The sequence below is a fragment of the Xiphophorus hellerii genome, chromosome 18 (assembly GCF_003331165.1).
Source record: "Xiphophorus hellerii strain 12219 chromosome 18, Xiphophorus_hellerii-4.1, whole genome shotgun sequence".
In the NCBI taxonomy this organism is placed as follows: domain Eukaryota; kingdom Metazoa; phylum Chordata; class Actinopteri; order Cyprinodontiformes; family Poeciliidae; genus Xiphophorus; species Xiphophorus hellerii.
Genome location: NC_045689.1, coordinates 17317089 through 17461267, shown reverse-complemented (window position 1 = coordinate 17461267; position 144179 = coordinate 17317089). Strand labels below are relative to the sequence as shown.

Genomic DNA, 144179 nt, shown 5'->3' with positions numbered 1-144179 from the left:
TCACCAAAAACTAAAATAGTCACACCACAAAAATCCAAAAATGATCAGAAATTCACAAAATCATAGGACTAAACTCCAAAAGAACCATGACATTCACAGCTTTACACAATGCTCTAGAATCACCTTCTCACAAATTTCTTATAGTAAGTAAGGTGTATATATACAAAGACCTTAATGATTCTGATGATGATTAATGTGAGAGTTTTCTTGAACAGGAAATTGGAGGAGTAATGTACTTCTGATTTCAGCGTCTCTTGAGAGTAAAGCTTTACAGTAATTTACTACAGTTTGAACAATAATCTGATATCAGTATTCATTACTAATAGAAGTACTTTGAGGCCAGATATTGTTATTGTAAGTTTTTCTACAATGATTTGTTGGAATAATTTGAAAAATTAAAAAAACACGTGATTTTTTTCTTTGCAAAATCCATCCATTCATCCATTGTCTTGCTGGTTCACGAGAGAGGATAAAGGCTATCTCCAGTGATCAATGGGCGAGAGGCGGGGTACACCCTGGACAGGTAACCCGTCCATCGCAAGGCAACACAGAGATAAGCAGGACAAACAACCACGCAAATACACACTCACACCTAATGAGAACCTAAAGAGGCCAATTGACCTGACAGTCATGTTTTTGGACTACCCAGTTTGTTCTCAAATATTTCTCAGCAAATTTGTGATTGCTTTTAAGCTTGGCCAATTAAACTTGGCCCTCTCTTCCAGGTTCCACCAAATCTGAATCAAAATGCTGTGAGTGATGGTGATGTTCCTAAAAGCAAGAGCGGCCCTTAAATCGTGTTGCGCTTAAGGCCCCATACCTATTTATTTTTGAGGGCCAGATATCATAAAACTAGATTTTCTGATCTATGCTCTTCATTGTCAGCTGGCTGGCCGTTTAGCACTCCTTCATGTGCTGAGATCTGCCTAACTGGAGCGGAGGAGAGACAGAGACGCATTGGTTGAGGCATAGTTTGAGGCAGAGTGTCATCCCAAAGCAACAATGTCGGTCTAAACTAGCAGCCCACCCTCTCATGGGTCCACCGGGGAAATCTCTAGTAGTCCTATATGCTAGTTTGCCTCTGATCATAACATAAGGGCATCCTACTGTTTATTTAATTTAAAACAGATGTTAAATCCACAAACAGTGCGATAGAATTTAAGGACAACTCCTCATTTAATAAGTTTAGAAGACTTTCTTTGTAATTATGTGTCATTTTATCAGAACATTGAATCATAAAATTTTAGTAGTATTTTACAGAAGTTTATTTTTGAACAGATCACATTAGTTCTCTTTGTATTGTTTCATGCAATTCAGCAGCTTTTTGTTTATTGTTTTATTACATCTTCTGTTTACATGTGCCTTTTTCTTGGTGATGGTTATTTTGTTCTTCTTGTTTTTACTAAGTTTAGTTTTTTTTATGCAAGCGAGTCAAAGTTATTTTTAGTATACAGTGGATGATGTTTTCCTGTATATGTATTTGATTGGGCATAATGTACAGCTTGAGTGTGACTCAAGCATCTAATTTTTTGGCTTTTTGCTTTATTCACATAGGACTCTTCAAGCTAAATCCGTACTTAGTATTTTTAAAAACAAGTTGTTTTTTTCTGACAACCCTTCAAACTAGACTGAATAACTTGTAAGCAATCCACAGTCTGACTTCATGATCATTCTCTCAGTTGCCAACTTCTTGAAAGATTAGAAATGTCATTATACCTCTCCAGTGATTGATAGACAGCAACAATTGCCCCTCTAAGGGCTCTGTACACTAAATCAACACTAAGAAACAGCAGAGATGGAAGTCACCCCTGCTGTTTCTCTTCACCCCCACTGCGCTTCATCATGTCGCTAAGGGCTAGAAAAAGATTCTACTGGAACTCAATTTAAGGACAACTACAGTCAATTTTTAATGTAAAATAAATGCCTCCAAGATATGTCTCAATTGTTGCTGTTCAAAACAATCCCATGGAATGTGTAATGCTTCACATGGTAGGAAGCATACTCAGGGACATGCATGTACTGTATATGTTTTTTGCATTAACAGAAAAGAGCAAAGAAAAATGAATAGCTCAAAGTGCCAGATTCTTTTTAACTGACTGACCAGATGTTAATTTCCCATCTAAAATCAGACCTGGTGTCTTTCCCTCTTGGCTTTGTGGTAACTCACAATTAAATGTTCCTGACAAAAAAGAGCACAAACATTTATACTTCAATATTAACACTTGCTATTAATTTAAGGGTGACCCATTGAACTTTTTTTGATATGTACAAAATACCAGAGCACTATAATGTTTTCATTTTTAACAAGTTGGAAGAAGTTGTTGAGATCTTAATGAGAAGCATGAGTTACACAGCTTGTTCAGAATACCACGGGCAGTAATTTTGACCTCATTAGCCTTATTTAAAGCAGCCAGTTGTAAAAGCTCAATGCGCATCCCTCCTCATGTAATGGTGGTAAGACCAATACATTGGCCATCTATCCATTCTTGCACTATTGATAACCTCTTATTTCTACTCAGGTTCACCGAAGGCAAGAGACTATGCAGCTAATTTAAACCAACGATGCCACTGCTAACCCTATTGTCAGAAAATCTTAATTACAAAAATCTTTTCAACAAATTAAAACTCAACCAATCATTTAAATGAGTGTGAGAGACAGAAAAACAAAAGGTAAAGTCCATATAGAATCCCTTAAATTTAATTATGTTTTTGCTTTCATCAGCCAAAAACCAGGTTTTGTCCTTTTTTCCCCTTTTTGGGAGGGTTTCTCTTGATTTTCAACTCAGCTTTTGTTACCAAAGCTGTGTTGGAAATCTGCATCAGTGAGGCAGTTAGTATTTATGCTTATAAGGGTAAAATGTAAATCATCTCCTGCTCTCACTATCTGCTTGTGTGTAAAATTATTTTTATCATTCTCTTACTAGACCCCACTTCACCTTCACTTTTTTATTTTGTCATCGAAATTTAGCCCCTAAAAATATTGTCGAAGCAGCATCTAATGTTCCTCTGTGTCTCTCGCTGTCTTGTTCTCCAGGGAGAGCTGGGTGTGAGAATTAGGTCTCTCAGTAGATATGTTGTGGGTATTTTTGCTTCGACAGTTTGAGGCTACAGCAGGCAGAGAGAGATTGTAGGACAAGATGGAAGGCTTCTAGATTTTTTAGCTCTCCTGCTTGTGTGTCGAGGTTGGTCGCACTACAGGGATTTTAGAAGACACCATCTGGCCATGGGTTTAGGATGACTGCAAGATGAAGAACAAAATATGCATATTTTGTCCACATCTTGTGAATTCCCTCGATTCTTCTGAATGAAACTTGCTCTACAAACCTCTCAAGGATGTGGTTATCCCTGTTGTTTGTAGTTTTTCATGAAATAGTCACGATGAAGAAAAGAAAAACACTTAAAGTATGTGTGCAATGCATCTTTATTGTGGTGTTTTAATTTAAATACTGAACTAAATAAACTTTTAAATTGTATTCTAATTAATCGAGGTACACCCACGTGAATATTAAGTAATGTTTTTTGACTCTCATGAAACACCTAATACATGCTTCTGTCTTGCTTCAATCAATTTAAGGCAACATTTTTGTAATCTTGCCAAAGTACATAGTTTGTCCTTGATGAAAAGAACACAGATACATTGACAAAACAAATAGCTGAAAGGCCAGTCTTACTCTACTGTTGCCATATTTTCCAATTTCCTCAGGGCTCCCTGCATTAAAAGATCAAGATAGTGGTTACATTTTATGATTTTTTAAATTTGTGTTTCAAAGTTTGTGTTATCAGTATCTTTTGCTTACTTTTTTTAAATAATGTTTTTCTTTCATACCCACAATTTAATTTTTATCACGTTTAGTTTAGCTTAAGGAACAACAATTACAGTATTCAATATGGCAAACGTTTTCAAAAAGTATCTGGAATATTGGCTGGAACATCAAATTTGTTTCTGGGCTAGGTATATAATTTGGGGTTTGTGTCAGAAAAAAGTCAGAATAGTGAGATGAAGTTAGAAAAAATGGGATTGCTTTCAAAATATTAAGAAGTTCACATCTTTACATCTTGCTACAGCTTTAAACAATGTGGGAAAGCCAATGTTATGATCCCATGGCTTTGCAAGCTTCTGATGTGTTAATTTGAAATATTTGAGTTAAATGGAGGCCTGCCACCAGTTGGTGGCGGTAATGCTCATCCAACGTTTTTTGCCAACCGCCAGTAAATTTCAACAAGAAGAAGAAGAACTCGGATTTCCTCCATCGCTGTTGATACTGTGGCTAGCTGTTTGTGCTTGGCGTTTTCCAAAATCATTGAACAATACTGCTGGATAGAGCCAAATTAACACAGCCGAACGTTTATACTGTGTGTTTTCGGGCAACCACTCGACGGTGAGTCGTTTATTTTACGTACTTTTTTTTTTTAGGAGTAGAAATGCTGTGGTGACACGCCCACTCAAAATCCATGTATTGGTAACAAAAAATGGTCTTGTCGATTAAAAGATCATTCTCTTTTAGTTCATTTTGTGGCCGAATAGAAGATGGTTCCTCAAAGTATTAAATAAACCCTGTGATTTTTGTAAGTTTGTCATTTTAGGATAGTTTTAGTTACTTTTCATTGATTTTGTTTACAGCCTATAGAATTCTGGTATTGGTGGATTTATTTGAAGTTGCGCAATAAAACAATTCATTGCTGTTTATTGATACAATACCTAAGTCAATTAAATTTAATTGAATCTAATGTCAATTAAACTTAGATATAACTTGAAAGTGCACTTTAATTTGATATTTAACTTGAAAAATGCTTTATGGAATATAGCAATTGATGAATGTTTAGTTTTTGGATTACAGTTTAACCCTGTTTAAATGTGAATGCTAATTTTATTATATTTATTTATGACCTTGTGTAGGTCAGGTTTATTTTTCCACCCCCTGTTTCAACCCAGGATGGAGAGCTACTGGATCACCACAGCTTTGCTGTAGGACTTTATTGAACCAAACTACTGTCCTTTTCCAGACCTATTGCCTTGGAATGTTGGACTAAAAACATTCGGATTATTGATTGATGGATCATTAATCATCCTGCATATGAAACCACGGACTTAGAATACGAAAATAACTCTTGGGTGTCATCGGGATTTAATTTTTGTTGTTGTTTTCCTGTTGTGTTTATTGCTTATACTCATAGGAAAATATTATTTGTTATTATTATTATTGAATACATTTCTAAATATATGCAAATATATCAATTTGAATACAACTTAAACTTGCTACCTGTCTGATGGTGTTTTGTTCACACACACACGGGGTCCTCAGCTGAAACTTTCTGACTGCCTATTGCCATATTTGGCCGTAGTCAGACGCCTACGCTTACTTAGCGTTACACAAACATTATGGGAATGTCCAGTTACCATAGCTAGAAAGTAATAACTTCAAAGTTTCCTGATCCAATAAAATGAGTCCTTTACTAAAATGGCCAGATAAGTCACTCTGCAAGACAAGCCAGGGCTCCAAGAGCGACATAAAGAAAGATTACACTGTACAAATGCACTGGGACACAGACATTAATTTTGGAGACATGCCCTGTGTCTGAAATAAGTCAACATAATTAGCACTGTTACATATTGAGGAAATTGGGGGAAGCGTTGATAACACAAATCCAACTTTGAAGAACTTTGGCATCATCAGACTGTTAGGATCTTGGGTTGTTTGAGTTTGCTTTGGGTTTTGTGATTTGTGCTCCTTAGTTTTTATCTCTATTAATTCTGTCTTGGTTCAATTGTTACTTCAATTCCCTTTTAGTGATTCTAGTTATGTTTATTTGTTGTCTCTAATTCTATTTTGCAAGATTCATTTCCTAGACCCCTATGTACTCTCCCTCTCCCACTGTGTCACTTTTCTCTCTCCGTCTCTCTCGTCACACCTGCAATCAGTTAGCCAATCAGCCCAGGTCTATTGTTTCACAATTCACTTTCCCAGTATTTAATCACACCTCTTTGATTCACTCCTCTCTGGAGTGAATCAAGATATTCCTTGTGTTTCCCTTGGATTTATGGTTTGTGTTTTGCCCTGGCTCCCTGTGATTTTGTAAGTTTTTTCAGTTTTCATCAGATCTTCATTCAAATTCACTTGCTGTCTCTCTCTCTGCATTTGGGTCCAACATCAACCATTATCATTACATGACACAGACATGCCTGCTATTGCTGAATTACATACAGAGTGGTTTGAGTGGTATAAATACAAGAAAGAGTGACCACCAAAAAGGCCCAATATCACTTTTGTGGGAAATGTGTGGATGGAGATGAAGAGGTTTTACTAAGCAAGGCAGCTTATAAACATGACTCAGTAACACCAGTGTGCAGGAATGGGCAATGGAGTATTCCTACTGAATGTAGGGTGAAGAGCTTTGGGATCCTCTAGACTTGATAAAGAGCTATATAAGTACAAGCTATTTATCAGGCCAAAAAAGTTTTATTGTAGACTGCATGTAAATGCCAGGTGTAAACTAGGAGTGCAAAAGTTGCAAACTTTTATTTTCCCTATTTAAATGTATCTACACAAACACCTACAGGAAATGTTATTTTAAGTCAACAATGTGAATTATTTGGAAGGAAATGTCTGCATAGTTGATGCACCATAGAAACAGAAAAGATACTCATTAAAAGACTGACTAAATTTTATGACACAGGCAAACATCACAGATTGTTTCCCCATTGATTCTCTATATTTACATTTTTACATTTTCAAAATGTTAAAACACCTGAATGTTGTTTACCCTAGTTTTCCTGAATACAGTTTAGTAGTATGCATATTTTTAATCTTCCTCAAATTATACTGGTTTGTACAGCACTGTAATCAGTCTCAACAGACTCCTGGTATTGTATAAGTAGTTGTATTTTTAAGATGCAACAAGCAATTGCTATTTTTTTGATTACGTGTGCATTATGAAATGAAGTGACAATAAAAAAAATATAATAATTTCACTGTATTCAATTATTTGATGTGCCAAGCAATTTGAAATAAAATTTGGCATAGCATCATAGAAATTAATTCCTACATGGCTTCTGCAGTTTTGTAACAAAGACTAAGGTTAGGAAGGTAATATGTCTCCTAGTTTGATGAGTAGCTCTATGAGGGCTTTCAGGTCATAATTGCAGACAGGGACAATGTCAGACTGTGCGTGTGAAAGAGAACAAAGGATAAAGAACACTTGTCTACGTTTTATATTTGGAAGCTCTTTTGTCCTGAACTTCATTTACACTGTCTGCCCAATCACTGAGACGTGACCAGATTAGTGAGTGACACTAAGACATGTCTGCCAACAAATGGACAAGATACACAAATACACACACACACAAATATGCACCCTGGAAAAAAAAGGAATTTATTCAATAAGAATTCACCAAAAGCAAATCTTTGTCCAAGATTTAGTTTTATTTTTTACTTTATTGAGAAGCAATAACTTCTCCAGTAAAATGATTATTTAGACATATCTAAAATCACACAGGTTAATTAAAATTCTCACTTCAAACTTCTTGTAAGATACCATGAAATAAGAGGAAAAGAAAACTATTCTATACTACTGAAAAAAACATCTGTGTTTAGAATGAATGAGCATTTGCTGATTGAATTACTGTCTGTGCTGCTTTTTAACACCATAGTTGCGAACAGCCACTGCTTCTAAACACATAGGCTAAGGTAGATTCTTACCCTGAAAACAGATTGAAATTTCAAACCAGGCCAGGCCCTGAACTACAGAGAGCAACTTTTAAAGTGAAAGCAGCTGTGTATTCCATATTCTCACTATGTCTTCTGCATAACCTTATCGAGAGCTTTTTCATATAGCCTGTCAGTCAGCAACTTTATACAGTCCCTGTAATATATTCAGTGAACCGATGAATACATTATCAAAAGAGAACCTCAAATAAAACAGTTGGTCAGTTTTTCTTGCAAGGTTGCTGCTTTCATTAAAATCATATGAATAATTAAATACGTTTTTACGTTCATACAGTTTGGCCCTCAAGCATGGAGAGCAAATAAATTTTTGCCTTTCATTTTTCTTCTGTTTGATGTACCAAAAATCAAACAACCATGCTCAATTTTCCAACTATGAAACAGCCTGAAGTTGTGCGATTATGTAACTGTATTTTACATGTTAAAAGACTTTTTTTTTTTTTTTTTTTTTACCCTTCATTTTATAATTGATTTTGTCTATGTTGGTCAGTGAAACAAGCTAATCAAGATTATGACTCAACCATGTGCTAACCATAGTGGAATGTTATGAGACAGATTGGTGTACTGAAAGCTTCATGGACTGATACACTGGCATAGAGACAGGGAGACATGAAAGCAAGCAGGCAGTGAGCCATACGGGCAGGCCATCAGGCAGAAAAGACTGGCAGGAGGTAGGTGGTCTGGCTGGTGGGCAGCCAGGTGGGGATGTAAGTAAGTGGAAAGCAAGAACGGCAGTCGAGGTGACACGTTGGTTACACTGACTCAAGTAGTCAGGCAGAGTGACAGGAGGTAAGACATGGAGACAGACAGACAGACCAACAGGCTGGGAATTGCTTGACTGTGCCCCTCGTCGTCCCTTGGGGTCCACTAAGGGCTGGAGCGGGTGGCATGTGGTATGTCACTGAAAGCCCCTGATGACAAGCAGAGAGGCAGTAATGGAATACTTTAAAAGAGACAGCTGAAGAGTGGAAAGTTTTTAATGGGATACAAAACTTTTTTTTTTTTCCTGTTTCTGATTTTTTTTATTTTATTTTAATTAATAATGTATTAATTTATTCCATTATTTCAAATTGCGTTGTTTAAAATGTAACTTGAAGCAAAATTATTAAAGAAAACATATTTACCTCAGTATTAGCTGGTGATAAAGAGGATTTATCTCATATTTAATACTGCAACATTTAAGATTTATTCAGTAATTGACTCTTATTTCCATACTGATTGTTTCCATTTTAGACATTCTTGCACTCATATAATCCAGAATTTTGATATGAATGCATTCTCTTCTCTTTTAAAAAGTACATAAGTTAAAATATTTTTTTAAGTAAATAATTTTTTTGATTCCTCTTGTAACATGTTACTCAACATAATGGACATTTATTATCTTCCTGGTTGCAACATCAACAGCAGTGACAACACTGTTATTTTTGTTTGTTTTCTAATTCAAGTCTTGGTTGGGTATTATTGTCAGCCATTTCTTCTTGGTTTGGGAGCTGTTTGATGTCTGTGAGGACAGTGTTGTCACTCATGTCATTTTATTTTGTAGCAATGACTTTAAAAGGCCACAGATGTTCAGGTTGATTTTGATGTTTCTTGCCGCATTCACACAGCATAGTCACTTGTTTTCTTCCAAAGCTCTGCACACTTGACACATTCACCAGTCTACACAAACCCTCTCTCCATCTGCTAGTGACCGCCACTTCTTCTGTGTTCATCGGAGCTGCAGAACTCAAATGTCCCCTTATTCATCAGAACAGTTCACAGTGGGAAGTTGTGTCAAAGAATTTTTTTATGATACAATAATTCAAATATTGTTTATTTCATTGTATATTGCTTTCCTTGTTCTGAGTGATTTAGGTCGCTGAATTTGATGCTACCAAAATTTGTTGTGGGTTGTGATTAAAAGTTGCAGCAAACTTTGTTTCAATGAGAGGATTAAACACTGAGCTTGTTCCATTTTATTGGTATTTTTAGCTTCCTCTTCACATAAAATAGGTCTGCACAGCCCTTATAAATATGCTAACTTGTGACTCCCTTATCCCAACTGCTTCATCCATTGTGCTATAAAATCCCACTTCATCAGGCAGGTATTCATAAAACAGTAAATGACAGAGACTAAAATCTATCTTCCTATTAATTCTTGATAATCAAATGGTGCCCCAACTTTGATTCAGTATAACTAACTTTACTAATAATTGCCTTGGCATTTGTTAATCGTTAATCATACCTAAACCGAACCTTCTCAGTTTGCTTTCTTTCAACAATGACTTTGTACTTTTGACCTTCACTTCATAATGTTCTTATATGTACAGTGCATTAGAAGTTAATTATTTCTCAGTCAACAGATACCACACCTCAGCCATGGGAATTTTGCAAATCCTACAGAGTTCCCTGGGTTTCTTTGCAACTTATTTGATTAATGTTTCGACTGTTTAATTGTAGATCGATAGAGATCTCTTGGCAGATTTGCAGTTGTGCCATACTTTTTACATGCCTCGCTGATGGATTGACCATTTCTTGGTGAGATGCCTAAAGCTTGGAATATTAGTTTCTAAACCAAACATCTTTTAAACTTTTCTGTAGTTTCATCATTGCCTGTTTCTGATTCTTCCTGTCCGTGATGATGATGTTTATTTGGTAATATTCTCCTACAAGCCTCTGAGAGCTTCACAGAACAACCGTATCTAAAATTAGATTAAATTAAACTCAAGATGGCTCTAATGTTTTAAGTAGTTGACATCTGAGAGCAACTGGTTGTACAGGATTTTGCTTAGGGGTGTCAAAGGAAAAGGCGCTGAATACATATTAACGCCATATTTGTAAACAAAAATAAAAGCTGTGCATTTTTTTCAGTCAATATGACACTAACGGTCTGTGATTCATCATGCAAAACCCCAATACTGTTGTAACATTTAATGTGAATAGGTTAAAAGGATATTCATATCTTTGCACAATATTCTAGTTCAGATTACCTGCTCGAAGGCTGGTCAAATTATTCTTTCCTTTAATGACAGCTTATGGTGAATACATTTTATTTTCCTCCACTTACGTTAAACACCATTTCTCATGACTCAACCTTTTTGGTCAAAACTTTTCAGTTTCCTCCTTCACTTTTTTTTTTTTTTTTTACATAGGGGAAATGACAGTTTGTGTGATATTTGTCAAGCACAGTGACATCAATGTCCACTGTACATTCTGGCTGACAAACTCATTAGTCCTGATTTGTACTTTGTCAATTTCAAACAGCACTAAAGCACAAAGTCTTTGCAGCCTATGTCCTGTGACTGAATGAAGGGTTTGGCGTGGCCTTATGTCACCCAGTGAGACAGTAGCTGACAGACTGACGGAGTGAATGATGGCTTTTCATGAGGAGGAATGGCAGTTTTACAGACCACAAGCTGCTCCCAAACACTCCTCTGACCTTTCTGCACTGGATTGCCTGTGAGTGTGTATGCAGGCAGTGGATGTGTCTTCAAGTATTTATTGACTAAGGCCTATACATTTTTTCCTGAAGTAGCATATTGTAGGAAAGGAGCTGATTCCACTTAAACCAAAATGAAATTTTTTTTCAATCCTTTTACAAATCATTCATGGTCCCATACTATTTATTCACTGATATTTGTTTTATTTTAATTTGAGGGTCATGTTGGTCATTGCATGTACTTAGTGAGATTCTCTGAGTTATGAAAAGTCAAGGGTAGAAGCTGTGTATTATAAGGAAAAGCCTTTTAAACATATTAGACCCTCAGAGGTCTATGAAATGGTGTTTAAGGTTGCAACCACAGAGAACATTAATTTATGTCCTATATACCCTGCACATGATAATGTCTCCAGAGCTCAATCATTTAATCCACCATGATGCGTAAAGTGACAAATCTCAGCAGGGATTACAAAATGGGATATTTGCTCGCTTGCCTTATATCTCAGCAGATTAATTTCAGAAGTATTTAATACATTTAACAGGAAAACTCTAGTAGAAAAGTGTAGAGTTGACTGTTTCTGTCTAACTATCAAACAAATCTTTGTACAAGCCTTCAGACAACAGGTTCTATTCAAATGAAACAAGCTGTTAGAATTTAACCATTATTGTAAGAAGTTGCATTTTTTGGAGTAGAATTTAAATCAATATTTACAAAAAGACATTTGTCTGGGTTTTCTGAAAGAATTGCGATAGCATGGGGGATTTAATACAATGTATTAAGTCCTTCTAAGAATTTTATTTCTTAGAAGGCAAGAGGAGTATTTACAGCCCTGTTATTAGCCAATGTAAGTAAGGTTTTGTAGTGTCTGTGCTACCACCATTCCACTTTACTCTAGAGATAATATTGGCCTGTTGATGAGCCATGCCTGGTTTCCTCCAAACATGACACCTGGCATTTACTAAAGAGTTCAATCTTTGTGTCATCAGACTGGAGAATGTTGCTTCCAGTGGTCTGTGAGTCCTCCAGGTGCCTTTTGACAAACGTCCAGGAGGCTGCCATGCCAGGCTTTCATCTGGACACCATACAGGCCTTACTGGTGGTTTGCTGAAGGGATTGTTGTCCTTTTGGAAGATTCTCATCTCTCAGAGGAACACTGGATTTCTGACGGAGTGACCATCATGGTTTTGGTCACCCGCTCAGTTTTGACGCCCAGCCAGGTCTAGGTAGAGTCCTGGTGATTCCAAACTTATTCGATTTATGAATCATAGAAGCCACTGAGCTCACTAAGATCTTCAAAGCAGCAGAATTTATTTATTTATTTTTTGTACTATTAACTACAGGACCTTTTATAGACGTGTGTTTGACTTTCCAAGTCCATTTAAATCAGTGGTTCACAATCACTGTGAATGTAACAGGTGAAGTGCGGGGAATTCTTTCAGGATGTGCTCCAGTGTGAACTGGTTTAGTAAAAGGGCTAATACTAAAGTCAAACCAGAAAATGTTAGATGTGATTGTCACAAAAAAGTTCATGTTCAATACATACAATTGAACATTGTATTTAATATTAACAAGCCTTTTTTTTTGTCTGTTTCCTTTTAACAAAAAGGACACACTAGATGAGTCATTCTAAAATTAATCTTTGAAGTTATTAACATTTTATGTTCAATGTAGCCTATAGGCCAAATTACAGCAATCTTAGTTTTAAAGATGCAAGTCTAAACTCCGGTTGTGTATGTGGTACAGAGGCCATGCTAAAGGTATTGACCAGAGATCCTGTAAGAAGATTACAATTCTCCGCTGCAATCACCCTCCTCTGTGTTAAGCTGCAAAAAAAAAAAAAAAAAAAAAGTAGAAGGATCTTCCTGCTCACAAAGTGGGCTTGTGTTGCCCGCTACTGGCGAGACTGGGGAAGACACGCAGACAGAATAGAAGGAAGAAATGCTCCGTAATTTTGCAGTCCCTGCCCTGCTGGCTGTAGACATTCGCGGCCACCTTCTTTGTCTTCTCAGCAAGGGTGACAGGTTGCGACTACCTCTCCACAAATGTGGCTGTGTCCTGAGGAGAAAAAAAAGTAAAGGAGAAGAGAGAGAGAGAAATAAGAAAAAAAATCGGGACTAAATAATTTTCATTCCAATGAAACAAGTATTTAAAAATGTTTATGCAGAGAGACACAAAGAAAGAAGGATGCGTCCTGCGTCCAGTCTGGGATCCACAGGTCTCATTTATTTCTCACTGACGCACGCTCCCGCCGCCGCAGCTTACAGCGCTTCTCTCACTCGCTGCTCTCCTCCCTTCACTTCACTTCCTTCCCTCCTCTCGACAGCATCCAGAACTATAGAGCAGCAGTCCCCCTTCACTCGTGTTGCTCCCCCCCTCCCTCACTCCGTCTTTCTCTCACTGCCAGAGATCTCTCTCCTCTCTGCTTCTCCCATCTCTTCGCAGCCCTCTCCCCAGTTCGGTCCGACACTTTTCTCTGACGCACAACGAGGGGGGGGGGGGAGAAAACCAAGTCGAGGCCGATATGATCCACATGCCCGTGCCGCTGTGCTGACGGAGACGAGCTCCTGAAGCCGCCAGGAGAACACTCTCACGCGGTTGTTGAAGGCTCGCCCGAGAGGCGGCTCAGGAGGAGGAGGTGGAGGAGGAGGAGGAGAAGGTGGTGGTGGAAAAGGAAGAGGATGGGCAGAAGTGGAGGACTTGCATTTTAAACAAACTGCTTAGAAAAAAAAGAGAGAGGAGAGAGAGAGTCGGTATCACTGGAGAGCGAGAGAGATAGGGAGAGAGATCGCATTCTCATCACGTCTTCATTTCTTTTCTCTCCTCTCTTTCGGTTCAGCCACTAAGAGAGGGTGAGGAAAAGGGGGAGAGGAAAAGAGAGAGAGGGGGGAGAGAGTGAGAACGAGAGAGAAAAGGAGAGAGAGAAGAAGAGGAAGAGAAGGGGAGAACGAGAGATTTACCAGATTCAAACTAGTGATCTTTTTTTTCCCCGATGCTTTCCAATTGCTCAACAAAACTAAGGTGAGCAGTTATAGACGATTTCGTATGGATCATGGAAAGTATTTACCCGATATTTGTGAGTGTGTGTGTGTGTTTCTGTGCTTCCATTGATGTCTGCATAGCCACGGACTTCAAACAGGGCGACAGCGAGCGAGGATAACTGAGAGCAGGAATCCATCCTACTAATCAATACCCGTTTTGTTCTTGCTTTAGTCCCCAATTTTACGGCCAATGTCACGACGAAAGCCTGCATTATGCTTGGCATGTATTCCAACACGCGCTCTGCTGTCTTCCCTTCTTTTTTTTTTCTTTTTTTTTTGAGTGAGGGTGGGTGTGGGGGGGGTGCCTTGGGTTGGCACCAAATCAGAGACCGTTCCTTGTAGACCGGAACTTGTTCAGCATCATTTTCTTTTCCCACACTAACTCAGCGCGATGATGTCCGTTGAAAGGTTTATATCTTTCAAAAGAAGCTGGTTGAAATTTGCCAATTCATGACAAGCGCCACTACTACTACTTCTTCTTTCTTTTTTTAAAAATTCATCCGGGGCTCATTCTTATGCGCATCTCCTCCTCCTCTCTCCCTCCTCAATGCCCCGCTGTCTCTGTCCATGTCCTCCTTTGTGTTTTCCCCGTTCAGGCGGCTCAGTCACCCCCTTCATTTTCTCGTTCTCTTCCCCCTCCCTCGCAGCCCGGCAACGGACCGTGAGACGCGGGACGCACCGGGCAACGACAGGACCCATCACCACAGGAGGAGGATATGTGAAGTTGGAATCCCGCTAAACTAAGTACGTATATACCACTAGAACTGATGCACCGCGAGTGGAATTTTTATGGTGCCAAATTTGCTCCGTGTCCTGAAATGTTTTGTTACTTTTTTCTTTTTTTTTTTTTTCACATCGCATCTGGCTTTTTGATCTCTATAAAAAACGGAGGCGGAATCAAATCCTGCTGGATTACTCATGGCACGGGGAAGACGACATGAAATAAACATCGTGTAAAGATCATTTTTTGCTTTTTAATTTTTAAAATTTTTTTTATCTGTCATTTTTTGAGGGATTCCTGCGTTTTTCATGTCAATTGCCGGGATTTTGCATTCAGCACCACGGGCAGCGCTTTTGCCTGAGCCATATGCGCTTCTCTATTATTGAGCTGAACAGCGCAGTGGATACATGAGTTTGCAATAATGGCAAAGATTTTCAGAAGCTTTGCGTGTGTGCAGGAGTGTGTGCGGTGAGAGAAAAATAAAGGCAGATAGAGGGACAATAACACAAGTGTCTGGCAGACACATCTTTTTTTGTCCCCGTGAGAGGAATACAATTTTTTAGATGAAATTGACACATTTCACCATTCTCACAATCACAACTGCTATCAGTTTTCTTTTTGCCTCACAGCTGCCCCACAGCTGCGCTTTTCTAAGCGTCAGAATAGCCCATTGCTCTATTTACGTCTCAAATTGTTCCTATTATCTTAAAAAGAGTTGGTTCGACTAATAAAACATAATTTATCAGGGACAAAAAAAAAAAAAAAGTAAAACATTTTGCAGTAAAATGTGTCCTCTTGCATATCATATATTTAACTGGAGGTAAAACACAAGAGGAAACTACTGGGTCCCCTAATCTTTGGAAAATACATTACAATACAAAATGCAATACTTGCTCATTCAATAGTAATGAATTAAACATTTTGTTGAATAAACCAGTGATTTTTACATGTAAGGCTAAACATGTCTTTTACCAGCTTTGAATTAGTAACAGAGATATGTTCAGACTGGGCTTAGCACAAAAGACAATTCTGTTGTACTATTTTGTTCCATGGTTTAAACTTTGATTGCTCATGTATTGGAGATTCTTGTTATGCATTAAATAAAGCAAGGGACAGTGTCTCCTCGACGGTACTCTTCCTTAGCCGCTGTTGCCTTCGTTTATTCATAGCGATAAGCATCTCTGCTGTGATTTATTGCGACCTTACCAGCACATCTGCTGTATAATAAATGGCATTTCAGGCTACATAGTGAAGTGTAGTGTCTGACTGCAGAGAGCCGTTTGTGCTCTCTGGTATCATATTATCTATTTAAGAGTATAGGGCTTTATATTTTGTTTTAAAAAGACAGCAATATTGCCGGGTCTAAAGTGGTGTCCAGTGTCTTTCTATTATTCATAGGTATTCATTTCAAAGCTGCCGTCCATTCTACTGAAACTAATGCACTCTTTCCTGTATCTTCCTTTTCTGTCTCTGTCATCTCAAACTTCTCTTGGTTTCTGTGTGTATATGTACATGTGTGTTTGTATGCATGTAAGGCGTGTGTGTGTGTGAGCATTAACCATAAGCCTTCCCTTTTCTTGCGATCTCATCTACCCTGGCATTCTCTGTTGCAGTGCTGTGAAGTGGCTCTGTCCCTGGAGCTGAAACTTCATCGCCGTGGTGTCAGCGAGGATGCTGTGGGTTACCTTGCTGAGCACCATAGCCTTAGGATGGACCACACCAATCCCACTGCTGGAGGACTCGGAGGAGATCGACGAGCCCTGCTTTGAACCGTGCGACTGCGAGGTCAAGGAAGGCATCTTCCATGTCCATTGTGACAGTAAAGGATTTACAAATGTCAGCCAGATCTCTCAAATTTGGAGCCGACCCTTCAAGCTCAACCTGCAGAGGAACTTAATGAGGAAGCTCTACTTCAACACCTTCCTCCATCTTAACAATGCCATATCCATCAATCTGGGTAATAACGCCTTGCAAGATATACATGCTGGGGCATTCAATGGCTTGGGAATACTTAAACGACTGTTTCTCCATGAAAACAAACTAGAAGTTTTCCGAAACGACACATTTCTGGGGTTGGAGAGTCTAGAATATCTCCAAGCAGATTACAATGTTATTAAAAGGATTGAAAGTGGTGCATTCAGGCACCTTCACAAATTAAGAGTACTTATATTAAATGACAATCTCATACCCATGCTGCCGAATTACCTTTTTCGGTCTGTGTCTCTAACACATTTGGACTTGAGAGGTAACAGACTAAAGACATTGCAGTATAAAGGCACACTGGAGTATGTTGGCCGGAGCTTGATGGAAATCCAGCTGGAGGAAAACCCTTGGAACTGTGTGTGTGAGATTGTCCAGTTAAAAACATGGCTAGAGAGAATCCCTTACACAGCTTTGGTGGGAGAGATCACATGTGAGACCCCATTCCACCTACACGGAAAAGACCTGCGGGAAATTAAACGCAGCGAACTCTGTCCTCTTCTCGCCGATGCAGAGATTGAGGCCAAGCTGGGAATTCCTCGGGTGCCATTCAGCAATGAGAATACTTGGCCTACTAAACCTTCCTCCATGCTCTCCCCCTTTCACAACACAGCCTCCTCTGTGGAGTACAAGGACAGGCCTGCGAAGCCTACCAAAAAGCCTACCAGACGGCCCACAAAGAATCCACCAACTCCTCGTAGCATTTACCCAGGCCTCAACCAGCCCCCCATTGCTGGCTACCAAACAAGACCACCCATTCCAATAATCTGTCCAGCTAATTGTATTTGCAACCTTCACATCAATGACCTTGGGTTAACAGTAAACTGCAAAGACAAAGGCTTTCACAACATTTCAGAGCTTCTGCCTCGACCCCTTAATGCCAAGAAATTGTATCTTAGTGGGAACCTGATACAGAAAATCTATCGTTCAGATTTCTGGAACTTCTCAAGTTTGGATTTACTACATTTAGGGAACAACCAGATATCCTATGTCCAGGAGGGTGCGTTTATCAACTTGCCAAACTTAAAAAGTTTATATTTGAATGGTAATGACATTGAGCGGCTCTCTCCTGGTATGTTTCGTGGACTTCAGATGTTGAGCTATCTTTACTTTGAATACAATGTCATCCGTGAGATTCAGTCTCATTCTTTCTCCCTAATGCCCAATCTGCAATTGGTTTTCCTCAATAATAATCTGTTGAGGTCATTACCCAATGATGCCTTTGCTGGCACCAACCTTGCACGTCTTAATCTTCGCAGAAATCACTTTGTTTCCCTGCCAGTTCATGGTGTCCTGGAGCATCTGACTTCCATCGTCCAGATCGATCTCCATCAGAATCCCTGGGATTGCTCATGTGATATCATCCCTCTCAAACAATGGCTGGAAAAGCTATCCTCTGTCATTGTGGTGGGGGAAGTCACCTGCAACACACCAGAGTATGCTTTTGGAAAGGACCTGCGTTCGCTTGAGGTTGAGGTCATCTGTCCTGAGCTGAAGTATTCTTCACGTCCCTCTCCAGCTCTGCCTGGTGGGGATGACCTCACCACAGGGAGCTCTGAAATGGGGGAATCAAGTAGGAGAGGGGCTGTTCCACTGTCAGTTCTCATCCTCAGTTTGCTCATCCTCTTCATTTCAGCGGTGTTTGTTACTGCTGGGCTCTTTGCCTTTGTCCTCCGTCGCAGAAAGAAGCTACCTTTCCGCAAACGTTCTGAGGTGGACCTGACTGGGATCCAGATGCAATGCAGGATTTTTGAGGATCCGCCAAGGCAAAGCTGTGCCGGAAACCCTGGCACGCCGGAGAAACCAACACCCAGTTTGCACACACATTCGCACACTACTCACACACATGGACATGGCCACGTTTATGATTACATCCCGCACCCTGTGACTCAAATGTGTAACAACCCTATCTATAAGCCAAGAGAAGGAGAGATTGCTGAGGAGGAGATGGCACAGTTTGCAGAAAAGAAAGACAATGGCAGCAGTAGCAACAGTAACTATAGAACCTTGTTGGAGAAAGAGAGAGAGTGGACCTTGGCGGTCTCCAACTCTCAGCTCAACACTATTGTTACGGTCAACCACACCACGGCGGACATTTCAGGATTTCATGAGAATGGAGGGCTCTGCCCCACAGTGATTGACAGTCAGAGGCCCACGCCAACAGTGGGCTTTGTAGACTGTTTGTATGGGACAGTGCCCAAATTAAAGGACATGCATGTTGCACATGCACATCCACCAGGCATGCAGTACCCAGATTTACAGCAGGACGCACGGCTGAAGGAGACATTGCTTTTCACAGCCGGGAAAGGCTGCTACCCTGATCCCTCCCAAAGTGATTACCTCGAGTTAAGGGCCAAACTTCAAACCAAGCCAGATTACCTCGAAGTCTTGGAAAAATCCTACCGTTTTTAATAACTTTGTAGCCCGGTAGAAAAGAACAACAAAAAACCAACATGATTTTGTCATTTTCACTATGCCACCTTACAGACAAAATTACTTAGACCAATCTTAAAGCAAAATTTGAAAAAACAGCATGAATTGAAATAAATATGTATAATTATACAGTCACAATGCCCCCACTCCCACTTAAAATCACCTTCGAGGAGAGGTCATTCTCAGATGTTTCAATTAAGTGCCTTTTTTTCAGAGTAGCCAGCAACGTCAACCGTTATTTTTATAATATATAAATATCTCTATATGCCCTGAAGAAAGCAAAGGAGAAAAAAATGGGGCTCTGGGAAATAAAACACAGGAATCATGTTACATCTGTCACTAAAATCCATTTGTATGGAGCTAACATGATGTGCTACTAGTTACCATGAGGACAAACGGGAGCTGGACGTCTCCCTTACTTTTTTGTTTTTCTTTTTTTCCTCTCTCTTATTACTCAACTAGGATGTACAAACACCTGGAATCTGTGCACATGTTTTTCTTTGTAGGACATTATCAAAAGAGTTTAAAAAAAATACTTACATTCAAACTGAACTGCAGTTTGCTGCATGCACTCGCTTCAGTGCAGGAAGTGAGAGGATTTACTCAGAACTATCATGTCACTCTATGAACAGAAATACCGCAACACATTTATGGTTCAGTGTTCTATTTAATTTTTTATATCTTATTAATATGGTTATTACTATAAATGAAGACATATGTCTATATCAGGGTGCTTCTTGTAAAGAAAAGGAAGCGCCAATACAGGGATGGTAAAACATTTGTGAATATTATTACGAGACCATACTGAAGGGTTTTCTGAATATTTCCACACTCTTTGTTATGGCCCCACCCCTCTTCCCTTCTCATTGCTTCTGGAGTTCCCATTGCAATCCACTAACAGCTTTGTAGTAAGCACTTTTAATGTTTTCTCTTTCACAAAGATTTGAAGAAAAAAATGTGCATATATTTATTCTGTAATTTCAGTGAAGAATTTTATTGTAAAGATAATGTTAAATCAATGTATAGTGATTATGCGTCTGGTATAGCCTTCTTAATAAAAACAAACTCTTTAATCTAATTGATGAAGGTGTCAATACCAATTCCAGTGGAACATGTGTGGAGTGGAACAAGAGGGTGTGTATCTGGTGTAGGATGTGGTCAGCCATTAGCTGTTACTAGACTCAAAAAGCATGCTAGACCAAGAAGCAGTGCAAGGTATGATAATACAAACTTGCTAGTATTCATATAATGGGATTTGCATCCACTGTATCTAAACTACATGGAAACCATAAATACAGGGTGCTGATTTTTTTCCTTCTTTTTAAACAGAGGGACTCATTTTCATATTTTAATGTGCATTTTGACTTTATTTTGTCCAGTACAATGCAGGATTTAGCCACATTTAATCTAAAACCAAAGTAAAACACAACCCAGAAAAAGTAGAGTAAATGCTGCTGCCTCTTGAAGAAGATATCTTAAAAAGTAAAAGGCAAATCAGTGAGGAACGCCACACCTGTCACTCTCTGAACATGTATCACTGATATATGCAAGTAAAAGGGTGAGTGATATCATGATTGGAAAATACTTTTGTAATTTATACATTTCATAATTTGGCTCTCTCATCAAGTTGGCTATGTGCTTTCACTCCACTGGAGGGCGATAAAAGTGTTCTGCCATTGCAGAACTGTCATTATATAAGCTTGATTGGGTTTAGCTGACAGGTACACACACACCCACGCATGCACACCCCTACACGTGACTACATCATGAAGATATTATCTTATTAGCTTATTAAATCTACACTATGAATTGAATATGTAATTTACTTTCAGCAATCATAATTTTATGTGATTTTTAATTGTATACCACAGGCTCCTTTCTTAGCCTCCTCCATTCTACAAACAATGAAAAGGGAATTTTAAACAAAGCCTTAGAGTTGTGTCAACTATGGATTAATTTGCTATAGAAGTCAATATTTTCAACCAATAGACTCTTTTTTGTTTCTTAGTAACATTTTTTGGGGAGACATGTGAAGTAGTCCTGTCAAACTTGTAAGTACACCGAATCTAAGAAGTTTACACATCCAAGTTAAAATGCTGGTGTTTGGTGATGAAACCACTGAGACCAATACAAATTCTTTAAGAATTTCTTTCCACCCTTAATGTGACTTTTAACCTATACAACCTGACATTATTACAGAACTCTGTTTATTTTAATGGGAATGAATATCCATAGCAAATGTTTATTTGGACATATTTGGTCGCTCATTGCAATGCTCTAGACTTGTTCGACTGTGAAGGCATCTCTTCTGTTCAGCCTACTGTAACCACCCCATAGATTTCCAGTCAAAATGAGGTCTAAGCTGTTGGTAGACTATTTTGTGAAAAAAAAGTTATTTGTTTCTGGAGAAGTCATTATTTTGTGGATTTTGAGTTGGTGTGCTAAAAGCTGAATTCAGTTTTCTAGCAGAAAACTGAATTCAGATGTGAAAACTTTGGTAGTTGGGAATGTTCATGGTATCCTCCATATTGATTAAGTCCCCATATCCGGCTTCAGAAAATCAGTCCTACAGTATGATGTTGACACCACCGTCCCTCAATTTATGTATCATGTTCTTTTGGTGATGTGTAATGTTGTTTTGGCCCCAAGCAGACATTTTGGGATTATGGTTCTAAAGCTCAACACTGGTTTGATAAGACCATAACACATTTTCCCATGTATTTTTAACAGATTAGGCTAGAAGGCTTTTATTTACATGAAAATGCTTAAATCTTTGTCTATCTTACCATTGTACCCCAGGCCCAGATATATGAAGGTTACTATCAGTACTTGTCAGAAGTTTATGCAACTCCTCTTGGCAGCCTCCCTGGCCAGTTTTCATTGTAATAGCATCACCTTTGAAGGAAAATCTAGTTCTTGTTAATGACAATGTTGGTAGATATTTTCTACACATGATGTGTAGTATACATAATGCCTTATAAAGTATTTTGTGCACTTTCCCTAATTGGCACCTTTTGACAAAAAGATCCCTCTGATGCCTTTGAAACTCTGCAGATCATTGTGTTTGCTCTGAGATGCAGCACAGAAAATGTTGGGAAAAGCATACTAGGATGACTGAAGTTATGTCATGGTTAATAAGAGGCACTCTAAACAGTGACAGGTGTGTACTGATACCTATTTAAGATGAGGTTGTACAGGGTGACCAGCCAGATCCCCACATATGAGAGGTTGCCCACACTTTCAATTGAGTTGCATGTGAAATAGGTTACATGCAAGCTTTAAAATGTTCTCAAATGATTGATCTGGGTCTCAGTTGTTTTGGATCAGAAAAACAGAACAGGTATTTTACACTAAGGTATACAGACACCTTCACTGTGTGTAAATTGGGAGATTGATTCAGATTTTGTTTAATCCCTTTGCTTTGATTTCAATGAATTAAGTAAGTGATGCTTAGTTGGAATACAGTGTTATATTCCCTAATATACGTATGTCAACATAACACAAACTAAAATGTAGCAAACCAAATTTTATTTTCTAAAACATGTTGAGGTATTGTTGATGGGTCATCTCCGGTATCGGTTGTCAGTGATTCAGTCTACAAGCTTGCATTAAATTGAGCATTTTATCTCATGTTGCCTTCATTGTTCATTTATTTTTGGCAAGTGTTGCTGATCAGATAAACAAATGACACATTCATATAAATTCTTCAGAAGCGTGGCTGTATAATGTCAAGCCTCTTTTGTCTTTATTGCTTTTAGAGGATGTTACAGTGCTGAAATGTGATAATCTGCTCCACCTAATTTATCTTCTTATTTTTCTGCACTTACACACATTCACACACAGAAAACACACAAAACCTTAGTTTCCATGAATACAAGGTCAGATTATACCACAAACAGTTTTTGTGTGCACTCAGTTTGATTAAAAGCATGATATACAGTATTACTCTGTTAACATAAACCCTTACCACATCCAACCCACTCCAAAATTAACAAAATAAATTAAACCTTGCAATCGTTAATGATTTTATTACCTTTTTACCTTCCCCATTGTTCAATCAATGTATGATTACACAGATGAGCATTGAGCTTTCCTCCAGGACTTTTTCATGTGTTCTTGTTATTCTACTTGAACATCTGTTGGCCACTTGGCTGTGAAGGTTGCTAATATTTCTTCGAGAATAAGATGATGCTATGATCCATGAGTGAAAACCCTTACCGTCATGTTCTGAGGTTTCAAAAATAAGCTCATTGTGAAACTGGTAATTTTACACTGGACCATGAGTCCAAAGTGTACAGATGTGATGGAATTCAAGCTATTTTTCACTTAATAAATTTGTGGTTAATTTCTTGAGATTCTATTTGACCCCACATTTTTCTATAGCAGTTTCTTAAGCAAAAGCATACATACAATTTCCTATGTGGCTGTTATTCAAGTGAAAGCATTTATGGAGTACATATTACATTATTGATATCCTATGAGGATATTTTAGCTTTATAACTACAATGCTTATACAAGCTGAAATAGCATTCAGTTTTGCAAGTTTTTTACCTGTGCCTGCTCTCTTTACTTGCCGTCATTTTTTTATTTAATTATTTTCTAGTGGATTTTTATGTCAGCAATGCACGCTTATTAACACAGCTGTCTTGATGTTTATTTCTATATTTCCCGTCTGACATGCCATTGCCATGATACTGCTGCTGTTAATTCTTCAGGAGATATGAGATACCATAATCCTATTAGAAGAGCGTCAGCGGGCTCCTGTGACAACTCTGAATTCAGGACAGCCGTTAATTGTCTGTAACTGCGCTGGGTAATATTTGGAGTAAAATTGATAATGGGGCAATCTAAAAGCGGGATCTTTCTTCAAACTTGGTGTGGTGTGATGTTTTCTCCTTCTCTCTACTTACCTTTTTTTTTACTTACCTTATGATGTGTTTTGGCCTCTGGTTGTTTGGGTGATATTTGTCTGCACTGCACCTTGGAGGAAACATGCTGTCAGTGTGGATCTGTATGCATTTGTGTGTACTTGCGTGTGCATGTCACTGAATGTGTGACGTTATCATCTGCTGCATGGATTGTTTGCTGATTTGTTGTGGTTATTTGAGTGAAAATTGGCTTAGTCTTTGATTTGGACTTGCAGCCCATTATGAATGGAGAGGAATAACAAGAGGAATTCTGTTTTCTAAGAGCAGCATTGATCATTCGAACGAGCAAAGACCAACAGCTTAGGAAGGTGTGACAGAACATTGAATCAACAGAAGGAGGTTCTGAAAACAGTGCCTTATATAAAAAATGAACATATGTTTAGTCATCTAAAAATGCAAGTGTAATGAAAAGACAAAAGAGTAGGAGGAGACAAAGAGCCACTTAGTAGCATTTTGTGTGTGTGGTATACATTTCCTTTATTGTAGTAAAATGCAACATTATCTTTAGTTTGCTTAAAAAAAGCCAATCTGCCTCTGACCACTGTGCTGAGTTGCAGTGTGATGCAAGTGCTACTTACAAAAAGGTAGAGTAATGTGCCATAGTAGGTATTGGGTGATCCAGAGAATCTTTCTTTGCTTGTATTTTTATCTAGCAGCTAATATGCTTATGCTGATGGGTTATGTAGTTCTGTTGCATGTTATGTAGCTCCATCCGTTCCATCAGCTTTGATCAGTTATCCCATCCCCGGCAGAGAAAACAAAGTCATCATCAGTATGATGCTGCCACTGCCACCTTTTACAGGAAATAGTGTGTCCAGAATGATGTGCAATGTTAGTTATCTGTCACATTGTGTGTTACATAGGTCTTAAAGTTCCATTTTGGTATAACCTGATGAGAGCACCTGCTTCCACAATTTTTTGTGCCCTCTACAAATGGAGCTTTTATGGCTTTCATTCAACAATGGTTTTCCTCTTGCGTAAAGATCAGATTATTATTTTTTTTTGCATGGTAGTTTTCCAAAATTATGGGTCCCTGCAACTCTTTCTGAGTTACTTTAGGGATCTGTGTTGCCTAGAGCTGTCCTTTACTTTTACTTGATTCATGACTGAACCGTCCTCTTGGAGATGTGCAACGCATGGGAAAACATAACCTGAAACTCCTTTAAACTTCTTACTAGCTTCTTTCTTGACCTGCCTGCTGTCTACTTTTGTCTTCAAGATGTTGTTTCTTTTACTAATGCTCTCTAATAAACCTCTGAGCCTTCACAGTAAAACTTTATCTTAAAGTAAATCAAACACAAATGAATTGGATTTACTAATTAGGTGACTTCTAAAGACAAGTGGTTACAATGGAATGTATTTCAGGGCATCGTAGCAAAGAGGCCTGAAGACTAATATATGCAGAACTTTTCAAATTTTTATTTGTAAAAACCATAAATAACAATAAAAATATGTTATATTTTTCCATTTCACAGTTATGTAATATTTGTGCTGAATTCTTTTATTTATGATTACATAAATTCCCTCAATATACCCAAAAGTTTTCTAGAAGTAATGTGACAAAGTGTCAAATGTTTCAGTTCAAGTTCAAAGTTCATGAAGGGTTATTTCAGTTTATTTAATGAAGGACAGGGCATTTTAAAACAATGCAACCATTGTTTTGTACAACAGAGGCTGTGAATATGTTTGCAAGGCACTGTTTTAAAATAGAAGATTTTGGTAAACTAGACTTTCTTTTTATTTTTGTTACCATGTGAAAGCTTTATTGTATGTTATACAGAAGGAGAAGTTAAAGGCATAGGACCACCCCTATAGATGCAGTTTCCTATGTCCTGAAATTCTGAAAAAAAATCTTTCACACTGCAGTGCAGGAGCTCAACTGACCCAGTATGCCGAAAGAGAGAGCGACAGAGAGAGAGAGATGGAGGAGAGAAAAGAAATGGGCGCAGAAAGCAGTAGAGTGAAAAAGGGAAACGGGGTGATTCTCTCAGCCCCGTGCTACCTCTGCTACCATGTGTGCAATAAAGCTCTGCAGCCGTATTGTTTGCCTTGTGAGTTTTGGCTCCCTTGAGATTCTGGTTCTCTCCCCTGTCTGGAAAAAAATACTGCAAGTTTGGGGAAAGTAGGAGTCGTTTGTGCTGCTCAGCAGTGTACTACAGCCGCAGCTCTTGTGCATAAAACAGATTAAGAAATCTATGTCCTTATCACTCTTTCCAGGGAGAGACGGAGAAGAGAACAGGAAGCATAAATTTATAAAAAAAGAATATGGAGCATGGTGTCCCTAGCTAGTGTTAGGAACAGTCCATTTCTCTCTTTGTTCCGCAGTGTGGGGCCTACTTTGTGCTTTTAAATGGCTTGTAATGAAATTCTATGAACTACTGCAGGAGACCTCTTCTCCTATCCTTCCTCTTTCTAATGAAGTGACATTTGCACACTCACTCATCTTAATGGCCTAAGATGTCATGTGATGCAAGAGTTAAACCCCATTGAAACATTTTGCAGTTTTCTACGGCCATTTACAGTGTTGTGAAACTGTTCACACCTTTATCAAGTTCCTCAATTTTTGCATTTTGTTACGCCTAATTGTTTCAAACCATCAAACAAATTTTTATGTCAAACATCAAATGACTTGATTAAATACAAAATGCAGTTTTCAAATTACAATTGAGTTTATTAAGCTCTGTAAATTTACCTGAAGCCTGTGTAGAAATTTAATTTTCTCTAAACCTAACAGCAGGTCAAACGTGGCCGCAAAAAATCTTTTGTCTTCTGTTTTAATTTAGTCATATTGCATGTTTGTGTGGATGAAGAGCCTGTTTAAGGTCATTTTACTGCATCTCAATCAGAATGGACTTTGGAAAATCTACTCAAAAACCTTTATTTCTTCATGAACAATCTTATTCAGGATTTTCTGCTAGAGAACAGTTTCATCGTAACTCAATCAATTACGGCAAGTTGTCCAGATCCTAAAGCAGCAAAGCAGACTGAGATCACCACTTTATCACCTCTATGTTTGGCTGTTAGTATGCTATTAATTTTCTGGAATGCTGTATCATTTTAATCCAGAAAATGTAAAATTTTATCATGCTAGTCTACAGAATATTTTCACAAACATCTTATGGATCTTTAAGAATGTTTGTGGGAAATGTGAGAAAGGCCTTTTTGCTATTTTTGGTCAGCGTTAGACTTTGGCTTTAGCTTTGTGGATGTCATTTTAACTGGGTCTCTTTCTTAACAAACTGAATCATGAATCTTAAACCCTGACCTTAACTGAGGCACGTGAAATATTTTGTGTCTTCTTGATTGAGATGGTGCTTTGCACCTGGATCATGTTTGTGGGCTTGCAAAGTGGAAACAGCTTCATAATCCTTCCAGACTGATAGATGTCTAAATTTGGGCGTGGTCTGTTTCGGTATTTGAGACGTGTTAGCCGTTTTCATGTTGTCAGAGAAGTTCTAATTACATGGCAATATTATGTTTTCTAGTATTGTCATTCTGGCTGTTATCAAGCTCAGGTGTGGCTACTAAAATGAATTCAGCTTTCCAATCTCACTTAATTCATAGTTTGATAAGAAGACACAATTACTTTTTCATACAACGCCTTTTAGATTTATAGAACAATTTTACCTTATTGAATGAAATTGTAATTTTATATGAAACCAAGCATAGCCATCCGTTTGTTTCCTGTATATATTGGCAAACAAGATGTGCAATTATCTGTCACATTGTGTGTTACATAGGTCTTAAAGTTCCATTTTGGTATAACCTGATGAGAGCACCTGCTTCCACAATTTTTTGTGCCCTCTACAAATGGGGCTTTTATGGCTTTCATTCAACAATGGTTTTCCTCTTGCGTGAAGATCAGATTTTTTTTTTTTGCATGGTAGTTTTCCAAAATTATGGGTCCCTGCAACTCTTTCTGAGTTACTTTAGGGATCTGTGTTGCCTCTATTCACAATGTTCTTGTTGCCAGGACTGTTAGAATGAGGGGATGAGAGCTGTCCTTTACTTTTACTTCATCAGACCATCAGAGCTCCCTACTTCTGTGTAGGAATTGGATAGGTCATTTTTCTGTGGCACCTTTCAGTCATGTAGTCTCTGCTCTGCTTTAGCTGACATTGTGCTGCTTTAGACATACACATATAAAAGCGACTATAATGTGTGTTTTTTCCACACACATATCCACTCAGATCCAAGTACATCATCGATTTACTTTGTATATTTAGGGTTCACTTTCTGCTCATTTTTTTCCTGTCAAGAAAAATAGAAAAAAGTATTGCTTCATATTTTTTACCATCATTTTTGTTTCTTTTTGTTATGTTGGATTTCTAATTAAAACAAACTAAAAATTCGTGAATGTGTGAAAATCAATTTTTCAAACACTGCGTGGACTTGAAATTAAATGACAGATGAGGGAGATTGCTGTCTTTTTTTGCCTGTGTTTAAAAATACAGCTGCTCCTCTTAAATACAAATTGCTTAGTTGGCCAAGCCCTCACGCTGATCGCTTTTATGACTGATGTGCTTGTTTGTTCAGACACCATAATCTTTCTCGTTTTAAAGTACCATTCATTCAGGGGGTTTCACAGCTGTTACAAATTTTGAAAATGTCAGCAATTTGGTGAAAGCAAAATCTTGCTTCCTGTTCAAATACAAAAACAACAAAACATGCGTGAAATTTATTTCGATCAGACAAGACGGGAATAATGTAATGTAGATGACACTGCCAGCACTCTCTGTTCTAAGTATCACTAGAATTGATGATCGATATGACAAGTGGTAAGAGAGAAGAAGAGATGAAAACTGAAGTCTAGAATAAGGCCTTAAAATTTGTCAAGTTTTCTTGTTTGTACAATGTGATTGTTGAAGTTTCCATGGATGTGGAAGCAATATGCAAAGCTAATGCTCCAAGAATGCACCACTGAGGGAGTTTTAGCGAATTTGCATAAATTATTCATGTTTTCATGTGGGTCACCATTATGCAAAATTGACTGTTTGAGGTCAAGTGAAAGATAATGTCATATTGTATCACGCAGTAGGGTTTTATTAATAGGGGTTTGACATACTGCAAGGCCCGTGACTGAACCATCAGTTTTTTTACTCTAAAAACATTTTGTTATATCCATTTATCTTAATTGTAGTTGGTCGATCAAGGGCTTCTGTTCCTTTTATTTAACATTTTACATGTTTGTAAAGCAGTTTTTCAAAGACTGTATGCTTTGGAATTGAACACGGTTATTTTTTTTTCCTTATGTATAAAATCTTTTATTAATTGCAGAGACACAGAAGTTTTAAATGTGTAAAAAAAAAAAAAAAATTGTGCCCTTGTTCGATTTCAAAATTGGGCCGATGGAAAGAAACATTTCTAACTATTAGAAACATATAAGAAACACTGCAAACTATTATGCACTCACAAGCAACATGCAGCCATTTTTGCTCCATTAATTGTAAAAATGAGAGTTTCTGGTTATAGCTTATGTCAGTTTAGGCTTTAAAGATGCAGGTCTTTGAGTTTGTTGAAGTTTCAGCTTGTGGACAGAAACCAATACCATCTTCACACCGACTGATCCTATACTAACCAAACATATTTTTCTGGTTAGACAACATAATGATGCTCATATTTTGCAAGAGTGTGGCCTTGACTGTGATTCTGCACGTGTGTAATGATGTGCATCGGATGTTGTGCTCTGTGAAAAGTACTTCAGTGGAGAAGAAGCGATTTGTGGAGCATTTTGCCTAATTGAGGAAGGATTACTTGCATTGCTCGCATTAGCTCAGCATTACAGGAGTTAGCTTAATTAAGGCAAGTGAGATTTTAGAGGGATCAGCAATTCCCCACAGTTCCATGCACCCACACATGCCTGAAGATTTCTGTGGGCCATAAATGTCCCAATACAGAGATTCATTGTTCCTGCAGCAACACAATTTTTGAGCTTAAATGATAATGTAATTTTGGAAGACAAGAACTCCAAACATGTAAAGATATGCACGCACTTACTTACTTGACTTATTTTAATAAGTCAAGTAATTGACTTATTAAAATAAGTTATAACGATTTATTATGTCTATAATATATTGTTTGACATAATCAGCTCATTTTTGAGGAGGAGGCTCCTTGTGTTCTTTGAATTCATATTGTAAATATCTAAAGCAAAAACAAATGTAAAATGTGCTTAGGAATACATCAAATCCCTAAGCACATACTCTAGCACATACTTTATGCTCCCATGTATGGAATATCCAAATGAAAGCTTGTGTTTGTAATGCCTCTGTTAACAGGGAAGACCCTGCTTGTGGGCGGATAATCTATGATACTACTTCTTTTACATACAGTACAAGAGGAAGCTAAAATTATATATCTGATAATTAGGCTGAAGTTGTTATGTTTAGGATTGTTTTGTTGTGAAGTGTAAACGTAGGAGGAGCATGTGTTGCTTTTTGTGGCACCAAAGCCATTGCATAATCTTCCTGGAAATCAATCAAATCAAAAGGGAGAAAATTAAAGTCAGCAGAAAGGTTTTGCTGATGTCTGTTCACTGCTTATGTTTCTACATATGTCAGTGTATGTTTGGTATTTGCCTGGACAACAGGCATGTTTAGGAGAACATTCATAATACAACCCTGTTTGTCAAACAGCAGGCTAAATCGTGGACATGAAATGGCTGTGTTGGATGTCTGGTTTATGAGGGGCCGTTTAGGACAAAATTTACGTTTTGTCTCTCACACACTACCAAAAAGTCTCGCATACTCCAAAAAAGTAGCCACGCACACTCCAAAAAATTACGTTTTGTCTCTCACACACTACCAAAAACTCTCGCATACTCCAAAAAAATAGCCTCGCACACTCCAAAAAATTACGTTTTGTCTCTCACACACTACCAAAAACTCTCGCATACTCCAAAAAAATAGCCTCGCACACTCCAAAAAATTACGTTTTGTCCCTCACACACTACCAAAAACTCACGCATACTCCAAAAAAATAGCCTCGCATACTCAAAAAAATTACGTTTTGTCTCTCACACACTACCAAAAACTCTCGCATACTCCAAAAAATTACATTTTGTCTCTCACACACTACCAAAAACTCACGCATACTCAAAAAAATAGCCACGCACACTCAAAAATTACTCACGCACATTCAAAAAATACTCAAATTGCGTATACACACACTACTAAAATGTCACACACACACACACAAACGTTAACTTTCTCGCTCACATACACTGTACTAACAGCTCGCACATTCACAAACGTTAACTTTCTCGCTCACATACACTGCTAACAGCTCGCACACACACAGACGTTTATCTCTCACATACACAAGACTAAAGTTGAACACACACACAGTACTAAGACTCGTTTTATGTATGTGTGAGAGCGACACTCTTTATGAATGTGTGAGAGCGAGACTCTTTTTGAATGTGTGAGAGCGACACTCTTTTTGAATGTGTGAGAGCTAGACTCTTTTTGAATGTGTGAGAGTTGTCACGGAAGAGGCGGGGCATAATTTTTGGATCAAACTGCGCATGCGTAGATCCTAAACTATAAGTTTCGATTGTTGACTCACTGTATGTTCTATTACTTAGTATATTTGTGCTTTTAAATATATATAGAACGTTTAACTTTCTTGTAGATTAAATGTGCTATAGAAATAAATGAATCTGATTGATTGATTGATTAAAAATAGCAAAATTGCTGTAGTACAATCTGTCCACTGGGTGCCAGATTGTAGCACTGCGGGCAGTCGTTGAATCGTTTAATGCGCCTGTCAAAGTGCTGGTTGCCTCCGGAGAAGATAGAATGGTGTTTAAAATGGCAGCTGCCTGACCAATTCTCTCTCGTTTCGAATTAGAGTTAGCCATGTTCGGTATAGCAAACTCTTTCTTCTTCGGCACTAGTTGGCGCCGGTTAATAATTCCTGTAATACTGGCACCCAGTGGACAGATTGTACTACAGCAATTTTGCTATTTTTAATCAATCAATCAGATTCATTTATTTCTATAGCACATTTAATCTACAAGAAAGTTAAACGTTCTATATATATTTAAAAGCACAAATATACTAAGTAATAGAACATACAGTGAGTCAACAATCGAAACTTATAGTTTAGGATCTACGCATGCGCAGTTTGATCCAAAAATTATGCCCCGCCTCTTCCGTGACAACTCTCACACATTCAAAAAGAGTCTCGCTCTCACACATTCAAAAAGAGTCTCGCTCTCACACATTCAAAAAGAGTCTCGCTCTCACACATTCATAAAAAGTCTCGCTCTCACACATACATAAAACGAGTCTTAGTACTGTGTGTGTGTTCAACTTTAGTCTTGTGTATGTGAGAGATAAACGTCTGTGTGTGTGCGAGCTGTTAGCAGTGTATGTGAGCGAGAAAGTTAACGTTTGTGTGTATGTGCGCGAGCTGGTAGTAGTGTATGTGCGCGAGCTGGTAGGGGTGTATGTGAGCGAGCTGGTAGTAGTGTATGTGAGCGAGAAAGTTAACGTTTGTGAATGTGCGAGCTGTTAGTACAGTGTATGTGAGCGAGAAAGTTAACGTTTGTGTGTGTGTGTGTGACATTTTAGTAGTGTGTGTATACGCAATTTGAGTATTTTTTGAATGTGCGTGAGTAATTTTTGAGTGTGCGTGGCTATTTTTTTGAGTATACGTGAGTTTTTGGTAGTGTGTGAGAGACAAAATGTAATTTTTTGGAGTATGCGAGAGTTTTTGGTAGTGTGTGAGAGACAAAACGTAATTTTTTTGAGTATGCGAGGCTATTTTTTTGGAGTATGCGTGAGTTTTTGGTAGTGTGTGAGGGACAAAACGTAATTTTTTGGAGTGTGCGAGGCTATTTTTTTGGAGTATGCGAGAGTTTTTGGTAGTGTGTGAGAGACAAAACGTAATTTTTTGGAGTGTGCGTGGCTACTTTTTTGGAGTATGCGAGACTTTTTGGTAGTGTGTGAGAGACAAAACGTAAATTTTGTCCTAAACGGCCCCTCATACTGGTTTGTTGGGTTCATATTAGCAAACAATGGAGACATTCATCAATGCATACAGCAGATAAAATACTGCACCGAATATGGCAACATTTGTTTTTTATTAAGTAGAAATCTAAAGGTTCAATATATAATTAATAAAATTAAATACCCTCCAGATATCAATAACAATCCACATAATCTATGAATAAATACAAATCAACAAAAGTTAATCCATAAAATAATTTATGAGTAATTAAAAGAAATAAGTGTGGATGTAATAAAAATAATTATGTGCGATAAGGTGTAGCATGCGCAAAATGGATATATTGGCATAATCACATATTTTATTAACTGGCCTGGCCTGTAAAAAAAATATAAAAGTAATGTAAAAGCAAAATTAATATTTATATAAAATGTTCTACTGTACCAACACATATTAATTGCAATGGTCACAGCTGGTTTCCTAAATTTCTAAATGTTCTAGCCAGAGGAGAAAAAACCTAGTTTCACTATAAACCAGTCATGACCAACCTCTTGTACGAGTAAAAGGAATAATCAAAATATTGTCCAAAAGCCATTCAGCACTTTCAAAGAGCTTAAGATAGACAGAATTGGCAGGTGCAGTTTTTCCCAAAGGAGAAAATTGTCTGGTCAGAATAAGACCATGTGGGAACATCATTGTGTTTACAATCTCACAGCATGTGATAACGACAAACTTCATCTAATGAAACAAAAGAGGAATAGAAGGATGTACTGGGAAATTGTTTAGAAGAATTTGAAGATTAAACAAGTCAGGATTTCCAAGAAAGTCAGATAGAAACTTTTAAATGCTTTAGAAGAAATTAAGGTTGCTAGACTGGCCCAATCAATCAGCTGACTTGTAATAAATTAAAAAATTCCCTGGAAGAACTGAAGAACGGAGTACATAGAAAGGGCGCATAGAACCTTCAGGTTTTGAAGACAGTTATGTTTAAGCAAATCTTATGAAGTTTCTCAGTGGAGGAGATGCCTTGAAATCTTCACTCCCAAAATAAACGTTTTCCAGAAGTATTTTGTACGTATCTGTCAGTATGTTCAACACTTATTCCCTCTGTCATCCCATTTTTGTTTTTACCTATTTGTGGACCAATTAGTTGTTTGATGTCATCTGTGTGGATTACTTTTTACTGACATTTGGTTTGAATTATGGATAGACGGATAGATACATAGATATACAGTATGTACCCAGCATCCAAGCCATTGACTGCTCAGTAAGCAATTAAGTAAGAGAGGAAGGAAGGATGGAAGGGAGACTTCCTGTTTGTGTAAATGTGAAACTTAATGGCTTCATAGAATGGCTACAATCTCCCAAACAGAAAATTATTTACAGATTTTAAAACAAATGGAAAAGTGACCAGGAAGGCTATAAAAGTAGCACATTTCCTTCTTTCTTTTTTCTTTTTGCTTCTAGCAAAGGTGATGAAGATGCTACTGTAAATAAAAAAGACTCCCTGAAAGACAGAAAACCTTAGCAAAGGAGTGTCAGGATCAATAAGTTAACTTAACTCCCTGTACTTATGGTGCAGGAACTTTGCTAATGTAACACAAGGACAAATACACACGATAATTTGAATATAACACACATAATTGCTCAGTGATTCAACACAACATGCATAATACTGCAACAGATATCTTAGAGCTGCCTTACAAAAGTCTCACAACATCTTAGATTTATCCATCAAACAAACACATTGAGTTCTCAGTTTAACTCAAAGTCCAAAGACGGCTGTTTGGGAAACAATGATTACCATTACAAATAAATATACAATTAAAATATTTAACTGTACCTCAATTTTGGAATACAGTAGGAAATGTCCTAAGCCCAAGATCAATGTGCATCAAGTCGTGACGATGCAACACAACTGTGCTGTTGTTTCGGCATACGAGTGAGCGCAGACACTATTGGTGTGATGGGTGCGAATATGTAAATGAGTACATAGAGACAGCAAGTTGTTAGAAAAAACAGTGAAAGAAAAGCCCCCAATAAATTCCCCGTAAGCTGCTGTCACTCTTCCTCCCACTATCTCCTCTTCCACCATGGTCAGTTTTATTTTTTAAATTCCCTCCATCTTGTCTGAAAAGGAGAGGGGCAGAGTGTGATAAGAAGCCAGAGGGAAAAGTGGGGTGGGTGATAAGATGAAAAGGCATGGAGAAGAGAAGAGAGGATGGGAGATAAACAGTGTAGGCGCTGCAGACAAGTGAAATTATGGACACTCAACCAAAGAGTGAAGGGGCAGATGGAAAGGAGAGAAGACAGAGAGGTACTCTAAAGGGCAAAGACTATTTTTAAATGACTGATGTTTGAATGTGCTTAACTACTTTGGATGAAAAATCTTAGGGGCTTCATGAGTAATTTGATTTGAAGAATGACTGAGCAGTGACAAGAAAATAGGAGGAGGAGATGGACAGGCTTGTAAGGAAGGGGGAAGTGTAAAATGTATTGCTATAGTTCCCTCTAATGCAGCTTGAGATGATGCTTTTAACAGTGCTAGGGGAATCCATCATAGTTTTTTCACATTATTTACAAATGTATTTTGGCTCTTTCATTTTCATTTTTTTATCACATTTTCAAAATTAAATAAAAAATGTAATATTTAAAAGAAGGTTTTATTTACTGGCAGAAAAAACTATACGTTAACTAACCCAATCTCCTGTGTTTAACTATAGATTTGGAAAGTTGAGTTCAGTTCACTAACCCCATCCAAGCCTGATTAGTACCAAATCTATAGAATGAATAGAACAAAAAACAGCCTTTCTGGCAACACGTTGTAGGTCAACATGGAATAGGATCTCAAACAGAGACACAGTTTTCAAAATAAGAAAAGAAAACTGATGTCACTTCCAAGGTGAAAATCAGAGCTCCTGAGAAAAAGAACATAGTGGCCCTGCTCACCTTTCTCCAAAAAATAATTGCTGATCCACAAAACCTTTAGGAAAATATTTGGAGGACAAACAAAAGTGGAACTTTTTAGAAGGTGTGCCTTTAGAAGTGTAGTTTTTCAGAAAATGATCTTACTGACAGTCAAGCCTGGTGGTGGTACACCATACACGGGAACTTCATGGTTAGAAACTTGTGTGGATCAAATAAAACAATTCTCAATTTTTCTCCCACTCCTGGACTGTAGCTATCTCAACTTCTGATGGACATTTGACCAGATGACAAACAGATTTAAGTGATGAACAAACAGCAGAAAAGAAATTGTTCAAGACAATTTTTTTATGAGGAATATAGATGGAACAAACCACCTGCTGATCCATTTCAGTTTCATTAGTTACAGGTTTTCACTGGGATGTTTGAAAGTAGTAGCCATGAGACTAATACAATAGTGGTGCAAAATATGATCATATACAAAGGTACGCTGCATTAAGTAAAGAATACTCCAGCACAGTATGTTTTACATAACTCCAGTTTAATCACACTACATGTTCAACAAGTTTGGGTGTGATTTCACTAACAGTGCAACAGTGATGAAAAAAATCTATGTGTTATAATATCACTGAGTGTCAAGCTCCATGATGCTGGCATTTTGTCTGCACCGATGAATGTTTAATCACCTGAAATTTTCAAGTGGCTCCAACAGCAGCTCAGAAAAAGACTTGTCAGGACCTGAGATTTCACTAAATGCTTTTAATTTATTTTCCGTCAGACTCTTGCAAAAAGTGGTTTTAGATATGCCAGCACAAATAGCAAGATAAGAAAAAGTATGACAGCAGTTTAAGGAGAAGAATGGTGACACAATCAGCCCTGATAAAATGAAAAGGCTTGGTGACTAAAAAAAAAAAAGGTTTAGAATTTAAATTAGAGATACACCAGTGGCTTGGCAATTAAAAAAGGAGTGCTGTAATCTTCAATAAAATACTATATCTACAACAAGTGCCCACCAGCTGGGGCAGAGCAAATCCTATTCCTCTTTATTGTGTAGTTAGCTGGAAGCTATTGTATCATCACTGTAAATCCCGAAATGACATAATGATCATGGCTTTCTCCCAAGACTTGCCAGTTGATACTTATCAACTTTCATTTAAGTGTAGTGTAGCTAATCACTTTATATTGCTTTACCTTAAAATATGTTTAATTTGGATTTAATCCTACAGCTGGAGTACTTGCTTGACACTATTAACTCTTTGACTATTTTAATCCTATGTATGAGATGGAAGCCTGGCTGCAATGCCAGGCATAATTTTGCTGCACATTCAGCAGTGCCCTTTACTGAGCCAAAACTGAGAAGAGGGAGTACTGATCACCTCTATTGTTGTACATCCAAAAATCTAAGCCTACATCTAAATGAACAATTACCTCAAAAAATGCCTTTAGCTTTTGATTTATAAACTACTTCCACTAGAATGAGAAAGTCTAAGGTCCATTTTGCTGACACATTTTTTGCAAAGTAGTCAGTTGTTTGTGATTGAACGTCTCATTCAACTGCAGTTTTTGATGAAAAAATTTAGATTTTTAAAAACCTGTATACATAGTAGTCAGGTTGTTATACTTTCATTTAATTTTAAGTTAGAACTTATAAAAGTCCAAAGAGAGGATGAGAGGAGTTTCTGACCATGCTTTGTGCCTTGTGCCTGTGGTGTCATATATTAAGCAAAAGGCAGGGGCAACTTAATGATCTTCTCAGCTCCCCTCACCGTTCTCTGAAGGGCCTTTTGTCTGCCATAATACCTCAGATAGAGCATGGCCTTGAGGTTCAGTATGTCAACACACTCCCAACCACAACTCCAGATAACGTTGTGAGCATGCTGGTTGGTCGCGAATCTTTTTTCATCTTCCACTCATTGGGCTGTCTCTACTGGGCCTACTTCAAAATACCAGCGGTGTTCTTCCACCAGGTGAGGTCATCAGAGATCTGTAGGCCACTTAATGTTATTTATTCTCTCTACTGCAACAATGCTGAGGGTGTGTGCGCCCAGGTTATCTATCAACTTGCGTCTTCATTTTAGTCACATTAGCGCTACACTGATGACTCTCCACAAGGTCTCAAGCTTTTTGACTTCATTCGTGTGCACTGATGCATTTTCAAAGAAGGCTGCTTTTGTTTTCCGTAACATTTTTTGACACAGGTTCATACAGTTTGAAACACAAACATTTGGTTTTCACTGTTTGTGTCATATTGAACATTATGTTAAAACCAGAAGCATCTGAGGCCATGAAAGGCTAAACCAGCTAGTGAGTCATCAGAATCATCTCTAATTTGATCTCTAATCATTTGAACTTGAGGGTTGGCTTCAAGTTAAAGAAAAGTCCTCAAAAAAATTAAAAATATCATCACAGCTGCTTAAAAAAGGCTTTTACTGCTGTTGATATAAATGTGCATACCTGTATAATCAGAAAGAGACTACGGTACATAACTTTGTAGTTCTTTCATTGGCGAGTTTGTAAGGAGGAAAACTTTGCTTTCTGAGAAAAAAAAAAGGAAAAACTAAAGTTTACTAAAATAAATGTAAACCAGGACTTCTCGAATAATAATCTTTGGACAGACGAGTGGAACTATTTGGTCATCAGAACAGAGGAAAGAGAGAATCAGAAAAAAAAAAACAAAAAAAACTTATGCTCAAGTGAAAATTGACCCCATAGTACGACAGTGAATTAAAAAATAATAGTAAAGGCACCATTGACTGGCTGAGAATTTAAAAAGGAAAGTCATGGGGCATGTCTGGCCCAGGCTTCAGTGGTTAGCTGCTACAACAGGATCAAGTTTGGTAATATGGCTATTTGTTAATTTAAGCAAGGAAGTGTTCTGGGACGGGTATGTTTAGTTGGACATAAAAGACTGCAGGAAGGAATGTTCTGATAGGAGATTTAAAATTTAAGTGGATGTCCATTTTGACTACTTATTTACTATTCAATAACCCACTCATTTGGAAGTCCAAACGTTATTGTCATCTGTTATTAGGATTTAAATATATTAATCTCAATCACTGGTTCATTGCTGTTAGTAAAAAAATAGAAAGGATCATACATTTAAATGTTCTCTCTTTCTCTCTGTGTGTGTTTTTGTTGACATTGAGTGTCTGAGATTAGATTGCTCTTGTGGGACCTGATTGAAACACTCCAGTGGATTGAAGTGGACATCAGTAAAGCTTGACATGGCACATAGCTAATGCTGAGCTCACACTGCTTTATTTATCACCCTAAAGTAGGAGTGGCTGGATTGATCCAAATATTTATCATGTCAATACTGTCATTGGTACTGGTATTGGATCAATATTTCCTCGGGATTGATACATCAATTCCAGTTTCTCTCCAGTTTGTTTGAAATGTTGCATTTTTTGTGTATGTAGTAGAAACATATTCACTATCTCCTCCTCCTGTATGTCATCTTGTTGTGGTGCCTTTCACTCAGCACAGTACTGAGTCATTTAAGTTTCACTGTGTCGCTCCTCCATCTCTGATTGCCACCAGACTTTTGGCTGCGCCATGTCGGATGTTCTTTGTTTGGAATTCCCCTTATGCCACCACTTATGTCTGATTGGTTACCTCACATTCCTTTTTTTTTCGTCCTCAAGAAAACACAACATACATTGAGATGACAATCTAAATGAGACAAGACAATCCAAAGTGTTTAGTATCCCTGATTTTAGATCAAAGTAGTCATTCTGAGAGGACTCTGAGCACACCACAGGATTATCACTTAAAGTTATCTTAAGAGTCATCCTGATAATCAGGGCGTCCATAAAGGTATTCAGAATTAGTTGAACATCTTGACCGAAATAGCTGGTTTTAGCTTTGTGATACGTAAAAATCCATAATTACTTCATAAATTTTATGTCTTTCATAACATTTTTAACCCGTGGAGGTCGTCACTTTTTCACCTGCGCAATGCATGCTGGGTTGATGATGCAGTGTGGTTCATTCTGTACTGGAATTCACAGTGAACACAAGAAGGCTAACTTGACCTGACTTGGTTTTTATCATATTGCACTTTATTTGTGTAAATTTAGACAGTGCCACACTGCATTGCTGTTGGCTACAATTAAAAAAAGATAAAATAGTGAGGTGAGTCTGCATTTTCCTGCATCTTACTCTTCCCAAAAAAAGAAGAGCACAATGGTAAAAAAAACGAACACAATTTCTGAGGGACCTACATTTGTGCTCTCAATACTTCTCTCCAGAAGATAGAGTCAAATTGATAATCTAACTGGTTTCCTTCACAAGCTAAAACCAAACGCCATGCCGAGAGTTTTTCTGGACAAAGCACCTAAACTCGCCACCGGCTAGCGAGCGACCCTGGAAGAAACAAAAGAGACAGACAAAACAAGAAGCTCTTTTAAGCAATAAAGGAACTACTGTCAATGCTTTACCTTACAGTGGACCAAAGACCAGACCTTAAATAGCTGTTAGAGGACTGAAGACTGGACCAGACACAGAGGACATCAACCGTTTACCGGATCACGCAGTCCGAGCAGAGGTACATGTCGTTCATTGTTTCATTTATGATATTGAAGGTGGAAGCACAAATCTAGCTTCTTCGGCCAACTATTTCCTCTTCCTCCATTTGGTCCTCCTCATTTTCATTAGCTCTTGTGATTTGTACCTTCCCTTCAATTTCAACATGCTCCGTTTCGCATTGAAAACGATGTTACTTATTGCTGTTTTGGCTGGACAGAGCTAGAGTAATTGGACCTACCATACATCATATCCCCAAAATGCATTGCAGTGTAAACAACATGGTGACACTATGTTATTTAGATTTTTAAAAACCAGACAGCCTACAGTATTTTTACGTTACTGTGTTTACATCTAAAATAAATATTTCTCAAAGTCTATTGTTACAACTAATTGTGGATCCGTTTAAGATTGTTGGAAGGGGAAAATCGGGACGAAAATCAGCATAAAAATCTTGCAATGCAAACTGGGCATTATGTTATTTGCATTGTTTTGAAAAGAGAAAGATGTGACTTTTGTTCACTGCTTCCTAAAAGGAGCATGTTTGGGATTGACAGCATTTATATAAACCTTTCACAGAAGAATATGCATGTAATTTCTGTCTTCTGTGTATAAGAAGGCAGGAGACTGTGAGCCTATCAATACAAGCACACAAATATGTGTGTGTCAGTGTGTGTGAGAGAGACTCTGGACTTAGTCCAAGTTCTGCCTTTTTTCCTAATTTTATATATGATATTTACATCACAAGGACAGTCATGGAGTCAAAAAGAGACTGGTAATGAAGTGTATCCCTATTTGCCTTTCATGTGTATGGGTGTGTGTGTGTGTATTTTTATAGCACAAGGACAGTGATGAGGAGAGCACTGGCATACTGACTAAGTGAAGTCGAAGAGAGGGTCTCTGTGTTGGCAGAGCCTCTTAGTAACAAAAAGTCATTCACCTAATTTAGAACACACACACAAGCACACGCACACACATGTTTTAACCCAGAATCCTTCAGATAATGATGCATGCAGAAGCTACAACCTAAGATGTTGATGAAAAATAGCATTTTTCAACCGAGCTGCACTTTAAATTCAAACTTTCAGTTTTTGCTGCATTGTTGCTACCGTCGAAATACACTGTACTGGCCTATGATTAAGTAAAGCAGTCATCAGAAAAAGAGCTTGGAAAGAAGATGGGACCAGAAAGAAGAGACTATAATGGATAGAGTGGGCAGAAACGGAGACAGAGGATGGGAAAGATCAATACAGTCTGTACTTTGAGAGAAGCAAATCTGCATATCATGAAAAAAACGATGCAGGGCGAGGGTAGAACGTGGGAGGAGGAAAACAGAAAAGCACAAAGCAAGTTTTCACGTTTTGTTTACACATGTCCAGGGCAGATATAAAGGAAAGGAAAACATCAGGGCAGATAACAGATAAAGAGAATTTGACAAAGGTGAGCCTTCTTGAGTTATCCAAAAAGAAAGAGACATAATCATGAAAAGGAATTACTCGATTAAAGATTATGGAAGATATCAAAAGAGAAGCTGAGACAGAAGCAAAGTCACGGTGCTTGATAAATCAGAGTGGCAGACTGAAGGAGGAACTTGGTCTTCCTCCAAGATAAGCACTTTTTCTTTTATTCAATACACAGTACATTTTGGAAATCACGCAAGATGCTGTAATGTTGGTGAATATTGCAAAAACAATGACTTAAAAAGTGCTGCTGCCTTTCTGCTTTGAGTTCATAGCAAACATAGACCCTAGATAATAAAAGGTCAATCAGTGCACTGAAAAAAAAATCAATTGTTTGGATCTCAGCAACAAGGTTTTACTGAAAACATCTGTTGACATCTTGTTTTGCCATTGAAACTGATATGTTGTATTTTCAAACAACTTTAGCACCTTGGCTTCTCTTTATGTAGCAAAAGCTTTATAATGTATTCAATACTTAGAATTACCAACTATATTCTGGCATATAGAGACTAAATGCATAATATCTACATAATCAGGTAGCATTCATTGCAGTTCAAGAAATTGTGCAGCTTTATGGTTAATAATACAAAAGTTAACATTCACAAAACATGCACACTGCACCTCCCAACAAAATAAAAAATAAAATCGAATAAAATACACACAGAATATAACTTATTCTTGCCTGATTTTCTTGTAAACATAGCATGTAGTAAGTTAATCAAATTTATGTTGTGCTTTTCACGCCACTCATTTTATGTTTTTAAGCAGTTAAAATAGACTGGCAGCTTAGAGAGAACTATTGTAAGCAAATTATGAATGTTTAAGTCCAAATAAGAAGACACAGGCACAGATTCCAACCTGGATATTTCTTACTATAAGCCCAAAGTGGAAACAAACCCACTGTTATGACGGGTATACCTTGTACTTTGTAGTTTGATTTATTTTTGTCATGTCCCACAGGCTTGGATTATAAAATTATACACGGTACTTTAGTGTATAATTAAGCAAAAAATTTGAGAGATTTCCAAAAGGAGCTATTCGTGCCATGCACATTCCAGAGAATCTACCTTTAGGTTCAGAAATGACACCCTCATTTCTTTGTGTGCTTTACTCTGCCGCAGCTCTTGGCACCTGACAAAAGTTCATCTGCTCAAGTTGTCATGGCAACAGAGACGTTTCTTGTTGCTACCCGTTTGCCCTGGATCCCAACCTGATGAGTTAAAGAGCGTATGATGGAATAAGAAAAAGGATGCCATTTTATTGAATTTTTAAATAACAATGTTGATTTAATGACAGGAGTGTTTATTCAGCAAAAAAAAATAATTCAACATTAAGTATGCACTCCAGTTATTTTTTTTTTTTATTTTTTTTTTCAATTTTGGCAGAAGTTCAGAATATAATATTAATAATTTCTGATCAGGAGATATCAATATTATAATTTTCGATGTCTAATAACGTCACAGTTTGAATGTTATTGTTCTAAAATTTTATGGAAGTGACTTATTATTTGTTGCTTCTTTCTGACTTATTACTTTACTTAGGGACCCATGAAGACGTTTGAAAACAGAGTATTTTTTTAAATAATAATGTTTAAAGAGCATACCTCCATTTTAGATTTTTTTGGAGGAGCTGGTTTTCTGAAGTTCCTCTTCTATTGTTTTTCTCTTCTCTGAATATATTTTTAATTTCCCTGAATTTCAGTTGTTTTCATCAAATACAACTTCCAAATAGTGAAAAAACTTCTTTCAAAATGAATATTTATAGATTTTTGGCACATTCTAAAGTGGTGAGGTTGAAAGGAATTGTGGTAATATTTCTTTTGTTATAAATATCTTACAACATAATGTCAACATGAGATGACTTTGGAAAAAAAAACCCTACATGGTCTCACTTTGAACATATAAACTATTTATTTCTTGTCTCTGAAACAAATATGGTGTTTAATCCAAAATATGTACATTAGCAAATTCCAGCTTTTCTCTTTGTAAAGTGTTAATTTTTTTTGTTCTTTGAATTTCTTCTTCATCTTACCAATTCTCAAGTACCAAATCGATCCAATGCCATCGATTCTGTCAATAACACTGCATTGCTATGACTGTGAATTCAAATAATGTACCGTTTTGAACATTAAGGTTTTTATTTTGAAGAGCGAAGCAGGTCTTTGTAGTGATAATAAATGACAGAGGCAAGTAGAAGCTTTTCATTCTGAAATGACCTCAGGTCATTTAATGCATAATTCAATATGAGAGGCATCTGTGAGGTCATTATTGTGAAGCTACAGCTAAAGTGAGCAGATTGGGTTTAACTATTAACAGCACAAAGTCTTCAGATGCCTCTCTTCTTGCTATTACCTGGTTGGACCCCCTGTTATCTTAAGAACCTCCTAGTGCTTTTTTGTTATAGGATTGTCATTTTATTTGACCCATCCTTTGCTATGTATTTGTGTCAATCCAAAAAATATAATTTAATAATGCAACAAAAAAAAAACCATTTGCAAAACAAAAATGGTGATGGAAATGCATGTTATCTTTTACATGAATAATTTCCCCTAAGTAAAGGATTTATTTCTTTAGAAATACTCTTCTGGAGCTAAATATCCCAAGTTAACATTTCTTGCCTTTCAATTGTTGGAAATACCATGTGTAACAAAATTTGACAAGAAATGGTGAGATGCCAAGCAGTGGTAGAAATTACATTCTGATGGATATCTTTGTGTCTTTACAACTATTCGTTGAATGTTATGGCTTCTCTAAAATCCAGCCCCCACAGATTTTATAAAGTTATTGCCAGGTTTTACAACAACCATGGCAATGGAAAGTAGATAAAGTCATACTTTGACCCCTTTAATAAATGCCCAACTCTTTAAAACGTGCTTTGCACAGCAGCATGAATTGCATTCTATGCACAACTGAGCAACAGTTAATCATTATACTGCGATAACACGCACTCTGGTTAATGAAGCAAACAAGGCTCAACAGAAACAGCTTTTATCATACCTATTTTATGAGCGACAATGAGCAAACACACTCATTTGAGTGTTTGTAAGTGGAGATGGAAGTCTGTTTCTGTCAAAACATGCAGACAGTAACAGCAACAATGAAGAACATAACTCTTAAGAATGACAGCAAAAGCCATGTGCGCATACTTGTGTGGAGCTCTGTGCATTATTATTTTTGTGTACATTAATTTCCCTGTTTTTTCCTCAAAGGGCTGTAACATCTCCACTGATCTTCTCCTGGAATGAAAGCCAAGTGACAACATTGAGACAGACCAACTGCATATCATCACCTTCCTAAAAGAACAGCAAGTCATCTTTTGTCAAAAGTGATTTTTGGCAACAACAACAACAAAAAAAACACCCCCTGTTTTTTTTTTGCTAAAAGATGATTTAAGCAAGAAAATCCCATTTAGCAAAAAATGACACAGGCCATTATTTTATTGAGGTGATGATATTATAGTTTGAGATGTCTTTGAGAGATCTAGTCACTTCATAAAGTTGCAGAGTCATGGTGTAAAAAAAGTGATGACGTTTCTAAGGACAATGAATAACTAGATAAAATGAGGCAGCTGATTGTAAAGCAAACATTTCCATCATCCGATTCTGATGTGACTCAAAGTCATCCTTTCACTGCTGCTTGATGAGGGAAATAAAATGTTCTTATCACATACCTTGATAAAAGAAAATGCTGATAACAGGGGAAAACATTGCATTTTTATTTTCATATAATAATTATTATTTTTATTTATTTGATTTTTTTTTTTTTTACAAGGAATCAAGTTTTAAGGAGGAGGTTTCTATGAAGAAAAAAAATCTTAGTCGATAAATTAAAGGTTTGAAAGGTTAATTTATTTCAATAATTCCATTTGCAACTTAAATATTTTATAAATGACATGCAGACTGATGTTTACATGCCTTTATTTTTGACAGTTCGTGATTTTCTGCTTACAGCTAATTAATATTAGAAAACATCAGACCAAAAAATTGAAATAAAAAATTTGTAAAAAATATGTAAAAAAATAGTAAACATATTTTTACATATTTCTGTAAAAATATGTTTACTACCTGCTTAATGGTTGGTTTTTTTAAAAAAAAGCTATTATCAGACTGACTTTCCAACACGCCCTTTCAGGAAGCTTATATTGATTTATTGACACTAAATGATTAGCTATTTGGAGACACATTGGATCCTTGTGCCTTCCTCAACATTTCCACAGCTTACCTCAACTACAGATAAAATAGCAATTAAACGAAAGATCACCTACTGACACAGCACATTATTAGCGTCATTATCTGGTGGGTCGGTTTAAACCTGCTGTTTCTGCTTTTATCTGTGCTTTTAATTGAACATAGCATGTTAATGTACTGTTTGTATATGGATTCTCCAAATAGGATGACGACAGATCACAGATGTGTTTTAAGAAGCTGGTCAGAAGTTTACACTCATAAGCATAAATGTCATCATAATTTTACGCTGAATTTTCAGTTATAATTTCTGTAGCTGAAAAACAAACAAATCGAAAATTGTTTATTTTTCTATTTGTTTACAAAAACACTTCTCTCTAAGGAAATGTGTATGATTGCACAAAGTCACTGTCTTCTCCTGCTCCAATCACTCCTGATCCAGCATGTAGTTGTGATGGTGGACAGTCAATTACATTGAGTCTTTACATTTGTACCAATCTCTCATACTGAGAAAGCACAAAGCAAAGGTGGAGATAACTTCCCTATAACTTGATAAACTTGCCTTAATGTGTGTGGCTTCCTGCTATGACTGACTTGGAGTTCTGAGAAGAACCTAAAGGCACTAAAAAAAACAGAAACACTGGTCTGGTGTCAGTATTTTTTATGTTAAATAAAAATGGTAAACAATTAATAGCTGCAGTAGCTCATTTAGCAGCTTCAAATTAGACAGAAACACAGCCACAAACATATGCTCTGAGCCAGTTGTAAAATATACAGGCTGAAGCACAGCTCACAGAATCCTTCAGCTGCTTTGTCTAAGGAAGAGACAAAAGAGGGCTGAAAAGAGAAAGAGGCAGATGTATTATCTGTAGGAGGAGAACGTGGGGTTTTTGGCAGCAGTAGCTAAGCCTTCATTCCAAGAAGCTGGGGCAGCTAAACAAAATGCCAGACCACATGTATCACACTGTACCTTCAATTTTGCTAGAAATGCAAAATTGGAGAGCGGTAGGAAAATGTAAAGTGGTTTTAAATTGTCATTGCATTCTTTAATAACCTAAGCATATTGAACATAGTTCAAGATAACCTAAGTTGCTCACTTATTAACTTAATAAAAAAAAGTGTTTTTGTCATGATGTTGTGTTTTTTTTTTTGTTTGTTTGTTTGTTTCGTGTGTGCTTCCTGTCAGATGTCAGGGTTTATTTTGACCCAAGTAGTCTCCAGTGCTCCCTGTTAATTTAGCCCTTCTGTGTCACCCGGGTCAAAAAGTAGTTATTCCCCTCACCTGTTCTCCATAGCATTTAAGTTTGAGTTGCGTCCTTGTGTGAGGCGGGATTCTTGTCTGTGTTTAAATCGTGCCAGTGTCTCTCCGAGTGTGGACCTGCTCTTGTTGCTGACTAAAGAAAAATAAAAGCAAGATGCCACGTCGCCGTGTATCTTCTGGTTCATCCTTTACCTTAAAAACATAATTCCTGACAGCTATGGAATGGTGGTGAGCAGGATCCAAATGCAGAGAGGATGAAGGAGGTTGAATAATGAAACTATTTACTAGATGAAATAAGAAAATTCAAAAACATATAAAAGTCAAAGTTCAGGGGAAAATACAAGAGGATCATGAGGACCCAGAGACATGCTGGAGGTAACAGTGGGATCTGACACAGAACTGACTGAAAGATATTTAAACTAGAGAGTTAATTGCTAAACAAGGAGCATGTGTTGAATTATAGTCTATGGTTTCAATGTAGTCTTCTGTACTATTTTTAGAATTCAGACGTTGTTGTGCAATAGTTCCAATAATTCACTTTTAATTCCATGTGAAAAAAATTAATGTAATAAAAAAAATATTAAACATTTTTTCCTATTTATTGCAATCTTGTTTTCATTATCCTGTTATTGTGTAATGTAAATCTAAATTTTCTAAGTGAGTAGGACTGAGAAAAGCAGCTACACATTGCAGCCTGTTTGCTTCATTCCTCATATTAACAACGGTAAATACAACAACAAGGTCTCAATGGAAAACCTTGAAGAACTGCAAATTTAAAAATCTTATTAATGAAAAATTAAAATTAAATCTAGCAATTCTAGCATTCATATCACTGTGAAAAAGCTCATTAAAACTTATGCATTGCTGCTAGGATACAGGGACTAATGTTGATAGGTCTGTGCATAAAATGTTAAAAGTTAAAATTCACAGGCTACATAAAATAGTTGATGCTCATAACTGATCAGATTTTCTCCAACTTCTGGCTGAGTTTGCTCTGCGCTTCGCACCAAGCTATGCCTAACAAGCACAGAAGGCAAAGAATACTTTCTCTGCCTTCTCTGAGCTAGAAAAAAGATTCAATTAAACATTTATGAGTAGGAGAGTTCACAAGGGACAAGGACAAATGAACACAATATAAGAGCAACATTGGACCTGGAAGTTGAAATCACTGTATTGAATTGACTTAGACACAAAGCTGCTACAGCTACAACAACTTGACATTACTGCTTAATGGAAAATATACTGATTTGTAAAATGCAGACATGTCTATGTAATACAGCAAATTGTGAAACAGTTACAGATTTGTGAATACTTTTACAAGGCACCGTTTGGGCATATTGTATAGCCATGTTCACACGAGCAGTAGAACACATGCATTTACACACATATAAGCCTGCTTGGCAGCTCTCAGTGTTGAGTGGCGACTTTTGAAGTGACTGGATCGATACGGGGGAGTGAATTGCCAATTTCAGTTTGTTCTATTGAAATCGGCTGTCGCTGCATTCTGGAGGGAAAGCACCTGAACTTGGCAGAGGCAAAGTAGAATTGAATTTGCTCAGGGAGACAGAGATTGAGTAGTAAACAGAATGGCTATACCTATTCTCACAAACAAACAGCATTTACTAGTAGTGTATTCAAAGTTGCATAAATTTTTGGATGAATTATGAAGCCATCATAAACTTGCACAACACAAACTTCGTAAGCATATTTTGTCGTCTTTGATTGCTTGATCTTTGGAAATCCTCTTTTCTTTGAAGTCAATTTGGAGTACAGTTTTAGTTTTGTTTTCTTAACTCATGACAGAGGTCTGGTTGGACTGGATAAAATCTAATTCATGGAAGAATAAATTACATCTGCAGGAAGTGTGGAGTTTTGTTTTGTATTTCAAGATCTCTCAGCCAAGCTCACTAAACATTGTTTCAGAGTACTGCTTCTATTCTGAACATGTGGCCCAGGAAACTTCACTTCCCCAGTCGCACGTTTAGCAGCGAACAACAGTCATACTCAACTCTCTATATCTCTTTTTATCTTTACAAGGCGGACAGTGAAGCTTGTATTTTATGTGTTTCTGGTTAATGTTTAATGGTTTTGTTAGTGTAGTCTTTGTTTTACGATGTCCCTTGAATTTGATTGCACTGGTTATGTGTTCAGTTCCTTAACAGGATTTCATTTGATATTCTGGTTAAATTTACTTAATATAAAGCTCTGGAAAAAATGAAGAGACCACTGCATTGAGCCCCATTGAAAACCTCACGATTTTTCCACCAAATATTCTCTTCCTGCTTTAAAACATTAGTTTCTAAATGAATATGATCTTGTTTTTCATTTTTCAGTTTTTGCAAATAAATAAAAAAACTTTGCTTGGAATTTCAAAGACATGTTGTCAGTAGTTCACAGAATAAAAGAACAATGTTCATTTTACTCAAACATATACCTATAAAAAGTAAAATCAGAGTGGCTATTGTCACCCACTAATAGCATTCCCAACAACTTCCTTTATTTGCTCCCGGTTCATTGCCTACTCTTTGTGAACATCATTGTCTACTTCAGTTTATCCACATTTGTATTTTTCTCTTTGTCGGTCACTGGGATTTTTAGCTTAGATTTGGGATTGTATTGTAGGTTTTATTGTTGGCAAGTCCTAGAAAACAGCTTACTATTATGCCATCTGACAATTTATTCTTTTTGTATCTCTCAACTTTGTGATGTCCTGCAAATCTGCAAGGATAAGTAAATGTGTGGATGAATGAACTTTGTGATATACTGTGACAAGTTCTCAGTGAGCAGAATATGGTGTTGCTCTCAGCCCAAGCTACATTTATGTGACAAAAATTGACTAAACATCTGTTTAGACATGGTCTTCCAAAGGTGTAGATTTTGGCATAGGTCCCCAAATTTTTTTGTATTAGGGACCGAGATTGCAGAACTCCTACCACCATCACTACCACCACAAAACCACCACATGGGATAAGGAACACCCTACTTTCGGTGTATTTAGGTAAAAGGGGGAAAAAAACATGCATCCTGTATCAGGTTTTATTTGAAAATTTTGTCTTTAAATGTTTTCTTAAGGTGTTTGTTAATTCCTATAATTTGACTGATTTTTAACTGCTCACTCTTAAATGTATCTTCTCTTTTAATGTAATTGGACAAGCAGGAGTCTGTCTACTAATGTTGACCAATTGAGAATCATTAAGGTCCAGTAATGCAACCTATCAGGTTTAGGGAGAGTGAAGAATGGCAGCTCTTGATGGAAGATTCTTGTTGTAAGTTTGAGCTGTTGGCAACTGACTTTCATGCAGTGTTTCTCAATTCCGGTCCTCAGACCTCGCTGCCCTGCATGCTTTAGGTATTCCCCTCATGCCACACACCTGGATTGAATCTGTGGGTGATTAACAGGCTTCAGTCTGTGATTAACAGGCTTCTGCCTATTAATCACCCACAGATGGCTGCAGAAGAGGACATGCAATAATTTGGATCAGCTGTTTTGGAAGTGAGGCACATCTAAAACATGCAGAACAGGGGGTCTGAGAACAGGAATTGAGAAGCACTGCTTTAATGCATCTGCTTTTATGTTATCATTTTGTTTGGCAGCATTCGATGCAAATTAGAAAAAGGAAATTGTTCGTTGATATCGCTTGATATCACTGGTGTCTGTGAATTCTGTTTGAGATATCAGTGCTGTTCTGTTAGCTTTTCTGTGCACCAAGAGTTTCTGCATCAAGTTTTAGAATTTGTTATGTGGCTATTTGTGATTTGTGTTATGACCTAATTTTGGATTTGTGTAATATCTAAACAATGGGCTTTGACGAGTTGCCACTCAATCTACAGCATAAGAAGTAAGGACTTGTCTCTGACACCCTGAGGTCCAGCTCCTTTCCATGAATGGCAAACTAGAGGGATCCTTAAAATTCATCTCACTGAACAAAATACATTTTAATTGCATCATCTATAAGGATTGCACTAGGTACTAAAGAACAAAAGATTGGAAGTATTTCAGTTGAACAGTGCGTTCCAGTTGGCTGCGTGGTGACGATAGAACTTCCTACAAATTTACAAAGTATAGGCCAAAACCCAACAGATTTGTTTTATTTATTAAAATCAATTCTGGGACATTTTAAGTTGATTCTGAATCATATTAAATGAGAATCTCAATTCTTATGTGTTTTCTTTTTTTGTTTGTTTGTTTTGGCACACCTGTAGAGAGTATTCATATAGACTGGACAGATAGTGATTATCTGCTTCAATTTTAACCTGAGTTGTTGCTCTGATGTGCAAAGATATAGAACAACATGTTCCTCCCAGCTAATATCGCTCCAACATTAACAAATTTATATTGGTGAGTTATGCAGGTCTGCATGATGCGTTTTCACAGATTATCTGTAATATCGCTTATACATGTTTATTTAACAAATATGTAAAAAAAAAAGGAAAAAAAACACATACTGCAGCTTTAACTGTATTAAAGTTCAGTTTATTAGTCATTATCTCTAATTACCTGAAATGTTTGGTTACCACAAGAGGTTGTGCTAAATATGTAAGAGGACTTTAATAAATAGCTCATAATGATACTATATTTGAAGATTACCAGTAATAAATACAATTATGTAAAAGTTTGTTCTAAAATCCTGAGACCAGCTTGCTGTATGTCCTATTATGAATTATCAGCTTAAATAAAAAAAATCTGTTTTGGTAACAATGTTCATAAAGTTTATGAGCTGGTAAATGAGTATACACATAAGGAAAAAAACTTTTTAACTTTTGGTTTCTGTTTTTTTAAATTTTGTGGTTTGTCTAAACTAAAGTAACTTGTCTGTTGCTTTATTTTCATTCTGCACAGAAGCAGGAATCTCTACATCAGCCAAAAACACTGCATTGATTTAAAATTCTGCATCCCTTTTAAGTGGGTTGTCCTAGGATCGCGGTCCAGTATAAAATAAGATCTAAGGTTAACATACATTCTAACTGCTGCAACAGAAAACAATTTATTGCACATATATTTACCGTTCATATGTGCACTTGGCACCAGGACACCCTAGGCCGCAGTTCGATGATCGACTTTGTCGTCATTTCATCGGATCTGCGGCCGTATGTCTTGGACACTCGGGTGAAGAGAGGTGCGGAGCTGTCCACTGACCACTACCTGGTGGTGAGTTGGCTCCGGTGGTGGGGGAGGAAGCCGGTCAGACCTGGCAGGCCCAAACGTGTTGTGAGGGTCTGCTGGGAACGTCTGGCGGAATCCCCTGTGAGACGGAGCTTTAACTCCCATCTCCGGCAAAACTTTGAACACGTCCCGGGGGAGGTAGGGGACATGGAGTCTGAGTGGACTGTGTTCCGTGCCTCCATTGTCGAGGCGGCCGGTCGGAGCTGTGGCCGCAAGGTTGTCGGTGCCTGTCGCGGCGGCAACCCTCGTACCCGTTGGTGGACACCTTCGGTGAGGGATGCCGTCAGGCTGAAGAAAGAGTCCTACCGGGCCTTTTTGGCCTGTGGGACTCCGGAAGCAGCTGATGGGTACCGGCAGGCGAAGCGGCATGCGGCTCGGGTGGTTGCTGAGGCAAAAACTCGGGCGTGGGAGGAGTTTGGAGAGGCCATGGAGAAAGACTTCCGTACGGCTTCGAAGCGATTCTGGTCCACCATCCGGCGTCTCAGGGGGGGGAAGCAGTACGGCACCAACACTGTTTATAGTGGGGATGGTGTGCTGCTGACCTCTACTCGGGACGTTGTGGGTCGGTGGGCAGAGTACTTCGAAGACCTCCTCAATCCCACCAACATGCCTTCTATTGAAGAAGCTGAGCCTGGGGACTCTGGGTTGGGCTCTCCAATCTCTGGGGACGAGGTCGCCGAGGTGGTTGAGAAGCTCCTCGGTGGCAAGGCTCCGGGGGTGGATGAGATCCGCCCGGAGTTCCTTAAGGCTCTGGATGTTGTAGGGCTGTGTTGGCTGACGCGACTCTGCAATATCGCATTGACATCGGGGGCAGTTCCCCTGGACTGGCAGACCAGGGTGGTGGTCCCCCTGTTCAAAAAGGGAGACCGGAGGGTGTGCTCCAATTATAGAGGGGTCACACTCTTAAGCCTCCCTGGCAAGGTCTATTCAGGGGTCCTGGAGAGGAGGGTCCGTCGGATAGTCGAACCTCGGATCCAGGAAGAGCAGTGTGGTTTTCGTCCTGGTCGTGGAACACTGGACCAGCTCTACACCCTCGGCAGGGTCCTGGAGGGTGCATGGGAGTTCGCCCAACCAGTCTACATGTGTTTTGTGGACTTGGAGAAGGCGTTCGACCGTGTCCCTCGGGGAGCCCTGTGGGGGGTTCTCCGGGAGTATGGGGTACCGGGCCCTTTGATACGGGCTGTCAGGTCCCTGTATGACCGGTGTCAGAGTCTGGTCCGCATTGCCGGCAGTAAGTCGGGCTCGTTTCCGGTGAGAGTTGGACTCCGCCAGGGCTGCCCTTTGTCACCGATTCTGTTCATTACTTTCATGGACAGAATTTCTAGGCGCAGCCAAGGTGTTGAGGGGATCCGATTTGGTGGCCTTAGGATCTCGTCTCTGCTTTTTGCAGACGATGTGGTCCTACTGGCCTCATCAGGTCATGATCTGCAGCTCTCGCTGGAGCGGTTCGCAGCCGAGTGTGAAGCGGCCGGGATGGGGATCATTGCCTCCAAATCCGAGGCCATGGTCTTGAGCCGGAAAAGGGTAGAGTGCCTTCTCCGGGTCAAGGGGGGTGTCCTGCCCCAGGTGGAGGAGTTCAAGTATCTTGGGATCTTGTTCACGAATGAGGGAAGAAGGGAGCGGGAGATCGACAGGCGGATTGGCGCAGCGTCTGCTGTCAAGCGGGCGCTGTACCGGTCCGTCGTGGTGAAGAGAGAGCTGAGCCAAAAAGCGAAGCTCTCGATTTACCGGTCGATCTACGTTCCCACCCTCATCTATGGTCATGAGCTTTGGGTCATGACCGAAAGAACGAGATCGCGGATACAAGCGGCCGAAATGGGTTTTCTCCGTAGGGTGGCTGGGCTCTCCCTTAGAGATAGGGTGAGAAGCTCAGTCATCCGGGAGGGACTCAGAGTAGAGCCGCTGCTCCTTCACATCGAGAGGAGCCAGTTGAGGTGGCTCGGGCATCTGGTCAGGATGCCTCCTGGACGCCTCCCTGGTGAGGTGTTCCGGGCACGTCCCACCGGGAGGAGGCCCCGGGGAAGACCCAGGACACGCTGGAGGGACTATGTCTCTCAGCTGGCCTGGGAACGCCTCGGGATTCCCCCGGAGGAGCTAGAAGAAGTGGCTGGGGAGAGGGAAGTCTGGGCCTCCCTTCTGAAGCTGCTACCCCCGCGACCCGACCTCGGATAAGCGGAAGAAGATGGATGGATGGATGGATGGATGGATGGATGGATGGATGGATGGATGGATGGATGGATGGATATATTTACTGCAGTATAGCAATATATTTTGTATTCTACTATGTTCCTATTTATGCTCTGTTTAATCCTCTAACTTCTGGAATGTGAGCATATGAGAACGTATACCCAAGAGTGTTAATTACTAACAAGTGGTGATGTGACTATGAAGAGCTAAAGATTGCACTGAATCATATCTTCATAATTCCATAAAAAACACACTGTTACTTAGGTAATTACAGGCTAGTAATACATACTTGCTAAAAATGACGTAGAGGTCAGACTGAGTTCACACTCACACAGGTTGAATTAAATGACTGCATGATAGATAACAACATGCTGATATGAGTATTCTGTTTTTTGATTCACCTGTTTTGTACGCTGCAGATTGTTATCTGACATTCTGTGACCTTGGGGTCTGCACATTCGGACTGTAAATCACACACCCACAATGACTTGCACATTGAGGAGAAGGAGTGGCAGTACCTTTCGACAACAATACGTCCTTTGGTTTATAAAGGATCTATTTCTCTTGAGCTAATCACCATTTTTCCTTGGATGCAAAGGAGAGGCAAGGTAAGTGCTGCATGGTTCATCTGTTACATTCACTGTAATCTACAGCAAGTAAATATTCCCCACAGTCCGCTTCACAGCTTTTGGTATGCAAATAATTGAGTATGTAAAAAAATAAAAATGCAATGCTTTACAGATTTGAATCAGTAACAAATAAATAAATTAATTAATTTAAAAAATAATTTTATATATATATATATATATATATATATATATATATATTCATCATTGTTCATTTGCAGTTTTCAATTTGCAAATTACATATTCTGTAAGAAACTGTGTGGACAAGGCCTGTATTAATAAAGATTGACAACCATTTCATGCCCAAATGATAAGACACTCTAAATTTTCTGCAGAAATAAACTTAAATAGTTTAAGTGTGTTGAGTTTGCGTGTCATCATAAACCCTGTGTTGAAAGTAGTAAGATGATCCACAGTGGGGAAGTTATTTTTAGGAGAGTAGCGCAAGCTACAAGAAGACTAGTAAGTTTGCACACTTGCTCTCTGTTAATCTGATTTCTATGTTGTTTTCTATGTGTAACCATGCATGTTAGTCAGAAATGTTTTGTGTTTTACACACAGCTGATTGGAAACAAACAGGGGCATGCACAATGTTTGGTTCTGTCACACGTTTTAATTTCTTCACAGCAGATTTAACTTAATGGTTATGAGCCTTGACAACATCTAAAGAAAAAATAATAGATGCATGCATGGGCAGAAAATTTTGAGAACTTGCTTTTATGAAATGAGATATCTGTAAAGGACTCAGAGGCAATGACATGGTTGCACTATGTAACATCTGTATATTTCTGTGTTTTTTTTGTGTTTGTTTTTTTGTGGGTGATTAGATGGGGAAAAAGCGATGGACCACTGCAGAAATCATCCTTACGATTCTGTTTATTCTGATGACCATATTGGCCATGACTATGATCGCTCTTTTTGTCACCAAAGAACCTGATGTCATTTCAGACGGTAAGTGAATTATACTAATAAAATAATAACAAGAATTATTAGAGATTTAAAGAAAAATAATTTAAAAAGTAAGGCTCTGGGGTCCAATCCCAGTCCGGGATGTTTCTGCATGGAGTTTGAGTGTTGCAAGCATAGCTTTTCCCCAGGTATTTCAGCTTCCTCACTATTCAAAGACCTGACTGTTAGGTTAATTGGTCTCTCTAAATTGTTCTTAGACATGAGTGTGTGCATGTATTCACTGCAAAAAGGGAATGGAGAGACAACTTAAAAATTATATTAATTTGCTACATGTAACTGAATTAAGTTTGTCAAACTTGTGTGTGCGTGTGTGGGTGGGTGGGTGTGTGTGTGGGTGTGGGGGGGTGTGTGTGTGCGTGTAGGGGTGGGCGTGTGGGGGTGTGTGTGTGTGAGTTTTTAAGTTTGCACACACAACACAGTGTCAACTTCTGAAGTAAATTCAGAGAGGAAAATAAAAAAAAAACACTCCAAGACATTCTTTTACAAAGTTGTCAGAAAGTAAATTTTTCAATAAATGTTTTGCCATCTGGGAAAATACCACTACATTTTAACATGGATCCCATTTCCTTCCACAATTTCTATTATGAAGGATGATGGTAGCGGTATGACACTTTGAGATGTTTTAAATCACCACAGCCTGGAAAACTACAAGAATTATTGATGGAACCAAAACATATTTACATTTACCTGCTTTTTTGTGTACTTGTTATTGACTTCACAGACACGCCAAATAGATTTATGCCTGAGTGTCCCAACATTCCTATGGCTGAAAGAGTCGACTGTTATCCTGATGCTGGAGCCTCAAAGGTACGAGTCAACGTCATCTCCAGTAATTCAATCTAACTGTGTTTTGCTTTTTTTCATTGCTTAGCATATAAAAATAACAGTTATTTTGATTACTACTACTACATTATGTTGCCAATTACCAAAATCTCAACACTAATCACATCACTGTAAATAGTAGCTCTAAAGACAATATTGGTTAAAGGTAATAACAGTCACATCATCTTGTTTGAACAGGCGGGATGTGAGCAGCGTGGTTGTTGCTGGAATCCTCTGGATGAGCGAAACGTTCCCTGGTGTTTCTTCCCAACCAACCATGGATACATAATGCACTCATTCCAAACCCCACAGCCTACTGGTAAAGCTATATTTTTCAGTTGTCACCTATGCTTTAAAGTGTAAAGCTCTGGTATTTACTTACCAATACAGGAGTTGTTTTTTTTCTAATCGCTCCTCATGCTCTCAGAATGTCTGCATTTCCTGCTATTTTCACTCACTCTGACCAAGGTGTGAGTTTTCAGTGAAAGTAAGACATAGATGGCATATCAGAAAACCTGATTGATTTCACTGCACGCAGGTTTTTACAATTTCTGCTGGATCTCTCTCCCGAAAGTAAGCTGAGTTATTGTGTAAAAGCAAAACAAAAGGAAACATTGGACCTTTTTATATTAAATCTAAACTATATTTTCAGTTGTTTTGTTTGTGATGTAAAATAACACTTCTTTGAAGGAAGAAATAAATTGTGTGACAAGGATAGAAAAACTGAAGAAAATAATGATGTCTTTGTGGTTAGACTAAAAAAGGAACAACATCCAACATATCTCTTTTTTACTTGGCAAGACTGAGAAATCCAAGGGAAGTAAAAATAGATAACAAATAAAATGAATATGGACAAATGTAAACCTTCATATCTAATCTTGAGCAAACTAAGCTAACATCAAAATACAATTCTTACACTTTCTTTTGTATGATAATAAAACAATAATTTTTCAAAAAAAATTTCAGCTTGGAGTACAAAATTTGTTAATTAGCAGTTATAAATTTCATTAACCAGATAATGTCAGAACAATTAGGTTTACTTTTGACATTTTTGTAAACTAAAAGTTACTTTTGTGATATTTTTTTTCATGGTCAGAGTTCCTTGGTTCCTAAACAGTGAAATTATTTGTGCCTGTGTCCGGTCACCTGTCAACTTTTGACTCACCGGAATATAAATCACTGTTGTTGTGCTTCCCAACAATCTACCTGGCCTTCAACCAAGAGACATGATACAGCACGGAAGATTAGCTGGTGATATCATGGGCTGTTTAGATTGCTCCTTCTCTGCTACCCAGTCCAACAATTTCCTTAGAAGCAAAATGATTTATTTGAGTGAACATGTACGTGTAGGCATGTTTAAGCTGAATTGCTTCAGCCTACACCTTTTATATCTACACAACCCTTAAGGAATTATTTTTACTTGACTTTGTTTTGCATTTCTTTAATTTGTAGTTTGAGAGTTGATTGACTGTAGCAACTACCAGTTGTGTGTCTGAATGTTTTGGATTGAATAAACTAAACTACAACCAAAATTTCAAAATTATTTTAACTAGACCGCATTTAACTTTGTGGTAGTAGTGGACAAAAAATGTTTCTTAATATGAAGCAATTTCAGTAAACTAAGTGTATTTGCTAGTAAAATAAAAAGTAAAGGAAAGTAAAATTGCTTTATTGGGTTTTCTTCTGCAGTGTTTTTTGGGGAAATGAAGAGAATGGATTCTCCATCCTTGTTTGGTGGAGACATACAGGACCTGATACTGCATGCAGAGATGCAGACAAACAATCGACTTCATTTTAAGGTGATTGCTAGCAGACTCTCTCTCTCTCTCTGTCTCTCGCCACTGGAATGCTAAACAAACAGAGGTATATATCGCAATGTGCGAAAATGACCAGGAAATAGGACACCGCTTGATTGCCTGTTCCTTTTGCCTTAGATCTATGATGCCAAAAGCCAGAGATTCGAGGTCCCTCATGAGCACATCCCTACAGTCACAAACAGCGCCTCCAGCCCTATCAGCGACACACTCGAGATCAGAAACAACCCCTTCGGCCTGATTGTGCGCAGAAAGGAGAACAAGAAAGTCCTGTGAGTGTTGCCACGAGGGTCTTCTACAACTTGTCTTGGGTGGTAAAATTAAATCTTACACACTAAATAGATAAAAGCATGTATACACATTAGATATGAAGAATACAAAGGGGAAGTTTTAAATCTATGTTCAGGATAGACAATGTAGTTTTAACTGTGAAGATACATAATGTGTCATAGCACTTGTAATCTATGAGACAAGATGAGTTGCTGAATATTTGATTAAGTGACTCACTTAATAAGTATCCCTCAACCTGAAAGTTGCCAAACAAAATTGTCATTGATTTTGGGATTCTCATTTGCTTTAATTATGTCTGAAATCTTTTAAAGTGAGCTGTTTTGCTCATCATCTTGTTTGCGTTTGTCATGCGTTGTTACCTTACCATAATTTGGTTCAGGCTCAGGTAAAACTTGATTGGTCAACGTTGACATCTCAATAGTCAACTGGATCTTGGAAATGTGTGCACTAGAACACAATGCCATTGGAAATCAAAAACAGCTTGATAGTATAGGTGTGTTTTTGAGAATTACAATAAACATAAGCCAATAAATAATAATAAGAACAATAAGAAGAATAAATGATCAACAATAACTTCTTGAAATGAGTTCCAATTGGCCTTCATGTGCAGATCTTTTGTCTCTCATGAACAGCATTTGCTTAATTTAGATTATTTGAATGGTTTTCCTGTCTCAGAGGGATAATGAAAGCTTAATCTTACATTATTCTTAAAACAAAGGACCATGGAATTTTAATCCATTTAATAACACATTCATTCAATTTTTAATATGATATATTATTATGGGTTGATACTGATAAAGAGAAAGCATTAAAGTTGGCGCTCTGGGGATTGCTGGTGTGTTAATATAGGAATTACGGATGACTAAGCGTCTTTCTCATATGCATTTGTTATAGAATAAAGAAAAGCAATGAACGGGCAAAGGCTGTCAAATATATTTACCCATAGAATGCCCTGAAGTCTGAAAGACTTCAAAACTGGTAACATGTCAAATGTTGGGAACAAGCTTTCTAAGAACCCTCCTCCCCACCCCTACACACACACACACACACTCATTTTCCAATATAATCCCTGCATCTCATCATGCAAATGTGGCCATGTGTGTATTGATATGCCAGAGAACATGTGAAATAAACAGTGAGCTCCACAATTGAGCATGACTTCTATAGAATACTTTATGGCCTTGAAAGAATGCAGTTCACTTTGGCTTTTTTATGTTTATGTGTTGCACTGTGTGCCAAAGGATACCAGCAACAATTAATGCAGCTGCTTTGCAATTAAATTTATGTTTCCAGCAGCATGGTAACCCATAATTATAACATAAGTGTGAGACCTCACCATCTAACCCTGTGTTTCCATTTTAAATATCTATGCAGAGGTAGACATGGGTGATAAACCTCAACTCCAAGGGTATCAATCCATTCAGAATGACACAAGCTCTCAAAGCAAAGTTATCTATCAATTTCACCTCTTTTGACTTTTCCTTTGCATATTTACATGTCCTGCTATTGAGAGTTTGCCCCAAGTACTTTGGACTGTAAGAAAATATGTCTGCACATCAGAAATGAATATCAACGTTTAAGTGGCTAATTACTTCACAGATTCTAGTTTGTCCAAAAGTTAAAATGCTGTTATGTTTTTTGTGACTAGATTTCTTCATCTTTTGTTAAAATCTAAAATAGCCTATATATACATTTGACAGCAAATAGAAAAATGTAGATATAGACTATTTGTGTTTATTCACTTTTGCATGGCTATCTCAGGGAGGCCTGTCCTTATCCTTACCATATCTTTACTTGCAGAATTAACCTAGATGTAGAAGCTGAAAGTCAACTTTAGTTGGGGTGTTTGTTGTTACCACATTTTTTTGCTATTGTATTCAGCAATGTTGCCTGAATATAAATTTCTCTCAGGATTTTTTTTTTTAATTTGTTAATGTTTTTGTGCTTCCTAAAAACAAAACAAACAAACAAACAAGAAGACACTGTCTTGGAAAAATACTGGAAATAAAAATATGTAATACACTATGTATTTTAAAACATATCCATACTATTGCTACATATTTTTCAGCCTAACAAGTGAGTAAAGAGTCATCCTGAGGTCACGTCGCAACCTTTGCTTTAGCACTAAGCAGTATAGTTCCCTATCAGTGCATTTCACAACCCTTCCTCCACCTTGAGCCAGGAGACATGATATCACTCTTGTGATTTGCTACTGAATTTTAATTTTGTTGTAACTTTAGCTGTTTTTTTCTATTAGTGGTTCTACATTATGACTAATCCACATTGTATCCAAGCAAATAGGCATTTTTCAAGTGATCGGTTTCTCAAAAAACAAACTGTTTTTTTTTTTTTCAAATTGACTTTTTCATCTCAATGTACAGCAGATAAGGAGATCTTTAGTTAGCATTTCTGGATTCTCTTTGCACAAATCTGAGGTGATATCCTGACAATGTTGACATATAAACACATTATCAGACATATATCTAAGAAATTAGGGTTAAATATTTACTTTACTATTTACATGCGGCCAATAAAAGCTGATTGTGTTTTCTAATTGCACCAGCAACAGGTAAATAACTTCTAAGTATTGATTGTGCATGCAGGGTAGTCGTGATTCTGCTCTTCTGCCTGTGTGGCTGCCACGTAGGTGTTCTATTGTCATAATGAAAGCTTCTTGTAAAAATATATTTCTATTTACAGGGACATTAATGCACTGACTGTGCTTTATATAACCAATCTTGATAACAAACACTCTTAATTTCTACCATATGTTTATGATGATTATTCATTGACAAAGTATATTCATTGCATCCACAACTTGGGTTTTGACAGCTGTTTGCAATTGCAGTATTTCAATTATCCGTGCACGTCTGGTGTTGAAGAAATGCTGCCCAGAGGGCTTATTAGAGCTTCATGAGATGACCTGCTTTTTTTCTCTTTGCAATAACCTCTTCACAATTCCTTGTCTTATTTCTCCTCTCTCCACTGCATCTTACTCTTGTTTTCTTTCTCACATTTTCTCTCTTCTCACCAATCTGTTTTTTTCACATCAAAATCTTGTCTCTCACATCTGTGTCTTTTTTTATCTGAACACATTCAGGTTTGACACCACAATGGCTCCACTTGTTTTTGCGGACCAGTACCTACAGCTGTCTGCTAAGCTCCCATCTCACAACATCTATGGCCTGGGTGAGCATGTGCATCAAAGATATCGCCATGACACAAACTGGAGAACTTGGCCCATTTTCACCAGAGATGGATTCCCTAATGGGGTAAGAACTTGCACACACAAGTCACACCACTGTTGATGTACTGTAGATGCAGCATGTAAAACAAGACTCTTCAATACCAGTTAACTCTGATGTAGACATGCATTTGTGCACACATGCAACCTTCTATGTGTTTGCATTCTGCCCCCTCAAAGAGCTTTTAATTGAATGTTTTATGATCTAATTGGACAGCATAGTCACCCCTCTTCAGTTGCAGTGAGCCCCCCACATCCCTCCTGCAATTCACAGCTCTTTCCCACATTGCTTCATCCTTCATTCTTTTCTCCCTGCAGGGAACACACAACCTCTATGGACACTATCCCTTCTTCCTCTGTCTGGAAGATGAGAGTGGAAAGTCATTTGGGGTCTTTCTGCTCAACAGCAATGCCATGGGTAAAGATAAACACTGACACGTGCACACGCAATACACACGTTTCTATGTTTCACTCTCCTCAGGAATGTTCACGGCAACCAAAGACTACAGTGTGAAAAGGCAGCAGCATGTTTAAGAGCAAAGTCTATGCCCTCCCTCAGTTGTAATGTGCACAATAAAACATAGGCATGAAGAGCTATGCATGATTTTAAAATTTCACCAAAAATCTTTTTTTAGAAAGATTACACCTTTAATTTGAGTACATTTATAATGCCAGGAAAATTCTTGTTTTTAATACTGGTGCCACACCTACTTGCATAAAATGAAATGGAGGATTATTTCTCCTACCAAATATATTTAAAATTAATATTTAAAATGGGAAAAAAAGGAGCATATTCCATTTAGCTGTAGGGAAGATGTGCATAAATCTTCAAAAGCCAGGCTGTTTGAAAAGAGTTTTTGGCCTAAGCTTGCCCACTTATACAGTGAGCAATAATTAAAAGATTTACAGCGTCTGGAACTGTGAGAAACAAGGACGAAGGAGGCGACACGGTTATCTTGAGGAAGAGATTATAAAAAATAACCTACAATACTCACGGTTAAAAAACTGTTGTGTGACATTAAGCTACTGCAAAAAGAAAAACTTAATGGGAAGGTTTTTTTTAAATTTCTTTTCACATAGTTAGTAATGGTCCCAAGAAATATTGAGGGTGCTATAGAAAATTACAAAGCAAACAGTAAAGAGAAAGGGATTGGATACACTCCTATAGCATAAAACAGGAAAAGCAAATTTCAGAAATGACTCCACACATGGCAGTAATTTATACCTCACCCAAGTCACCCGAAAAGAGCTTCTGCTGACTCATTCAAGCAGCTGTGCAAAGAGAATAACTCATTGCTGAAGTAGATTGAAAACACCAACAAAAAAGTCCACTGTCATGTTTAACCATCTTTTGTTTATTCTATAATACAATAAAAAGGTTAATTTTTTTTCACAATAAATGATGCATTGTTAAGACAGGAGTGCGATTAACAAAAACAATGACAAGGGCAGCCTGGAGAGCAATTGACATTAATAATTTTTTTCTTTTTTAAGAGGTGACTTTGCAGCCTGCCCCAGCAGTGACCTACAGGACCATCGGAGGAGTCCTTGACTTCTACATTTTGTTTGGCGACACACCAGAAGATGTGGTGCATGAATTCCTAGAGGTAATATATTTGTTTCATGAATACATGGACACCTAATTTATTTTAAGTACTGTAAAAGCTTTCCAGCTGTATGATAATGTATGATCCTCCTCTCCAGCTCACTGGGATGCCTGTCATTCCTGCCTATTGGTCCCTGGGCTTCCAGCTTTCACGGTGGAACTACGGGAGCCTCGATGAAGTCAAGACCACAGTGGAGAGGAATCGTGCCATTGACCTTCCATATGTAAGATCTAGTTTTCTTTCAACTTATGCTTGTTTTTTTCTTTTCACTTTTTAAGTTTACTTCATTATCTCCTTACAAAATGTTCTTCTCGTCTATTTAAAACTGATAAAAGCTTACAGAGCTAGGATTGCTTCCTATTACTCTCATATCTTGATATGGAAAGTAATAGAAAGCATTTACTACCAAAGTTTTTATCTACAACAATGTGTTTTATACCTAATGCTTGCACAAGTTTGGCATGTTGTCAACGCTGTTTAAATTTCAACCTGTTTGTAGCACTTTTATGGTCCCATTGTGAGTAAATGATAAACCGTCTGTCAAGTAAGCAGAGGTGTAAAATTTTGATAACAATACCACTTAAGATGAAAACATGACAACTGTTTTATTGCTAAAAGAATAACTTTTTATTTCAATTGAAAACTGTGTCAAAATCTGCATATTGATTTTGACACACAAAATCAATATACAGAGAAAAACAGTTGTTTAAAACATTATGTGAACCAGGAAGAAGCAGTGGCAAAGTCTGGTACACAAAAGAGGAGCTTCTTTAACTATTACCACTGCTTTATAGCTTCCAGGAAGGGAAATGGAAGCAGCTGATAACTCACCTTGTAAACCTGTTTTTGAATTTGAACCCCTGTGTGCTTCCAGAGGCAAGAGACTCAAACCTCTACACTGTCTGTAAGAACGCGATATGAAGGTTGGAGCAAGAGTTCGATAGACACCCTGAGTGATAGGGGTGGCCTTTAGCTTAGATTGGGTAATCCAGCTCTCTGTCAAATAATGGAGAGTCTGCTGGCCTGTACAGGTTCAGTCCAGGAAGCACGATTCTTTTTAAGCATCAACGAATGTTAGCACTGATCAAAGATCAATCGACCAGATTCCTTTTATTATCTCATTCATCTTCAACAGAATGTTAAAAATACTCCAGTACTGCATTACATAAATACCAGTTCTGGTTGACATTTTCTTGGAAATGAACCTCACTACTTATCTTTGTGGAGCATATGACAGTGAGACTACTGTCAGATGATCTTTTCAGAGAGAAAACTGATATTCAGCATAAATTTTTAGCCCTAATTATTCAATCAAAATTTAATAAGATTGTGAATACCACCTTAACATATTTAACTGTATCACAACAAGGCAATAAATGTACAAATCAAGGACTAGACTTGAGTTATGTCTTATCAAAAAGAAAATACACCTACAATCTCTATAATATTTTTTAGCAACCAGTTGGACATGTCAGACTGCTGTATTACACATGAATATATTTAATAACATCACAAAAAACCCCACATATAATAGTCTAATTGTTTTTTCTGGAGGTGAATACCGTCAAAAAAAAAAACATGGCAGAGACTCTCATAACTTAACTGACAAATGTTATACAAGATACATAAGATATAAAGTTCTTACAAAAGATTGTAGAATGATTATTTTTTGTGTCTTAACATGTGATTTAAAAATGAAGAGAAATACATGTTTAGAAATTTATTAAAATTTACCAAATAACAGCAAACACTGGAAACAAGTAGCCATATAATAAAATTACTCTGAGATAACGTTCTTATAGATGCAGAAAAAAAATAGACATATTATAGGCAACTTATCTGATCTACTTTATTCTTGACAGGACGTTCAATACACAGACATAGACTACATGGAAGATAAGAAAGATTTCACCTATGACAAAGTGAACTTCTCAGAGCTTCCTGGGTTTGCTGACTACCTCCATGAGAAGGGGCAGAAGTACATCCTCATCCTGGTAAGAACTCTCATTTCTCACAAAACAATGACAGACGCAGTAATACATCCAACAATATAAACTTATCAAACTGCGTTATGTACTGTTTTTTCCAATCAACACCAATGTGACAATTGATTCACCCACCCATGTTGTAATGTAAATCAATCATTGTGGCTTTTAGTTGATATAACAATTATGTTTACTGATGTAAAAATAAAATATTGTCACATTCTTCTAAAAAGGTGTTTCCTTTCCCCAGGACCCTGCAGTAGCCACCAGCAAAAGGGTGGGGGGTGCTCCATATGAGGCGTATGACCGTGGGACTGAAAAGAGTGCTTGGGTCTTTGAATCAGATGGAAAAACTCCACTTGTAGGAGAGGTAAGCTGTTTATTGGTACCGATTATCGAGTGCAGATGTTGAAATAAGACCAAGAAATATCACCTACATTTTCCAAAACTTTATAGAAATCCTGTAAAATGTTCTGCAGTTCATGAACCACTTAAATTCTTTCTGTTCACATTTATCCTATAAGATATACCCTGCTACATGTGCTTGTGCTATTATTTTACTGTCTCCATCATACCAGAAGAAATTTCTGTACAGACATTCAAACCTACAAAAGGCTATTTTTGATCATTTTTTCCACATTGAACACATGTGAAAACTCTCCTGCAGAGTACTGAGGTGGGGAGCAAAGGTATGTTGCTCCCATGCTTTTATATTGTTGCCTTTGATTATACACATGATTAGACTTAGTCCCAAAACTAATTGCCTTTTCATGCTGTTTATGAACAGGTCAAACATATGCATTGATTCTGCATTAGTGTTTAGTCTTAAAATGTTCTGAGTCACTGCATGACAGATTGGGTGTTCAGATGTGTGCATATGTGAGATAGGGAGAAAAATGTCTGGAGTTCATCTGTGTACCCATTTTTAAATGGAAAGCTATATTAGGTCGTCTGCACATGCAGACTGCACATGTGAATATGACTGATTGTAGTTATTTTTATATGGCAGAATGTGCTTTTGTTCTAAGGATGAGCTGGCTTTTTCCAAAACATTTGCTGTTTCTACACCAGTTAAAAAGTGATACATCCAGAAGCATCCTGGATGCACCCTTTTTTTGCAACTCCTGTCCCATTATCTCCCAAACCATACACACCTTGCCAGCTTCATACTGGCAGCACATCCAGCCTCAACTCGTCTGTAGTTGTTATAACTCCAAAGTCTATGCAAAAATGCAAAAACACACAATAACAACAAATTGATCAATTGGAACCAATAATTTTGATTCAGAAACTTCATAACTTATGTATCGTCTCTACAAAGTTTATGAATTGATGCAACAGTAAAAATATTTAACCCAGACCTGTTTTGTTGCTTTTGGAGTGACGAGTTAGAATTGAAAGTAGAATAAATGTCAGATTTAAGTTTGAAATACTTTACATATTTATTTTTCATTTGTTCCCTTACTTGCATGTTGAGCCAAGCCATTGAGCACCCTTCTGTATTCACCAGGTGTTTTAAAACCTTTCCTTCTATTTTTATTTTCACTGCTCTATAATTTAAGATAATTTATTGCTTTTTGGGGACGTTGTTACATTATTGAGGATCAACTGCACCAACCCAACACTTTACCATAGATAAAAGGATGAAAACAGATTGTCGGAGTATGAATTTACCCCCCCCCCCAAAAAAAAAAAACCCCTGATATGGCAGTGATATGTTTTCATCTTGAGAAATCCTTTGGACTGAGATTTGTAGTGGAAGAGCGCTAAACATATACAACTGATTAAATAATTCCTCCATTATAAGTGAATCCTGTAAATATGATCTCATATGAATTGATTACTTGAAAAATTGCTTTTTTAGTTTTGTTACATATGTCTCGGTGTTTGTGTAGCAGTGTTTGTATTTTTCTCCAGCTGAAGAAGTTAAAAATATACTAAACAAAGCAACTGGAAGTGAACAGAAAGTATAGGTAACATGAAAAAAAGAAGATTAGTCACAGTTAATGGATCAGAAGGGGCTGTAGATAATAGATCAGAATGTACACAGAGGCAGACTGTCTGTCTTACTGAGCAACTGACAAGACAATTGCACAAGAATCAATCTACAATGAGACATGAAAGACAAAGCAACAGTTTATCAGGCACCTGGAACAAGAGGACAGACAAGGTGGAAGCAGGAGAATTACTTTAAGAGAGAAGCTTGTGAAAGGGACTTTGAACCATCCAAAAGAAAAAAAAAAAAGTCAAAATCCAAAATGGTAAAAGAGGAACATAAAAACTACAAAAGGCAGCAAGAGGTATGTGATGACAAATGTCAGCTGATTTGTTTAAAGCATTTGCTCTGTTGAAGCCATCAGCAGGGATGTGTAGATGACAAAATCCTGGAGTAAGAGAACAAATGACTCATAAAAGAAAGATGGCATCCGCAACGGTCTATCAATAAGCTCTGACCTTGCCGTTCTTTCCACGTGCCAAAAGCATTGCCCATAAATCTGTGTGCGTGCACGTGAGTGTACATAAGCATAATTCATACGCTCGCTACAAACTGGGCTGTGAAGTTATTGCCAGCAGAAGTAAAGGTAAAAGATAGCCGGAATTGAGCAACCTTGAGATTTTATATCCACAGCAGGGTTTACACACAGAAACTGCTTACACACCCACACACACAAGGAAAATTTCTCCCGCTCTCTGTGTGGATTAATCATTTTTCTCAATACATGTCATTAAGGGTGACTTCTAACACACAGTCACGTCGCAAGATTTCTATTGCATTATCGATTTCTTCTCTTCTCTGTTCTCTTCCTCAACTCATTCGACTCTTTATCCCCTTTCTCCTTTTTCACCTTTCCCTCATCAATCCCACCCTTTCTCTTAGTTCATCTATACTTTCCTCTCTTTCCTATTCACATGTCTCAGAGCTGTTTCTCCAACACCCTCACAGGCACAGTTTGTTTTTTTTTGCATAACTTCAATGAATCTCACTTATACATATTTTCAGGAGTATGTGGTTACAGATATAATACACACTCAAACATATTTGAATAATAGAATATAAAGGTATTGTTACAATTGGAGAAAACAAAGAATGGAGCTTGCAAAGTGAATACCAAAAAAATTTTTCCACAGCGTTGTCTGCAACAACACTAAAGTGTAATGGCAGAAACAAATGGTTTTCATGCGTGTATCTTCTTTGTAGGTTTGGCCAGGGGAGACGGTATTTCCGGACTACACCAGTCCAAATTGCATTGAATGGTGGATAGATGAGTATGTGCGGTTCTCCAAGGAGGTCAAACATGATGCCCTCTGGATTGTAAGTGGATTTTCAGACACATAAGATAGTCCTGGTAATTAGCTGAAATTCCGAACATCCTGACATTGTTCAGCAGCCAATTACAAATATTCAGCAAGGGACATCTTGTTTGAAGTTCTAAAATATTTTGTGGCAATTGCTGTTCTGTGCGTTGAGTATCACTACATAGAACAAAGGTGAAGATAAAACCAGACCGGAATCTGTACCATCAATGATTTCTTAGTTGAAATTGTGGTTGGGACTTTCATTACTCAGACATTTTTGTTACAAAACACACATTCAGTTTCAAATTTCCCTGAAATCCTGTGGTATATCCACGTCTCTTGACCACTAAGGTAAATAATCATGGATCCACAAACCAGCCGGGAAAAAAACAAACAAAAGATAGGTCTTTATTAGAGTCATCACGTTGACGTCACATCTTTATTTTTCATTCAGGATATGAATGAAGTGTCTAACTTCTTGAAAGGATCAAATAAAGGCTGTGCTGACAACAGCCTCAACTACCCTCCCTACACTCCAAGTAAGACTTTCAATTTTAATAATCAAAAATAAAATCTCTTCTAATTCAAGTATTTGTGATATTTAGATGAATATCTTTCTGAATAATGAATATCTGAATAATGAATATCTTTCAGATACATTTATTTCTTCAATTGATGTATTGGCTTCAAATTATATTTAAATATAACATTGTAGCAATGTTTAGTGTAATGGATTGTACCACTTTTGCTCTTACATGTGTGTCTACTTTTGATATGCAAATAAAAAACAATGGGTCCCAAATAAAGCATGACAGTAAAGACATGAATGCACTTCTGTTTCTTTATCAATCACTTCCCTCTTTCTTAGTTTCTCCATGTCTTCTTATTGTTTAGAATGTAATTACCATTGTGTCAAGATCTTCCTCTTACTTTGTTTTTCCTTTCCTTTCCCACAGAGATTCTGGATGAGGTGATGTACAGTAAGACTCTCTGCATGGATGCCAAGCAGGTGTGGGGGAACCACTATGATGTCCACAGTTTGTACGGCTACTCTATGGTGCTGGCCACTGAAAAGTAAGTGCAAGTGCATCTATATTCAGTAGCAAGTATGTTGAATGAAAACAAACCCACTGCCTTGCATTTATATATATAAATATATATATATTACAAAGTGAAAAATGGAACGTGAAACTCCACAAAATATAACAAAGGACCGTTAAAATCAGATGGTATTGTGCCTTGACTGAAAAAGAAAATCAAAGAACTGGTATTTTAAAGTTTTGTCAGTTCATTGCACTGAGGTGACTTATGCCCTGCTCCAAATCGCAGGAAATGATTCCTGTAGAAAATTGTAAGTCAGATACCATGTGCAGAATTATGTTTTAATGAGCCCAGCTCCCAGGGTGCCTTAAATTTCTCATCTGGGTTTTGGCACTAGAAGTGTGTAATGACCCATTATGTTTGCAAACCTACAAAGAGACATCACGGTGAGTATAGGGCATAATCATTGGAACATGGAAATTCATACGGATCATGGATATCTGCCAAAAGACAGCACAAATGCAGGTTTTATAACAAATAATTGCCCTTTAATGCTGAAAAAAATCCTCTTAACATGCACTTAATTCTATATGTATCATGTGGGTTGTAGGCAGATAAATTTCTTAAAAATAGATGTGTTAAACATTATAGTCATAATAATCTGGTGTCTCTGTGGTATCCCGAACTTGCAGATATCAAATCACATGTCAAATTTGTCTACAATTAAAAACAAACCAAGCAAACCAGGAGACAAATCTTTAACAAACCATCTGAGATTAGTCAGAGTGCTGTTTTTTATTACTGTTTTATAAAATAGGCTGTAAAACTTTGAGTTTTTGACATGGCCAATAAAATTCATACTGTTGCTTTAAACAACGCTAAACAAAATAAAACGTCTGAACTGTAATAAGTAACGTCTGTGCAAATTAACATACAGTTAAAATTATATATAAACATATATATTTTCTTTTTTTCTGAAACTAAAATACATAAAAAAGTTTTGGCCAAACATATGGCCTAGTAGAAACTCATATCCTATCTTAAAGTCTCCTTAAAGAAACTATTTGACTTAAGAATCTCATCATCAATGTTCCCAACATGTTTTAGTTGGAGTTTTTTAATTATCTGAGTTTGACCAAAATGAGTTAGATTAGGTGTTTATAAGAAGGTTTGTAAAGATTTTTCTCAGCTTAACTTTACACAGTCTCATTGAAGTTTGAATTTTAAATATTAATTTTATGTTAAGGCTTTTATTTAGGTCAAAACTGTTTGCATTCATTTATAAAATAATAAAATAGAAAATGTCAACAATACAGAAATAATACTGCAGGAAGTTTAGTTTTTATAAATTTTAATAAGATATTGTCATACACTTCACGCCAGACGGTGGAGGTAATGCACCAATTCTTCAAAGAAGAATTGTCACGGACGTCACCACGTTGTTTACGCTGCAATGCATTCTGGGTAAATGACATATGCTTGGCCCGATTGCGCTAGCTTCGTCCAGCCAAAACAGGGTTGAGTGGCATCGTTAAGCATTTTCCATTTGAACCGGAGAGAGTTGAAACTGATGGGAATGTAGAAATCACAAGGAATGAAGATGAGGAGGACCAAACAGAGGAAGAATACAGAGTTGGCAGAAGAAACTGGTGTTTGTGCTGTGGCTGCTGCCACCTTCAGCTTCATTGAATGACACGACTGACGGTGCGATAAGTAGTTCTATAGCTTTGTGTCCAGTCCGGTAACAGCTGTTTAGAGTCCGGTCTTCTGTCCGTGGTTTAGGCGTTTTTGTGGATAAAAACTGTCGACATGCATTTGGTTTTAGCTTGTGAAGGTAGGTAGCTGTTAAAGCCTTCATCAGTTTTGCTCGTACACATGACTCAAAGTTTGCTGGAGAGAAATGTTGAGGGCACAAATGTAGTTCCTGTGGAAGTTGTGTTTGGCTCTTTCCCACTGCACTCTTTTTTTTTTTTATTTGGCAAATTATCCAGACTAACCTCACTGTTATTTTTAAATAACAACCAACAGTAGTGCAGTGTGTGGCACTGTCTAAAATTACACCAGTCAAACACAATATTATAAAAACCAACTCAGGTAAAGTTAGCCTTCCTGTGTTTACTTTGTAAATTACAGTACTGAACAGACCGGCCGCGTCATCAACCCAGCATACATTGAACAGGTGAATAAATGGTGACTTCTATACTGAAAAATATAACAAAAGTGCAATAAAAAGCTTACGTTATATATTTAATATATTATTATGTACATATAACCGTGATAAACCTGCAGGATGTGTTATCATTTCCTCTCACTTTGAGCAGTGTACTGTTCACAATAAAAGGCAGCAGAACTGTGTGCTCAGTGAACGCACTAGGACTACATGTGCTCACCCACACTCACACAAACCAAACACAAACCCACCTGAGACTCAGAAATATAATCCCACAGAAGACAATTTGCTGAATCACTACTTTTGGATTAACGTTGACTCATAATTCATTTGTCTATTTTTTATTCTCTTCCTGTTTTTCTCCCTCCTTCTAATTAAAATGTAATATTGGCAGGAGACACATTTTGTAAACATCAGCAAGACTTTGTATTGTCATGGAGATCAATGCAGCTTCGATTTCTCCCAAGCTTAGCAATAACATAGAGCCAGGAAAGGCAAAAAAAGTACTACAAAACTGTGTGTCTGTGTATTTTATTCTGCAAACACTGATGTTTGTGTGCACGTGCTTTAAAACTTTTTTACCCTTCGAAATCGTTTGTTTTTAGCTTCAATATCCTTTGCATCGTAATTACCTTCTACCACCTCACACGAGTCTCTCCTGTCTTCTCTCAGAGCTCTGAAGCAAGTGTTCGGGTCAAACCGTACCCTGATGCTGACACGCTCATCCTTCCCAGGTGTGGGAAAATATTCAGGACATTGGCTGGGTGACAATGGTGCTACCTGGAATGACATGAAATGGGCTATTCCTGGCATGCTGGAGTTTGGGCTTTTTGGAATTCCCTACGTGAGTACCACATACTCCATTTGTACATGCACACAGACAAACGTGAACTAAGAAATACAGGAAAGAAACTATTTTACTTATTGGTTGTCATGACAGCATCATCCAAGAATCAAAGATGGTTTGATATGTTGACTTTGTGCAACTTATGGAATTTGCACACCATAAAAAGGCTTAGGCTGGAGTGCCGTGGTGGCGTAGTGGTTAGCGCGACCCATATTTGGAGGCCTTGAGTCCTCGACGCGGCCGTCGCGGGTTCGACTCCCGGACCCAACAATATTTGCCGCATGTCTTCCCCCCTCTCCTTCCCCGTTTCCTGTCAGCCCACTGTCATATAAGGGACACTAGAGCCCACAAAAAACCTCCTGGAGGGGTAAAAAGAAAAAAAAAGGCTTAGGCTAAAAGTTACTCGGTGTCACGAGTTCCTCATCTTTGCCTATGAGCAATTCAAAAAAACAATGTGAAACACTCAATTACACCCATAGCAGGCAAGTCAAAGATAGCTCCGTCCCTAAAGTCCACCACTATGTAGCTATTGTAGGACTCTTTTTTTTTTCGTGATTGAAAAAGTAGCCAGATCGGATTTACAGTGAAGGTTTTTATTGTTTATAGACAATTTGCATCTGAGAAAAGCAAATTAAGCAAACCGTTTTTTTGTTTTGTCTTCTTTGCTGTCTTTGCCTTCCTCATCTTCCAACTGTGCACGATAATTATCTATTACCTATTTCTCCAAAGTTCCTTAGAGCTTTTGTTCCTAGCTGAGCTTCCGAACCTCAGAGCACACTTCTCCCACACAGCTCCTCCAGACTAGCAGCAGCAGCAATTACCAAATACCTTGTGGAATTACAAGTCAATTGAGCTTATCATGCAAACTACAATGTTCCTAAGAACGATTGTACATGACCGAATGGACGGCATATAGAAGAATTGTGATAAAGTGCTGAAGTCAGGAAGGGAATTATGTTCTTAAAGAGACAAAGACCCATGTCAATGCATCAAATGCAAAGTAACATTTCTGTTAGCTTGTTTTTAATATAGACAGCATATTCATAACAACTGAAGATAAAATACTTGTGTGGTATAAAATATCAACATGTTCCTGGAACATGTATAATATTGACCTCTAAAGATGTAGTTATTCTGGGCTTAATGAATCACACTCCATTTTCTGACAACAAGGTAGGCAAGAGTATACAGCACAGCAACCACTGAAATTTCTGTAAGGCTACCAGTAACTACTCTATAAAACCAACATTTTACTGACAAACATACTAGAACTGCACTGCCACTAACAACCCAAGTGTTTATCCATCGCACATAGTACAAACAGCAGCGAGAAAACAACGGGAAGCAAACTGCACACACACCACACACACACTCTTCCAGCTGTGCACATCAGGTGGTCTTACAGATGCCAACTACTCCTGGTAGGACTCTGTCAAGCAGATTTTAGGAGCCTCAGCAAACACTTAAACACAGATGTATGCTTCACAAACAAAGAAGACAGCAAGATGGAAATAGGATTTGGACCGTTTCCTTCTTATTCTGTCAATCATTAAAAATTTGCAAGTGGTTCAAAATAGAAAACAGGGAGTTTTTGTGAACTTACTAAGGAGCAGGAGTTTGCATTGCACAATTGGCATGCTCACATCTAGTCTCTGCATTAATTGAAGAATTAAATCTTTTTAAAAGAGAATATTGTGGCCAGGCATCTCACTAGGGCCAAGTTTTTTTTACACTCCAGGTTATCTGTTATCATCAGACAGAGGTGTTTTATCATAACAGGTGCTTAGACTGATATTCTTAACCTTTAGATATTTCATTTTAATAAATCAAAGTAGGAATCCACAGCGTGGATCCACAAAGTTTATTATGCTGAGTTTGTTAAATGGTCTTCTAACTCTCTGTTTCTAGTACAACTATAACATGGTGACACACAGACACACACCGCAGCTTCTGTCGAAATGTCAAACCTGATATTCCTCCTATGCGTTCCAGATCGGAGCTGACATCTGTGGATTCTTTGAAGATTCAAGTGAAGAGTTGTGCCGTCGCTGGATGCAAGTTGGCGCTTTCTATCCTTTCAGTCGGAACCACAATGCTGAGGGCTACGTGGTACAGTAAAGGCATTTTGTTCTGATGTTCTTTTATTTGAGTGTCACTTTTAGATTTATGTACTGCACTACCCCTGTTTGGTCTAAAGTGCTACAGGGTATACCCTTTATTCCATCACATTATATAGGTGCTATAAAGTCCAAGCGGTTAAAACATAAACTACTTTTTTTTATCCACAGAGATTGGTGTACACCAATACTAGTACAATTGCTTTATGAAATGGGAGCAGTGGGACCTCTGAATTTTGGCTTTAAAACATTGAATGTCAGCTGTTAAACATTACAGCCTCTCTAGGGACCAGAGTAAAAAAAAATGGATTCACACACTAATATTTGCAAATTTTACGCTTAAGCAAAATGTAACAGCTCTGCTGAAGTATGTCAGATTAGCATAATATGATGTACCATATGGTGGACGCAATGCGAGCATGTTGTAAAATATCAAGGTAGTTTCAGCTAAGAACCCCCCTACTGACAACAGATGGACTAGGAAGAATTATTTTTCTACCTGTACATCCTCCCCTCCAGCTGTGAGCCTAGCTGGATGTGCTGGTCAGAAATGTAAACCAACTGTTTTACACTAATGATGGAAGCCAGCTACCGTCTGACAACATTTATTTTAATACATCTGTTAATTAGTACAAGACAAAATAAAAAAAAAAAGCTTTTCTACATCGTTTAATAGGCCTATCCACAGATTGAATGTGCCAGGTCATTTAGACATGCTCTTTAAACATTGTATCAAGGTTTTTACACAAAACATAAATTCGAGGGAAGATGCAATCCCAGAATTTTGGGGTTAAATTCATTGGACACTTTTATGTACTTTGAAAGCCTGCACAGCAGTTGCTCCTTAAAACACTGCTAAATTTAGCCTAATTACACAAGTCAAGTGCGGGCTAAATGACGAACCATTTGGGAGCCAAAGGAGCCAACGTTTATTGCTAATCTGATCCAAATGATCTGGCTCACTGATGGGGCTAAGAATTCCCATTACTAATTTGTAGAAATGTGGTACGTTGGTGTTAAATTTAAGATGCTCATTTGATTTGGGTTTATAAAAATAAATAAATGAATACCTTCCAAAGCAATGAGATGGACTAGAACAAAACATTGTAAATGAAAGGATCGGACGATAGTTCATTGCAGTTGCATGTAACTTAGTTAAACTCTTCAATCTGTTAATTGTTAACAGCAGAGAACATCCTCAGGATCATGACCTCTTTCCTATTCTCCATATTTTCAAATTATATGTTTTATAATGTGGGATCCCCCCCCCCCCCCCCCCCCCCCCCCCGCCCTCAACTGAATACATATACTCAAATTTAAGACTTAATTTTGTTACAAAATTTTCAGCAGGAGATTACCATGCTGGAATGAAATGACTACATTTGTAGACTTTCATAGATCTTAACAAGGGTTGCCAATAAAGGTAATTGGAGTATCTTCATATGGCAAAATAAATCTAAACAGCTTTGACTGGGGCATGCCTGATTAGAATTAGGCTTTAGCAAACAGCCATCTGAGCTGCATTATGGATTTTTTAAAAGAGAAATATTAGACTCTCAAAAACATGTAAATTTATCCAAGCAAGATGGATTTGTTGAGTATATGCTTAGATTATAACTGAGCTATTTTTGTTGTTGACACATACAGCTTGTAAGAAAAACCAGTCTCAAATAACAAATGTTGTGAAAACCGATGCTGTGACTACACTCTTTCAGGGGCATTTCCATGCTAATCACTGATGCAAAAAATAGTCTTAAACTGTGAGTGTGTGCATGTGTGTGTAAGGGGGCAGAGGTGGGGGGGCGGTGGTGTTAAGATGTCGTCTATAAGTATGTTATAAGGATTGGTAGTTGCTAGAGGACAGCAACAAGATGATGATGATGATGAATCTGATGCACTATACCCACCAAACAAGACAGCTAGTGTGTGACCTTTACTTTGCCCTAATCATGCCCCTCATCAAATGCCCATGCGGCCAAGACCAAGCACACACCGACCCACTCGCACAAGCTGCTCATCAGCCTCTTGGAGGTGCCGGGGGCACAAATGATTGGCTAGATGTTAGAAGTATGGCCTGTTAGCAGCTAATCATCCTCTCACTCACACCGTCATGAAATTAAATCATGCTGTACTTCTTCACTTATTTTCTTTGCTGAATCCATAAAGGCTATTTCTTTTTTCTTTTTTTTCATTTTACACAAGTTTAAGGTCTGCTTCCATATAATAAAAAGTGGTTTTATTCCTCACCTGTTTCACTCAATTTCCCTACTCAGTTACTCCCATGCCTTATTCAGACAAGTTTCTTTTCCACCCCCTATCTATTTCTGGTTTATTCCCCAGAAGGTTAAAGACAAATCTTTGTTTTCTTTTTGTTATCCACTCCCATTCATCAACCCCAACGCTTTAATCTGGTTTTCTGCCTCCAGCCCCAGGATCCCGCTTTTTACGGTGCCGACTCAGTGCTGGTGAAGAGCTCCAAACATTACCTGAAGATACGTTACACGCTCCTGCCTTACCTCTACACTCTCTTCTACAAAGCCCACACCACAGGGGAGACTGTTGTACGTCCTCTTATGCACGAGTAAGTCATCCATTATGTTGAGTTAAGTTCTTTTGGTGCCAATTCAAGTTGTTAGTTTTGTGATTTTTGCTATACTATTGTCTTTATTCAGATGTACAGTATATATTTTTAAAATGTAGAGTTGGTAGTGTTCAGAATAACTTGTTGCTTTTCAATAAAAGTAACCTTATTGTCTATACTTATTGAATTGGCTCCCTCATAAAATCTATGTAAAACCTGCATATCTTGAGGCAAATATGAGTAAGTTGCAACAACCATGAAATGGGAATTTTCTCTATTTAAAGTTATTTCTGCAGTCACTTCAGAGCATATGGTAACGATACTGTAAAGTTTCAGTATATTATATTAGGAGTATTAACTTTTAGGGAGCTTATTTTATTAGAAAATAAATGTTGTAAAGATGACAAACATATTTTGTTGCATTGTTAAACTTTCTTTGCAGTCTCTTGTTCATCAAAATGACAATAAAAAGTGCTTTGCGCAATTAAAGAACATAAAAATGGTAAAACTAAGTGGAAAAAAAATTACACAGATATTGTGTACTGTGTTTCACTTCAGACTGAAACACTTGGATTAAGAGAAGCAGAAATGAGGAACTTAGTGAAAGAGCTAATCCCTCAAGTTAAAATTATTTATTAAAATTGACTCAGACTGCAACACTGACAATAAGAACAGATAAACATTTGTGAGAAGACTAAGTGAATGTAATAAAGAAAGTGATGAGAGATCCTATGTTTGTGAAAACTGAACTTGCTAATTTAGGTTTGGAAGGATCCAAAGCTCTCCTAAAATGTCAGTTTTTCAGGGGGGGTTTCTAATAAATGCTGTCTTTTAAAATTTGGATTCGGACATTCTAAGTTACTATATATTGCCACACTTTCTCTTTTAAGGTTCTACTCTGACAGCGCCACCTGGGATGTGGATCGCCAGTTTCTTTGGGGAAAACACCTGCTCATCACACCTGTGCTTGATCCGGTTAGTTAAGAAACAAATACACTTGAATTTCATGAGCAAAATGAAAAGAATAATTTTAGAAGGAACAAATGATGCACGGGAAGTCTTGTATAACACAGAAGCAGCTCTATTATATCCTGGGCATTTAATAAAAAAGCTGCTAAACAAAAAAAAAAAGGTCTGTAGCAGATTAGATGATCAGCTACTTATACGTGCAAACCATGACCTCCCCTGAGAAAATATGACATGGGATTTTCTTTGTTGCCCTCTCCTCTTCTCATCCCTCATTCAGCTCTCTTTCAAACCCTCCCTTCTTTCTCTCAGCTCTAATGAGAACGCTGACCTCATTACTAGAAGATTAGAAGTGCAGATAGAAGTGTGTATACTTGTTTGTTTGATAGTGTATGCATGATGGCGTGTGCACTTACAAGTGTGCAGATATGCAAATGTGTGTGTGTGTGTGTACATGCTTACATTTACTGTATGTGAAGTAATTGCAGTTGTGTCAAAAGGGCCTGAATTTTAAGCGGTTTTGAATGGCCTCTTGTGTGTTACAAAGTATTGTAAACCCAACTGGATTTGTGTAAGGCTGGAGAGCTTATAACTTTAACCATTGTGGAAAAAGTTTTTTGTAAAAGTAGAAGTGTGTGTTGACAATGGTTTAAAGTTGGTGATGTGCTAAATGCAAGGAGAAAGAAGAGTCGAAGAGTGATTTAGTAGGATGCTATTTTAAGCACACATGATTTTCTGAAAGAAGATAAATGTACCTTTTCACAGCTTGTTTGCAGGCAGAGATATAATCCAGCTTTAGCAGTCTAGCTGGAAACAGGATTTTATAAAAAGAAATAATAATTCAGGAATCATGGCTGTGGTATCAATTATGACTAGGCACTCATTTTTTTTCTCTTAAGTAATAATTGCTTTCCATCGCTGTGCCCTGATAATTGAACACAGAGAAAAATCAGCCATAAAAGTTCATCTCCAAAGAAGAAATTAATGACCATGCTTGTGATGACTAGGATTGTGATGAATGCATTTCCAGTACATTACCTAAACATATTCTGGAAATGGATTCAGAATTTTCACATCATGTTGCCCTTGTCTAATAATGACAACTTTAGGAGTGCTGCATGTGCAAGCAGCTGCAAACATAAGGACACATAATGGACATTATTGGTTCGGAATAAAAACTGATTATTATTATTATTATTATTCATCTTTTATTTATCCAATTTTACAACACATACCACTTAGATCAGGGGTCTCAAACTCCAGTCCTCAAGGGCCACTGTCCTGCAGTTTTTAGATGTGCCACAGGTACAAAACATTGGAATGAAATGACTTAATTACCTCCTCCTTGTGTAGATCAGTTCTCCAGAGCCTTAATGACCTAATTATTTTATTCAGGTGTGGTGCAGTAGAGGCATCTCTAAAAGTTGCAGGACAGCGGCCCTTGAGGACTGGAGTTTGAGACCCCTGACTTGGATAAAGCCAGTCCTTAGTCTTTTTTGCTGTTATGAAGGTTTTAACATGGAAGTCCACCCAAGCACTTACATCACAATCATGTCCATCTTGTGTGAAGCATGAGGGAGTTTCTGAGCTGTGTTGTTTGAGTTCAGTCCAGGATGGCACCATAGCATCTACTATGTGGAACATATGCATCTGGTTTAGTTTTTCTTTATTCTCTTTTTTCTCCCTCTCTCTTTATTCATCTCTCCGTCCGCTATGCATTTCTCTAAAGTTGCTCTTTGTATAGCATTTAAATCAATGCATGATTTAACTTTGATATCTGTGATAAACCAAGAGGATCTCCTGTACTGCCTTTATGCTGTCCCCTCTGGTTTTCAGAGTGCTTTCCACTCTGCTGATAACTCCCTTTTCTTTTTAACTCAACCTTTCATCAAACGTTGGCTCCCATTGGAATTCTCTTAATCATCTGCTCCCAACTTACCCTTGTGATCACATTCCATTGCGTCAAGTTTCTCTTTAGCTCGCTCTCACAGTTTTAGTCTGTAGCTGTCTCTCTCCTAGCTAGAATCTGATAATTCTGCCAGAGCAAATCTTTGGCCCAACAGATCAAATCTTACCTTTTGACTAACCCAGCTTCAAAAACAAGGATGCATGCCTTTTGCATTGCCCCCTCTAATTATAATTAGCAGCAGAGCTTCATCCTGTAAAGCTTTTCCATTAGTTGGTGAGGTGAGTGATGGGTGATACTAATATGTCAAGGTATGAGGGAAGCACTTATGTGTAGCACTTGTGACAGGGAAACAGAGCCCGAAAGGCTGCATTATGTGATTTTATTTGGTTTATAGATCATTTTAGAACCATCTGCTTATCACAATTTACCATTATTTATTGAGTTTCAAATAAATAAAAAAAACTAGAGCACTGCTTAAGCACCAAACCATGTCCCTAACTTTATGACCACTGTGTACTAATTTTGTAATGATTTCTACCAGCAGGATAATAATGTACCATGTCATAAAAATCAATTCTGCTTAACCTATTTTTAATCATGCCAGTGCACTCCAGTTCCCTCCACAGTCTCCAGATCTTAATTCAGTAGAGCACCTGTGGGATGTGGAACAAGAGAATCACATTATGATTGTGGAGCAACTATGTTATGCGATAACCACAAAGCATTAAGATAGTTGTAAGGACAAATGGTGTCCCAACTAGGGAACTACAAAGGTATACCTAATAAATTGGCCAGTGAGGGTGTATGAAAGGCCTGAAAAACAAACCTCTGAAATCAAATGAGCTAATATACAGTATGTCTTCTCTAATAATTTTCTTTTTTGGAACCCAAAGACCTCAGCAGGGATCATTCCACTCAAATCTTAAACAGAAAAACAGATGGCTTTAGCCATTGGTACTTATTGGAAATTATTTTTGTCTGTCCTCTGCTGATACAGAGTGTTTCACAATTTGATATTTCTTGGAAGGACGTGCAGTTTGCCTTACCTTTTGCTGTGCCCTCTGTGTTTATCTCTTCCCTATCCCTCTGTTCCACACTGTCAGAGAGAACAGGAAAGTGACAATGCCATCAAAGCCCTCGGCGTACGTCTATTGATTGCCCCTGTCTGTGCACCACCTTAAGCCATCAAAGACTGTCACCTATCAGTCGTCTCTTGGTGTTGTCTTTTTCGTCATCTGTTGCAACGTCGCACTATAGATGAAATGTGGCGAAGTTTTTTCTAAAAAACTTTTTATTGGAGGATGGGCAGTTAAGAAATAGCTTTCTGAGCTGTGAACATTTAATCTTTTTTTTTTACAAAGTGAATACTATGTCTGCCCCGCCTTTATTTGCATAATATGGCTTTTCTTCTAATCTTTTGCATTATAAGATTTAAGTGTCAGGATTGGAACAGTGTGTTGTATAATCTATTTAAAAAAAACAAAACAGGTCTCCTTTCAAACTAAATGAGATGCTGACATGTTGATTTCCACCCCACATGTTAGAGCCATATAGTCTTAGATTTACATTATAAGCTTATTGGTATTGCACATGTGAACACATCTAAAGTGTTTGTTTTTTCTCCTGCAGGGTCTGGACAGAGTCTCGGCATATATTCCAGATGCTGTGTGGTACGACTATGACACGGTAAGAATATTTTCTACTCTTCACCAATTGTCCATTAGAAACATCACATCTTATCGTGCACAATTTATTTACAGTATTAACCTTTACTTTATTTTACATTTTGTAAAGTTTATTTTTGTATTGTGATATTGCGTAATAATTTTTCAAGGCAACTGCACTTTCACTTTGTTTCACATGAAAGTCTTTGCTTTGGGTTACTTGTTTGTGATGGAGAAACTAAAGGAATAAGAGTGAGGACAAAGATAAAGAGAAAGAGGGGACAAATAGGAGAGAGAAGAGACTGTCTCACTGACAGAGAGATAAAAGAGGTGCCGCACTCCTTTGGGACCTTATTTGGGCGTTACACTGATGATGTAAAGCGCCCACTGATCAGATGAGCGATTAGATTGGCTCTCGTGCTGCTGGCCCCTTGTACTGTTTGGTCCCCTGTGACTATTCGGGTAGGAGGATGGAAGGGTGGGAGAGTTTTAATATGAGTGAAAATGACCATGAAAGAAAAACAAGCTCCAGAAAAGGAAAGTACTGGGGAAAAAAGTATTGGTGGAGAGAAAGCCGATGGAACAGAGCTCAATATTAATAAAACAAGTGAAGAAAAAAAAACACTCCTTTTCATAAAACGAAGAGAAAACATGGGATGAACAAAAAAATTAAAAACAGGCAGATGAGGATCACAGATTCTGGAGAAGTAGTAAGATGTGTCATTTGGACAGAAAAAAACTAACAAGACAAAGAGAAGATGAAGCTAAAGAAAACCAAAAGAAAGAAATGGGGAGAAGATAGGATCTTAAATTGCTTATATACGCTCCACTACCTCTCAACCCACACACGCGCCAATACTGTAAAGCAAAAAAAAAAAAAAGAGACATCCTGTACACACATTGTAACATAGACGCATTATTTTGGTTGAGATGGATGAAAATGTGACTTTAAAAAAAATTAATTAGAGCATCACAACAATGGAAAGTAGAATGTGGGAAATAAATTGGGTAAGAAGTAGAACAAGAATGGATAGAGAGGAGTGTGTGTCAAACGGGTCTGAGGATTCGGTCTTCAGTGGATCAGAAATTAACCTTGAAGAGTCAGGATCCTCTGATAAATGAAGGCAGAGAAATACCAAGGGGAATGATAAAAATTTAGAGGGTCCACTCTCATTCTAAATGAAAAGCGTTAACTACCTATAGAACTTACCCATACGTTGCAAAATATACATTTTTATATATTCATTATAAATGACTTATTTATTTTATGTCTAAATATTTCTGAAAATTTTAAATCTTTTTAGAATAGAATAGATAGCATTTATTGTCATTGAACAGAATTCAACGAAATTTCCATTGCAGCTCCCATGCAAAAGGTCAAATATATACAGTATAAATAAGCAAACACACAATAATAATAATAACAATATATACAACTAAATTAACTAAAGGCACTCAACCATCCAAAGAAGTAGCAGCAGGTCCAATTATGGCAAAGTACAGATGATGTGACAGTGCAAAGTGCAGAACAGTGTTTTTATATCATAGTCCAAATGCCATTGTCCACCATATGCTAACAATAAATCCACACAATTAATTCTTAGAGGAAAATTGGGAAACTTTATATCTTAATGCGTTGAATGGGATCAGCAGCTTTTAAATCCAAAGAATTATCTTTGCTTGGTTCCCACAAAATATTGAGTGCAGAATTGCAGAAGCTCATTGAACTGAAAAAAACATTTTATGAAGTTTATATAAAATATTTTGTATTTTGATCTTAAATAACTAAAGTAATTATTTAATCATTATTATAATTTTATTTCTATTTTTTAGTAATAGTAAGTAAAAGTAAAATATCAATCAGTAAAAGCAAGGAGAACCATTTACATTTTCAAGGTAGATAGACTTTATATAAAGCTAATCATAGGGTAAACACTCCCTTGTTTCACCACTAGTTTTATTATATTGTGGAATTTCTATGCAGATAGTTTAGACAGAAATGCTAAAATGAAAACGTTTATATGTAAACCTTTCAATTTTTGGATACTGTACTTGTCAAAGTCATTATGAGCCACTGTGGAGTGGATAAAGAGAAGCCACAAATTGCAGACCCGTAATGTAGGGCAGTCGCTAACGGAGGTAAAATGAACCATAATTCATTAACGGTAAAAAAAAAATACCACGCAGTCCACTGTCCACTGTTACCACATTCTGGTTCATGAGTCATTGCTGAACAGTCAATGACTAGACGTCATCAGCTGGATTTCCTTTCTACCAATTTGAATAAAAATAAAACTTGACTATACCATTTCATAGCTAGATAGATTTTAAATTGAATCAAATCAAAAATGGGAAATTGGTAGATTACTAATTGTAGTTTTACAATAGTTGTAAAAAAACCCCAAACATTTAGCAAATAGTTTGATACATTCCTGCAGAGGTTCAGATCTCTGTCTTGGAACTTTACGATGCTGAAGGGACACATTGCAGCAATCTTAAATAAATCAGTGTGATCTGGATAGCAAGAGAGGCATGAAAGGCAAGTGGAAGACAGGTCGAAAAAATCATCAGAGGAAAATTGGCTACAGAAGCCAGAAATATGTTGCAATATAGCAGATGGATCTAGATAAATCAGACTACACTGCCTTTGAGATCAGATTCAGTCATAAAGATAACCAGCAGGGTTAGGCCCACTCCACTACCATCTCATGTCAAACTTGAACCCACAAACTGAGGCATCAAAGAAAGTTGACAAAAGAAACATCAGTCAGTGCTTTCTTTTGTGATCAGGAAGACTGTAATTGATTTCCCGTCCATTATGGTTTTGTTTTCAATTTGTATTTAAATCTATCAACACCAACTAACAACATTTAGAACAGATATTTTCTATTGAAGTACACTTGCCTTAATTTGAAGTGCAGAAGATGTTCAATGTGAGACTTAAAAGAATGGGTTCCATTCATTAAAATGTAAATATAATCATATAAAGAAAATATTTCAATTGGTGCTTATGCATAAAAGGTTCAGGTAGAACAAATGTAACTATGTAATACCTGCAGATAATCAAACATCAGGGTAAACAATTTTATTATCACCCTAAACTGTGAAAGTGTGGACACATAATACAAAGTCTTGAAGTTTACCTTTGATTAAACTAATGCTTAATACAACCTACAATTATTTTTTGCTTTAATAACTTAGATGGAGCGGGTGGGAGACCGCAAAACGCCTGTTGAAATGTATCTACCTGCTGACAAGCTTGGCTTGCACATCAGAGGAGGCGCTATTCTTCCTACGCAGGAACCTGATGTCACCACAACACACAGGTACTCACACACAGCTCTTGTATCGCCCATAAATATAATTACATTGTATGTCTCACATTGAACTCTGTGCCTTTTTGTATGTATATATTATATTTTTGATATTTTTTTCCATATGTCTGCAGTCGCCGTAACCCAATGGGTCTGATTGTTGCTCTTGATGACAACAATCAAGCAGCTGGGGAGTTATTCTGGGATGATGGAGAATCCCGAGGTATCGTAACATTTCTCATTTTCAGCAGATGTGTTTGTGTCGCCAACACTGTTATTATCACTGATTACAGGCCTTCTTTTATTATTATGTAATGGAAGCACTTATCCATTTGAGCTCAAAGAATTGAATGAGTCAATAAAAGTATTTCAAACACAAGCAAGCAGCCCACACAAGTGGGGACCAGTTACTATTAACCTTTGAACTTTTCTTACAGATACTGTTGAAAATGGCAATTACATCCACTACCAGTTCTCTTTTGATAATGTAAGTTCCAACTACAAGCAATTTCACTGTATCTTCATTGACACAAGCTCACATTGGAGCTCACACTTAATGGTGAGAGCTGCTGGGGACTTATGTCCAGATCACCAGGCTGAATTGATTTACAGATGCTGCTAAAGCTCTGTTGGATAAAAAATAAAATAAAAATGATGTTCCTCCTTCACACTGAATAGAGAATTGGCAGATATGTTTAATGTATGAGTGTTAATGTTATTCATATACTGTAATGTTGAAAGCTTACTCAGAGGAAATGTCACAGTGCTTTATTTGTTAAAATTAAATCATGAAACAGGTATTCTGCTGAAGTGTAACCGTCATATTTTGTGAATTTTAAGCTGACCTTTTTCTTGTCTGCTTCATCATAGGGACGCCTGAATTTACAGGTGACCAAGGCGGGCTACAAGGATCCAAATAATCTTACATTTAAGAACATCACTATCATGGGAGTGCCTAGTCTTCCCTCATCAATCAGTGTGACTCACATCCCCTCTGGCTTAATTACACAACTTCCAAACTCCACATTTTACCATGATGAAGTCAAACAGGTAAGCAAACAGACTTTAGATGTTGTTGTTCTTTCACCTCACCATTTTAGTTTCTGCGTAATCTTTCTTTTTCTTTGCTCCTGTTCATTAATTGAGAATTTTTACGTGTTTCTCATCTTGACTATAAATACCAATTGGTTTATTGTTGGTGCCATGATGTGTTTCAGGTACGCTAAAGACTTACATGCTGTTAAATTTAGCTTTCTCTCTGTGCAACAAAACTATGAGTCTTCACACTCTTCTGCTTCAAACAACAAAGTTAAGAGTCACCTTGTAGACATGTGGGAAAAATTGCCTCAAAGGGATTTAGATTGTTCCCATAAGCTTTGATGACAACCAGGGCTATTATTATCAAACAGTTTCAAAGATAACTCAGAACTTGGTTTCATAAAATGCTGTTGTCTTTCCATATGATCCTTATAAGGTTGGATAAAAAGTTATCAAGATTAAACAAATAGTCAACATTTTATCAACATTTTAATTGACTGGACATTTTATTGTGGTTTGTTTTGTTTACATGAATAGCAAATCGGCCTTTCACAGGGCAACACCTACATGAATTTAGGAAAGACACCAGCATCTAGAGGTGCTGAAAAGGGAGGTGTCTGAAGGTAGCTCAAATAACCACTTGTTATTGCCAAGGTGTGCTGAATACGATCCTTGAATGCACAACATGTAGAACCTTGAAGCAGAAGTGCTGCAGCAGCACAATGACACACTGGATGCTACTCTTGTTAACTAAAAATGGGAAACTAAGGCTACTTATTCCCACAGACATGATTATGTTATAAATACTTTGCATTTGTCTAGAAGTCAGAATAATGCCAAATCATGCTTAATTTTGTGTAGTTGCAGACTAAAACCCTGACATTATGTGTTTTAGTTGGGCTATATTTGCGATGAAAAATATTTACTTAATTAGACACATTACAAAAAAGAAAAAATAAATAAATTAAACAATAATTAACGTTGAAGTAAGTGTAACTCCTGTAAGCAAGAGACAAGGATAGAATGGGATTAACCACAGACAAGTAAGGTGAGCCTAATAAAATATTATCAGTGTCAATATATATTAAAAAATAAGCACTTTACAGTCAGTACTGTTACCTCAGACATGCAGGATGGATAAATTCTCCAACAGCTACACGTCTGCCATTTGTTCTAATAAAACCTAAAAAAAACATAGGTATGAAATTCAAGGTTGGCCTCTAACTGTAAGAAATGACAACAGTTCACATTAGTTGAGGGCCATGAGAGCCTTCTGTGAGTGTCTTGTGTGTGCGCAAGAAACCAAAACAAAGATTGAGGATAATGACTAAGAGCAATGATTCTACTGTAAGCTCTCATGGTTACTAGCAAAAGGCAAGAGTTTATAAACCATCAAGAGGTCCCCGGTGAAGTAGTACAAGAGAGATTTTCCTTTGTGTACCCATGCGTGCGCCCACACACTTGCGGGGTGCGCTCAAGGGTGTGTGTGTGTGTGTGTGTGTGTGTGTGTATGCACAGCTGCAGATGCTCTTATGCGGATCCTCAAGGTCTCTCTGGTCACTCACACAAGCCTACATTTATCAAATGACTCTCTGTGGTAATCATTTCCTGGAGGTGAGGGGTAAATGTGCTGTTGAACTTAAACTCGCGCTTGTTCTGACCATTTGTCTTTGTGAGTCCAGACTGGACCTTGAATGTAGATAGCAACTGCCAAAAATCATTAAATACATGTAGGCTTTTCAATATATGACTTCGATTTACAGGTGGTGGTATTTTACTTAAGCATTTTGTCTAGAAGAACATTTTAATGACCTCTTGAAAAGTGTATGGCCTAGCTCTAACTTCTGTTTTTCAAACCTTGTTTTCTTTTCTATTCCTCCTTTTTAATTTCTTGTTTAACATTTTGATAATGCCTTCCTTTGCATTCCTTTACAATTCTATTGTTTATAAATGTAATATTCTCCATTTTTGCTCTGCATGACATAGTCATCACAAAATAATCTGAAACATTGTATGCATCTAATGATCCATAGAGAAAAAAAAAGATCACAAATACCAAAATACAAGTTGGGACTAGATACCGTTTCCTGAGCAATACAAGTAAAAAATAATATAAACAAATTAAAACTTTACAGTTTGGATCTCCTTGACTAAATGATCACACCGATGTTTGGCGTAATTCTTTTCAGGTGCTTTTCCTGTCCGAGCTGGACCTGAGCCTGGGAGAAAGCTACATAGTTGAGTGGGAGATGATGAACGAAGAGCTTCATCGTTTTGACTGCTATCCAGAGGAGGGTGCAGATGAAGCCAAGTGCAAGGCCAGGGGCTGCCTGTGGAAAGTGAGTAGTAATTCACCTTGATGGTGTTCATGAGTACCGTACACATAGTCTTTTGTGGATTAAAGATCAACTTCCTAATTTATTTTTTGTTCCCTGTGTAGGAAAGTAACAATGGTAAGATACCTTGGTGTTACTATCCAAGTGACTACGGTTACACTGTTACAACAACCAGTGAAACCAGTACTGGTATGACACTTGATATCACTCGGAACATGAAGTACAGGAGCAGTGGTCGTCCAGACTCACCAGACGCGAACAACCTCCGTGTCCAGATTTGGTATCATACCAGCGACATGCTCCAGTTCAAGGTTTGTACTTATTTATCATTATAGCGTATGTTTTTTATGCTGCCCTTTGCCAGACTTCTTTTCCACTAGCAAATATGTCTTAAAGACACCCATGCCATTATATTACTCAACATAATAAAAACCCCATCTTTGTCCAGATTTGGGACCCAACAACAGAACGCTTTGAAGTACCAGTGCCACTGTCAGTTCCTTCAACTCCTGAGGCGGACGAAAACAAAAGGCTTTATAAGGTCTCAGTGACTCAAAACCCGTTCGGCATCCAGGTTGTAAGAAAGAGCACAGGAACCAAGATGTGAGTATTCAACATTAAATGTGTGATTCAAGTCCTCTTAATCCCTGACTGCCCCAGCAAATCCTGCTGTTTTGGGCATTTGGTTAATAAATATTTTTTGTAGTATAATGTTGATGTAGCTGCTCTTCCAGGCCACCAGCACAATGAAAAACACAATGTATTTTAGTACTTAAAGAAGTCTTTAATCCACAAGTAAAATGACCGGGTCATTTTAGATTTTAAAATGAGACTAAAACCTCACCTTTTCAAAATAATCTTTGCTATTCACTTTTGTTTTATGCTGTATTGATCACCATGCATTGTGCATTTTTTAACTAATTTACTTGTTTTATGGGGTTTTCTTTATCTTCAACCTTTTTACATTTTCTCCTGTTCATTGGTTGAACATGTTTGTTTTGAGGTCCACTTGTTTATAAAGTGCTTCATAAATGATCTGAATAAGCATTATGGTTATTCTTAAAGCTTAAGTAAGGTATACCACGTTTATATACTAAAATCTCTAATTTTACCCTGTGAGAGTAAGTAACAGTGCTAACTTATCTCCTGTAGTTTTGTCAACAAATTAGATATGCTGAAGAAACTTTAACATAGTCAGTGACTAAAGTAGCTTCCTGTTGTTCAGCAGTCACAATAATGTCACATAACAAAAAAAAGAATCTATTCCAAGCTTAACTCATAGCACAGGTGTCTTATTTTATAGTTTAAGGTTAAGATCTTTGGATCCCATGTCATCAAAGTGTTTTCAGTAAAAATTCTGGGGATGTGATAAAGAGAGAGTTGTAGTTCCTTGGGGCCATTTTCCTTTTTCAAAATGAGACACAGCGAATAAGTGCATTTGACAACAATTCCCTCTACCACCCTGCTTTTGACTAATTACATCCTCCATTGCTTTCCTCAGCTGGGACTCTGCCGTACCAGGTTTTACCTTCTCAGACTTGTTCATCCAAGTGTCGACTCAACTGTCATCAAATTTTGTCTATGGTTTTGGAGAAACTGAGCATGACACCTATAAACATGATCTTAACTATCATACCTGGGGAATGTTCGCCAAGGACCAGCCTCCTGGTGTAAGTACTCCACTAAATTATACCTTCAAAAAAAATAAAGAATAAAGATGATCATCCTAAGAGATTTCTTTCAGTATCCAGTCTAACTATGGGAAATTTTATTAAGGTCTTTTGATCACAGTTTCATCACAACCAGCAGTCATTAGCTCCCTTGGTTCCAAAAGTTAGGCCCTCTCAATAGGTTTTATGCTTCTTGTGTTTTGCTACATCCGTGTGCCAAATGTCTTTAACATTGTATACTCTTCAGAGATGTTAGAGGTGACCTGTATAAATTCTTTCTACCATGTCACTTTGATGTGGTTCTGTTGATATGAAGCAGTTTTTGAGTGTCATCATGTTTCTCCAAATAGTGTCAAGGCCAGTCAGGATGAGCTTTCTACCTACATCAGCATTATCAAGCATAATTGCTGAGCACCTGGGATAGCTCTGCAGAGTTCATACAAATGTTATGGTGCCCCTCAGAGAGCAAGGATATTAAAACTAGAAAGGGGAGAAAAAAGGCTAAAACACGCACCATAAAAATAAAATTAATTACTTTGCAAAAATAATCATAGCCCTTGAACTTTCCTTGGTCATGTTGCACTTCAGTGTATTTTCTTCTGATTTTAGTTGACATTTTAAGACAAAGTAGAGCCTAACTTCGAAGTGAAAGTTTAATAAAAATAAACAGACAGGGTAAAATGAATGACAAAATAAGCCACCATGCAGACACAACTTACACACTGAACCATGGTAGTGGCAGTATCAAGCTTTTCTTTTCAAGGGTGAACAAAGATGAGTAAAAAATTCAGTACCTAGATATGAAAAACTGGTAAAGATATTTCCCAAAAAACTGGTGAATTTAATGTATCATTTTCCATCCACTTCATTTGAGATGCTGGATAGTTTTTTTGTGAGGTAAGAAACCAAAAAAGTGAAAGTTGTGGCTGTAAAATAACAAGATGTGAAAAGTTCAAGGGATATGAATCTTTCCACACAGCACCGTAAATATAGAAGACAGAAAACAACATTCTTTGTGCACACAAAGACTTTAAAATACAAGTTAGACATTAAATCATAAACTTACCAAGTGATGAGAATTTTTTTTTTTTAATTGCTGTTGTGGAAGAATTTCTCAGTTTTTCCCCATGTAAAACTGAAAAAATGCAATACTGAAACAATACTAAAACTGATTCCTACATCCATACAAAAAGTTATAGTAGTAACTGAGCTGGAGTTCATCAGCTTCTTATGTTGCAGATATCGTTGTTGGATGGTGACATCTGACAGTGCAAATGTCTTCACCTCCACTGACATATTATCTGCTCTTTTTCAACGACTGTACAATTCTATCCAAGAAACTTGTGCTGCTGGCAGATATTTCATAATAATAGATTCAATAAAATATTCATAGAAACTTGCTAATGATGAATCAAAGTGGTGGAAAAGCCGGCCTTTGGACAAACGGCAGAGATCTTCACATTTCAACCAGGATTTGGCAACTTCACACTTTAAATACTCTTTTATGTATTTACTTCTGTTCCTTCAGTACAAGATGAATTGTTATGGAGTGCATCCCTTCTACATGGGCCTTGAGGACACTGCTGATGCTCACGGAGTGCTGTTGCTGAACAGTAATGCAATGGGTGAGAAATACATACACATTAGTACAGACTCTAAATCAAAGGTAGATAAGGGTTTCATCGGTTTTCACATAACCCCAATGATTGACTTATTTTTAAAGTTGTTCTGAATTTTGGGTTAAGTAACTACCTATATTATGCATGCATATAACTACTACCTTCTATCAAGAAGATTTCTTCAAATCCAAAAAAACTGAGAGCAGAAACTTTGAAAACTGCTCTCTGAGGAAAAAAAATCTTACTCTTTACTATATCATTTTCAAACACAAATATTGGGTTACACACTTTATGTAATAGTTAAATATCTTTGAAAAACTATGAAAAAAATGTGACTTATAAACTGGAAAATATGATTTAGACCTCGTATACTGTAACAAACATCAGACTTATTCTTGGACAAAATAGACTTTATCTAAAACTTTTAATAGTCATTAATATCTTCGTATTTTGTGTCCAGATGTGACTTTCCAGCCAACTCCAGCTCTGACCTACCGCACAGTTGGAGGCATTTTGGATTTCTACATGGTCCTGGGACCAACACCTGAGATGGTTGTGCAGGAATACACCACAGTGAGTCTTCTTCTTTGTTTCATATATGTGACTTTAGCAGTGTGAGCATGTGTGTTTTGCACTTGGCCCTGGGCCGCTGGTGATGAACTGCGGCAGCTGGGAGTTTCTTGCTTCATTGCATTCTTTCATTTAGCCGGTCCAAACACACATGCACACCCACCCCTACAAACACTAAAGCACACAAAAAAACAAACAACAACAAAAAACTCTTTATGGGCCTTGTCCTATTTTCCCAAATGCAACTATTTTCCTTTGCTGAATTACCTTGACTTTCTTGTTTGTTTCCATCTTTACAGCTAATTGGACGACCTGTTCTACCTGCCTACTGGTCCCTTGGGTTTCAGCTGTGTCGCTACGGTTATGCCAATGACTCAGAAATAGCAGAGCTATACAGTGACATGAAGGCAGCTGGTATTCCCTATGTAAGTTTAAGAGACTTTTTTGGGTGTCTGTTGGTGTTTAACAATAATTATATCTACAAAAAAAAAAATCGGTATTAGTTCTGCATCAGCAATGCAACCAGCAATGTGAAATATGTAGCAAATATGTTGCTCTACTCAACAGTAGAGCATTTACTATTTAACAAGTATGTTAAATAGTAAATGCTCTACTGTTGAGTCTAGTTTTATTTCCCCACCTAATTACACCAAGTTAAAAATTCTACTTCTAAAATTGCAAACAATCAGCCCTCTTTTGCAAAATTTTTTCTAAGTGACTTCTATAAAAAAATGCATACCTTATTGATGCTTTTAACTCTAGAAATGTTAACAAAGGCCATGTTCACACTGCAGCCTCATGTGACCCGAATTCCGATATTTTTGTCATTTTTGCAGCATATATTTCGCACTTCGAAAATATATGCGACTGTGTTCTCCAGTATGAACTGCAGACGACCTGGAATTGTTCCGCTTGTGCAGTAGACTGCATAATATCATCACACATAGAGAGCGTTCTCATTGTTTCGCCAACCGCCATGAAAAAGAAGTGCTCAGTGTTTGCGGAAGTAAACAAGGATGCTAACGGTGAAGCATAGCTTACAATTTTGAAGTTGTTGTCCGACCAGAGCACTTTGACAACTTAATCCTCATTACAGTCCGCCATGGTTCCTGTTTTTCCTCCAGCTTGCGTGTATCAGGACGCAGAATAGTGACATTTGTTGAGTATCAGTGACGTCTAGGTCGGATGAATGCAACCTGGATGCTAGGTCACATTTTGAATCTGGTCGCATTCGCAGTCTACAATCACAAAAGTTGACAGGCAGTTTCTGATTTCTACATTAACTCCATGAATCTTGAACTAAAACATTTTGTGATCTGTATCTAAAATGGCAAAAATACTAACGAATTAAAGCTCTTCTAATGTGAGTTAATTAGTATTTTAATCTAACAACATTTCTGAGACCTACCTTTGACAAGTTTAACAGAGCATTGAACTTTGTAATCCCCAGAATGTGCTTTTATTTACTTTTACTTTAGGCACTTCAGTAAAAACCTAATAGAAGCAAAAGTTACCCATGTTTTCTTTTTAAATTAGTTATTTAAAAATAAAACAAGTTAGTTACTTTTAGAGATATGCTGGTCTTGAGGGAGTGTAGGAGAGGAGTCAGAAAGGCTGGGAATGCCTCTGCAGGCAACAGAGGTTTTGTAATTTTTAAGAAAAAATTTAAGCCATGTAAAAAAAATAATAATAAATTGTTTGCTGAAATATAACACTGTAGCAAATCTAATGTCCTTAGAACATTGCCCTTTCATTATTAAATTTTATGAACATTTTAATAATTTGTTGTAAGGATTATCAACTTTTATGAGTTTGTTAGTAAGTTAGAGAAACAATTATCATACATTAATATCAAGTTGAGAATTTGGCAAGAATTGATTGTCAGTCAAGCATAAACTAATCTGAACTTTACCTTTCATCTGCTGCAGGACGTGCAATACGCAGACATCGATTATATGGAACGTCAGCTAGACTTTGTTGTGGACTCACAGTTTGAAGGACTGCCACGCCTGGTGGACAAAATGAGAGGAGAAGGCATGAGGTTCATCTTCATTCTGGTAAACAACACTTAGCTCTTGCTGGCAGACACATGTATGCACAAATACGGCCTTATAGCTCCAAGGCATTTTTACAGTTTAGCAGATAGTGCATAGCATTAAAACATTTTAACTTGAGGCAAAAAGTACTTAAGGCTTTCGGTAAGGCATTAGGCTTACAAACGATGTATCTGATTCCTATAGTAAACTCAATATATTGTGAATCCCTGAAGTTGTTTATTACATGAACTGTGTATATGTGTATATGTGTGTTTAATTTCAGGATCCAGCCATTTCAGGCAATGAAACAGATTACAAAGCTTTCATCAGAGGAAAAGAAGCTGATGTATTCATCAAATGGCCCAGTCATCTGAGCAAAGAAATTGTGTGGGGAAAGGTAAGACTTAATTGATATCAAATCAAAGTCAGCCTGAACTACTGATAAAGGGAGACATAAAAAGATATGGTAATGGATTTTTTTTTTCCCTCGATGATTTGTGACATTTTTTGTGACCCTTTGTTTCTTCTAGGTCTGGCCTGATTACCCAGATGTCATAGTTGATGAAAGTCTTGACTGGGACACCCAAGTTGAGGTACGCTGCCTCCCACATTTACAGTGTGAACTTAGAATATTTTGGAAACTATTAGCTATTGAATCGTTTCCATCTTTGAAACCCTCAAAGTAAAACTGGTTTAAACAATTTACTGGAAAGTTTGGTAAACATATTTAAACTTTATCTGAAATGATAAATGGCTTTTACTTGTACAGCACTTTATCAAGACCCCAAAACGCTTCACACTACATTTTAGTCATTCACCCATTCACGTACGCATATTCACATACTGCTGGTGGCAAGCTCTCTGACCGCCACCAGCAATCAAGGTGGGTGAAGTGTCTTACCTAAGAAAACAACAACAGAGGCCGTCGGAGCGGGAATCGAACTGGCAACCCACAGATTATAGATTGTTTTTCTTGAAATTTTGTCTTGACACTTTCCTTTACATATATTTTTGGTCGACTTTATGTAAATTCATGGTACATCAATGTAACTGAGTGAATATTAGAATTTTAATTATGTACGTTCTTTTGATCATTTCCAGTTGTACCGGGCGTTCACCGCATTCCCAGACTTCTTCCGTACTCAAACCGCAGCATGGTGGAAACAAGAAATCAAAGACTTCTATGATAAGATGAAGTTTGATGGTCTTTGGATTGTGAGTATAAGAAAATAAATATATGGCTGTTCCATTTAGAAATTCTTCACAAAATTGTCCACAACATTTCCTCTTATACATTGCAATCTACTTTTTTTTTGAAGGACATGAATGAACCTGCAAGTTTTGTCCATGGCACAGTTGGTGGTAACTGTCTTGGTAATCCCCTCCTAGAAAACCCTCCATATATGCCACGTAAGAAACTAAGAATCTATTTGTGCTTGTTTTTTGTTTTTCTTGTAAACCCACCTAAAGTGACATTTTTAAATTGATTTTTGTGTGTTTTTATATTTTGTGCACCATACAGCCCTGGAATCCAAACATATGGGCTTAAAACACAAGACTCTTTGCATGAACAGTGAGCAGATACTTAGCAATGGAAAGGCAGTCAGTCACTATGACGTCCACAACCTCTATGGATGGTCTCACACCAAACCTACCTTCGAGTGAGTGTATATGTCTTCATGTTTTCTGGTTACATGGGTTAATTGTGTGTATTAACCCATGTATTGTTTGCAACATAGACAAAACACCACCATAATGTAAATTCCACATAAAAGGAACAGAAAGCTCTGACTGAACCGGCCTATAAAGGAAAATCCAGGTTCAGAAGATTAATAACTCAATCTGTCCTGCCAGAAATCTGTTCTCATCAAACCTTTATGACAATGTTTGCCAGTGCAAAAGAAAATTGGTCCCTGTAACATAATTTTCTCACTGCACTACGGAAAGCCCACGTCACAACATTTGTTTAGGTTGTAGTTCTAAGACTACAGCACAAGTAAGGTAACACTATTCTGTGGAAGAACTACAGTATAATCTCATTAGATTCTGACATTTTTTAGATATTGAATTTATAAAACTGAATTTTTATCCTGTGCAATTGTGTATATGAAAGTCCTGTGAAACATCCAGGTGAAAGACTTGATTGCAGGTCTCAACACTGCAGCACAAAATAAGTAGAGCAGCTTTTAGCTAGCCTGGTCATTGCCTTCCTATGCAATTCTGCTCAACGAAAATTATCACTTCCAGCATAGTCTGGGTTTTCTCCCCTTGACTCAGACTGGTTCCAGTTGATTTTTGACCGGGCTAATCAGCGAACAGAAGGAGAAGTTGTGAACGATGATGTCAATTTTCTATGCTGTTTTAGAATTGTGCTCTGCCTATAGATTTAGCAGCAGCAGCGGAGGAAGTGAATGAAGCCATTCAGTCCATGCTGGCCACACTTCCAAATATTGAAATAACATTAACAGCCGCTTTGCTCAGCTCAGCACTTCTCTCTTTGCAGTGGAAGACGGTTGTTTACAGCACAGGCAATTTCTGGAAAGCTTTTTGGCATTGAACTGGCACATTGCATGCAAACCCAAATGTTATCGATTGGGTAAAATGGAAAACTTCAACAGAGCCCACACCTCCAGGAAGCAATAGTTTCTCAGTAGCCAAGAGTCCAGACCCTCTGTACGAAACAAACACTATGGGACAAGGGGCTAGTTTTTGCCAGGCTAGCTTTTAGCCAATCAAATAATTCTCTTTTGATCAAGTGACACCATTGTGTTGGCCTGGGCCAGAGTTGTCCCTCTTAACAGTTTACTGCAATCCATTGCACAGGTGTCATGTGGTTAAAGTAATAAAAAACAACCTTAGTTAAAATGGAAGCAGATGACAGCAGCCCCAGTACCACTACTAGTACAGAACTAGTGATTCTGCAGTTGTGAATCTCTAGTTTACCTCTGGAGTCAAAATTCAGATATGCGAACAATGTCAAACCCAACAGGTGTTGTCCTCACTAAGCAGGCTAGTTGGTGTGAGGAATATACATTATGTCTCTACAATTTATGTACTAAATAGTAAAGGAGAATGATTAGTAAGAGAGGTTGTGCATGTTTGTATGTTTTGTAAAGATTTAGTGAGACATAACGGCTAGAAGTTCGAACTGTTTATTACAGCTATTATTGAATGCCTGTAAGTTATATTGGATTTTGAGGTCAGGGCTGCAAATAAACCTTTTTCTTTTCTTCTGGAATTCTGACTTGAAACTCGCAAAAATTTTACTGCAAACGTGCAGAATAAATACGATTTTTAATGTCTTTTACTGATAAGAAACAATAACGAGAAAAATAAAACTCCTGTTGCAGTACTGTTTTGAGAAATACTGATCAGTCGTAATTCTCAGTCACCAGAGGGCAATTAATATAATTTTGGGATTTAGTGTATAATTTTAAATGCCAAATGCAATGGTTCAATAATATACTGGTTTAGGTGATGGATCCAGCATCATTAACAAGTACTTTCCCAATGGAAGAATATGCTGTTTCATGTATATCCATGTCTGTGTTTTTAAGACAAACTGTTTGTCTTTATGCAGTGCTTTGCTGGAAGTCACTGGTAAGAGAGGAATCGTTGTGACTAGATCAACCTATCCAACTAGTGGGAAGTGGGCAGGACATTGGCTTGGAGACAACAACTCTAGCTGGGACCAGCTGTACAAATCCATCATAGGTGTGTGCAGATACAAACACAAACTATAAAAGATACAGTTTCTTGTCAATAATTGCTGATTATCTTTGCTAGCCTTTAATCTGACTGCATCAAGATCTGGCAGAAACTAGATAAAGCATTTCGTGTTTTTCTTTTTATTCTTGCAGGCATGATGGAATTCAGTCTGTTTGGCATTTCTTATGTAAGTACCAATATCTGATCTTAGTTATGACAAGACATAATCTTATTGATATGACCTTGTTCTTTCTAAATGGATTACAGCAGCTTAAGTGATCTGATTTTGTTTGCCCGACTCACTGATCAAAGGACATCTCAAAATAATATGTGAAACATGTCATTACAAGTCCCACTCCCTCTGACAAAGTTTGAGCAAGTCTGTCATGACCTATAAAGTTTGTCATTAATTAAGGAATCTTAGATGTAACTTTTATTTTCAAACTCTTGTGTTGATATTCTCAGGCTCCACTTATTCACCTCTTAGTCCTTGACTTATTTGTTTCTGCTCCTTCCTCTTGCTCACATATCGTTCTGTCGTATCTCATCATCTCATTGTGTCCAGGAATAATCATAATCTGACACCTTATTGATTGTCTTATGGAGAATCATTTGCATGCTCCAAGTTGAGCCACGGGGTCATATCACACAAAGACACTTGATTAATACAGTGCTGGCAACAAAAGAGGTGTGACCTCTGTTATTGTCGTTGGAAGGTGCCCTGTGTGTAGTTTCACCTGTTCTGATGTTTTTTCTGTCACTGTTGTTTTTAGACTGGTGCAGACATATGTGGTTTCTTTAACAAAGCTGAGTATGAGATGTGTCTTCGTTGGATGCAGCTGGGTGCTTTCTATCCTTACTCACGTAACCACAACGGCAAGGGCAACCCGGTGAGTACTTCCAAAACACTTGTATCGTACTGACATCGAGTTTGATTTTGACCACAAAAAGCTCAGCTTAAGGTGCAAATGTTTGTCCAGTCATCTCAGATAGTTCAATTTCTCTCTAACTTCTTTTGCATGCTTTAGAGTAAGAGAAATAAAGGACAATGCATTTTATTGCGCAATAATTCAACCTCACAAAAAGACAAGAAATAGAAATTTTAGCTAAGTTTTTGAGTTGCTGTCAAGTCGAATCATTGAGTTGATTATAATTGTCTGACAATAATTGTTTACAAAAGAACAGAAAAACACTCCAGTGTTGGTAAACAATTTGTTTGGTAAATTTTGGGTACGCTATAAAAATAAACAACTCAGTCAAAAATTAACTATAATTTTTAATCACTGTGGGAATACAAAAATTGCCTAATCTTCATCAGTTAATGATATTAAAGTTGGATGCTTCAGGACTTACTGATTGGAATAAGATAAAGCATTAATGACCATGAACTGCAGGTTTGAATCTCTATTTTGAAATCTTAGATATATACTGATCAAACACAGTTTAAGATCAACAAAACCATCATCTTTTTTGTGAAAACAGAAAATAGGGGAGCATTTTCTATGCTTTTCTTTTTAAATATTTCGTGGCACTGGTACGCTTTATTGTCAGTAATCAGACAGGAAACAGGCAGAGAGATGTAGCAAAGGTCTCAAGGTCAGGAACATCAGATGGCTGTATAAGGATCAGTAGCTTCCATTTAATGGAGAGCCTGCTCTACCACTATATTGCACACAACCCTCAGAATTTCCTGTTGTCTATCTTTTTTAGCATTAAAATTGCCTCAGTTTAAGACAAAAAAAACCACTCAATACATGGACTGGTTGGTTTACAGCCAGGTGTGAAGCAGCCAGGATGAGGATCAGTGCCTCCAAATCCGAGGCCATAATTTTTAGCCAGACGAGGGTTTCACAAATGAGGGACAAGTGGACCAGGACATCAGTAGGCGGATTAGTGAAGCATCTTTGTACCAGACTGCTGTTGTGAGGAGAGAGCTGAGTCAAAAGGCGATCTACGTTCCTACCCTCGTCTAAGGTTATGAGCTTTGGGACCTGAGCAAAAGAAAGAGGTCATAGATACATGTGGCCAACATGTGTTTTCTCTGCAGGGTGTCTGTTCTCACTTAGATATAGGGCGAGAAGCTCTGATATCAGGAGGAACTCAGAGTAGAGCCACTGCTTTTCCACATTGAGAGGAACCAGTTGAGGTGGATCAGGAATCTGCTTATCCGACCCTGGATAAGCAGAACAAAATGGATAAATGATGGAGTCTTTAAAAAGCTATTCTAAAATGTTGTCTTGCGTCTAATGCAGTCATGTTCTTGTGAATCCAGTAGCTATTATGTTTTGTCTTGTGAGATGAATGTCATGTCAGATGTCTGAGATCATTCAGTGTGAATAACCTTAGACTTTAATTTGAAAATTACAACCTGAAACCGAAGTGATGGCAACCAAAAGTTTAACAGAACAAAAGTGTTTACTTGAACCACTCTGGAATGTTTCACAACATTTTGTAAGAGCTTTGAAACCGATGTTGCTCAGAGGGCTATCCTTTGCAAGTGAGGAATACAGTGCAGATAAGTCAATAAAAGCTTACTTCAAAAAATCCAAACTATTATTGCTGTTGACCCCAACCTTGGGAGCTTACGGTGTCTGCATTAGCCTGTAAAGTCAAGTTGTACAAACAGAGTTCGAACAACAAACTAAATGTAATCAACCTTTCCTTCTGTTTTCCACATCGTATCTGTCTTAATTTGTGTCTTACACATACCTACGCTGCACACAAACACATGAAAAAAAAGAGACCTGTTTGGCTGTCTGGTGTCGTTGGCATTCATTTTAGTGGTGACCTTTAAAGGCGTTGGAACACATCTGAAAAATCCAATAACGCCCGTCCAGAGATCGATCTCATAGGGCGAAATTTCTCCACACGAGAGACTGCAATGCTAGACAGGGCACCTGCGCGTGCATCTTGTGTGTTTGTGTGGGTCTACATCTGTGCTTTTTAACGACATGGAGTGAGGATGTAATTGAATTCTCAAGGTGATCTGAATACCACAGCGCTACACCTTACCTCCACATTAAATACACACACGCAGCATTAAATTATGAACATTCAATAATGAGAATATAATAGAAAGAAATACTGTCACGGAGACAAAAGTATAATAAAAGTAGACTAATTAATTAAGCAATTAGTTTTTTATTTTATAAATGTATAAAAAAATGTACAGAAAGGAAAAGTGGGGACAGTATGACAAAGGAGTGATAAGGTGGTACAGGCTCAGCAGGTGCTTACGATTGCTAGAAAAAGAACAAAAGTCAAAATTAAGAGGTAGAAAGCGAAAAGGTCATCTATGTAAACTACACCGTAAAACATTTTCCTGTAGGTTTTATAAAACAATATTTTGACATGTGAAGAGTGTAACCTTAAAGACATACAACAACAACATCACCCCTGTAAACCGGATATGCTGTGCAGGGTTAGATGCTGTAAGGGCAGAAAGAGAAGAGTTTCTGCAGAGTCATTACCATCGCTCTGTCACACTGTCTCTTTGCCCTTAGCACTGACCTCCAGATAATTTTAGTGCACTGGCAAAACACTGCTAGGTCCACAGTCAAATCAGAGCCCAATTAATTAAGCAAGTTAAAAAGCACACTGAAATTCAGCACACTTTATGTTCACTCTTTGTAAGATACCACAGGATTACCACATATGGTTCAGTATCCATATGCAAGTCTTTATATACTTGAATGATTAAAAAAAATCACACAATAATGTTTTTAAATCAAGAGATAGAAAAAGCACTTTATTTTTTTTTCACTGCAGTTTTCATCAGATATCTGTATTTTTTCATTAGGTCACAAACTATATGCATTTTTACTTAAGAAGACTATGTAAGAAAGTATTTGTCATTTTTTAAAATTTTACTCTCAAAGGCAAAAATTTAAATTACATATGTTGCCAATCTTTGACTCAGAGAATGAAACAAACTGATTTTCTGTGAGCTGTTTATAAAAACAAATGTTTTTTGAAGAATTGCCTTTAACTGTAGACAAAATAAAAATTTTAAGACGGAGGGCAAAATCAGCTCTTTTTATCATGAAGACTGATGACCCTTGAGCTGGTCACCAAACAACTAGTGGCACTCATAAAATTACAATACATTTACAATAAATAAAAGCTTATGTCAATGGAGTAAATTTTACCCCCTTTTTTTCTCATGCTCATGTTCAGAGCAAAGTGCTGAGAATTACTTTCCAGTAATCATACTTGATCGTACAGAATTAGGGTGGAAAAAGGGCTCTCCGAAATTTGAAGCAGATAGAATTCCTTTGGTCTCCTGATAATTAGAAGTCTCAAAACTTACTTGGAAAATTAAATGATAATCCGCTAAATTCACCGGGTCATAAAATAATGGAAATTGTCTGTATTCAGTCGCATGCAGTTAGGCTTTCAATAAATGACCGCTGAGCTGCAATTAATTACCACTGCTACAGGTAATGATCACATTCAAGGTAATACTGGGGTGGAAAAAATTGTCTGTCGTTTCTTTGCTGATCCTAATAGATTCTCTGAAAACTATCATAGAATATTTAATTTCTCCAATCAAAAAAGGAAGGTGGCACATACACACTTAAAATCAAATTTATCTACTGAACACAAGACAATTTGCATATGAGGTACACATCCACGACACAAACACAAAGCATCATAGGGAGTAGCATATGGCCTTGGCCCGCTTCTTCATGATCGAGGGTGTGTGTGGGTGTTTACATGTGTGTACTCGACCAGATTGATTATTGTCCAGGCTGCAGACAATAGCTATAAGCTCAGTTTTATAATAAGCACTGAACAGTTTTATGTTTAACCCTATCTGCAGAAAAATCACACTACATCTTCTACTCTGTATCTCCGCTGCCTTTCTGAGGGGATTGTTCAGCTGTTTTGATGATAGGTTGCCATCACTAAATAATACAAACCTATTTACACCCTTTAACTTTTTCACTTTTTTTTACTTTAATGTCACACACACATCAGTAAACTGTATTATACTAAAATAAGTGCATAACAGTGAAGTAGTAGGAAAATTATATTTGGGTTTCAGAATTTTCTACAGCAAAAAGTGTGAAAACTGTGTTGCACATTTGCATATATTCCTTATTATTTTAAAGGGAACACACCAGAAAAATGCTCTATCGTAACATTAGACCAAAGTTTAACTTTTTGGCTTGCATATAAAATGCTTTTTTTGAGGTAGAAAACAAACACACATGCTGAAACATAGTGGTGGCATCAACATGCTTTTCTTTAGGGACAAGAAGACTGCAGTAATGGAACCTGGTAGAGTTTTTATAGTCTCTAAAACATTTCTAGCAGTTTTTTAGAGGCTCACAAACCAGTTAAAAGCTCTAAAACACTTGACACTGGAGCAGATTTTATCCTTTCAGCAGGTCAATAACTAAAAATACAGCCTGAGATACAAATTAGTGATTTGGACAAAGCCATATTTATGTGTTAGAATACCACGCCAAAGTCCAAACAAAAAAAATAAATATTTGTGGCAAGATATATAGAGATGCTCTCCATCCAATGTGTTTAGGCTTGAACTAATTTACAGTGTTTATTAGTTTTAGAGACAGAAATGCAAGAGAAGTGAAGTGAATGACCCAAATGCAAGTAAGGCAGCAGGAGAGAAGCAGAGAAAAATACAAAAACGTAAAACCGTAAATGGAACACAAGGAAAAACCCTGACTGGCAGCAGCAACAAACGGTCTGACCTGGACTAAGAAAACCAAATAGTATTGACATTGGGGAGCTTATTCACTGGACATGAGAGCAAATGAGAGACGGCTATAAAGTACACGGAGCTTAGACTGAGTTAAGGTAAACCAGGGAACACAGTAAGCTATCACTAACAAAACATTGTAAACACTAGCAGAATGCAAACCTTGGAATACACAGAACTTAAAATACTACAAATCGTGACATCACCATAATGAACAGAGTACAATCAGAACCAGGGAAATAAAGAAGAGTTGTTGGAGTATCAGTATTTACTCCACTGATATAAGCCTTTATTTATTTATTCATTTAATTTATTTCCCAGTAATATAACTTTTATATTATGGTCATAATCTACAAAAAATTGAAGGCTTTGTCTCCTGGTGACAAGGAAACGTTTTTATGCCACCCATGATTTATGAACAAAATACAAATGAGCAAAATAAAAAATAATGAACCCAAGAAAACTAACCAAAGTGCTTACGAGAAAGATCAAAGGGTAGAACAAATTTAAAATGTTAATGACACAAATACATTTTAAATATAATTGCTATTTGTGATGAGATTTAAATGCACGTATACCATATTTTGTACCGATTTGAAATTCACGTATAATCATTCATTCACGTATAATTGCATTTACTTCTTCCTCAGAGACAAGACCCTGTTGCCTGGGATGACAGATTCACTGAGGCGTCCCGAGATGTTTTGAATATCCGTTACACCCTCCTGCCTTACCTTTACCTGCTGATGTTTGAGGCTCACACCAAAGGAAGCACAGTTGTCAGACCAGTACTGCATGAGTAAGTACAGACATATTTGTTCATACTCTAGAGCTTTATTGCTTACAATAAAGTAGTCAATAACAGGTTTTTTTGTCATCTATTGATGAGAAGGTCCTCATTAAAAACCAATTAAAGGGTGATGTGTCAAGCTTTCTTTTAAAGGTTTTAAGTACTTCTGCTTTAAAGACCTACAATCACTAAAACTTTATCTATTCGATTTTTTTTATTGAATTGGTAGAAAGTTGAAAGGTTGTCTTGCCATAGAAGTTGCAACGTAAAAGCCTTGAACCAAGATGCTTTATTTCTAGTAGGACTGCCTCAAAGCCTTTTGCACAGAGCCCAGTGGCTGCTCTTGGCAGCTCCCAGATGAGATTGTTTGAAATTGTTCGAAAAAGATGTATTTATTCATCTGAAGAGACTCCTATAAAGTCACAGATGGTATTTAAGAAGCTGCCAGAACGAGTCTGGCAGGGTTATTTGGCTCGCATCTTCAAATCACTGAATTCTAGCATAAGTATTTGAACAGTCGGTGGGGCTAAGGACGCATGAGTAAGCTTTGGTAACATGCCTTCTCTGTCAGGATTAATAGCTTCTTTGCTTCTCTGTCGCAGGTTTGTAAAAGACAAAGCTACATGGGACATCCACAAACAGTTCCTCTGGGGACCTGCCCTCCTCATCACCCCTGCTCTAGACCCAGTATGTTTATACTCATTGTATTTTTCTTCCATTTGTCTGTTTTTATCAGAAATATTAAAAAATATGACACACTTTACCTTTATACTATAAATCGATCAGTGACTACTTTTTAATTTGTGTTTGTTTTTGTGTGAACAGGGAGTTACAGTGGTAGAAGGCTATCTTCCAGACGCACGCTGGTATGACTACCACACAGTAAGTATCTGGCTGACAATCATTTTAGAGAAAGACTCTCTTATCTAACCAACAATCTGTTTATGTTGGTAAAACAACATGAGACAATATCACTAAAAGAACTACACTGACTGAGCATAGTTTTGAATTTGCTGTTAAACTTTTGTTAATTATGCTCTATTAGAAGACAGACTTCCCAGCTCAGGGATTTATTAGAAAACATGGTGAATTAAAAAAGAGGCAAGAATTTATGATGAGGCTGTCCTGTTAGTCTCTGTTTATAACTTCAGCCCCCAGAATTACAGCAGCACCCAGAACCACTTCCTAATTTAAACCTTGACTAATGACAAAGTTTCAAATTTTATGAATTATACTGCTGCAGTATTAACATACCAAATCCATAGCTACAATTTCAAACCGTTCACTTTCACGAGTCCTTCTTCATTTTCTCCTTAGGCCAGGGATGTCGGTAAGCGTGCCACAAAACTCTCCATGGACACACCACTGGAGCACATTAACCTCCATGTCAGAGGCGGATACATCCTACCCTGGCAGAAACCAGAGAACAACACATTCTACAGGTGAACACACTCACACTTCTGTCAAACCACTGACAGCACGCAGTCAGTGATCAATAAATTAAAGATATTGGAAGAAAAAAAAGCATGCCTTTTGGGAAGCATTGATTTTTGTACTTATGTTCCCATTAAACATACAAAAAGAAAATTTGAATAATTTTATTCACGTTAAATAAATAAAAATCTGCCTCTAAATCCTTATCATCATACACTTTTATAATTAGAGATGATATCACATGTTGCAAATGTAAATAAATTTATCTTTAAAATTAGATTTTGTCAAACAAGTCAGTAAGTTGCTGTTTTAACTCAGTTTGACTTGGATTTAGTCACATGCATGCAGCATGTGGAACAACAGAATGACTGAGAGCAACACTAACAGTTCCACCAGCAGGTTGATCAGGTGGATCCCCTAAGCAGGAATGGAAATGTATTTGTCTGAAGCAGCAGGTATAAATAGAGAAGCTCCTTTAGCTCTAACTCTCTCTGTCTCATTCCTTTCAGTCGGAAGAATCCTATGGGACTCATCGTTGCCCTGAGTGACTCTGGAACTGCTCAAGGATCTGTCTTCTGGGACGACGGCGAAGGAATAGGTGAGTGAAAGGTCACCCATCCAAAGAGAAGCTTGCCATTTCACGTTATGTGTGTGTGTGGGGGGGTGTGGGCGTGTGTGTGTGTGTGTATTTATGAGGTACGTATTCATGATAGTCAATAACATATCAAAAACACAAACACATTAAAGAGTCCAGTTCATGTTGTATGTCTGCATACATACAGTGACATATGATCACCAATCCAAAATCAGATTTCAAATAAATTGTTGAATACAACAAGATTATACAGAAAAGCTTTTGTAGAGTTTTTTGTGAGGAGTTTATTCAGTAGTTTTCATTATTACTTTTCATGTTGTTAAATTATGTGCCTCGTATGAGTAATATAATGATATATATGAACAATAAATTGCCACATCATCAGCTTCTATAGCAATGACCTTTCCTCTCTCTGGAGGACGCAAGTAACTGCTGGACAACTTTGAGCAGCTTTCCCATGATTACTTAGACCAAGATTTCTGTGTAAAATATCTTATCAGTATTAGCTCTAAGCCATAAAAACATTAACATGTAAATTAATGGGAATATCAATTAAACCTACCACTTCATACACAACTTCAGAAAAATGGAAAAATAATTTTTTTTAATGGGAAAATGAATATGTAAGAACAGAATTGGTTGGACATCCTAGTAAACATTATTGCATCTTTTTGTGCACAACTTTGTTTAAAAGAAAAATTGTTATATTCATAGAAGATTTAGCTTTTCAAAAATTCATATTTAGTGTTTCCTGAGTACATTTAGAAATTTACAAAATTTACAACTATAATTTACTACAATTTCTTTTGGAAAAATTTGTAGCTAAATTTAGCAAAGCTATAAATTTTAATAGACCTTAGCAGATCAAGCCAGCCAGACAATTTTCTGTACACTTACTCATTCGTTCTTAGGTTGTTCTCTCACACAGTTAAACTAATTTAGCGTATGAAGTGCTTCTGTTAGAAAATGCATTACTCTGTGAAAGGCATGTTTGTGTTGGGACAAGGAAAGGGAGATAGAGACCAATCGACAAAGAAAGAGGGTGGTAGGTTGGGGAGGTAGTGACAGAAACTATTACAGTAATTCCTTGTGTCGCTGCCTGGAGATATGCTCTCCATCACTCCTCCTTTATCTTGTCCCTTGCTGTGTCTGTCTGCCATGTAGCCTGTCTGTGTCTTTTTATGTTTGTTTTGCCTCTTGGTTTAGACTGTGCTCACCTCTATTATGTACTATTCTCCTGTTTTAAGTCCTGAAGGCTTTAGCTTTATTTCACTCCGCCGTCAGTCAGGCTCTTGACTTTTCAGTCACACACTTATCTGTTTACCCACTTACAGAGCCAGCTAAATACTCAGTTTCATCCAGTTAGGCAGTTGTACTTCTAATTAACTTAATTTGTTGATAGAAGTCTGTCATTTTCTAACTTAACTCAGCCTGAAATCAACTTGGGGTTACCACTGAGCCAGTACTGTTTTACTCAAATACTCAATCACTGTATAAGTTCACTACTTGTTCTGAATCTCTCCATGACATTCATTCTGAAGTTACACACTAATTTAAACTCCATGTCTCTGCTCTGTACTTAACTTTCTCATTTTTTTCCCCAACAGACACAGTTGGAAAAAACCAATATCTCCTAACCTCCCTTACGGCAGAAGGGGTGAGTTCAAGGGCCAACTAAATTTCACATGTCCATAATCTTCTTCTGTTTTTCTGTCACCGATTATCTAAACACCATGCATCCTTATGAATAGATTTTGTGGATGACTAAAAATGTGACATTATTTGACAACGCTTTGTTACAAAACATTGAGTTCAGTTTGGAGGTATGTCATTTGCCGAAATATGAATAGAAATATTAAAAAATTAGCTAATTTTCAATTATACGTTTCTCTTAGGACAGTGGTTTATACAATAACCTTAAAAAGTTGTCAAGGTTGTTTTTTGTCCTCGACAGTTTACTAAAGGAGAATAAAATACCCACTGCATCATCCCAATGACAGACTAGGGTTTCATTTTTTACTAAAACAAGCCACATCAAGCTGGCCTTTTTCTTTAAACAGCCTCTTTTCAAATAGCTCTATTGTCCAGGGAGAATAAAATATGTTTCAGTGTGGACAGAGGACCAAAACAGAGAGGAGAAAGATGCTTTAAAAAATGTACTTGACTTTGCAAGGACATAGTCTCAGAGTATATTTACTGTCCTTTAGAACAGATACACTATGAGCTTTTAAGGGAAACAATACACTATGCAACCTAACCAAATCATCTTCATTATGTTTTTAAGTGGAATTATGACAGGATAATCAATTTATGAAAAAAAACAGATACAAGGTGGATGCAAACCTCCTGTTTACATCCAAGAAATTGTTGATTTATAAAAACATATTTCTGTTAATATGTGTGCCTACTTAAAGACTTGTGGCTAAGAAAATATTGACTAGACCTCGGTTTGAGTCAAATATGTCAGTAGCTTCCTAGTCACTGGGACTAATAGGACTATCACTGCTCCATTTGTTGTTTTATTTTGTTTTCCTGCCAAACAATCACAGGCACACACAAGCACACATTCATTGCACAATAATGCTCCAAGGCATACATGTGTGCGCACTTCTGCAGTATACAATGTTACAGTTAGCGTGGCCAAACATCTGTAGTTGTCCTCAGGTTCAGTCCAAAGCAATTTTACATGGCGATAAAAACAGACACATTATCTGACAGCCGATCGAAGAAAAAAGAAAGTGTGCCTGTGTGAATGCTTGTGTAGGCGTGAACAAACAGATGTGAAAAGATGAGGATAAGTTGGGTGATGCAGTCAGATAAGCAGATCATTGTCCATTTTGGATGGGCTTTGTGAACATTTATTGTGCATTTGCATGGGTAGGTGAGGGGGTCTGGTCCTGTAACTCGAGGACAACACTTTAGTCTTTCCAAGTTTTTGGAAAAGGTCAACATGAAGACTGGCCATTCACCTCTTTGTCATTCTGTGCTGTGGGAGTCATGGTTATTTTATTTCTTCAATCTGCTAATTGCCAACTGGAAGGAAATGGAGTTACCTGAATGAAGTAAATGATAAATGGTTCCTGGGGCCAAAATCTGTCATGCCAACATCAATCTATAGAAAAAAGGTGTATTATGCAGTCTTGTGAAACTGTTTGGAATAAAATAACTAATATAGAGTTAATTGCTTTTAAAAATAAATTGAGATAAGATGGTTATAGAACTGCATGCATGCAGGCAAATCGATGTGTGGAAAAGAAAGTAATTCTTAGTACACTGTTAAAAAAGTGCCACATAATGTATTTTATCAGATAAACAACCTAATTTAAATAGGTAATATTTTGTATTGCATTTAATAATTACGAATTATCTGTTTCTTTCTTTGTTTCTCCAGAAAACGTTGTCTAGTAAGGTTGTTCACAACGCTCTAGACCCTGCTGATCATCTGAACCTGGGAGTGGTGAGGGTTTGGGGGGCAGGCACTGTCCAGATCACCGGGGCGACGCTGACAGACAAGGATGGCGGGACGCATTCGCTAAATGTAGAGCACGACACCAACACTGAGGTCAGAAGTGTTTTCAAATTCTTATTGTTTATGATGGTGTTTTGATTGTTTTCTGTTTTTAAATAAGAGGAACAAAAATTGTATAGAACTGAAAAGAAGATTGGGGAAAAAGAAACAATAAATTACAGTTTAGTGTTGGGAAAGGAGGCTCTCTTCAGGCGCTTCTATATGCATATATATATATATAATCTTTTATATGCATGACAAGATTATTTCTGTTAAATCTTACACTCAAAATGCCACGTTCATTTCTGGTGAAATATAACTATAGACTTGTCTAAAGTATAGGGTTTGTAATTTATCTTTACCAAAGTAGAAAATATAATAAAAAAAAATAAGTGAAGTTCAGTTAAGTTTCAGTTGTATTCATAAACATATTTTCTTAGTGATTTTGCATGTGAATTTAGAGAGCTTTCTGCTCTAATAACCCTTGCCTAAGCAAATTAATCAGAGTCTGACATCTGCAGCTGCTTGTGCATCACTGTCATACCTCATCCAGCTTTTTTTTTCATTCCAGCACACATGTTAGCAGACAAGCACACACACGTTTGAGTTGACTGAGCATTTTCTAGTCAGCTTTAAATGCCCAGCAAAGCAAGGTTCACAGCCCATATCCTGCTGTGTTGCATTCTGTTGTCTAATAGCTGTAATTAATGCTGTGTTCATTTTGACACTATTGTTCTGTCTTCATTTTGTGATGAACACAGAACTTGACGTAGGACAGAGTTTTTAAAACTGCTTGTATTTTTAATTTTTGCCACAGTGTCATATCAGCTGTTGATTGGACAGAAATAAATGTTTCGGAAACTCATGAGCTTTCATAAAGGTTAAAGCAAAACCATTACAAATATCCAATATGACTTACGGTTCAGGTTAGTTTGATTTTTAGTAGTCGCTCTGCAACGCAACATTTGCACAGTTTTTCTTCTTCACATCAAAGTTACTTCACAGACTGATTTTGAATGAACCTACTCAGTGGTCCTGTTTGAAGCAAAAGGGTCATGGTCCACATGCCAGAACTGGAACGAATTTGGGGTTCAACTTGGGGACACTTCAGTGGGATTGTTGCTGAGCACATCAGGGCTTTAGGTGATAGAAAGCCCAAAATAACTCAAAGGTATACTGGCAACAATAGTCCAAGATAGGAAAATAAACAGAAAGGGATTTGAAAGTAAAGACCAGGCAATGCAAAGGTGGACAGTGCAGTGACACATACAATATGAAGAACTGGCTCAAAAATAAAATAAAAGTTGACAGGAGATAGTGTGTTACTTCTCACTTTTGGCTGCTGTGAAATACTTCTGTTGAGGTTGTGTACCTGCACTCGGTTTTCTTCTTAAGAGCATAAAAATGATACCCAGTGCAAATCCTTAAATAATCAGAGGTGAAAAAGCCTCCAATCTTCAGATTTGATCTGACACTTGAGAAGTTAGACAGCGAAGTAAGTCAAGAGGTTGAGAATTGCATATAAAGAAAGTCAGGACTTCTGTTGTTGGGTTGCACCTGTGATGGAGATGGAAAGATTGACTCTGAATAAAGAAACGGCAGAAATATATCCCATCTAAAGAGTGAGAAAAACATGCTGAAAAGGATTCATATGGGGAATGAATGGGCAGAGGGAAATAAGAGAAATGGAGTAAAGATGACACAGTTATTAATGGCAATAACAACTAGTTTTTCAGTATGAAACAATCTCTTACCTGTAATCATAGCCTGATTGGGTGATAACTTGAACATCAGTAAATGAATCAGTAAGCAGATGGCGGTGTCATCGAGGTACAGTGAGGTAGGAGAGTCATTTCTGCCCCGTATAAAACAAGGTACCTACAATCATGCAGAAAACTGGCTTGCGGTACTTTACATTAGGACTGATATTACCAACCAAGCAGTTTCTAAGCATGTATCTGTTATAGTACGTGCATTCATTTGTTTGAATGAAGTAGTTTAAACAAAATAAGGAGCAAGTCTTAGACACATGTCTGCACACTTATTATGCATCACCATGGAGATAGAAAATCATGCAAAGCAAATGGTTGTATTTTGAAATTGTTGTTTTTACACATACAGCACAGTGTCCTATGGCTCATTCATTCTTCTCTTTCTTTCTCTATAGGAGCTGACTATTGATGCTACATCGCAGGCTGTTCCTCTGCACTATACTTTCAGTATAACATGGAAGACCGGCTGAGAGCAATCATCACATTTTTTGCTATTTAATGATTTATCCAATTAACCAGATTTTAACATCAAGCCTTAATTTATTGTATTTGTGCCATTTTTTTAACAAAATGGTTTTTTTTCATTAATGTGCCTTAAAATGAAATGCTTAGAAACGTAAGAAAATATGTGATGACTGAAACTTTTAATGTACAAACTGTAATGTTTTTTTGTCTTTTTTCCTTAATAGTGTAATATTAATAAAAATGATTTGTCTAAGTATGTTGAACTGAAAAGTATGTTTTTGATATTCATACAGTCAAAATGGCTCCAACAAAATGAGCTTTGTCTTTTATGACAATGTCAGGAAGATGGATGGATGGATGGATGGATGGATGGATGGATGGATGGATGGATGGATGGATGGATGGATGGATGGATGGATGGATGGATGGATGGATGGATGGATGGATGGATGGATGGATGGATGGATGGATGGATGGATGGATGGATGGATGGATGGATGGATGGATGGATGGATGGATGGATCATTTGCATTTGTTAGTTAGACTGTTACATGCAGAGCATACTATTGAGTGAAATACTTTTTTTAATTTACAGAGTATTGCTTTTATTACCAGTATTAATTATGTAACTGTTTGTAATTAACAGGTCCTCTGAATATGCAATTATAAAAAACTTAAAGTACCCTATTTGTATATACATTTTGGTAAATTCTGATAAATCAAACAAAACAGCCTGTAACATGTAGATTAGTACAAATAATGCTCACTTTAGCAGTGATTTGCTTGCGTCTTCTCAAATATTCAGAAAGTTTATTATGTAAACCTTAGCTAATCAGTCAATCACAGAAATAAAATGTCTAAATCTAACCACATAGTAAATTAGAAAATGCTTTGCAGTCCAGACAAAACTGTCTCTGAATCTTATATCTGACATTAAAAGAAAGCCACGTTGTCTTCTAATACTACTGCTGTGTAACTGTAACTATATATGCTCCAAACTTTTACTTTTAAAACATTTTTTAAAGTTAAAAAAAGAAAACATTTAGCCCTCGCAAGAACTTTTCATCTTGCAGTAACATATTAAAAAAGTAAATAGATGCTCAAATAGCTTCTACTGCTTTTTAATATGCTTCTGTACATGTCTTTATTCTCTGCACAAATGATGAGGTCCAAAACTTTTTACACAATAGCTAATTTATGTCTTACTTTTTGTGGATCAATACATTTTTAGAGACATTTTTATGGAGACTGTCTTGCCAGACAATATGGTTTTAAATGAGTTGCAGTGAAAATGCGTCTTTGTCACCAGAATGACTGCAAGATGCAAGTGTGTCACAGACGAAGAACGAAACAAAAACATAAAGCAACATGAAAGCGATAGTGAAAAATACTGACATCTGAAGGTTGTCAGACATGAAAGGTGTGTGGGATGGAACGTGTGTTCTAAATATGTTTCTGGTATGCTTTTATATATTTATGTGAATCAGTTATTGAATGTCATTGTGCTTTGTGTCTTTTGTTAGAACTTAGGGGAGTTTTGCTAAATTATTGTCACAGTGAAATGGATACCAAAACTGAAAGATAATGAAGGCACACATGGTTCATCTGCATGCTGGTTGATGCTTCAGCCATTACTTTTGTAATAAAAGCATTTGCTTATGTGAGATTGCACTTGCAACTATTTACCCAGTAATTCAGACACAGATTTTCCAGTGACAACTTGCATATTGAAAATAATGACTTCTCTTCTAACATATGTCTCTTTTTCAGACTCGCCTAACAGTTAAATTTCCATAAAGTACAAACCAAATGCAAATGCAAAATGTGTAATACTAAAGTGTGCTGCTTCTGTCATGTTCAAGACATTATTTTGACAGTAACATTGCCTCATACCTGGACTGGTCCCCAGATTCCTATTCATAATTTTACAGGCTCTCACATTCCCACCAACCTACGCGCCCCAAGTCAAACACTCTAACAATCTGTTTGTCATGAGCAATTTCACCTGTTAAATACTCTGGTTATCCTCGCTAATGTGCCACTCACTCACTCAAACCGCCATGTACTAATTCCCACTGCAGGCCCTATCTTGCATTACAACCTGTAACTGATGCCTGTTAAATGTATTTGTTTCATGAGGGTGTCTCTAAAAATGCTATAGAGGCATAAGTGGTACCTATGGAGTCTGGAAGCACATGAAATTCTCTTGACTATTCTGAACGGTATCATGAAAAGGAAACTTCAGAATAGAAACATTCATTATGGAATCTCCTTTTGTACAAGACAAAATGTAATAATGTTAATAATGCTAAATATGTAGTGGATTTCACACTGAATTATGGGGTTTTGTATTTGATTTGCAAAATCTGACCTTGATTTGCAAATTTCTCCCATCAGTATTTAGTATTTTGTTTCTGACTGATCAGACATTTAAATATCAAAGAGGGCCATTTCACTACTTTCTGGACTTTAGCCTCAAATTCAAGATGGTAATCCAAGTAACAACAGAATGTACTTTGTTCCTTTAGCTGAATGTAACTAAAATAAAAAGAGAGAGAGAGAAAAGATCAACTTAAAGCTCTGTCTTCAAAATTCTTATAGATGAAACAAAACTTCCTAAGTTCACAAATTGTGGTTCATATAATTTACCTTTACTGTGGGATACTCCTCCTCCTATTTGCCAAACACAAGAGGTGCAGATTTTGAAATATAGGTTGCCTAAGTTGTCCTACAGCTGCCGAGAAAATCAGTGAAGTGATACTAAGTTGCATTCTACCCAAGACCATTCCAGTTAAAATATTGTGTTGTTTCATATATTGGAACCTGCAGAAAAGTCTTTCTTGTAAGCAGTTCCAGTTGACTATTATTTTGATCGTATGTCCTGAATGTTATTAAAAATTGCAGCCAAATGAAAATCACCAAATCTGAGCTAAAGTAAGAGGTTTTGAAATGAAAAAGGAATTCAATTCTATTTTGATTGTGCTTTTCTCCATTATGGCTCGTATGCATTTCTGCAAAGGAAGACATGCCCACAGACTGCACAGCAGGCTGCTTAATGTTTGGCATTGCATGACACGACACTTTCAAGGGAAGACATTCTTATTTATTTTCTGTTATATAAGCAGTATACTAGATGACATCGTATGACAAATGTTCCAAATGTGATGCCTTTATCAGCTTTTTCCCCTCACTCTTGTGTCACAATACAGATCAGCTTGTCGTGGATCACTTGATAGCCATGAGGCTCCTTTCAGAGCACACTCACAAAGTGTCATGATTATATAATACTTCTGTCTGCCTAAATCAACCTTTGTGTCAAACTAAAAGTATTAAATGTAATTTAATCTGACAAAGACATATGTTTTTTTTTTTTTGTTTTTGCACATTTTCAAATGTTGTTCCCTTGTACAGCAGACTGAGACATAAAAGAGATCAACTGTATTTGAGCAAATCTTCTGACTAATAGAAAAAAGTCAAGTTGCTATTAAACAATAACAGAATATAGAATGAAAAAACAGAAGCAATAGGCAGAAAAATTCAATCATCATCATTAAACACAAGGAAAAAATAAATATCTCAGCCACTCACTGCTGACGGACGGACGGATTGAACAAGATGATACAAAACAACAAACATTACACATCACAACAGCATGACAGCATTTTATTCCTCTTTAAAACTGGCATTAACTTTAAAGCAATCCATCTGTGGTTTCTTTGAATATAACTCGAAACACACGGATGATGCAGTTCATTCTTCACCAGTTAAAGTTACAAAAGGAACAAAGTCACTGTTAATGGGCAGTAAAAGTGGAGTGAAGCTGCAAGGTTACTTACGAGTCAGTGCAAATTGAGAAAGATTCCTTCTCTGGATAGAGCACTGATGAGAAAAATGCATTTCCTTCAATGGATTGTGGATTAAGCACCAAAGGATGGCCACACGCTCACAAATTCACAAATCTCATCAAAGGCCAAAGCGGCACACCCACACACTCACATTTACCAACATTCCTCACGCATTAAACCAGAAACAGGGCATGCACAGAACAAAGATTCACCAATTGGCTGGACCATCCATGCAGAAAAGGGTTTAAATATCACTGAAAATGGGGCCACACTGATTGCATCACTTCCGATTCAGCAGAGCTGGTCAAATGCCTCTGGTGACTAAGTAATTCAATACCCCAGACAGTATGCATAATGTCACAAATAACCTTGCATGCATGATCACCTGCTAGCCTAAATTAAGTTCACTCGCTACTATTTTCAAGGATGTAAGGTGAATGTTTAGGCTGTAAGCGCGCTAGGGTTATTTGAAGTTAATTACATCTAGGGCCAAACTTCTGAAAAACTGTTTGTTTCTAAGCTTCCTCATCTAAACATTAGAAAAATATGTGGCAGCTGCTCCCTGTTGCCATCAGCTAAAAAAAAAAGGATGAAAAAAAAAGATCCAATAAACAAATGAGTAATCTCCACTCATTACATACACAGAGGGAGGTAAAGATGTTCTGTTTACTTTGGCTATTTTAGGGTTGCCTTTCCTCGTTTTTGTATTATTTTGCTCTTAGAAAAACATTTACTAAAGTATCTACCTCTTTGATTCATTGTAGATTAGAATCATCCCTGATAAATGACACATATACATAATTTAGTGTGCACTCGGGCTCATAAAATTTTGTGATTGAAATATGTAACACATTTGGCTCACATAAAGAAAACGGGACAAGTGCCAACAATCATGTTGTGTGGCTAAAACTGGGGAAAAAAGGGGGGGAAATGATTTTATTTAGTTTGTGGGTTAGTGGCAACAAATTATGCCTGACTGACATTCATAAAACACATTGCTAACAGTTCTTTGTAAAAGTATTCACACCTTTTTCTCAAATTTGTATCAAACTTGAATATATTTCATTGGGATTTAATATGACACCATTATAACATATTGCATAGTTATGAACTGGAAATAAATTAAAATATTGCTTTGATTGTTTCTTTTTTGCTTGTTTTCTATTTTTCCCCTCTGCATAGACATTTTGTAGAACTGGGCCATTCCAACACATATAGACTGATCTGAACTAGGGTGACCATATTTTGAATAACAGAAAAAAGAATACTTGGTCCAATCCTGAAAGACTTTAATCATATTCTGTTGACTTTAAGACTTTTGATCTCAACATATTGAAAGTGTGTTTTCTGTGTGGTCAGATAAGGTAGCAAATTTCAAAAGTCAAAATGTATAAAAATGATGTCCTGCTAGGTTTGCCATTACACTATCTTTGATGGGTTACACAATGTCACAGAAGATGTTCTTGGGATGTTTTGTGCCAAACGGTCCTGAACTAATGTTCACCAAAACTTTACTCCTCACTTGGTGTCTTCTTCATGTTCATGGTGTTATTTTTTTTTTCAATAATGTTCTCTAACAAACCATTTATCATTTCCCAGAATGTGAAAAAGTTTTATAGGGTATGAACACTTTGCAATATGAGCTTATCAGCCAGTAAAATATCTTATATCAGTAAGATATCTTTGTCTATGTGAACCTCCTAAGAATAAAAACGAACTTAAAAAACAAAGAATCAGTTTCTTTGCAACTGATTATCACCACAGAACAAGACTGTCTATGATGACAAATCTAGAGTAATGTCAGAGAACAAATTGTGAAAATAGAGAGAGGTCCAAGAAGCGAGAAAGGAGCTGTGCGAGATGGGGAGCTGTGACATGTTGAGGGAGTGGGTCAGGAAAAATAAAGAACTGTGGATGAGAGTCAGACACTGTACTGAGTGCTGGGGATGGATGGAAGGACACGAAGTGGACGGGAATGTCCTTTTGCAAGAGTAGATCTGATTGAGGTCAGTTTGGCTACCAGATAAGACACCATTTTAATCACCCTTTGTCTGCCTCATCACCATGAAGGGGCTGGCCTCATCAAGAGGAAAGAGGAGACACTGCTTGGAGACAGAGAGAGAAAGAGAGCGGGAAAGAACAAATGTGACTGTGGAGACAATGAAAATGAAAAACACTTTGCTGAATAAGACAGTGGAAGAGGCAGTTCCCCAACGAGAGAAAGAAAAAAAGTTGGAAAGAAGTGTTGCATTATATAAAATCTCGAACTGAAACAATGAAAGCAATGGGTGCAATAAATATAAAATAAGAGACAGAAAAATGCTTAAGTAACTCACCAGCAATAAGACCTAAATATGCAATATTTACAGAAAAAGGTTTCTGCATCCAGGAAAGTCCTTGTTTAGTTATTGTTTGTTGTTTAGTGATATATTGGATTGTATTGCATTGTTAAAAAGCTAAAACAGGCTGAATAAAACACAAAACAAATAGTCTGTATTTATTTAAGCAGTCATATCACTGCAATACAATAGTCTCTTTCTAAACCTAAACAAACCTTCAACCAGGTTTTGAGCAATTTGTTGAACTTCACCATATTGATGTCTCCAGTGAATTCAGCAGCAAGTCACTCACACAACGACCGTCGGATTGATCTGTGTCAAGCACACTCATTGACAGTGTGAGGGCAAACCCCATCCATTCAGTGCTTAAGGTGGAGAACTACTGCTAAACAAATACTAGACTGCCAGGTAATGGAAAACATACTGCATTTCGGCTTTGTTAGAAAAGACACCTAAAGTAGATTGTTGTCATAGGAACAACAAAAAAAACAGGGCTTCCATGGTAAAGTGTTTATTCCAGATACCAGACTGCTTTAAAATAGAGAAAAGTGCCAGAAGTAGATGCAGTCTTCATTCTTCTTTGTTTTGTATTCTACGTTGTTCTTTCACTGATCTTGTTGCTGTTTTTGATTAGGTTTTCACATGCATAATGTTCGTGCAGTATCACATACTAATGCTGTTTACCTTTTAAAGAAATTCAATTCAGTTTCCATTTACGTTGTCTAAAGAGTGCTAAATCACAAAAAAATAATAACCTTAGGACATTTTACATGAAAACAAACATGTCCAATTTAATCTAATTTACAATCAGATTTAAACCAATAAGAAAAACATCTTTCAGGGATATGAAGAAACACCTCCCAAACGATACTAAACAATTTAATACCCATTTTGGAAAAAAAAAAAAAGGTTTAACTTACATTTTCTTAAAAATAACAATTTGAAGAGCATCTTTACTCTTTTCACTTATCGATGGTAGTATCTTTATTCATTTCACGGTAATCAATTATAATTGCTTACTATTTACTGGTATTTTGACATTTTGTTTGGTTATCACTTCATGGTCTTTGAGATTGAAAACTCCCCTTGCCATTTAGCCTCCATGGTCTCTATCTGCAGTTGTTTTAGGGTTTTTTTTTTTCCAGCTTCTACTTTTAGAACACATGAAATGAGCAGGCCTCTTTCATCCTGCACACACTCCTACAGGCGGCTGTCAACAGCTTTATTACAAGAACCTGTGTTGGATCCTACGTATCAATTGGGCTCCTCTGCATCTAATGATGACCTTTATAATGCAGAATACAATTCTATCTAAGGATTGTTTTAGCAAAAATTTTGTTAAAGACAGTAGAGGTTTTGTAGTTAGATTTATGACTCTTTTCTCTTCCACGTGTATACTGATGGAAATTCTTATTAAAAATAACATGTAATATAATACAGTTATTATCACTAATAATATTGCACTCTGGAAACAATATGGTGCAACGCTTGCCTGTGGTTTCTGTGTGATTTTGCTTTAAGTTTGTGGCCTGCTGTCATCACATCACCACATACATGTGTGACTCTTGGAGAAATCTTAGGAGCTAACACATTAGGGGAGTGCAGCTTCACTGAAGGATTAGTTTGCACAGCGGGAGCCTGCTTTCAGATGTGTTAGCATAATGCTGGAGACAGCTGGGGATAGGAAAAGGAGCCAGAATAAGAAGACAAATAGAACAAGAGATGGGTCTCTGTGAAAAGGAATTGAAAATTAGAAATGAATCACATTGATTCAAACGATATTAGGGCTGGTAAATTATGACTTAAACGCCCATATTTTATATTACTTTAGACTCTCATTGATTCATAAAGCACTGAGATTATTCATGACTCAATGTCACTAAAATAAAGCAAACGTGGATTAGAACTGTATTATTTTTAGAGTTATCGTCTTTAATCTTTCACAATAACTAAAAATGTAACTGTGGGAGAATGTGAGCGATAAACAGGATCATTTCAGAGATGTGTGGCATGAAAAGAAAATGCTCTCCCCCTCCTTCAGCCCTGTAGCGTTGAGCCCTTAACACCTCTAATAATGTTACCAAAAGTAAAAATAGCAGTTATTGTAGTGTTTTGTTTTAGTCTGCTAATATACAGGTTTCTCTCTTCAACCATCAATGTCAACATTGGTATTAGGAGTAAGGAGGCCACAGTACACCTTTATGATTACCTTTACTTAAATTTATTTTCACTCTGCTCTAATTTCTGCTATAGTCTAACAAAATAGCTTTGGTAGAAATTGAAGCTCAAAGTAAGATTGAATTTCAGAATAATTTAACGTCAACCTACTTTTCAAAAATGTACATTTTGCAGTGTTAGCAAACACTATGATCATATAAACACAGCAATAGACAACACTATGCCACTAAATTATGTCTGTTTACAATTATTTTGGGGGGAAATTCTTATGAAAACAAAGGGAGAGGATTTTGGCCCATGTCAGTACCTGTTATGCAGTTTTTGTAATGTATTGGCATGTAGTTAAAAAAATGCTTGAAAGAAAGAATTGATTTTTCGCTCTTGTTCGTCTCCTTACTATGTCTTTTTCAAGGTTCTTTCAAGGTTTGTCTATTCATAAATTAAACAATAGCATTTTGTTTTGAATTTCTTTCCTCAGAAAGAATAACTATCACCTCATTGTTTGCTCTGTTTTCATATTTGATCATCTTTTCAGTCAGTTTAAAAAAAAAATAGTTAGAGAACATATAAACTATCTTCAGTTCACAGATCAAGGCAATGCCTAAACTTCTTTGTGAGTACAGCAAGGCCAATGATAACTAATGACAAAAACGTTGTAGCTGCCACTTCTCTTTAAATTCCCTTTGATTTTAGAAAAGTGAAAACTGTTGGAACTTAACAGTTTTACAGAAAAAGTGACCAGCTGCTTTGCTTCTGTTGGACTAGACTGTTTCTCTTTGTACAAGCTCCTGATGTTGTTTACAGCACTGCAAGAGAAATGGAAGTTAGAATTCAAGATTTCTGTTCAGAAGAAAATTAAACATCAAGTTGGAAACTAAACATTTGTTTGAAGGCTAAATATTTAGCTTCCTAACTAAATATTTAATTTGAAATGTAAATATTTATTTTGTACTCTAAAAGGTGTGGATTAAATATCTAGTTTGGAATGCTGACTTTTACAAATGTATGAATAATGTGAGAAACCATAAACGGCTTTTATTGCAGCAAATTTGAATACATTTTATTTTTGCCAGTCATTTTGATGTTTATGTAGTGAAGTCCTTGATTTCTGTTTTGAGCTGTATACATTTCTTTTTGAATTTGCGCTCTGTCTAGTGCTGTTGTATAACAGTTACTTGGTTTTTCCCAAATAGAGCAGTTGGTACAGGAGTTATGACAGTTACAGCAGTTACAGCAGTTAGTGCAGCACTTTGTATTTCACTTTGTATTTCACCTTGCAACAAGAAACATTGGCAGCCCATGCCAATACTGAAAAGGTTTGTTAATTGTACATTGTATTTACTTTTAATGTGTATTTTGTCTGTTGATATGTTTATTTGGCATAAACTTAAAGTAGCGTATGAATTTAAGCATTGTAAAATGATTAGCTACTCACATCTTATATGTGCTTCAGCTTCTACAGTGGTGATATGTGGATTTTAATGCTATGATGAATGGAATGTGCTTTTAAAGGGATTAGATCTCATTAAATCGTAAGTAAAGCTATATCCAAACAACATGATGAAATTATGACTTTGGAAAAAAAAACAACCCCTTTTTTTATGTGACAGGTTATATAAACCAAAAATATTACTGTTATTTATTTATTTTTATCTTGTAACTTTACAAGTGGTACACCATAATTTTGAGCTCCTTTCAGAATGAACTGCTTTGGGCACTCTTGTCACTTTAAATTGAAACTGACACCCAAATCAACTTTTATTTTTGCTGATAAACTATCTAAATATGTTATTCAGGGTTCTATCTTTATGTTTCTGAGTGAAGTTTGACATTTTGGTGCAATTTGTTGAGTCCAGCGTTATTTTGCCCGAAACCGTCTCATTTGCTGGCCTCGTTCTGTCAAACGGTTCTCTGGCAGTTGAATATTCTCCTGTGTTTACAAACAAATAATCCTGTAGTTGTCATGTGACGCCACACTTCCGGAAACTTTGTAACTGACAGTCTTTCTGGAAGGCAGCTGCTACGGAGTTGCTATGACAACAAGAAACAATCCGCAGGCTCAAAACCAGCTCTCATCTATCTAATTTGAAAACAGCATAAGTACACTACAAATATTACTCGACCACTATTTTTGAGTACTCTTCCACCTCTCTGTAATACTAAGATAAATATCAGTGGTATTTACTGTAGTACTTACTGTCGAACTAGCAAAATTAGCTTAGCTAATGTAGCTTTTATCTCCAAGCTGAGACGGACATGTGTACGTTACTGTATAACTATGTTCCAAGCCGCACAACTCCTCCATGCTATGCGCACTCTTCGTGTTCACTAAGCAATGAAATGTCATAGAGCTCGGAGGCGGCTTGTCCACATTGACTGACCTGTTTTCCTTACCTATCTCAAAAGGGTTGATCCCTTCAGCACCGATTTTGTTGATTTCTCTTGTACCTTGGTCTAGACCAGGAGTGTCAAACTCCAGTCCTCAAGGGCCATTGTCCTGCAGTTTTTAGATGTGCCACAGGTACAAAACACTGGAATGAAATGGCTTAATTACCTCCTCTTTGTGTAGATAAGTTCTCAATTATTACAGATAAAATAAATAACATATGGCAGGAGACATGAAATTTAGAAGAAAGAGGAAGGAATTTACATAAAACATCTAAAAGGTGCAGGGCAGAGGCCCTCCAGGACTGAAGTTTGACGCCTGTGGTCTAGACTCATACTTTCTTTTTGTTGATCTGGAAGCTATGGTTCATCTATGCTTTGTACAACTGCGTTACAGTCCCGTTCGGTCAATAAGGTTTCTCTACAATTGTGTTAGTAGGTTGTGTAAGAGGATTAGATAATTAAAAAAAATTCAAAAACTATTATTTTCTTGCACAGTGCGTACCATAGTACAGCTGCATGGCTCACGGTGTTTCCACATATCAACCAGACAGTCCTCCAATTTTGATGTCCACCGGACTCTAGTTCCACCATGTCAGTTATTTTTTTGTCTGGGATTCCCCTCCGTGTTTATTTCATCATGCTTTCTGGTTGGCTTACCTGTCAAAAAGCTGCGTTCTGGTTTGCAGTAGAGGGACACCACACAAGACGCGATATTGGGCCAAGACAATCCAACATGTTGTCAGAAGGGGAAAATCGGGAACAAAAATCCTGCCCTGTGGACTAAGTTTAAAGGTACTGGCGTTCTGCTTGGGTTGTGAGAAAATGGGCTCGGCTGGGGTTGCTATAGGTAATCTAGGTAATGGCGGAGTTTTATTAATTGTAACTTGAGATATGGGGATTTTTGAAACGGCTCAATTTCCAGACAGCAAAAAAAAATTGGTTGAAGTTAATTCATTTTTGTCCTCACAGTGCTTGGTAATGTTTGTTTTTTTCCACAACAAGCGATTCAAAGCATAATATACTCTAACTCTGTTAGTTTCTATTTAAAGTGAAAAGCGTATGTTTTGATTCAAGTGATGTTTTTGTGACAAATTTCACATGACAAACATAGACTAAATGTGCCAGAAAGAATATATAAAATATAAATAAATAAATAAAAACTACTAGATATAGAGAGATATGGATATTTAAACAGAACACAAAATAAGATCCCATAAAAACAGACAATGAAAGAAGTGAATATAGTTGAATAGCAAGGAGGATAAAATCAAGTAAAATCACTGTTTAATAAAAGTGTTAGTTCTTGAATGAATAATAATGGGTATCTGTTCCTTTGCTTTGTCCTTCTTAGATTTCCCATGGCAGACTTTCAGCCTTTGCTTCTGCTACTTCTCATCCTGACTACATCATTTGCCAATGAAAATGAACGTATAATCACCACCGTAAGTGGAAAGGTTCGAGGGAATGTTTTTAATGTGCTAGACGGTCAACTTCAAGCATTTCGTGGAATTCCGTATGCAAGGGTGCCTCGCTCTATCCTAAGATTCCGTCCTCCAGTGCCTGTGAGTAAATGGGATGATGTGAAAAATGCCCAAGATTTACCAAATTCCTGCTACCAGCTGCGAGATGAAATGTTTCCAGGTATGATTCAATACTACACAAATAAAGATATTTCAAAATATGTTTAATTCACCTAAATATTGTTTATCATTAAAAAACTTGTCTTAATATGATGGAAGTTCTGTCCTTTGCATTGACTAAATTTAGGAAAATAAAACAATAGTAAAAAAACAACAAAAAGATGATCTGCTGCTGTTGCAAGGTGGATGTGGGGGACATTTGTAAAACTGAGGTAGCAAAACTGAAGTGGCCAGAAATTCTCAATGGAGGAAAAATGCAATGACCTAAATGTTAATGCCTTTCTTTAAACCACAATTATCAACTAACCCTTTAAAAGTCCTTTAAACCAGTAATTCAAAACTGTTGGCTATAACACTGGACATAGGAAGAGAAATGTCAAATGTTAATTACCAAAAATCCCACAATGGTCACTAAAATAACTTGAAATGGACAAAATTGAAATTAGTAGAGTTTTAGGAAAAATTAACCAATGAAAATCAGACATTGTTTTGGAATTGTGGCTCAACATTATCATTTCAAGCAACAACTAATGAAAAAGACCTTCACAAAAATTATGATACATTTACTGATAACTTAAATTTTCAACCTCCCATTCTTCAGCAAAATTACTGAAAAAGTAATGTTTAAACAGTGAAATAGCTTCCTAATGACAACCAACAACTTTGGTTTCAGGGCTCAGCACAGTACTGAGACTGCCCACGTCAAAGTGTTCAATGACATCCATATAAATACAGACTGTGCAAGAACCATAATTCTGGTTCTGTTGTACTTCAGTGCAGCACTTGACACTGTTGACCATGACATATTACTGACACGACTGGAGAGTTGGGTAGGACTCTCCGGTCCAGTACTCAGCTGGTTCTAATGTTACATAAAGAACCGAGATTTCTTTCAATAGTTAATTTCTCATTGATTAGGCTAAAAAATACTACAATAGGCTAATAAAATAATTTACAATTCGCAGGTTGAATGCAACAATTCAACTCACTGCATTTTAAATTTCTGATGACTTAGTTTATCGCCTGCCTTGATAAATTCTGCAACATTCTTGTTTTCCCTCTCAATGTGACCAAACTAGGAAGAAATTATTGTATTTTATTTGTCCTTTGCATGGTAAATATGAGTATTTTTTTTCAAATTAAATTACATTTTAGGAAATCCCTGTTTTGGTTCGATATTGCTGACTACCTATATGTTGATCTTATTTGGAGGGACTCAAGATATGATTGCTGATGATCTTACGGTGAACAAATTGATTACACGTCGGTATTGGGTAATGTCCGTCGTTTGGGCCATTTTGTCTCGTCGTTTATTGATTTATTAAATCTAATATTTATTAAATTTAATGCTTATGGGTCATTAGAACTCATCTCATTCACTAATGTCAATGTTGTAGCATAATTCATTTTATCACACTGTGATAAAGAGTTGTAGTACACTGACAAAATGCTGGCTATTGTTATAACAGCAAGATAAATGCGGGTAACCATGGCAACCAGTGAGCTTTTAAAGGCCGGCCGACCCTTGCTGCAGTCAAGCTGAGCGAGCATCCGCTGTGTTTGCAAACAAATAATCTCTCTACAGGAACTGCTTGATCTCTTTGTAAAGACTGGACTAGGTAGTCTGTCCTATAAGGATGCATTAAAAATATTACCCATACAAGACATTGTCATCAGGAGGATTTAGTGGAGTGACCTAATCTGAAGTGGTTTCGTATATATATTTGTCTAAACAGAGTGACTGTCCAAACGAAAAATGTTTTGCATAAATAATACTTTCATTTTTTAAAATTATTTCAACAAATCAAACATATCATTGACACTCTTTGGTTACCATTCATATTATCCTTCCCTTCAGTTTGTCATCAGTTTCCACCTGCAGCCACAGCCAGAGAAGTTTACTAAAGTCCTGCGTACCTTAAACTTCTAAATAAATTATGTGCAGCTGTAGTCGCAGGAGCATCATTGACTGACTACAAGCTTTAAGATACCTTTAATACTAATTAGAAGACACACTTTTATTGAACATATCTCTATCTGCTCGAACTTTTTAAATTTTTTTCTAAAAGTGCCATCATTTTTGTCCAGGACTGTTCATTAGTTTATTATTCAAAATGATTTAGTTTAACCTTATTTGAAAAGCATTGTCTGATCTTTGTTGGTTAATTTTCAATAGATGTTTATTTATTATTACCTTTTTAATTATAATTGTAGTTTTCAAGTTATTTAAATGACAGTTGAGGGGTATTCTGTTATGGACAGAGGGATGCCAACAATTTTGTCACATGCATTTTAGCTAAAGGTAGAAATATTCCTAATTTCAACTGGTTTGTACATTTTATTCTTTCAGTCATTATTTATGGGGACGTTTTTGTCATGACAACTTTGAGCAGGAATATACTCATGTTCATGAGGAAAGTTACTGAACTTTTGCCTTATGTGCTGATTGAAATTCGTATCCTAATGAACTTTATAAAGCTATAATTATAATTATCAGCCTTCTACTGAGTGATGAACAGCCCAACACTAAACTAAAAACTTTGGTGCTGAAAATAAGTGAAAAAGCAGCCGATGTCCAATGAAAAGCTTTAAAAGACATTCAAATAATCTACAGGAATTATTTGCAACTGTGAAAACTTGTAAAAAGCTCTCTTCCACCACATGCCTTGTTCCTAGCTTGTCAATAATCAAAAAAATTATAGAGTGATTCATAACTTTGCACATTATAGACTTTAGACTTTAAATAGACTTTAACCTTAAGATTAGAATAGTTAAGAGCTAGTTCAGCATATCTAATCTGTGAAATGCTTGTGATAAAGGCTAAGGATTCAATGGACTCAAAGGTTTTATAATCTTGCAACTACTCTGGCTGTAATCAAACTTTATTGTTAATAACAATGTGATATTGTTGCAGGGTTTGAAGGTGCAGAGATGTGGAATCCAAACACCCCTGTGAGTGAGGACTGTCTGTACTTGAATATTTGGGCCCCTCTGTTCAAGACACCCACACCCAAACCGGAAGATAGTGTTCCTGTATTAGTCTGGATATATGGAGGTTCCTTTATGTCAGGAACATCCACCCTGGATGTCTATCAAGGCCATTTCTTGTGTAAAGCTCAGAAGGTTGTTGTGGTAACTATGAATTACAGGTGAGAAAATATTTCAATTGAAATCACGAGTGTACCCAATCCTAGTTCTTGCGACACGGCTTTCTGTATGTTTGGCTGTTTCTGCTCAAAAGCATTTCATCAAGTTTTCATTGTTTTCAAAGACAAAGTTTATGTCAACAGAATCAAGTTTTTACAACTCTTTTCTGACTCATTTGGTCAGACATGAGAGTCATCTGGAACATGGAAGTTAAAAGTGAGAACAAAAGACCAGGATTGGAGAAACGCTGTTACAAAGTCTACAATAGGCATCTCATACATCTGTTTGACTGAACTGTTTATCTCAAATACTAGGAGAGCAAGTTCAATATTCATCTTTGAAACATTAATATAAACATGTTCATATTCACTCCATACAGCCAGAAGAAGTGAAATCACTAAAAAATCCCAAGATGTACTAGTTGATGTTTATCTATCTGAATATACTACACTGCCAAAGTCAGCTTATTAAAAAAAGAGTATCAGTGCTATTTTTTATAACGTTTCCTTTACATCACTTTATCTGCAAAAATGATAACAATGGTCAGTTTTAACATAAGGTGGAAGCGACAGTTAAATATGTTGAGTACAGCACTGACATATGGTGAATGCTTTTAGTATGTTTTTTTTTTTCTTGTGGTCATGATTTTTAGAGTGGGACCACTTGGCTTTCTGGCTATTCCTAACAACCCAAACATCCAGGGAAATCAAGGTCTACTGGATCAGCGTTTGGCACTTAAATGGGTGGTCGATAACATCGCTGCATTTGGAGGTGATCCTAAAAAGGTAAAATAATATTGTCCTTATTTTTCCTAAAATCAGAAAGTAATATTGTATGGACCATGAATGAATTAATGTAAATGCACTGGCCTTTACTTTTGCTTCCAGATAACACTATTTGGGGAGAGTGCTGGAGCAGCATCTGTGGGGTTCCACCTGCTTTCTCCAGGCAGCCAGGGCCTCTTTCAAAGGGCTGTGATGCAGAGCGGCTCCCCTAATGCAGCATGGGCCATAGCAAATAAAACTGAGATATATGACAGGTATGTGTGCTTAGTATTGAGCTAGTTGTTCCTGGATATTCTGTGTAGATTATTTAATTGTTTTTTTTTTTTTCTGAAGTATGATAATTATCCTGCGACAAACTGGCAACCTGTCCAGGGTGTACCCCACCTCTCATCCAAAACGTTAGCTGGAGGGAGGCACCGGCACCCTTCCCGAACTCACTAGGGACACGGGTGTTAAGAAATGGATGTATGGATGATAATTAGCTTTCAAAATATCTTATAGCCATATAGTAAAAAATATTTGATACTGAAGTTTGAACATGAACATGTTTTGAACATGTTCTGGCAGTTCTGACACCTGGTACTGAAGGCAACCTAGAAATAAAAAATAAAGGATTACATTCACATCAAGCTTTCTTTTTGATTCCAAATATCCACTCACATTGTCAGAAAACTATCATTTTGTGTACGAAATACAGTGTCTTGAAATAGACAGAGCTTTCTTCTCTTTTGGCTTTTTTACTGCACTTCATAGATCACTAAACTATTTGTAATATCAAATATGACCTTAGGAAATATAAAAAAACTGTTTTCAAATGTTGATTTCAATTAATAATCCAACCCAACCTAGTTTTATGTGAAAAAGTAATTCCTGCTTGATATAATAAAAATAAATGGTTGTGCCACCTATAAGTGTAACAAGATTTCCATTAGCCATTTACCTTCCAAGCATCAGTGACATTTAAAATCCTGCCACAGCATCTCAATCAGATTTAATGATTGAGATGCAACTACAAATAAACATCAACAATTACAATGAACACATATCTAAAATTTGAATCTAAACTAAGATAAGTTGATCAAAGCCGTACCATACCCTTACCATATATGGATATTCTGATTGGGGTAGGAAAAGACGTGCTAGCTTCTGTTACTAGCAACACAAGATAAATACATGGGTTGTTTGTTTTTTTTATATAATGATCAGCTGAATTTTTAAAAATAAATAAATAATCATTAGTAATACTAAAATAGATACAACTAAGATAAATACTACAGGCACATTTGCAGAAGTAAAAACATCCATCATGTTATTTTTTGCAACAAACAGGACAAACAGAGAGGGAGAAAATGAGGTGAGGGACATAAAGCCATAACTTTTTCATATCAGGAAAAAATTGCATGGCCGCACTCTAAACTGACTGACTAACATTAATATTAAGTGAAATAATTGCTTCTTTTAGTTATCTTTTAACTTTAAGAAACACCCCAGGATAACATTCTTTCTCCACCAATTACTGTTAGATTTGTAGTCTTAAATAAAAGCTTACCTACGTGCACTGAAAAATTGCTCAATTCAGTGTCATTTAACTTGAAGAGGATCAAACCCAATTTTTATGATTTTAATCTTATATTGTTTAAAGCTAAATTATGAAATTGAACCACTTTATTTCCAAAAATAGTGTAACCCACTTTAAAAAAAAATATGGGAGACCTCAATTGGATGTAAATAGGATATTTTCTTTTTTTGTCACGTTATGTAGATGTAAATGTGCAACTCTGTGCCCATATATTGAATTAATTCAAATATTGAATTAGAACTAGAAAAATTGCTGCTCCTAGCGAAACAGCCATAAGAATGCAAATCTGCAGAATATACAATAAAGAGCATAACAAAGCAAAAGATTTAGGAAAAAAGCAGAAGAAAGCTACAGTTATGCATGGCAGAAATATTCTGCTAAATAGTAAAGTTCAGCAAAAGATATAGCATAAGTCATCAGAAGCAGAAGTTTCTATGCAACCTGAAATATTTGAAAAAGTTCAAGCAGAAGTTTCTATGCAACCTGAAATAGTTGAAAAAGTTCAATTGTAAAATTTAGTAAAAGATATACTGTAGTTATTCAGCAAAAGAAGCAGAACATTTTGATATATGAATTGCTAAAATTGATGAAAGTTTGCAGAAGACTTTTGTAGACAGTAAAACCAGTAAAAACAGAAGGCATCTGACAAAAGGAAGACAAGAAGAATGCTGACCCTTACAAAAGAATCCCATGAAAATCACATGTGCCACATGAAAACTGCACATGTGGTTGACACAACTTTTCACATGTGAATGATGTGTGACTGTTGTGAATCACATGTGAAAGCACATGTTTACAAGTGATTTTGGAACGTTTCATGGTAAAATCACATGTGATTCCCATGTGATCACATGTGATACACACATTTCTACATGTGGAAATATGTGATATAAATGTGATGCACATGTGAAAACATGGAAATCACATGGGTTTTTACCACAAAGTATTCCAAAATCACATGTAAACGTGAGAATTTGTGCGAACCACATGTGCATTTTTTATATGGTACGTGATTTTCAGGTGGGATTTTTACATGTAAAAGTAATGAGATTTTTTATTACATATTCAATACAATCACCCAATCTTTACATGGAAAAAAATATGATCATATGTGCTGCATATGTGAGAAATATGTGATCGCATTTTGAATAAACCGTGGATCACATGAACAAAATACGTTATCACATGTGGAAAATGGGAACCACATGTGACCCCATGTGAATTTCATAGGAAAAAGGATTTTTTTGTAAGGGGAGACAAAGATAGAAACAGAGCACAAGAGAGAAACACATTGAAGAAATAGGAGAAGCTGTAATGTCTGTGCTCCAGAAGAGTTTGACAGAAAACTGTAAGACCTGTAGCAATAATAGTCATAGTTCCTTAAAGTAGACATGCATGTACATGATGCATAAATTATTTCTGTACAGATAAATATGTATGAACAGCATCATTTTGTTTGTCAACAAGCATGAAAAGTTCAAAAAACGTCCAATAATGTTTGAGACATTTGAAGATAATTTGGTGTCTTGTAACTTGTTTAAAGTTGAATGAAGTTTATATGTTGAAGTAGGCAGAAGTAGTAAGCTGTGAAAAAGCAGATGATTTTAGCAGAATTTTGAAGAATTTCAATGTATTTCAATGGGGCTGAAATTTGCACAAAAGTGAAAATATTTCAAAAAGTACAGCAAAAGATATAGCATGTCTCTCCAGAAGAAGCAGAATGCTTTGATATATGAATTAGCAAAATTAGTTAGTAGAAGTAGTTAAATGTAGTAAAATGTACCAGTTGTATAAGAAAGAGAAACAGGAACTTAATAAATGAGAAGGCACTAATGCCGTAATGCATTCTCACTGATTAACAGCCACCTTGTTCAGATTGGCACTTCACTCACTATGCACACCATTTCCATTAATCATCAAAGTGTCAAACTGCTGCATTACACATGAAATCTACAAATAGTAATATTTGTCCATAATAAAGAACAACACGATCTTATTAATAAGTGAGAATGCAAATACATTCTAATCTAAGCACAAGAAATAAAAAATAAACATGATCTAACTAAATTAACCAAGGACAGACTGATCTAAAGCACAAGATCAGTCAAAATAAACAATAGCAAACACAAAACACACAAAACAAATCAAAACTATAAATCCAAAAAAAACCACCAAGACAACCAACATCCCAAAACCCAGAACTTATATTTTTCATTCTAGCTTTTGTCCCATCTTTTTTATTTCTTTTTTATAAATGTTCAGTATTATTTACGTTACATAGTACTGTCATTCCTCTTTGGTGCTAACTAGTTGCTTTATTGAACTTCTTTCCCAACAAACAGATCCTTAAAACTAGCAAAATTGATAGACTGCCCCGTGGATGATCCTGCTCGTCTGGAGTATTGTTTGCTGAATGCTGATCCTGAAAAGATGTCACTCAAGCAATTTGAAAATCTTGTTCCGCCTTCAGTTTTGTCCATGCCATTTGTCCCACATATTGATGGAGACGTCATACCATCTGATATAGAAGTAAGTCTCTACGTGTTTGTATAAGAGATTTCTTCAAAAAGGGAAGAATTGTAAATGTTTGACATATTACTTGCAATATTTGAATTATATTGAATACTTTGTTAAATTACCATTTTGAAAAAAAAAACTTCTCACTAAACAACAACAGCAAACCTTGTCTCAGTGACCAAGGATCTCTAATTCTCTCCTCTCTTTCAAAGGGAAATGGAAATCTTTTAACTCCAGTACATACTTAAAGAAAAAACTTATCTTTTTAATATTAAGATTTTATGGTAAATTCCTGTAGGTTTTCCACCGTATGGCACTGTAAACTTGTGGTCCCAGAAATATCTTAAGTTGGATATGGACAGACAATATTTTGCTCATGTTAAATCAGTAGTTGTGTGGTTATTGCCTGTTAATGTTCTACTCACTAGGAAAGTGACATTCGTTGCCAATAAACAATGCAATTCAACATAATTTCTAAACTGGTCTTAGTGTAACACAAAAGCTTGACTTGTCAATGAATACCTAAGATCAAGACATTTTTTAATTGAGGATGGGTCCAACATAATTATTTTAATCATGTCTTTTTTCTTCTGCAGACGTTGCTAAACAGCTCTACTCTTCCCAAAAAAGAACTGTTGATAGGCTTGAATAAAGATGAAGGAACCTACTTTCTTTTTTATGGAATGCCTGGTTTCACTCGCCAGGGTGAAAGTTTCATCACCAGGAGGAACTTTATGGAAGGTTTACCACTAGTAATGAAAAATTCAAGTGCGATTGTTAAACAAACCGTTATTTCTCACTACACTGATTGGCAAGATGAAAACAATACAAAGACCAACCGTGATCAAATGGGGAGGATGGTTGGAGATGTGCTGTTCAATTGTCCTGTAATGGACTTTGCTACTCGGTAAGTTCCAGGTTAAGTGATAAATGCTTTTATATAGAAAAACCATCCTCTGTTCTAACTGTGGTCTACATATGTTTGATCCTTCAATCAATCAATCAAATTTTATTTGTATAGCACATTTCAGCAGCAAGACATTTCAAAGTGCTTTACATCATTACAAACACAGAAACACAAATCAAGTTCCATAATTGATTACGTTTCAAATACAATTCTAAACAGGTGGGTTTTTAGTTGAGATTTAAAAGAAGTCAGTGTTTCAGCTGTTTTACAGTTTTCTGGAAGTTTGTTCCAAATTTGTGGTGCATAGATGCTGAAAGCTGCTTCTCCTCGTTTGGTTCTGGTTCTGGGGATGCAGAGCAGACCAGAACCGGAAGACCTGAGAGGTCTGGAAGGTTGATACAATAAAAGCAGATCTTTAATGTATTGTGGTGCTAAGCCGTTCAGTGATTTATAAACTAACAACAGTATTTTAAAGTCTATTCTTTGAGCTACAGGGAGCCAGTGGAGGGACTTTAAAACTGGTGTTATGTGCTCTATCTTCCTGGTTTTAGTGAGAACGCGAGCAATACCAAAAAACTTTATAGAACTATTTATAGAACTTACTTAATTTCACTTTGGGATTAAAGTATTTTTGAATTGAAATGAGAACCAAACACAGGTTAACTTTATAAAATAATAAAAAAAAACAACATCATTTTCCCTACACTTCAAAATTATGTACTTGTTGTGTAAGTCCATCACATAAAATCTCAAACACATACAGTCATATTCAACAAATCTAAATGTGCATTTCGATGAGGCTTGTTTTTCAGAATAGAAATGCCTTTTGAAAATAACTTTTAAGCAGTTATTAACATACCTTTCTTTAGGCCATTGACTTTTCATTATTTTTTTAGGTATGCAGAACGTGGCGGTAAGACCTTTTTGTATTTTTTTGACCAAATGTCATCCCCAAATCCCTGGCCAAAATGGGCGGGTGTTATGCATGGCTACGAGATAGACTATGTATTTGGAAATACTCTGAATGAGTCCCGTAAGTTCACGTGGGATGAAATGACTGTGTCCAAGAGGATTATGCAGCACTTTGGTGACTTTGCCCGGACTGGGTAGGCTAAACAGATTTTCAGTCAGTCATGCAGGGATTGTGAGAACCTAAAAACTTTTTTGTTTTACCTTTTCAGAAATCCAGGGTTTAACGGAGGTGATTGGCCATCGTTTAATGCTAAAAGTCAGGTGTATGTCATTTTGAATGACGATAGCAGAGGAGTAAAGAAGAATTTAAAAGCTAAAGAGTGTTATTTGTGGCAGACTTTCCTGCCTAAATTACAGAACATGTCAGGTGAGACACACACTAACAAGTCAATCTATACAGTCTGACACAAATGTACACGTTAGGTTTCATATAAAGCATCTCTAGTTGGAAAGTTTTTGTTCATATCTCGAAAAGAGATGTTTTACCTGTTGAGATTCGCCATTTTGGTTTGCTCTAATTTTTTAAACAAAAATTCAGCTCATAGAGGAAATTAAAGCTTGCAACTGAAGCTATTCCTTGTGAAAGATTACTTAATCCCACACACAATCTCTTTGCTCTTTGTCTTTCACAGATTCCAAGCCGCAGTGCACTTCAAGTGGGATTGTTCACCACAATTGGGTGTTCCCTCTTATTTTGTTAGTTATCAGTTTAACCCATTAACCGAGCTCCTGCTCTCTGTTTAGTTCATGTGTTTAATGTCTAATGTGTAACAGGTGGGTGCTTGCGTTTTTAAAATATGTCAAATATTATCAGAGCACCACCTGAAGGCTATATGATGTTCCTCGGGCCCTATAGCCTGTTTTACTTAAAGGTGTCACTGAAAAGCATAGTTTGAAAAAAGGCTTTTAGAATGTTTGTGCAAAAAATATATTTTTTTTACACTGTTTGAATAACTTGCTTCCTATGCTGATTAGAAATGGTTTATAAAGTGGTTTATCATTAAAACAAGTTTATGCTGTGTGCCCTTGACTGTTTTTTTAAATTTGTTATAGACACACAAGAAGTCACCCATTCTTTCTTGTCCTTTTTAACACATTATTATTAAATACAAATGTGACAATGGGGAAATAGCAACAGCTAAGCTTGTAGTTTATTTATTATTGCTATAACAACTGCCTACAAAGATGGCCATCAGTTACAAAGTTCACTGAAGTGTGACGTCACATGAGAACTTTTATTATTAACCCATCAAAAGCTTACAAAACTATTACATCATCCTCAGGGTTTTCAGATATTGTATAAATGCAGAGTAATTACTTCATGTCAATTTCTGAGTTTCAAGAAATTAAAACTCAAGGGTTCGAGCTTACTGGCTCTAACCCTATACTATTCAATCTTGTAGCAAACAGACACAACTCTGGTCATCTGAACTAACCTCAAACATGAAAGCTGACTCAGTGTCTAACAAATGTGACAAAAAGGTTTGTGTCCACAATGTTTGATTCTTAAGCAATACCTTTCTCAAAGAATATGCTGCCCTTCTATTGTCGTTACTATTTTAGGTGCTATTGTCCATAGAAAAAATAATAATAATAAATTGTCTGCTGATCAGAATCAGTAGATTAAAACTCATGTATTAAAATCCTGTAAACACATGAAAACGGTAAAACATCCAAGAGGGTGAATGCATCTTTATCTGCATCGTAGATCAACAATGACATTCTAGAAAGCTGACAGTTTAGACTGACTATTCTCAGACAGCGAAGGGATATCAGTTCCATTATTGGCTGCAGAAGCCGGCTACAAGTAACACAAATGACTGTGCTTAAATTTGTGTTATGCAGTTTTGGACCCAATGAGTGACATTATCCGAGTTGATTTATATTTGTTTTTTCAGTTGATTTGTGTTCACATGATTTTGGAAAACTTAAACATTACACTTAATATTGTTGAGTATATGAAAGAAATATTCTGAAATATCAAGAAAGTTCTATGTCGTAGAACAATGAATTATTGACTGTTTAAGAGGTATGGGAATTAAAGCTGGAGAGAAATTATTTTCTTGAGGTAGTTCTTATGTTTGTCTCCATTGCAATGCAAAACATTATTTGTTTGAGGCACCATTGACTCTCTTTACTTCAAAGGATTTTTTTTCCCAATATGTGATAAAAATTTCAAATAAGCAGTAAGGATTTCGAAACCACTGTTTTTTTTCTATCCCAGATTTAAATAAAATGAAGCAGCAACTAAAGCAGGTTTAAACCGAATGCAGGCTAACTTTGCATTAACCCTATTCCTGATCTTCCCCTGAACATTGGACATTTCCTGTCACGAGGCACAAACACCAACCTCTCTGACACAGGGGGACCCAAGGCAGGCAAAGCACTCTGAGATGTGCTTGAAGTAGAAGGGGCAGTAGAAGTACCTGGGGCCGAGCGTGACTGTTCCTGTCGTAATCGCTTGTTGTCTGCTTTCAATTGGGCAATCAAGTCCCGCATTTCTTGGATCTCCTCCTCCTCCATGACCTGGATCCTTTGTGATTAGATAGGCTCGCTGCTGTTTTGCCTGTACACACAACACAATTCTCTTCCAACGCAAAAAAAAAAATACAACGCCACTACACAAACAGGAAAAAAAACAACAAAACACAACAACCAAAAAAAAAAGAAACAGCTAAAGAATCAAGTCTCACTTTACACAGCAGATCCTGCCGACAACGTCAATTTGTGGCAACCTGGGGTGGATTTTCTTTATTTTGAAACCCAAATGTAAGATGTTAAAGTTTACGATAGGGGAAACCGACAACGCCACCTGGAATAACTCCAGGAAAATAGAATAGTAATAAGGACACAGGTACGTTCTACAGGAAATGAGACAAGATTCAGACAGTTCTACAAAAATTTTATTAAACTTTAATAGGTTGTTTAAATTAACAATAACCTGAAGTTGAATGGTTAAAACAGTGAATGCCTTTTTAATAAAGTTGATTATAAAATGTTTAAATTTCAAAGGAAACTGAGGCTTACCAGTGGGGGGAGAGTAGTGAGGAAAGGGGCAACATCCAGTGAAGAAAAGGGATCACCCTGGACACTACAAAGACACGGCAAACACACACACAAAAAAAGGGGTGTTCCAACAAAACACACGAGACAAGACACCGCCACCAGGGGTCACCACCGCCACCACAGAAGCCTCAGTCCCTAAAAGAAAGGCAAAAAAATGAAACAATACGAGTAAAACAGTGATACAATAGCACTACAATATTGCTTTTTATCCCGTTCGTAGTGCCATCAATGCTCCCGGCAGCGGGGGAAAGTTCATACAAATCTTTTAAAACAATTCATCGTAGGCAAAACAGCAGCGAGTGTACATCCAAATATAATAGTCGTCAGGGACTCAGCAGGAGGCTAAAAAATAAAGTAGATTATTAATACTACTGCTGATAAAAACTATAACTTACGGTAGCTGCTTACCTGTAAATTACCACACTGCCAGATAAACAGATCCACAAGTTCGCCTATGGAGCGCAGCTGTAACAGAATACTACATAAAGGCTTTGTTTACATGAGGTGGATGTTACCTAGCCACGCTAGCGCTTACCTTCCCGGCAACAAACAAACAACCGAACAGATTGGTCCAGGAGTTGGAGGAGCAGCAAGGGAGGCTAAACAGATCAGACCAGCTTGCATTAATTGCTACGATAAAAGCTGACAAACAAAGAAACAGCCACGCTTACCCAGCACAGTTCAGCAAACAAAGGAAGCAGAATGAGTTGACGTCATGACGCAAGTAGTCTTGTGGCAGGTAGAGGCCTGCTTATATGCAGCAGCTGAAATTGGTCTTAAAGTGGCAGCGTACCATTTATGCTGCTACATATATACTAGTTATACTGGGAATAAACTGCTTTGCCCTGGAATTGATTGAGTTTATTACCATCGATAATACCATAAATAGACACAAAAACAAACAAATGTCTAAATTCAGTGTATAATGCCAGCTCTCACACAATATTTGAAAATGTTTGAATGTTTTTCCAATGTTCCAAAGTACATGGTCTTACCACAGCTTCTTAAAAATGACTTGATCTATTATATGCACAAAAATCCAATTATACAAACAGTGATGCACACACACACACACCCACGCAACCCCCCCCCTACAAACACACACATATACCTACACTTAAGAAGGTTGAGTGAGGGCTGTCCAAGATGCTGAGAGCAGAACTCATGTGTTGAAGTTGGCAGCTTTATTAAGGCTGCTGAAGTGGCAACATGTTCTTAAAAAATACTGTGTGTGCAGTGTGTACATAGCAGCTCTAATATCAGGTAGGTGCCATTTTTGTAATGTGGTGATTTTCTGTTCTCAGATGCTCCTAGATTCAGCACTTTCAACCCAGCTTCTTACTCAAAGAGGCTTGGACTAGAAAGAGTATAATCTTCCTGAAAGCATGACTTTCCAACCTTTTCACGCTTCTAAATGACATGAATAAAACATGCTGTAAATAGCACATGTACAAGTTGTATTTCTCAATTTCTCTCTATTTTTACTTGACTCTGCCTTTTACCTGTTTATAGGACATGCAAGCCAAATGCAGGCGTCTGGTGCAAAGTGATAAAGGCATGAAGTCCTCTGACTCCATGACCTTGCACATATCTTGCCTTTCAGATGCCCTCTTGGATCATGTCAACCCCGCTCCATCATCTTGAATAGACATCAGTCAAGTCCTTGACAGCAAATCGGGGTGAATGGCAGACTTGGCCTGTCCGCTCACTTTCCTACGGCTTCCTATGTAAATCTCAACCTGGTGGTGTGGAGACAAGCCATAAAAAACAGACATCTGAGACAGGGAGGAATGTGGATGAACCAATAAAGGGGAAAAGAAAAAGGCAGATAGAGGGATGAGTGACAGATGGGAGAGATTTGAAAACAGAAGAAATCAAGAAAACAAGGATGTGGAAGAGTAACATACGTCGTATCAGGGTAGAGAAGGGGAGCAGTCATAAAAAAATGAAGACAGAGAAGCAGTTACAGGGTAAGATGAGAACATAAAATTTTGATATTTAACAAGAACAATGGAAAACATTTAATAAAAAGATTAAAATGTAAGTAGAATAGGCGAAGAATGGGCAATCTTGTTTTGGCCTCGTGTCTGTTGTGAGTGATTTTCATATTTCTACATTTTTACAAACTTTTGATGATGTTTGACACAACAGCACCTGTCGACCGACCAACAGATATAGAGACCTATCATTTACAGAAATTGGCTTTAATATTAAATGAGTTGATCCTATACAAGCTGTTTTATTTCACTAATTTAACCATATATTTAATCTTTAATTATTGATGATGTTTTATCTAATTGCTTTTCTAGAAAGTGTTTTCAAAAGTCCCATTATCCAACTTTATTCAGCCTGTTCTTAAAAGGTAAAAAAAAAATTCTTTTAAGGTGATGATTTGTCTGCTAAAAACAAAACAAAAGAGAGATTTGAAAAAGGAGTGTGAGGCAACAGTTTGAGGGACAGGAATTACCTCTGACTGATGCAACAACAGACTCCCTGGGCTTCTTGTTGGTGTTATTTATTAATAAATAATGGACAAACAGAGTATTCATTTCTCTTTTCTGGCAATTACTTTTAATTGGATAACCTTTTCGTTTGCACTATTTTTAACTTTGAAAGCATCGGCTGTTAAAGAACCACACTTTCCCTGGGGAGCAGCTCACACAGATAGCTTGACTGTTAATATGGAAAGAAGATGCAAGAAGTGGAAGTCAGACAGAAAAAAGCACAGACATCAAACGCATGGAAGTTCCTTGTTTAAGGGGATTTTTTTTTTCATTTATAAAGAGGACTGAAATATAAGGTTTTGAAGCAAATGGATAAAAATTCTCCATACATATTAAATAAATTCACCTAGTTGAATAAAACGTTATTACCCCAAAATATGTGCATTTATTGAAATGTATCAACATTGCCTACCTACTGTGTGTAGTTAGCTATTCAAGGCATCATAGCTGGAAGACCTAGGATAAAAATGACCACCTGCTTCTAAGTTTAAATTATCACATTTGGAAAAGTATTAGATTATGGTTTCAAAGGAACAATATTTAAAATATGGAGGATCTTAAACTGCAGTTGGTCCTAAATAACATCTGACTACATTTGAAAGTTTGAAAGTCGGATGTAACCTAATTACAATTTTAGAATTGTGCCAGTCAAGGTGGCAGCATGTTGGAGTACGCCTGTTATTTCCATCTTAGTTTATTCTTTTTAAAAACTTTGTTTCCTCATTTTCTGGCTAAGAACTTTTTTATTTCTTTATTTTATTTATTTCTTTTAATAATGATTCCCTCTGGAATCTGGTGCTGTGCAGCTGGAAGGTTTTTAGCTGCTAAGTTTTTACTTTTTGGACAGTTGTTATGATTCTCAACCAAAGTAACAAGGTGGCTTTTTTCTTATTTTGCTTTTGTTTGTTTTAACAACAGGGAGCAGATTATTAACATCCCAATAGCTCAAATAATACCTTAACTATAGCAACAAATCCCAGATGATGTGAAATCATGGATGCAGATCAGTAGTTAAGAGAAGACAGAGAAAGAGGGAGTTCAACCCATGTCTTTCATTAATCATATAGGACAATCATCATCATTGGCAAACAAAATGGAAGAACTCCAAGCCCTAATAAGGACCCACTTAGAGTTTTGGGAATTATTTGTTTCACTGTTTCATTTCCTTTGGATCTGACACCGACATCTCTCTAACCAGGTTTGTAACCGTAAGACCTGACAGATTTTAAGAGAAGCAGTTAAAGCAAAGGAGGTTGATGGTGTAACATTAGTAGACCTTCAGCCTTACCATAACATAGCGAAACATAACATACAATAACATGTTTATTTACACAGTCCTAAACAACACAACGATGATCAAAGTGCTGCACAATTAAAAACAGGGCAAAGATAAAATGTTGAATCCTGAAAACACCAGCATATATAAAAGTCAGACTAAGTGAAGCAGACGGTGTCAGGCTCATGCTATGTTAAAAGCCAAGTAGTAAAAGTGTGTTTTACATGTTCTACGTACTTTTAATACAAGTACTTTTCCATTAGTAAAAGTAAAACACTTGTAAAACTGTTTTCTAAGTTAATTTAAACCCTACAGTTACAGGATTTAAATCAACCATAAATCCTACAGTAAAACTGAATGAATAACAGAAGTTTAGCTTCTGAGTGTGCCTGTTGTGACAAGAGAGACAGAATGTACTAAATCTACAAGAGATTTTTTATAGCCATTTTAATAAAAAAAACTGATTTACAAGGAAACCTCAGTCAGATGTATTTTCTGGCCTTAATTATCTAATATTAATGCAAATAAAAGTGTGTTTAATTGTTAAAATGACCATTCATATTTGGATTACGCTGGCCTTGTCATCGTTTATGAATGTATCTCAAGTGCACACTTCATATTTAACATGCAACTCACAATTTTTTAGAATTTCCCAGATCTTGCATTTATAATGATCATAAACACATACCAAGGGCACAAGACAGATGATTGCAAATGAAAACAAGTCGAGGATGTCCATTAGAAAAATTGCTTAAGGCAGTTTTAAATTTAAGAGAAACTTTTTGTCAATTTGCTTATTAACCAGCTGTGAGTTTGAATGTGAACATACAGGGCTGTTGCTTTGTTAACCACTGCAGACCTTTCTCTAGCACAGTTCTAGTGTTAACACTAGAACTACCAAAGATTCCCAAAATGGGAATCTTCGTCCAGGTACCAGTTTGGCCCTCCAAGAGAGGGTGTGAAGAGGCGCCTTTGTTATGTAAATAAGGCCATTACTATCCTGTTCCAAGGACAATCAGCGTGAAAGGTGATGTAGTGAGTTTGGCTCTCCTCCCCCCTGCTCATCTACATGGATGCTAATTAGACCATTCAGAGTCGTCAGTTTGGCCACATTTGGATGCTAATAACCCAGTTTGGCCCTCTCTCGGTAGTTCTAGGAAGATACCCAATTTGGCCCCTCTTGGTAGAGATAGGAATTTCTCAAAATCCTGGTAGTCCTAGTGTTAAAAGACGCGGGTTGATAGCAGCTCACCGTGGCTGCATAGCAACCGTCTCTAAGCAACCGTGACGGGGGGCGGGGCGTCCTATTCAGGTACCAAAACCTCCTCAGCTTTCCTGCAGCTCACCTTTCGAAAGACGATTGCTTCCTGGGTCCTCCGACCTGAACAAGCTTCTTCTTTACCAGCGAAGTGTGAAGTTCAGAAGTTTACATACCCTGGCAGAAAAAGACAAACCCAATGACTTCAATCAGGTTTAAATGCTGTAATTACTAAGTTTTGTTCTGTGACACGAACAAACTAATATTTACCTCAGAAATTGTATATCTTTGTTATATTTTTCACCTAGCTGGCCCGACAAAGCAGGTAGATTATAGTGGATTATAATCT

General features: G+C 37.1%; 3 protein-coding genes and 2 long non-coding RNA genes across 6 annotated transcripts; 3 read left to right on the top strand and 2 right to left on the bottom strand.

The window, feature by feature from the left end:
• Positions 1 to 11197: 11197 nt before the first annotated feature.
• LOC116707736 (uncharacterized) lies at positions 11198 to 13517 on the bottom strand. Its single transcript, XR_004336562.1, has 2 exons — positions 13417 to 13517; positions 11198 to 13195 (listed from the first exon to the last, which is right to left on the bottom strand). It is a non-coding gene; the product is annotated as an uncharacterized LOC116707736 (long non-coding RNA).
• Positions 13518 to 14025: 508 nt separating this feature from the next.
• slitrk3a (SLIT and NTRK-like family, member 3a) lies at positions 14026 to 22942 on the top strand. 2 transcript variants are annotated; one of them, XM_032545245.1, is made up of 3 exons: positions 14026 to 14158; positions 14826 to 14922; positions 16513 to 22942. In XM_032545245.1, the coding sequence occupies exon 3, from the start codon at positions 16571 to 16573 to the stop codon at positions 19289 to 19291; it is 2721 nt and encodes a 906-aa protein (XP_032401136.1). In that variant the 5' UTR covers positions 14026 to 14158; positions 14826 to 14922; positions 16513 to 16570; the 3' UTR covers positions 19292 to 22942. The 2 variants fall into 2 exon arrangements, with proteins under 2 accessions (XP_032401136.1, XP_032401137.1); XM_032545246.1 differs by lacking the exon at positions 14026 to 14158 and having other exon boundaries at positions 14804 to 14922.
• A 32461-nt stretch (positions 22943 to 55403) lies between these two features.
• si (sucrase-isomaltase) lies at positions 55404 to 113699 on the top strand. The gene is made up of 48 exons (XM_032546111.1): positions 55404 to 55504; positions 56350 to 56473; positions 57213 to 57298; positions 57512 to 57632; positions 59003 to 59112; positions 59248 to 59399; positions 62519 to 62690; positions 62981 to 63080; positions 64157 to 64269; positions 64367 to 64492; positions 66132 to 66263; positions 66505 to 66624; positions 69454 to 69567; positions 70006 to 70090; positions 70508 to 70625; positions 73435 to 73606; positions 75602 to 75718; positions 78153 to 78307; positions 79198 to 79282; positions 82812 to 82868; positions 86048 to 86172; positions 86295 to 86383; positions 86598 to 86647; positions 87031 to 87210; positions 89388 to 89537; positions 89639 to 89845; positions 89983 to 90137; positions 91036 to 91204; positions 92733 to 92829; positions 93284 to 93396; positions 93693 to 93818; positions 95322 to 95450; positions 95713 to 95826; positions 95960 to 96022; positions 96531 to 96644; positions 96749 to 96839; positions 96952 to 97090; positions 99010 to 99143; positions 99290 to 99324; positions 99911 to 100027; positions 105516 to 105664; positions 106258 to 106342; positions 106481 to 106537; positions 106973 to 107097; positions 107599 to 107687; positions 109292 to 109341; positions 111076 to 111246; positions 113360 to 113699. The coding sequence occupies exons 1-48, from the start codon at positions 55487 to 55489 to the stop codon at positions 113432 to 113434; spliced, it is 5475 nt and encodes a 1824-aa protein (XP_032402002.1). The 5' UTR covers positions 55404 to 55486; the 3' UTR covers positions 113435 to 113699.
• An 11823-nt stretch (positions 113700 to 125522) lies between these two features.
• Positions 125523 to 136651, top strand: LOC116737315 (acetylcholinesterase-like). The gene is made up of 9 exons (XM_032590385.1): positions 125523 to 125820; positions 128734 to 128968; positions 129619 to 129751; positions 129854 to 130005; positions 133673 to 133859; positions 134444 to 134754; positions 135651 to 135860; positions 135936 to 136093; positions 136359 to 136651. The coding sequence occupies exons 1-9, from the start codon at positions 125538 to 125540 to the stop codon at positions 136445 to 136447; spliced, it is 1758 nt and encodes a 585-aa protein (XP_032446276.1). The 5' UTR covers positions 125523 to 125537; the 3' UTR covers positions 136448 to 136651.
• Positions 136652 to 139000: 2349 nt separating this feature from the next.
• LOC116737307 (uncharacterized) lies at positions 139001 to 139591 on the bottom strand. Its single transcript, XR_004342775.1, has 2 exons — positions 139328 to 139591; positions 139001 to 139257 (listed from the first exon to the last, which is right to left on the bottom strand). It is a non-coding gene; the product is annotated as an uncharacterized LOC116737307 (long non-coding RNA).
• Between the last annotated feature and the right edge of the window lie 4588 nt (positions 139592 to 144179).

Bases quoted from the DNA above. Each gene is read 5' to 3' on its own strand.
- slitrk3a (XM_032545245.1), top strand. From the start codon at position 16,571: ATGCTGTGGGTTACCTTGCTGAGCACCATAGCCTTAGGATGGACCACA.
- si (XM_032546111.1), top strand. The intron at 70,091-70,507 runs GTAAGACTTTCA...CCTTTCCCACAG, and splicing joins CTACCCTCCCTACACTCCAA to AGATTCTGGATGAGGTGATG. The intron at 86,384-86,597 runs GTATCGTAACAT...CTTTTCTTACAG, and splicing joins GGATGATGGAGAATCCCGAG to ATACTGTTGAAAATGGCAAT.
- LOC116737315 (XM_032590385.1), top strand. From the start codon at position 125,538: ATGGCAGACTTTCAGCCTTTGCTTCTGCTACTTCTCATCCTGACTACA. The intron at 129,752-129,853 runs GTAAAATAATAT...TTTTGCTTCCAG, and splicing joins TTGGAGGTGATCCTAAAAAG to ATAACACTATTTGGGGAGAG. The intron at 135,861-135,935 runs GTAGGCTAAACA...TTACCTTTTCAG, and splicing joins GGTGACTTTGCCCGGACTGG to AAATCCAGGGTTTAACGGAG.